This window comes from Melanostigma gelatinosum (assembly GCF_949748355.1).
Source record: "Melanostigma gelatinosum genome assembly, chromosome: 11".
NCBI classification, from domain to species: Eukaryota; Metazoa; Chordata; class Actinopteri; order Perciformes; family Zoarcidae; genus Melanostigma; species Melanostigma gelatinosum.
Genome location: NC_136644.1, coordinates 13885560 through 14029278, shown reverse-complemented (window position 1 = coordinate 14029278; position 143719 = coordinate 13885560). Strand labels below are relative to the sequence as shown.

Sequence of the window (143719 nt, the reverse complement as noted above, 5' to 3'; positions counted from 1 at the left end):
TTTTTTAGTTACTATATTCTCAAAGTTTCTTTTTTAGTTACTTTGGAAAAAAGTTACTTTTTAGTTTCTTTGTAAAAAACTTTTTAGTTTTTTAGTTACTTTCGAAAAAAAGTTACATTTTTAGTTACTATATTCTCAAAGTTACTTTTTTAGTTACTTTGTAAAACAAGTTACTTTTTTAGTTACTTTGGAAAAAAAGTTACTTTTTTAGTTACTTTGGAAAAAAAGTTACTTTAGGGTCTTTGTAAAAAAGTTACTTTTTTAGTTACTTGGGAAAACAAGTTACTTTTTTAGTTACTTTGTAAAACAAGTTACTTTTTTAGTTACTTTTTAAAAAAAGTTACTTTTTAGTTTCTTTGTAAAAAAGTTACTTTTTTAGTTACTTTGTAAAAAAAGTTTCTTTTTTAGTTACTATATTCTCAAAGTTACTTTTTTAGTTACTTTGGAAAAAAGTTACTTTTTAGTTTCTTTGTAAAAAACTTACTTTTTAGTTTTTTAGTTACTTTCGAAAAAAAGTTACATTTTTAGTTACTATATTCTCAAAGTTACTTTTTTAGTTACTTTGTAAAACAAGTTACTTTTTTAGTTACTTTGGAAAAAAGTTACTTTTTTAGTTACTTTGGAAAAAAGTTACTTTTTTAGTTACTTTGTAAAACAAGTTACTTTTTTAGTTACTTTTTTAAAAAAGTTACTTTTTAGTTTCTTTGTAAAAAAGTTACTTTTTTAGTTACTTTGGAAAAAAAGTTACTTTTTTAGTTACTTTGGAAAAAAAGTTACTTTAGGGTCTTTGTAAAAAAGTTACTTTTTTAGTTACTTTGGAAAACAAGTTACTTTTTTAGTTACTTTGGAAAACAAGTTACTTTTTTAGTTACTTTGGAAAACAAGTTACTTTTTTAGTTACTTTGTAAAAAAGTTACTTTTTTAGTTACTTTGTAAAACAAGTTACTTTTTTAGTTACTTTTTAAAAAAAAGTTACTTTTTAGTTTCTTTGTAAAAAAGTTACTTTTTTAGTTACTTTGTAAAAAAAAGTTTCTTTTTTAGTTACTATATTCTCAAAGTTTCTTTTTTAGTTACTTTGGAAAAAAGTTACTTTTTAGTTTCTTTGTAAAAAACTTTTTAGTTTTTTAGTTACTTTCGAAAAAAAGTTACATTTTTAGTTACTATATTCTCAAAGTTACTTTTTTAGTTACTTTGTAAAACAAGTTACTTTTTTAGTTACTTTGGAAAAAAAGTTACTTTTTTAGTTACTTTGGAAAAAAAGTTACTTTAGGGTCTTTGTAAAAAAGTTACTTTTTTAGTTACTTGGGAAAACAAGTTACTTTTTTAGTTACTTTGTAAAACAAGTTACTTTTTTAGTTACTTTTTAAAAAAAGTTACTTTTTAGTTTCTTTGTAAAAAAGTTACTTTTTTAGTTACTTTGTAAAAAAAGTTTCTTTTTTAGTTACTATATTCTCAAAGTTACTTTTTAGTTACTTTGGAAAAAAGTTACTTTTTAGTTTCTTTGTAAAAAACTTACTTTTTAGTTTTTTAGTTACTTTCGAAAAAAAGTTACATTTTTAGTTACTATATTCTCAAAGTTACTTTTTTAGTTACTTTGTAAAACAAGTTACTTTTTTAGTTACTTTGGAAAAAAGTTACTTTTTTAGTTACTTTGGAAAAAAAGTTACTTTAGGGTCTTTGTAAAAAAGTTACTTTTTTAGTTACTTTGGAAAACAAGTTACTTTTTTAGTTACTTTGGAAAACAAGTTACTTTTTTAGTTACTTTGGAAAACAAGTTACTTTTTTAGTTACTTTGTAAAAAAAAGTTACTTTTTTAGTTACTTTGTAAAACAAGTTACTTTTTTAGTTACTTTTTAAAAAAAGTTACTTTTTAGTTTCTTTGTAAAAAAAGTTACTTTTTAGTTTCTTTGTAAAAAAGTTACTTTTTTAGTTACTTTGTAAAAAAAAGTTTCTTTTTTAGTTACTATATTCTCAAAGTTACTTTTTTAGTTACTTTGGAAAAAAGTTACTTTTTAGTTTCTTTGTAAAAAACTTTTTAGTTTTTTAGTTACTTTCGAAAAAAAGTTACATTTTTAGTTACTATATTCTCAAAGTTACTTTTTTAGTTACTTTGTAAAACAAGTTACTTTTTTAGTTACTTTGGAAAAAAAGTTACTTTTTTAGTTACTTTGGAAAAAAAGTTACTTTAGGGTCTTTGTAAAAAAGTTACTTTTTTAGTTACTTTGGAAAACAAGTTACTTTTTTAGTTACTTTGGAAAACAAGTTACTTTTTTAGTTACTTTGGAAAAAAAGTTACTTTTTTAGTTACTTTGTAAAACAAGTTACTTTTTTAGTTACTTTTTAAAAAAAGTTACTTTTTAGTTTCTTTGTAAAAAAGTTACTTTTTTAGTTACTTTGTAAAAAAAGTTTCTTTTTTAGTTACTATATTCTCAAAGTTACTTTTTTAGTTACTTTGGAAAAAAGTTACTTTTTAGTTTCTTTGTAAAAAACTTACTTTTTAGTTTTTTAGTTACTTTCGAAAAAAAGTTACATTTTTAGTTACTATATTCTCAAAGTTACTTTTTTAGTTACTTTGTAAAACAAGTTACTTTTTTAGTTACTTTGTAAAAAAAGTTACTTTTTTAGTTACTTTGGAAAAAAGTTACTTTAGGGTCTTTTTAAAAAAGTTACTTTTTTAGTTACTTTGGAAAACAAGTTACTTTTTTAGTTACTTTGGAAAACAAGTTACTTTTTTAGTTACTTTGTAAAAAAAGTTACTTTTTTAGTTACTTTGTAAAACAAGTTACTTTTTTAGTTACTTTTTTAAAAAAGTTACTTTTTAGTTTCTTTGTAAAAAAGTTACTTTTTTAGTTACTTTGGAAAAAAAGTTACTTTTTTAGTTACTATATTCTCAAAGTTACTTTTTTAGTTACTTTGTAAAAAAAAGTTACTTTGTAAAAAAAAGTTACTTTTTTAGTTACTTTGGAAAAAAAGTTACTTTTTTAGTTACTTTGGAAAAAAAGTTACTTTTTTAGTTACTTTGGAAAAAAAGTTACTTTTTAGTTTCTTTGTAAAAAAGTTACTTTTTTAGTTACTTTGTAAAAGAAGTTACTTTTTTAGTTACTTTTTTAAAAAAGTTACTTTTTAGTTTCTTTGTAAAAAAGTTACTTTTTAGTTACTTTGTAAAATAAAGTTACTTTTTTAGTTACTTTGTAAAAAAAGTTACTTTTTAGTTTCTTTGTAAAAAAGTTACTTTTTTAGTTACTTTGTAAAAAAAAGTTTATTTTTAGTTACTATATTCTCAGTTACTTTTTTAGTTACTTTGTAAAAAAAAGTTACTTTTTTAGTTACTTTGTAAAAAAAAGTTACTTTTTTAGTTACTTTGGAAAAAAGTTACTTTTTAGTTACTATATTCTCAAAGTTACTTTTTTAGTTACTTTGTAAAACAAGTTACTTTTTTAGTTACTTTGGAAAAAAAGTTACTTTTTTAGTTACTTTGGAAAAAAAGTTACTTTAGGGTCTTTGTAAAAAAGTTACTTTTTTAGTTACTTTGGAAAACAAGTTACTTTTTTAGTTACTTTGGAAAACAAGTTACTTTTTTAGTTACTTTGGAAAAAAAGTTACTTTTTTAGTTACTTTGTAAAACAAGTTACTTTTTTAGTTACTTTTTAAAAAAAGTTACTTTTTAGTTTCTTTGTAAAAAAGTTACTTTTTTAGTTACTTTGTAAAAAAAGTTTCTTTTTTAGTTACTATATTCTCAAAGTTACTTTTTTAGTTACTTTGGAAAAAAGTTACTTTTTAGTTTCTTTGTAAAAAACTTACTTTTTAGTTTTTTAGTTACTTTCGAAAAAAAGTTACATTTTTAGTTACTATATTCTCAAAGTTACTTTTTTAGTTACTTTGTAAAACAAGTTACTTTTTTAGTTACTTTGTAAAAAAAGTTACTTTTTTAGTTACTTTGGAAAAAAGTTACTTTAGGGTCTTTTTAAAAAAGTTACTTTTTTAGTTACTTTGGAAAACAAGTTACTTTTTTAGTTACTTTGGAAAACAAGTTACTTTTTTAGTTACTTTGTAAAAAAAGTTACTTTTTTAGTTACTTTGTAAAACAAGTTACTTTTTTAGTTACTTTTTTAAAAAAGTTACTTTTTAGTTTCTTTGTAAAAAAGTTACTTTTTTAGTTACTTTGGAAAAAAAGTTACTTTTTTAGTTACTATATTCTCAAAGTTACTTTTTTAGTTACTTTGTAAAAAAAAAGTTACTTTGTAAAAAAAAGTTACTTTTTTAGTTACTTTGGAAAAAAAGTTACTTTTTTAGTTACTTTGGAAAAAAAGTTACTTTTTTAGTTACTTTGGAAAAAAAGTTACTTTTTAGTTTCTTTGTAAAAAAGTTACTTTTTTAGTTACTTTGTAAAAGAAGTTACTTTTTTAGTTACTTTTTAAAAAAAGTTACTTTTTAGTTTCTTTGTAAAAAAGTTACTTTTTAGTTACTTTGTAAAATAGTTACTTTTTTAGTTACTTTGTAAAAAAAGTTACTTTTTAGTTTCTTTGTAAAAAAGTTACTTTTTTAGTTACTTTGTAAAAAAAAGTTTATTTTTAGTTACTATATTCTCAGTTACTTTTTTAGTTACTTTGTAAAAAAAAAGTTACTTTTTTAGTTACTTTGTAAAAAAAAGTTACTTTTTTAGTTACTTTGGAAAAAAGTTACTTTTTAGTTTCTTTGTAAAAAACTTTTTAGTTTTTTAGTTACTTTCGAAAAAAAGTTACATTTTTAGTTACTATATTCTCAAAGTTACTTTTTTAGTTACTTTGTAAAACAAGTTACTTTTTTAGTTACTTTGTAAAAAAAGTTACTTTTTTAGTTACTTTGGAAAAAAGTTACTTTAGGGTCTTTTTAAAAAAGTTACTTTTTTAGTTACTTTGGAAAACAAGTTACTTTTTTAGTTACTTTGGAAAACAAGTTACTTTTTTAGTTACTTTGTAAAAAAAGTTACTTTTTTAGTTACTTTGTAAAACAAGTTACTTTTTTAGTTACTTTTTTAAAAAAGTTACTTTTTAGTTTCTTTGTAAAAAAGTTACTTTTTTAGTTACTTTGGAAAAAAAGTTACTTTTTTAGTTACTATATTCTCAAAGTTACTTTTTTAGTTACTTTGTAAAAAAAAGTTACTTTGTAAAAAAAAGTTACTTTTTTAGTTACTTTGGAAAAAAAGTTACTTTTTTAGTTACTTTGGAAAAAAAGTTACTTTTTTAGTTACTTTGGAAAAAAAGTTACTTTTTAGTTTCTTTGTAAAAAAGTTACTTTTTTAGTTACTTTGTAAAAGAAGTTACTTTTTTAGTTACTTTTTAAAAAAAGTTACTTTTTAGTTTCTTTGTAAAAAAGTTACTTTTTAGTTACTTTGTAAAATAGTTACTTTTTTAGTTACTTTGTAAAAAAAGTTACTTTTTAGTTTCTTTGTAAAAAAGTTACTTTTTTAGTTACTTTGTAAAAAAAAGTTTATTTTTAGTTACTATATTCTCAGTTACTTTTTTAGTTACTTTGTAAAAAAAAAGTTACTTTTTTAGTTACTTTGTAAAAAAAAGTTACTTTTTTAGTTACTTTGGAAAAAAGTTACTTTTTAGTTTCTTTGTAAAAAACTTTTTAGTTTTTTAGTTACTTTCGAAAAAAAGTTACATTTTTAGTTACTATATTCTCAAAGTTACTTTTTTAGTTACTTTGTAAAACAAGTTACTTTTTTAGTTACTTTGGAAAAAAAGTTACTTTTTTAGTTACTTTGGAAAAAAAGTTACTTTAGGGTCTTTGTAAAAAAGTTACTTTTTTAGTTACTTTGGAAAACAAGTTACTTTTTTAGTTACTTTGGAAAACAAGTTACTTTTTTAGTTACTTTGTAAAAAAAAGTTACTTTTTTAGTTACTTTGTAAAACAAGTTACTTTTTTAGTTACTTTTTTTAAAAAGTTACTTTTTAGTTTCTTTGTAAAAAAGTTACTTTTTTAGTTACTTTTTTAAAAAAGTTACTTTTTAGTTTCATTGTAAAAAAGTTACTTTTTAGTTACTTTGTAAAAAAAAGTTACTTTTTTAGTTACTTTGGAAAAAAAGTTACTTTTTTAGTTACTTTGGAAAAAAAGTTACTTTAGGGTCTTTGTAAAAAAGTTACTTTTTTAGTTACTTTGGAAAACAAGTTACTTTTTTAGTTACTTTGGAAAACAAGTTACTTTTTTAGTTACTTTGGAAAAAAGTTACTTTTTTAGTTACTTTGGAAAAAAGTTACTTTTTTAGTTACTTTTTTAAAAAAGTTACTTTTTAGTTTCATTGTAAAAAAGTTACTTTTTAGTTACTTTGTAAAAAAAAGTTACTTTTTTAGTTACTTTGTAAAACAAGTTACTTTTTTAGTTACTTTGGAAAAAAAGTTACTTTTTTAGTTACTTTGGAAAAAAAGTTACTTTAGGGTCTTTGTAAAAAAGTTACTTTTTTAGTTACTTTGGAAAACAAGTTACTTTTTTAGTTACTTTGGAAAACAAGTTACTTTTTTAGTTACTTTGTAAAACAAGTTACTTTTTTAGTTACTTTGTAAAAAAAGTTACTTTTTTAGTTACTTTGTAAAACAAGTTACTTTTTTAGTTACTTTTAAAAAAAAGTTACTTTTTAGTTTCTTTGTAAAAAAGTTACTTTTTTAGTTACTTTGGAAAACAAGTTACTTTTTTAGTTACTTTGTAAAAAAAGTTACTTTTTTAGTTACTTTGTAAAACAAGTTACTTTTTTAGTTACTTTTTAAAAAAAGTTACTTTTTAGTTTCTTTGTAAAAAAGTTACTTTTTTAGTTACTTTGGAAAAAAAGTTACTTTTTTAGTTACTTTTTAAAAAAAGTTACTTTTTAGTTACTTTGGAAAACAAGTTACTTTTTTAGTTACTTTGGAAAAAAGTTACTTTTTTAGTTACTTTGGAAAAAAGTTACTTTTTTAGTTACTTTTTAAAAAAAGTTACTTTTTAGTTTCATTGTAAAAAAGTTACTTTTTAGTTACTTTGTAAAAAAAGTTACTTTTTTAGTTACTTTGTAAAACAAGTTACTTTTTTAGTTACTTTGGAAAAAAAAGTTACTTTAGGGTCTTTGTAAAAAAGTTACTTTTTTAGTTACTTTGGAAAACAAGTTACTTTTTTTAGTTACTTTGGAAAACAAGTTACTTTTTTAGTTACTTTGTAAAAAAAAGTTACTTTTTTAGTTACTTTGTAAAACAAGTTACTTTTTTAGTTACTTTTTAAAAAAAGTTACTTTTTAGTTTCTTTGTAAAAAAGTTACTTTTTTAGTTACTTTGCAAAACAAGTTACTTTTTTAGTTACTTTGTAAAAAAAGTTACTTTTTTAGTTACTTTGTAAAACAAGTTACTTTTTTAGTTACTTTTTTAAAAAGGTTACTTTTTAGTTTCTTTGTAAAAAAGTTACTTTTTTAGTTACTTTGGAAAAAAAGTTACTTTTTTAGTTACTTTTTAAAAAAAGTTACTTTTTAGTTTCTTTGTAAAAAAGTTACTTTTTTAGTTACTTTGTAAAAAAAGTTTCTTTTTTAGTTACTATATTCTCAAAGTTACTTTTTTAGTTACTTTGTAAAACAAGTTACTTTTTTAGTTACTTTGGAAAAAAAGTTACTTTTTTAGTTACTTTGGAAAAAAAGTTACTTTAGGGTCTTTGTAAAAAAGTTACTTTTTTAGTTACTTTGGAAAACAAGTTACTTTTTTAGTTACTTTGGAAAACAAGTTACTTTTTTAGTTACTTTGTAAAAAAAGTTACTTTTTTAGTTACTTTGTAAAACAAGTTACTTTTTTAGTTACTTTTTTAAAAAAGTTACTTTTTAGTTTCTTTGTAAAAAAGTTACTTTTTTAGTTACTTTGGAAAAAAAGTTACTTTTTTAGTTACTTTTTTAAAAAAGTTACTTTTTAGTTTCTTTGTAAAAAAGTTACTTTTTAGTTACTTTGTAAAAAAAAGTTACTTTTTTAGTTACTATATTCTCAAAGTTACTTTTTCATTTACTTTGTAAAAAAAAGTTACTTTTTTAGTTACTTTGTAAAAAAAAGTTACTTTTTTAGTTACTTTGTAAAAAAAGTTACTTTTTTAGTTACTTTGTAAAAAAAAGTTACTTTTTTAGTTACTTTGTAAAACAAGTTACTTTTTTAGTTACTTTGTAAAAAAAAGTTACTTTTTTAGTTACTTTGGAAAAAAAGTTACTTTTTTAGTTACTTTGTAAAAAAAAGTTACTTTTTTAGTTACTTTGGAAAAAAGTTACTTTTTTAGTTACTTTGTAAAAAAAGTTACTTTTTTAGTTACTTTGGAAAAAAAGTTACTTTTTTAGTTACTTTGTAAAACAAGTTACTTTTTTAGTTACTTTGGAAAAAAAGTTACTTTTTTAGTTACTTTGTAAAAAAAAGTTACTTTTTTAGTTACTTTGGAAAAAAGTTACTTTTTAGTTTCTTTGTAAAAAACTTTTTAGTTTTTTAGTTACTTTCGAAAAAAAGTTACATTTTTAGTTACTATATTCTCAAAGTTACTTTTTTAGTTACTTTGTAAAACAAGTTACTTTTTTAGTTACTTTGGTAAAAAAGTTACTTTTTTAGTTACTTTGGAAAACAAGTTACTTTTTTAGTTACTTTGTAAAAAAAAGTTACTTTTTTAGTTACTTTGTAAAACAAGTTACTTTTTTAGTTACTTTTTTAAAAAAGTTACTTTTTAGTTTCTTTGTAAAAAAGTTACTTTTTTAGTTACTTTGGAAAACAAGTTACTTTTTTAGTTACTTTGTAAAAAAAGTTACTTTTTTAGTTACTTTGTAAAACAAGTTACTTTTTTAGTTACTTTTTAAAAAAAGTTACTTTTTAGTTTCTTTGTAAAAAAGTTACTTTTTTAGTTACTTTGGAAAAAAAGTTACTTTTTTAGTTACTTTTTAAAGAAAGTTACTTTTTAGTTACTTTGGAAAACAAGTTACTTTTTTAGTTACTTTGGAAAAAAGTTACTTTTTTAGTTACTTTGGAAAAAAGTTACTTTTTTAGTTACTTTTTTAAAAAAGTTACTTTTTAGTTTCATTGTAAAAAAGTTACTTTTTAGTTACTTTGTAAAAAAAAGTTACTTTTTTAGTTACTTTGTAAAACAAGTTACTTTTTTAGTTACTTTGGAAAAAAAGTTACTTTTTTAGTTACTTTGGAAAAAAAGTTACTTTTTTAGTTACTTTGTAAAACAAGTTACTTTTTTAGTTACTTTTTTAAAAAAGTTACTTTTTAGTTTCTTTGTAAAAAAGTTACTTTTTTAGTTACTTTGGAAAACAAGTTACTTTTTTAGTTACTTTGTAAAAAAAGTTACTTTTTTAGTTACTTTGTAAAACAAGTTACTTTTTTAGTTACTTTTTAAAAAAAGTTACTTTTTAGTTTCTTTGTAAAAAAGTTACTTTTTTAGTTACTTTGGAAAAAAAGTTACTTTTTTAGTTACTTTTTAAAAAAAGTTACTTTTTAGTTTCTTTGTAAAAAAGTTACTTTTTTAGTTACTTTGTAAAAAAAGTTTCTTTTTTAGTTACTATATTCTCAAAGTTACTTTTTTAGTTACTTTGTAAAACAAGTTACTTTTTTAGTTACTTTGGAAAAAAAGTTACTTTTTTAGTTACTTTGGAAAAAAAGTTACTTTAGGGTCTTTGTAAAAAAGTTACTTTTTTAGTTACTTTGGAAAACAAGTTACTTTTTAGTTACTTTGGAAAACAAGTTACTTTTTTAGTTACTTTGTAAAAAAAAGTTACTTTTTTAGTTACTTTGGAAAACAAGTTACTTTTTTAGTTACTTTTTAAAAAAAGTTACTTTTTAGTTTCTTTGTAAAAAAGTTACTTTTTAGTTACTTTGTAAAAAAAAGTTACTTTTTTAGTTACTATATTCTCAAAGTTACTTTTTTATTTACTTTGTAAAAAAAAGTTACTTTTTTAGTTACTTTGTAAAAAAAAGTTACTTTTTTAGTTACTTTGTAAAAAAAGTTACTTTTTTAGTTACTTTGTAAAAAAAAGTTACTTTTTTAGTTACTTTGTAAAACAAGTTACTTTTTTAGTTACTTTTTTAAAAAAGTTTCTTTTTTAGTTACTATATTCTCAAAGTTACTTTTTTAGTTACTTTGTAAAAAAAGTTACTTTTTTAGTTACTTTGTAAAAAAAGTTACTTTTTTAGTTACTTTGTAAAAAAAAGTTACTTTTTTAGTTACTTTGGAAAAAAAGTTACTTTTTTAGTTACTTTGTAAAAAAAAGTTACTTTTTTAGTTACTTTGGAAAAAAGTTACTTTTTTAGTTACTTTGTAAAAAAAGTTACTTTTTTAGTTACTTTGGAAAAAAAGTTACTTTTTTAGTTACTTTGTAAAACAAGTTACTTTTTTAGTTACTTTGTAAAAAAAGTTACTTTTTTAGTTACTTTGTAAAAAAAAGTTACTTTTTTAGTTACTTTGGAAAAAAGTTACTTTTTAGTTTCTTTGTAAAAAACTTTAGTTTTTTAGTTACTTTCGAAAAAAAGTTACATTTTTAGTTACTATATTCTCAAAGTTACTTTTTTAGTTACTTTGTAAAACAAGTTACTTTTTTAGTTACTTTGGTAAAAAAGTTACTTTTTTAGTTACTTTGGAAAACAAGTTACTTTTTTAGTTACTTTGTAAAAAAAGTTACTTTTTAGTTTCTTTGTAAAAAAGTTACTTTTTTAGTTACATTGGAAAAAAAGTTACTTTTTTAGTTACTTTTTAAAAAAAGTTACTTTTTAGTTACTTTGTAAAAAAGTTACTTTTTAGTTACTTTGTAAAAAAAAGTTACTTTTTTAGTTACTTTGTAAAAAAAGTTACTTTTTAGTTTCTTTGTAAAAAAGTTACTTTTTTAGTTACTTTGTAAAAAAAGTTTCTTTTTTAGTTACTATATTCTCAAAGTTACTTTTTTAGTTACTTTGGAAAAAAGTTACTTTTTAGTTTCTTTGTAAAAAACTTACTTTTTAGTTTTTTAGTTACTTTCGAAAAAAAGTTACATTTTTAGTTACTATATTCTCAAAGTTACTTTTTTAGTTACTTTGTAAAACAAGTTACTTTTTTAGTTACTTTGGAAAAAAAGTTACTTTTTTAGTTACTTTGGAAAAAAAGTTACCTTTTTAGTTACTTTGGAAAAAAAGTTACTTTAGGGTCTTTGTAAAAAAGTTACTTTTTTAGTTACTTTGGAAAACAAGTTACTTTTTTAGTTACTTTGGAAAACAAGTTACTTTTTTAGTTACTTTGTAAAAAAAGTAACTTTTTTAGTTACTTTGTAAAACAAGTTACTTTTTTAGTTACTTTTTAAAAAAAGTTACTTTTTAGTTTCTTTGTAAAAAAGTTACTTTTTTAGTTACTTTGGAAAAAAAGTTACTTTTTTAGTTACTTTTTTAAAAAAGTTACTTTTTTAGTTACTTTTTAAAAAAAGTTACTTTTTAGTTTCTTTGTAAAAAAGTTACTTTTTAGTTACTTTGTAAAAAAAAGTTACTTTTTTAGTTACTTTGTAAAAAAGTTACTTTTTAGTTACTTTGTAAAAAAAAGTTACTTTTTTAGTTACTTTGTAAAAAAAAAGTTACTTTTTAGTTTCTTTGTAAAAAAGTTACTTTTTTAGTTACTTTGTAAAAAAAGTTTCTTTTTTAGTTACTATATTCTCAAAGTTACTTTTTTAGTTACTTTGTAAAAAAAAGTTACTTTTTTAGTTACATTGGAAAAAAAGTTACTTTTTTAGTTACTTTTTAAAAAAAGTTACTTTTTAGTTACTTTGTAAAAAAGTTACTTTTTAGTTACTTTGTAAAAAAAAGTTACTTTTTTAGTTACTTTGTAAAAAAAGTTACTTTTTAGTTTCTTTGTAAAAAAGTTACTTTTTTAGTTACTTTGTAAAAAAAGTTTCTTTTTTAGTTACTATATTCTCAAAGTTACTTTTTTAGTTACTTTGTAAAACAAGTTACTTTTTTAGTTACTTTGGAAAAAAAGTTACTTTTTTAGTTACTTTGGAAAAAAAGTTACTTTTTTAGTTACTTTGGAAAAAAAGTTACTTTAGGGTCTTTGTAAAAAAGTTACTTTTTTAGTTACTTTGGAAAACAAGTTACTTTTTTAGTTACTTTGGAAAACAAGTTACTTTTTTAGTTACTTTGTAAAAAAAGTAACTTTTTTAGTTACTTTGTAAAACAAGTTACTTTTTTAGTTACTTTTTAAAAAAAGTTACTTTTTAGTTTCTTTGTAAAAAAGTTACTTTTTTAGTTACTTTGTAAAAAAAGTTACTTTTTTAGTTACTTTTTTAAAAAAGTTACTTTTTTAGTTACTTTTTAAAAAAAGTTACTTTTTAGTTTCTTTGTAAAAAAGTTACTTTTTAGTTACTTTGTAAAAAAAAGTTACTTTTTTAGTTACTTTGTAAAAAAAGTTACTTTTTAGTTTCTTTGTAAAAAAGTTACTTTTTTAGTTACTTTGTAAAAAAAAGTTACTTTTTTAGTTACTTTGTAAAAAAAGTTACTTTTTTAGTTACTTTGTAAAAAAAGTTACTTTTTTAGTTACTTTGTAAAAAAAAGTTACTTTTTTAGTTACTTTGTAAAAAAAGTTACTTTTTTAGTTTCTTTGTAAAAAAAGTTACTTTTTAGTTACTTTGTAAAAAAAAGTTACTTTTTTAGTTACTTTGTAAAAAAAAGTTACTTTTTAGTTTCTTTGTAAAAAAGTTACTTTTTTAGTTACTTTGTAAAAAAAGTTTCTTTTTTAGTTACTATATTCTCAAAGTTACTTTTTTAGTTACTTTGTAAAAAAAAGTTACTTTTTTAGTTACATTGGAAAAAAAGTTACTTTTTTAGTTACTTTTTAAAAAAAGTTACTTTTTAGTTACTTTGTAAAAAAGTTACTTTTTAGTTACTTTGTAAAAAAAAGTTACTTTTTTAGTTACTTTGTAAAAAAAGTTACTTTTTAGTTTCTTTGTAAAAAAGTTACTTTTTTAGTTACTTTGTAAAAAAAGTTTCTTTTTTAGTTACTATATTCTCAAAGTTACTTTTTTAGTTACTTTGGAAAAAAGTTACTTTTTAGTTTCTTTGTAAAAAACTTACTTTTTAGTTTTTTAGTTACTTTCGAAAAAAAGTTACATTTTTAGTTACTATATTCTCAAAGTTACTTTTTTAGTTACTTTGTAAAACAAGTTACTTTTTTAGTTACTTTGGAAAAAAAGTTACTTTTTTAGTTACTTTGGAAAAAAAGTTACTTTTTTAGTTACTTTGGAAAAAAAGTTACTTTAGGGTCTTTGTAAAAAAGTTACTTTTTTAGTTACTTTGGAAAACAAGTTACTTTTTTAGTTACTTTGGAAAACAAGTTACTTTTTTAGTTACTTTGTAAAAAAAGTAACTTTTTTAGTTACTTTGTAAAACAAGTTACTTTTTTAGTTACTTTTTAAAAAAAGTTACTTTTTAGTTTCTTTGTAAAAAAGTTACTTTTTTAGTTACTTTGGAAAAAAAGTTACTTTTTTAGTTACTTTTTTAAAAAAGTTACTTTTTTAGTTACTTTTTAAAAAAAGTTACTTTTTAGTTTCTTTGTAAAAAAGTTACTTTTTAGTTACTTTGTAAAAAAAAGTTACTTTTTTAGTTACTTTGTAAAAAAAGTTACTTTTTAGTTTCTTTGTAAAAAAGTTACTTTTTAGTTACTTTGTAAAAAAAAGTTACTTTTTTAGTTACTTTGTAAAAAAAGTTACTTTTTAGTTTCTTTGTAAAAAAGTTACTTTTTTAGTTACTTTGTAAAAAAAGTTTCTTTTTTAGTTACTATATTCTCAAAGTTACTTTTTTAGTTACTTTGTAAAACAAGTTACTTTTTTAGTTACTTTGGAAAAAAAGTAACTTTTTTAGTTACTTTGGAAAAAAAGTTACTTTTTTAGTTACTTTGGAAAAAAAGTTACTTTAGGGTCTTTGTAAAAAAGTTACTTTTTTAGTTACTTTGGAAAACAAGTTACTTTTTTAGTTACTTTGGAAAACAAGTTACTTTTTTAGTTACTTTGGAAAACAAGTTACTTTTTTAGCTCCTTTGTAAAAAAAGTAACTTTTTTAGTTACTTTGTAAAACAAGTTACTTTTTTAGTTACTTTTTAAAAAAAGTTACTTTTTAGTTTCTTTGTAAAAAAGTTACTTTTTTAGTTACTTTGGAAAAAAAGTTACTTTTTTAGTTACTTTTTTAAAAAAGTTACTTTTTTAGTTACTTTTTAAAAAAAGTTACTTTTTAGTTTCTTTGTAAAAAAGTTACTTTTTAGTTACTTTGTAAAAAAAAGTTACTTTTTTAGTTACTTTGTAAAAAAAGTTACTTTTTAGTTTCTTTGTAAAAAAGTTACTTTTTTAGTTACTTTGTAAAAAAAAGTTACTTTTTTAGTTACTTTGTAAAAAAAGTTACTTTTTTAGTTACTTTGTAAAAAAAGTTACTTTTTTAGTTACTTTGTAAAAAAAAGTTACTTTTTTAGTTACTTTGTAAAACAAGTTACTTTTTTAGTTACTTTTTAAAAAAAGTTACTTTTTAGTTTCTTTGTAAAAAAGTTACTTTTTTAGTTACTTTGGAAAAAAAGTTACTTTTTTAGTTACTTTTTTAAAAAAGTTACTTTTTTAGTTACTTTTTAAAAAAAGTTACTTTTTAGTTTCTTTGTAAAAAAGTTACTTTTTAGTTACTTTGTAAAAAAAAGTTACTTTTTTAGTTACTTTGTAAAAAAAGTTACTTTTTAGTTTCTTTGTAAAAAAGTTACTTTTTTAGTTACTTTGTAAAAAAAAGTTACTTTTTTAGTTACTTTGTAAAAAAAGTTACTTTTTTAGTTACTTTGTAAAAAAAGTTACTTTTTTAGTTACTTTGTAAAAAAAAGTTACTTTTTTAGTTACTTTGTAAAAAAAGTTACTTTTTTAGTTTCTTTGTAAAAAAGTTACTTTTTAGTTACTTTGTAAAAAAAAGTTACTTTTTTAGTTACTTTGTAAAAAAAAGTTACTTTTTAGTTTCTTTGTAAAAAAGTTACTTTTTTAGTTACTTTGTAAAAAAAGTTTCTTTTTTAGTTACTATATTCTCAAAGTTACTTTTTTAGTTACTTTGTAAAAAAAAGTTACTTTTTTAGTTACATTGGAAAAAAAGTTACTTTTTTAGTTACTTTTTAAAAAAAGTTACTTTTTAGTTACTTTGTAAAAAAGTTACTTTTTAGTTACTTTGTAAAAAAAAGTTACTTTTTTAGTTACTTTGTAAAAAAAGTTACTTTTTAGTTTCTTTGTAAAAAAGTTACTTTTTTAGTTACTTTGGAAAAAAAGTTACTTTTTTAGTTACTTTTTTAAAAAAGTTACTTTTTTAGTTACTTTTAAAAAAAAGTTACTTTTTAGTTTCTTTGTAAAAAAGTTACTTTTTAGTTACTTTGTAAAAAAAAGTTACTTTTTTAGTTACTTTGTAAAAAAAGTTACTTTTTAGTTTCTTTGTAAAAAAGTTACTTTTTTAGTTACTTTGTAAAAAAAGTTTCTTTTTTAGTTACTATATTCTCAAAGTTACTTTTTTAGTTACTTTGGAAAAAAAGTTACTTTTTTAGTTACTTTGGAAAAAAAGTTACTTTTTTAGTTACTTTGGAAAAAAAGTTACTTTAGGGTCTTTGTAAAAAAGTTACTTTTTTAGTTACTTTGGAAAACAAGTTACTTTTTTAGTTACTTTGGAAAACAAGTTACTTTTTTAGTTACTTTGTAAAAAAAGTAACTTTTTTAGTTACTTTGTAAAACAAGTTACTTTTTTAGTTACTTTTTAAAAAAAGTTACTTTTTAGTTTCTTTGTAAAAAAGTTACTTTTTTAGTTACTTTGGAAAAAAAGTTACTTTTTTAGTTACTTTTTTAAAAAAGTTACTTTTTTAGTTACTTTTTAAAAAAAGTTACTTTTTAGTTTCTTTGTAAAAAAGTTACTTTTTAGTTACTTTGTAAAAAAAAGTTACTTTTTTAGTTACTTTGTAAAAAAAGTTACTTTTTAGTTTCTTTGTAAAAAAGTTACTTTTTTAGTTACTTTGTAAAAAAAAGTTACTTTTTTAGTTACTTTGTAAAAAAAGTTACTTTTTTAGTTACTTTGTAAAAAAAGTTACTTTTTTAGTTACTTTGTAAAAAAAAGTTACTTTTTTAGTTACTTTGTAAAAAAAGTTACTTTTTTAGTTTCTTTGTAAAAAAGTTACTTTTTAGTTACTTTGTAAAAAAAAGTTACTTTTTTAGTTACTTTGTAAAAAAAAAGTTACTTTTTAGTTTCTTTGTAAAAAAGTTACTTTTTTAGTTACTTTGTAAAAAAAAGTTTCTTTTTTAGTTACTATATTCTCAAAGTTACTTTTTTAGTTACTTTGTAAAAAAAAGTTACTTTTTTAGTTACATTGGAAAAAAAGTTACTTTTTTAGTTACTTTTTAAAAAAAGTTACTTTTTAGTTACTTTGTAAAAAAGTTACTTTTTAGTTACTTTGTAAAAAAAAGTTACTTTTTTAGTTACTTTGTAAAAAAAGTTACTTTTTAGTTTCTTTGTAAAAAAGTTACTTTTTTAGTTACTTTGTAAAAAAAGTTTCTTTTTTAGTTACTATATTCTCAAAGTTACTTTTTTAGTTACTTTGGAAAAAAGTTACTTTTTAGTTTCTTTGTAAAAAACTTACTTTTTAGTTTTTTAGTTACTTTCGAAAAAAAGTTACATTTTTAGTTACTATATTCTCAAAGTTACTTTTTTAGTTACTTTGTAAAACAAGTTACTTTTTTAGTTACTTTGGAAAAAAAGTTACTTTTTTAGTTACTTTGGAAAAAAAGTTACTTTTTTAGTTACTTTGTAAAAAAAGTTACTTTAGGGTCTTTGTAAAAAAGTTACTTTTTTAGTTACTTTGGAAAACAAGTTACTTTTTTAGTTACTTTGGAAAACAAGTTACTTTTTTAGTTACTTTGTAAAAAAAGTAACTTTTTTAGTTACTTTGTAAAACAAGTTACTTTTTTAGTTACTTTTTAAAAAAAGTTACTTTTTAGTTTCTTTGTAAAAAAGTTACTTTTTTAGTTACTTTGGAAAAAAAGTTACTTTTTTAGTTACTTTTTTAAAAAAGTTACTTTTTTAGTTACTTTTTAAAAAAAGTTACTTTTTAGTTTCTTTGTAAAAAAGTTACTTTTTAGTTACTTTGTAAAAAAAGTTACTTTTTAGTTTCTTTGTAAAAAAGTTACTTTTTTAGTTACTTTGTAAAAAAAAGTTACTTTTTTAGTTACTTTGTAAAAAAAGTTACTTTTTTAGTTACTTTGTAAAAAAAGTTACTTTTTTAGTTACTTTGTAAAAAAAAGTTACTTTTTTAGTTACTTTGTAAAAAAAGTTACTTTTTTAGTTTCTTTGTAAAAAAGTTACTTTTTAGTTACTTTGTAAAAAAAAGTTACTTTTTTAGTTACTTTGTAAAAAAAAGTTACTTTTTAGTTTCTTTGTAAAAAAGTTACTTTTTTAGTTACTTTGTAAAAAAAGTTTCTTTTTTAGTTACTATATTCTCAAAGTTACTTTTTTAGTTACTTTGTAAAAAAAAGTTACTTTTTTAGTTACTTTGGAAAAAAAGTTACTTTTTTAGTTACTTTGTAAAAAAAGTTACTTTTTTAGTTACTTTGGAAAAAAAGTTACTTTTTTAGTTACTTTGGAAAACAAGTTACTTTTTTAGTTACTTTGGAAAAAAAGTTACTTTTTTAGTTACTTTGTAAAACAAGTTACTTTTTTAGTTACTTTGTAAAAAAAAGTTACTTTTTTAGTTACTTTGGAAAAAAAGTTACTTTTTTAGTTACTTTTTAAAAAAAGTTACTTTTTAGTTTCTTTGTAAAAAAGTTACTTTTTTAGTTACTTTGGAAAAAAAGTTACTTTTTTAGTTACTTTTTAAAAAAAGTTACTTTTTAGTTACTTTGTAAAAAAAGTTACTTTTTAGTTTATTTGTAAAAAAGTTACTTTTTTAGTTACTATATTCTAAAAGTAACTTTTTTAGTTACTTTGTAAAAAAAGTTACTTTTTTAGTTACTATATTCTCAAAGTTACTTTTTTAGTTACTATATTCTCAAAGTTACTTTTATAGTTACTTTGTTAAAAAAGTTACTTTTTTAGTTACTTTGTAAAACAAGTTACTTTTTTAGTTACTTTGTAAAACAAGTTACTTTTTTAGTTACTTTGGAAAAAAAGTTACTTTTTTAGTTATTTTGTAAAAGTTACTTTTTTAGTTACTTTGTAAAAAAAGTTTCTTTTTTAGTTACTATATTCTCAAAGTTACTTTTTTAGTTACTATATTCTCAAAGTTACTTTTATAGTTACTTTGTTAAAAAAGTTACTTTTTTAGTTACTTTGGAAAAAAAGTTACATTTTTAGTTACTATATTCTCAAAGTTACTTTTTTAGTTACTTTGGAAAAAAAGTTACTTTTTTAGTTACTTTTTAAAAAAAGTTACTTTTTTAGTTACTTTGTAAAAAAAGTTACTTTTTTAGTTTCTTTGTAAAAAAGTTACTTTTTAGTTACTTTGTAAAAAAAAGTTACTTTTTTAGTTACTTTGTAAAAAAAAGTTACTTTTTAGTTTCTTTGTAAAAAAGTTACTTTTTTAGTTACTTTGTAAAAAAAGTTTCTTTTTTAGTTACTATATTCTCAAAGTTACTTTTTTAGTTACTTTGTAAAAAAAAGTTACTTTTTTAGTTACATTGGAAAAAAAGTTACTTTTTTAGTTACTTTTTAAAAAAAGTTACTTTTTAGTTACTTTGTAAAAAAGTTACTTTTTAGTTACTTTGTAAAAAAAAGTTACTTTTTTAGTTACTTTGTAAAAAAAGTTACTTTTTAGTTTCTTTGTAAAAAAGTTACTTTTTTAGTTACTTTGTAAAAAAAGTTTCTTTTTTAGTTACTATATTCTCAAAGTTACTTTTTTAGTTACTTTGTAAAACAAGTTACTTTTTTAGTTACTTTGGAAAAAAAGTTACTTTTTTAGTTACTTTGGAAAAAAAGTTACTTTTTTAGTTACTTTGGAAAAAAAGTTACTTTAGGGTCTTTGTAAAAAAGTTACTTTTTTAGTTACTTTGGAAAACAAGTTACTTTTTTAGTTACTTTGGAAAACAAGTTACTTTTTTAGTTACTTTGTAAAAAAAGTAACTTTTTTAGTTACTTTGTAAAACAAGTTACTTTTTTAGTTACTTTTTAAAAAAAGTTACTTTTTAGTTTCTTTGTAAAAAAGTTACTTTTTTAGTTACTTTGGAAAAAAAGTTACTTTTTTAGTTACTTTTTTAAAAAAGTTACTTTTTTAGTTACTTTTTAAAAAAAGTTACTTTTTAGTTTCTTTGTAAAAAAGTTACTTTTTAGTTACTTTGTAAAAAAAAGTTACTTTTTTAGTTACTTTGTAAAAAAAGTTACTTTTTAGTTTCTTTGTAAAAAAGTTACTTTTTTAGTTACTTTGTAAAAAAAAGTTACTTTTTTAGTTACTTTGTAAAAAAAGTTACTTTTTTAGTTACTTTGTAAAAAAAGTTACTTTTTTAGTTACTTTGTAAAAAAAAGTTACTTTTTTAGTTACTTTGTAAAAAAAGTTACTTTTTTAGTTTCTTTGTAAAAAAGTTACTTTTTAGTTACTTTGTAAAAAAAAGTTACTTTTTTAGTTACTTTGTAAAAAAAAGTTACTTTTTAGTTTCTTTGTAAAAAAGTTACTTTTTTAGTTACTTTGTAAAAAAAGTTTCTTTTTTAGTTACTATATTCTCAAAGTTACTTTTTTAGTTACTTTGTAAAAAAAAGTTACTTTTTTAGTTACATTGGAAAAAAAGTTACTTTTTTAGTTACTTTTTAAAAAAAGTTACTTTTTAGTTACTTTGTAAAAAAGTTACTTTTTAGTTACTTTGTAAAAAAAAGTTACTTTTTTAGTTACTTTGTAAAAAAAGTTACTTTTTAGTTTCTTTGTAAAAAAGTTACTTTTTTAGTTACTTTGTAAAAAAAGTTTCTTTTTTAGTTACTATATTCTCAAAGTTACTTTTTTAGTTACTTTGGAAAAAAGTTACTTTTTAGTTTCTTTGTAAAAAACTTACTTTTTAGTTTTTTAGTTACTTTCGAAAAAAAGTTACATTTTTAGTTACTATATTCTCAAAGTTACTTTTTTAGTTACTTTGTAAAACAAGTTACTTTTTTAGTTACTTTGGAAAAAAAGTTACTTTTTTAGTTACTTTGGAAAAAAAGTTACTTTTTTAGTTACTTTGGAAAAAAAGTTACTTTAGGGTCTTTGTAAAAAAGTTACTTTTTTAGTTACTTTGGAAAACAAGTTACTTTTTTAGTTACTTTGGAAAACAAGTTACTTTTTTAGTTACTTTGTAAAAAAAGTAACTTTTTTAGTTACTTTGTAAAACAAGTTACTTTTTTAGTTACTTTTTAAAAAAAGTTACTTTTTAGTTTCTTTGTAAAAAAGTTACTTTTTTAGTTACTTTGGAAAAAAAGTTACTTTTTTAGTTACTTTTTTAAAAAAGTTACTTTTTTAGTTACTTTTTAAAAAAAGTTACTTTTTAGTTTCTTTGTAAAAAAGTTACTTTTTTAGTTACTTTGTAAAAAAAAGTTACTTTTTTAGTTACTTTGTAAAAAAAGTTACTTTTTTAGTTACTTTGTAAAAAAAGTTACTTTTTTAGTTACTTTGTAAAAAAAAGTTACTTTTTTAGTTACTTTGTAAAAAAAGTTACTTTTTTAGTTTCTTTGTAAAAAAGTTACTTTTTAGTTACTTTGTAAAAAAAAGTTACTTTTTTAGTTACTTTGTAAAAAAAAGTTACTTTTTAGTTTCTTTGTAAAAAAGTTACTTTTTTAGTTACTTTGTAAAAAAAGTTTCTTTTTTAGTTACTATATTCTCAAAGTTACTTTTTTAGTTACTTTGTAAAAAAAAGTTACTTTTTTAGTTACTTTGGAAAAAAAGTTACTTTTTTAGTTACTTTGTAAAAGAAGTTACTTTTTTAGTTACTTTGGAAAAAAAGTTACTTTTTTAGTTACTTTGGAAAACAAGTTACTTTTTTAGTTACTTTGGAAAAAAAGTTACTTTTTTAGTTACTTTGTAAAACAAGTTACTTTTTTAGTTACTTTGTAAAAAAAAGTTACTTTTTTAGTTACTTTGTAAAAAAAGTTACTTTTTAGTTTCTTTGTAAAAAAGTTACTTTTTTAGTTACTTTGTAAAAAAAAGTTACTTTTTTAGTTACTTTGTAAAAAAAGTTACTTTTTTAGTTACTTTGTAAAAAAAGTTACTTTTTTAGTTACTTTGTAAAAAAAAGTTACTTTTTTAGTTACTTTGTAAAAAAAGTTACTTTTTTAGTTTCTTTGTAAAAAAGTTACTTTTTAGTTACTTTGTAAAAAAAAGTTACTTTTTTAGTTACTTTGTAAAAAAAAGTTACTTTTTAGTTTCTTTGTAAAAAAGTTACTTTTTTAGTTACTTTGTAAAAAAAGTTTCTTTTTTAGTTACTATATTCTCAAAGTTACTTTTTTAGTTACTTTGTAAAAAAAAGTTACTTTTTTAGTTACTTTGGAAAAAAAGTTACTTTTTTAGTTACTTTGTAAAAGAAGTTACTTTTTTAGTTACTTTGGAAAAAAAGTTACTTTTTTAGTTACTTTGGAAAACAAGTTACTTTTTTAGTTACTTTGGAAAAAAAGTTACTTTTTTAGTTACTTTGTAAAACAAGTTACTTTTTTAGTTACTTTGTAAAAAAAAGTTACTTTTTTAGTTACTTTGGAAAAAAAGTTACTTTTTTAGTTACTTTTTAAAAAAAGTTACTTTTTAGTTTCTTTGTAAAAAAGTTACTTTTTTAGTTACTTTGGAAAAAAAGTAACTTTTTTAGTTACTTTTTAAAAAAAGTTACTTTTTAGTTACTTTGTAAAAAAAGTTACTTTTTAGTTTATTTGTAAAAAAGTTACTTTTTTAGTTACTATATTCTAAAAGTAACTTTTTTAGTTACTTTGTAAAAAAAGTTACTTTTTTAGTTACTATATTCTCAAAGTTACTTTTTTAGTTACTATATTCTCAAAGTTACTTTTATAGTTACTTTGTTAAAAAAGTTACTTTTTTAGTTACTTTGTAAAACAAGTTACTTTTTTAGTTACTTTGTAAAACAAGTTACTTTTTTAGTTACTTTGGAAAAAAAGTTACTTTTTTAGTTATTTTGTAAAAGTTACTTTTTTAGTTACTTTGTAAAAAAAGTTTCTTTTTTAGTTACTATATTCTCAAAGTTACTTTTTTAGTTACTATATTCTCAAAGTTACTTTTATAGTTACTTTGTTAAAAAAGTTACTTTTTTAGTTACTTTGGAAAAAAAGTTACATTTTTAGTTACTATATTCTCAAAGTTACTTTTTTAGTTACTTTGGAAAAAAAGTTACTTTTTTAGTTACTTTTTAAAAAAAGTTACTTTTTAGTTTCTTTGTAAAAAAGTTACTTTTTAGTTTCTTTGTAAAAAAGTTACTTTTTTAGTTACTTTGTAAAAAAAGTTACTTTTTTAGTTACTTTGTAAAAAAAGTTACTTTTTAGTTACTTTGTAAAAAAAGTTACTTTTTAGTTTATTTGTAAAAAAGTAACTTTTTTAGTTACTATATTCTAAAAGTAACTTTTTTAGTTACTATATTCTAAAAGTAACTTTTTTAGTTACTTTGTAAAAAAAGTTACTTTTTTAGTTACTATATTCTCAAAGTTACTTTTTTAGTTACTATATTCTCAAAGTTACTTTTATAGTTACTTTGTTAAAAAAGTTACTTTTTTAGTTACTTTGTAAAACAAGTTACTTTTTTAGTTACTTTGTAAAACAAGTTACTTTTTTAGTTACTTTGTAAAACAAGTTACTTTTTTAGTTACTTTGGAAAAAAAGTTACTTTTTTAGTTATTTTGTAAAACAAGTTACTTTTTTAGTTACTTTGGAAAAAAAGTTACTTTTTTAGTTACTTTGTAAAACAAGTTACTTTTTTAGTTACTTTTTAAAAAAAGTTACTTTTTAGTTTCTTTGTAAAAAAGTTACTTTTTTAGTTACTTTGGAAAAAAAGTTACTTTTTTAGTTACTTTTTAAAAAAAGTTACTTTTTAGTTACTTTGTAAAAAAGTTTCTTTTTTAGTTACTATATTCTCAAAGTTACTTTTTTAGTTACTATATTCTCAAAGTTACTTTTATAGTTACTTTGTTAAAAAAGTTACTTTTTTAGTTACTTTGGAAAAAAAGTTACATTTTTAGTTACTATATTCTCAAAGTTACTTTTTTAGTTACTTTGGAAAAAAAGTTACTTTTTAAAAAAAGTTACTTTTTAGTTTCTTTGTAAAAAAGTTACTTTTTAGTTTCTTTGTAAAAAAGTTACTTTTTTAGTTACTTTGTAAAAAAAAAAGTTACTTTTTTAGTTACTTTGTAAAAAAAGTTACTTTTTAGTTACTTTGTAAAAAAAGTTACTTTTTAGTTTATTTGTAAAAAAGTTACTTTTTTAGTTACTATATTCTAAAAGTAACTTTTTTAGTTACTTTGTAAAAAAAGTTACTTTTTTAGTTACTATATTCTCAAAGTTACTTTTTTAGTTACTATATTCTCAAAGTTACTTTTATAGTTACTTTGTTAAAAAAGTCACTTTTTTAGTTACTTTGTAAAACAAGTTACTTTTTTAGTTACTTTGTAAAACAAGTTACTTTTTTAGTGACTTTGGAAAAAAAGTTACTTTTTTAGTTATTTTGTAAAACAAGTTACTTTTTTAGTTACTTTGGAAAAAAAGTTACTTTTTTAGTTACTTTGTAAAACAAGTTACTTTTTTAGTTACTTTGTAAAACAAGTTACTTTTTTAGTTACTTTGTAAAACAAGTTACTTTTTTAGTTACTTTTAAAAAAAAGTTACTTTTTAGTTTCTTTGTAAAAAAGTTACTTTTTTAGTTACTTTGGAAAAAAAGTTACTTTTTTAGTTACTTTTTAAAAAAAAGTTACTTTTTAGTTACTTTGTAAAAAAGTTTCTTTTTTAGTTACTATATTCTCAAAGTTACTTTTTTAGTTACTATATTCTCAAAGTTACTTTTATAGTTACTTTGTTAAAAAAGTTACTTTTTTAGTTACTTTGGAAAAAAAGTTACATTTTTAGTTACTATATTCTCAAAGTTACTTTTTTAGTTACTTTGGAAAAAAAGTTACTTTTTTAGTTACTTTTTAAAAAAAGTTACTTTTTAGTTTCTTTGTAAAAAAGTTACTTTTTAGTTTCTTTGTAAAAAAAGTTACTTTTTTAGTTACTTTGTAAAAAAAAGTTACTTTTTTAGTTACTTTGTAAAAAAAGTTACTTTTTAGTTACTTTGTAAAAAAAAGTTACTTTTTAGTTTATTTGTAAAAAAGTTACTTTTTTAGTTACTATATTCTAAAAGTTACTTTTTTAGTTACTTTGTAAAAAAAGTTACTTTTTTAGTTACTATATTCTCAAAGTTACTTTTTTAGTTACTATATTCTCAAAGTTACTTTTATAGTTACTTTGTTAAAAAAGTCACTTTTTTAGTTACTTTGTAAAACAAGTTACTTTTTTAGTTACTTTGGAAAAAAAGTTACTTTTTTAGTTATTTTGTAAAACAAGTTACTTTTTTAGTTACTTTGGAAAAAAAGTTACTTTTTTAGTTACTTTGTAAAACAAGTTACTTTTTTAGTTACTTTGTAAAACAAGTTACTTTTTTAGTTACTTTGGAAAAAAAGTTACTTTTTTAGTTACTTTGTAAAACAAGTTACTTTTTTAGTTACTTTGGAAAAAAAGTTACTTTTTTAGTTATTTTTTGAAGATACTCAACTGTATCAACTGTTACAAAAGTACTCCAGGCTATGACACAAATGTGAGACCTCAGAGCCCTGAAGGTATGCTGTAGATCAGGCATGTCCAAAGTCCGGCCCGCGGGCCAATCACGGCCCGAGGTCAGATTTTATACGGCCCGCGCCTTCTGTCTTAAAATGCATTATTTATGGCCCGCCAGCACAGTCAAAACGGAATGAATAAATCATACAAATTCAACATGCAATTCCTATTTTTACCTCATGGTGGCAGCACCACTCTGTAACTGTCTGGCTGTTTGAAATTGGCTCTGACCCTTGAACTGTCATGGCTACGGCAAGGAAAAAAAGGAAAGTCGATAATGAGGGCCGCCGCTTCCAGGAGAGGTGGAGATCGCAATATTTTTTTCACCGAAAACCGAAACAACTGTGTCTCCCTAATTTGTCATGAGACTGTTGCCTTGTTTAAGGAATATAATGTAAAGAGACACTACGAGACCAAACGTGCTAATGCTACAACAAGCTATCAGAGAGCGTCCGTGCTAGAAAAGTGAAGCAACTCCAAGATAACTTGGCCACACAGCAGCTGATGATGTTTTCACATGAAAAACATCATCAAAGTAAGCTGCGGAGTGGCCGTGGTAATTGCTAAACATGACAAACCTTTTACGGAATGTGAGGTTATCAAAGACTGTGTTATGAAAATAGCAGAAAACATTTGCCCCGAGAAGAAGACAGAGTTTGCTAATGTTTGCCTGGCTCGTAACACTGAAGAGCTATCATCAGATACGAAGAGACAACTTGATTTTTTTCGTGAGCCTGTTTCATGTGTGTTGAATTTAAATGTTAGACAACTTTTCATCACCCTCACTAAGTCATATTTAAGATTGTCTTGAGGTGAGAATATTGATCGGTTCCTATGTAATTAGCTTTTAGATGGCTTGTTCTTTGTTATCTGACTTTCAAGATGTGAAAGAAAGGCAGAATAGTTGTTGAGATGTGTTCACACATGAATGCTTACATTTGGTTACATTGCTATTTGCTGTCATTGAAAATAAAATGATAAAATAACAATGTATGTATAGGCTACTTGTATTGTTTAAAATAATGTCAGCAGGGACTGTTGGCCCTTGGGCATTTTCACATTATCAAATTTGGCCCTCTTTGAAAAAAGTTTGGACACCCCTGATGTACAGCTTCTTATTGCTGGTCAGTGCAGTGAACAGCTGTTTGTGTGGCATCTCTTCCTATTTCCTTCACCTACCCTGGGTCCTAAGTCCCTCCATGTACAGCTTCTTATCACCCTCTTTTTAACAAATACCACACATATTATGGTAATCAGCATGTGTCTGACCAAAATACCAAAAAAATAGCTAAAAAGAAATGGTTAATTTAAATAATTTTTTTAGAATTTTTAAAGTGTTTTTGTTTGGAATATGTATAATAAGCATATCATTTAGTTATCGCTACTGAGAATTTATCAAACATTTAAAAAAAAGGAAAAAACATGGTTTCAAATTGCATCTATTACACACATGAAGATAAAGTTGTGAACACCGGCTGAATATCTATTATCAGAATCATTATAACTGTATTTTAACTGCTACTGTGTAAAGGAAATACTGCTGTTAAAAAGCACCTTATTTGTTTAAAGTGTTTGCAAACCAAATGTTATTGCACTTTTGTTGATATAGCAGTACTTTTAAAATAAAAGTGTGCAATACACTACTTTTTAATTCATTATTGAATGTTCTGTGGGGCTTAGAAACAAAGCTGCTCCTCATGCTAACAGGTTAGGTATCTTCTTAAGAAACGTTTGTTTTCTAAAGATAGAAACACAAGTTAACTCCTCAATGAACTTATTAACTATCACGATTGTTATTCAATCATTCTGTCGATATTGTTGTATTTCCTTGGGATAATGTATGCAGGGGCAGATTGGTGGTTGTGGTTGTTCTGTGCCTCCCTTCTCTGCAGTGAGTGCAGCAATACAACCTGGGCCTAAAGCAGTGTGGAGTCAGTGTTGGCTCCCAGCAGGGACCGGAGGGGCAGTGATGAGACGCTCTGCTCCTGGCTGGTGGAGGATACGTCATCCCGGCAGCGCTTCCAACTGCAGGTCGTAGGCAGCATCAGAGCTGGATCTGGGTCTGTCTGCGGTGAGCTGGTCGCTGCAGGAGGCCCCGCTGGAGCTTGAGCTGAAGGACTTTTTAGTGAACCTGCATGATTCAACGCTTGGAATCCAATCCGGTGGCACCGATGGCAAACATTAAGAATAACAATATAGAAATAGACAATGTTCTCTCGCTGAGCATCAGTATTAAATTGAGACTGTTTCATAAACAGTTACAGGTTTATCACAGTGATTCTAATACTATTGACTCTCTCATATAAATGGTTTTAGGTGCCATGTTGTGCAAGGCTTTGCCCATTTTTTAATTCCATATCCACTTCCAGAAACACCAACCACAGTACATCTCCAATGCAATGATTGATACATGTAGTTTTGGCACTTCACCCACTGCTCTCGTTCACTGCCCCTGATTCATGTGTTGTGTAATTCAGCATTCAGACCGGCTCTATTTCAACATACTGTGTCATTGTTCTTTCGCCTTTGCCCTATTAGCAAAATCTGAAATGCATAACGGTCTGGACAAAGACTAGTAAAAGTTTAAGAGAGGCAGACCCTTAGATCATATTAATTAAGCTGTCATTAGTGATGTTACGAGATGTGCCGACGCTTCGAAGCGTGTGTCGAGTAATGGAGGGGGCGTTTCCTTGAAGCGCGTATCGAGGCTTGCTTCATGTAGGGGAGGAGCCAGAAATGATGACGTCCGAAGCCTCGCTGCCCGGCTGTACCACGTGACTGCTTCGGGAAGTGGTTCAGAGTTTGCCGGGAGGTTCGACAGCAATATAAACCACTCAGGCTCCATTCAAAATGTGGGTTGTTGGTGGAGAGTTGCGGTCAGTTGAGAGTTTGGATAGTTTGGAGAGAGAGAGATAGTTTGGATAGCGTTTATATAGTTTGGAGAGTTTAGAGATAGTTTGGAGAGTTAGGAGAGTGAGGAGAGAAGGATAGGTGATGGAGCCAGCTAGGAAGAGGAGGATTTCCCCTGTGTGGGAACACTTTGATTTGATAACTCCTAATAAGGTAAGCTAAAGCTAACTCTATTTCAGACACATTAGGTTTGCTTATCAAGAACTGTATTTTTCACAGTTTCTTCTTTTATTCAAAGGTGAGGTGTTTATTGTGCTCCAAGGAGTTGGGGTACAATAACAACACCTCATCCATGCTAAGGCATTACCGTGCGGAAACTGGAGCGTCACCCAGCCATGGTAAGTCATTACAATATTACAAATGCACCATCACAATTTTTCCCTGTTCACTTTTGTTTATTGTGCAAATAAAGACAGGTAACAGACACTGTATTTATTCTCTTTTAACCAGCCACCAGAAAAGAAGAGCTGGATGAAGCCCTCGTCTCCATGATAGTGAAGGACACACAGCCCTTCAGTATTGTGGATGATGTTGGATTCAGGGCATTTGTGTTTGCGTTTTTGTGCACGCTAGCATCTTCTGTACCCTGTGAAAGGGTGTTTTCAAAGGCCGGAGAGGTTGTGTCAAAAAAAAGGAATCGTTTAAAACTAAAAACTGTTGAGAAACTGTTATTTCTGAATAAAAATGAATAAAATATCCCCTGTCCTGTACATCACTGTCCAAGTTACACAAGCATATTCAGTCCCCTCTTCCTCGTTCCACAAGCACTTTCACTGTCCTCTGTCTGCTTAAGCCCATGCCATTTTCCTAAAGTGACATAATAACATTAATACACAACCTGCCATATCATATGAAACTCCCATTTTGGGAAAAATTTACACACACAGAATACATTCAAAAAATATATAAAAATATTTTATTATGCACATATGTGATCATTTATGTACAGAAATTATTTGGTCATACATTTTTGTAATTCAGTCATTCCCAACAGCCATAACAGACACAACAATTCAATGCATCACATTATGTGGTTCAGATACAGCTGCCTGTGATTATACACTTGGCCAGTAGGTGGTATCGTGTGCACATGAAGCATCGAGTAATGAACCCTTTCTCGAACCAATTGGCTGAAGTGTTGCGAGGCCTCATGAGGCTTCATCTCGCCATCACTAGCTGTCATTAAAACATATACGGTAGTGTAGGTGTGTGGAAACAAACAAGGAGTCGAGTATTCCCTTTGGCTGCACCATGTGGCCGTTTATTTCCATCCATACAAACATTTTCCACATTCACTTCCTGTCACCCTTTAACCCCCTCTGTCACCAGGGTTACGCCCCTTTCCTTAAAGGGGCCCCGTGAATTTGGTCGTCCCCTACAGTAGTATCATTTTAAATACGAGAGATGACAGAAGTAGTGTGAGTCAAGTATGTAGTCTAGTAAATGAAGGAAAGGACAAGTTTAGAGGTAAGGGTGGTGTAAAGAAAATTATTGTAGAGTCAATAGAAGCGGTTGTTTTTACTGGTAGAAAATAAACTAAAAACTACCTGAACTGACCTAAAAAAGCGAATGTGAAACTGTCAATAGCGAGGTGGGTTGCCTGGACTTCATTTAAGGGGGTGTTTCCAAAAGCTAGAAGTTCTAGGAATTGTGTTTGAATCATGGTTTGTCACATTCCAAATGAATTATTAGTCAAGTTCATTTTCAACCCTTTCCTGTGACAAGTACATCTTTATTTTTACTTTATTTTTACTTGTACTTATTTTCGCTTTTGGTCCATGTTCAGAATCTGTATTATCAATTAGGTCTATCTGCCTGTCAAAGTGCTCTGAAGTTCTTGAGCACCATGGCTTTGCACATCCCTGGTGTAATTGCAGTGGTGCTGTTCTATATCCTTATTCTAGGGACAGGGTTGTGGGCTGCCCGTAAGTCCAGGAAGGCTGAGATGAAGAGCCATGGAAGCAGGACTGAAGTGGCGCTCCTTGGAGACAGAAATATCGGCTTGCTGGTCGGGATTTTCACCACGACTGGTAAGTTGTTCTGTGGCGCTTAGAAACTCATGTTAGTATCAGCTCTTTTAATTAGTTATTTGTTTTGTTTTTTGCTAGCAAGACATGGGTGTTGTGCAAAGAAAGAAAATATGTAGGCGTCTGTCTACTCACCCTTGCAATACTCACTATGCACATACTGTTCAAAAGTACAATATATTCAAATTGAAGTGTCTGTGTCATTCTTCTGTAGCTACATGGGTCGGAGGTGGTTTTATCCTGGGTGTGGCTGAGGCGGTGTACTCTCCTAAAATGGGCTTAATATGGGCTCTTATGCCTCTACATTACATGGTGTCCTTCATAATAGGTATGACAAGCCGTATACTATAGAGCAGCGGTTCCCAAACTTTTTAGGCCGCGCACCCCCTTCTACATCCTGACCAGGTTCGCGCACCCCCCCCCCCCCCCCCCCCTAATGAAAAAAAAAGCAACAGAGCATAAAAATCGGACCAATGAGAGCACAGTTTGCTCGCGCGTGGCGTAAGATTTAGTCCGCTGTTAAATGTTGCAGTGCGAACACAAACCGAACAAAGGGGCAACTGCAACATTGTATCATATGAATCCCTGAATCGGAACAAAGCAAACGAACTACGGGTGTGAAAACGCCCTGAAACACTGCAACATAGTTTCAATAACTTTCAGTTACACAAGGCGTAACTTTTAAAGAGCAATACGGATGGCGAGGACACACGCACAGGCTCAGAGGCAGACTATCACATTTAATTTACAATTAATGACCGACTAATGTAGCCAGGATGTCTTCGGACAAAGCATCGATGCGGCGCGACACAGTGTTGTTGGACACCGGGATCATGTCCAACTTTTTTGCTTCTTTCTCCCCAATCATACATTCCACCATCTCTTTGGCAGCTGGCAAGCACACGTCTTCGGCGATTGTGTGCGGTAGCCCCTTTCTCGCTATTCTGTAACTGACCAGATATGAAGCCCGTAGTGCGTCATTTATAGACCCAACACATGAATGAGACTCCTCCAATTTCGATTTAAAATATGTAAGGGGCTTTTGACTTGCACTGGCATGCTTGGTGTTCAGGTGGCGACGTAAATAAGAGGGCTTCAGACAGCTGTTAGCACACCACGCACTGTGGCTTTGGGGAATCTGCGTTGCCAATCCAAGTGAAGCCCAGACACAGATCATTTTCATAATATTTCCTCTTTTTTTCCCAGTCTGATGCTCTCTCGTTTTCCTCTTTTTTCACCTTGACTCGATGGGCCGACGTGCTCCCGATTTGTCTGTGCTATCCCTTCCTCCTTTTCGGTCTCCTCCGTCTCATCTTCCTCTGACTCTGGCTCGATTTCTTCTCCCGGTCTCTCCGTTCCCCTCGCCTCCTATTCTCTCTCTCTCTCTCTCTCTCTCTCTCTCTCTCTCTCTCTCTCTCTCTCTCTCTCTCTCTCTCTCCTCTTTTACGACTGATAGCTTCAGATGTCCTACTTGACAGTTTCCCCGATTTCAGCCAGTTTAGCATATTTAAATTAATGTTGCTGAATGCATGAAGTTCACTGTTAGCTGAGGTTAGCTGCACAAGCTAGGCTGGCTAATGTGTACGACTGGCGGCAGGCGCAAGACTGCCGGAATGAGCTCAAGTGCATTTATTAAATTGTACGTTTTTAATTTTAAATCTTACAAAGGGAATTTTTATAATTCATGTCTTTATTTTAAAAATCCCACTTTTTAAATTAAAATTATTATTTTTTTTAAATATTTAATATTATTACACCATCAGACCGCCATTACACTTTTCCTCTCGCGCACCCCCTAGAGGCAGCTCGCGCAACCCCAGGGGTGCGCCCACCACACTTTGGGAATCCCTGCTATAGAGGAAGAAGGCTGTACTGATCTTGATAATGTCAGACATAAACTTATTATTTCCGTGTGGCTATTTGATCTGTTTAATGAATATTTTATTAAACCGCTACGGTAAATGTACAACACTTTAAACAGTCAGGAATTCATTTTGTGGAGCTTGATGTACTGGATACCAGCAGCTTGCATTGCACAGTGCCTACAACATCAACAACGTAAAGTTTTTAATAAATTATTCAGAGAGTGAATACAATGTAATGCTTAATATCTCATCCAATGCACAAGGTGGACTTTTCTTTGCCAAGCCAATGAGGGATAAGAAGTATGTCACCATGATGGACCCATTCCAGATAAAGTATGGCAATGTACTCAGTGGTGCTCTGGTGCTGCCTTCGATACTGGTGGATGTGCTGTGGGTCTCATCCACTCTGCTTGGCTCAGGTAAACATATATACATACCTAGTAAAACCACACATTTTTCATTAGAGGACACAATTAAAGCATTTCAATTGCTGGATAACACTGATGTTATCCAGCTCTGTCTAGTTTTCCTCAGTTTGGTGAGTAACTGCTTTGTACAGTAGGTCATGTTCATTTCATATACAGTGGGTATGGAAAGTATTCAGACCCCTTTACATTTTTCACTCTTTGTTTCATAGCAGCCATTTGCTAAAATCAAAAAAGTTATTTTAATTTCTCATTAATGTACACTCAGCATCCCATTTTGACAGAAAAAAACAGAAATGTAGAAATATTTGCAGATTTATTAAAAAAGAATAACTGAAATATCACATGGTCATAAGTATTCAGACCCTTTGCTCAGTATTGAGTAGAAGCACCCTTTTGAGCTAGTACAGCCATGAGTCTTCTTGGGAATGATGCAACAAGCCTTTCACACCTGGATTTGGGGATTCTCTGCCATTCTTCCTTGCAGATCCTCTCCAGTTCCATCAGGTTGGATGGTGAACGTTGGTGGACAGCCATTTTCAGGTCTCTCCAGAGATGCTCAATTGGGTTTAGGTCAGGGCTCTGGCTGGGCCAGTCAAGAATGGTCACAGAGTTGTTCCGAAGCCACTCCTTTGTTATTTTAGCTGTGTGCTTAGGGTCATTGTCTTGTTGGAAGGTGAACCTTCGGCCCAGTCTGAGGTCCAGAGCACTCTGGAAGAGGTTTTCTTCCAGGATATCGCTGTACTTGGCCGCATTCATCATTCCTTCAATTGCAACCAGTCGTCCTGTCCCTGCAGCTGAAAAACACCCCCATAGCATGATGCTGCCACCATCATGTTTCACTGTTGGGATTGTATTGGGCAGGTGATGAGCAGTGCCTGGTTTTCTCCACACATACCGCTTAGAATTAACGCCAAAAAGTTCAATCTTGGTCTCATCAGACCAGAGAATGTCATATGTCTTGCACTGAGGATAGGCTTCCGTCGGGCCACTCTGCCATAAAGCCCCGACTGGTGGAGGGCTGCAGTGATAGTTGACTTTGTGGAACTTTCTCCCATCTCCCTACTGCATCTCTGGAGCTCAGCCACAGTGATCTTTGGGTTCTTCTTTACCTCTCTCACCAAGGCTCTTCTCCCACGATTGCTCAGTTTGGCTGGACGGCCAGGTCTAGGAAGAGTTCTGGTCGTCCCAAACTTCTTCCATTTAAGGATTATGGAGGCCACTGTGCTCTTAGGAACCTTGAGTGCTGCAGAAATTCTTTTGTAACCATGGCCAGATCTGTGCCTTGCCACAATTCTGTCCCTGAGCTCCTTGGGCAGTTCCTTCGACCTCATGATTCTCATTTGCTCTGACATGCACTGTGAGCTGGAAGGTCTTATATAGACAGGTGTGTGCCTTTCCAAATCAAGTCCAAACAGTTTCATGAAACAGCTGGACTCCAATGAAGGAGTAGAACCATCTCAAGGAGGATCAGAAGAAAAGGACAGCATGTGAGTTAAATATGAGTGTCACAGCAAAGGGTCTGAATACTTATGACCATGTGATATTTCAGTTATTCTTTTTTAATAAATCTGCAAATATTTCTACATTTCAGTTTTTTTCTGTCAAGATGGGGTGCTGAGTGTACATTAATGAGAAATGAAATGAACTTTTTTGATTTTAGCAAATGGCTGCTATGAAACAAAGAGTGAAAAATTTAAAGGGGTCTGAATACTTTCCGTACCCACTGTATTTATCTTTGGGAAACATGACGTATTTTTGTGGGCAGAGCGTAGGTGGAGGCATAATAATTCTCTGAACACGATAGTTAATGCTGATGATGTTTTTTATAATGGCCAAAGAAAATACATGTCTCTTTCAATATGCAGAGTCATTCACTCTCCAAGACCACGAGTGTTACTTGAGAAAGTTAAGATTTACCAATTCGACCATATTTGTCGACCCCTACCCCGCTGGCACACCGCTTCGCCAGTGGGAGAGGGACCGTAGACCCAGCGATGATGTTGGCCATCAACCCGCTGTTGGGCTCATTTTCTGATAGGTAGGTAGGTAGTTAGGAAGCTAACTAGCCAGCTGTTAAATTAGTACAATTTAATAACGCTTCATCCACATACTCACAGCGTAGGAAAGCACATTGCTGTCACCAAATAAGTGACAACTTTGTCCGGATTGTGAGTTAGAGTCCCAAATGCATCTCCAAAGTCAAGGAAGGCCCTATACATTCTGCAGGACTCATGGTTTAAGTCATCTATTCATTTTTTTAAGGCAGAATACATGCCCTCTGCTGGTGGACAATATGTCAGTTTAAACTAGCCCAGTGAGGCCATTGAGCACTTCATGGATACCTATGGAGGAGGGATTTATATATGTTGATGGCTCTTCAGTAACGTTGTCTTTTTTGGGGGTTAATGCTTGAAACTGGTGCTCTTATTTTCCAAAAAGACACATACACAGTGAGCGACATCTATATGCATATATGTCATATTTGTTTTTTAACTTCTAACTTTTATCAAGGTCTCTTCAGTCTGATGATCTCAATATCTATTTGCAGTGGTTGTGTGTCCCCTTCCTGCTGCTCAACCCCATATCTACAAACATTGCCCAGACTGCTTTTAACCACACGTTCCAAGAACCCTGGGTCGGCACTCTGGAGAAGGACAAAGTCTGGAAGTGGATTGATGACTTCTTAATGATTGTAAGATTAATATTCATCAGTATCATACTGTCCTGCCTCTAGGGCTGTCCTAAATATCATGTTGGGGTCTTGGAAACTTCAGTAAATCTAAAATTGACAAATTGACAAATTGAAAGTAAAGAATCTAAAATCTAAAGTTTTCCTTTTTAATTTTAGGAAAATGGTGCAATAATCAAATTACAGCGACAGCCCATAAAAAAAAGAGAAAAATCTCAGATGTAAGCCTATAAACAAATTAATAAATAGATGTACTGTAGCCTATGTCAACATAAAATAAGAGACCTTGTTAAATGAGGCTGTCTGTCACACACACCCTCTACATACAGCACTACCCATCTGAGAATTACTCATAATAATTAATGTTGATTTTTGCATGTATTTATGAATAAAGAAACATTTGAATACTGATTTGGACAACAATTACCATGGATTGAAGCTTCAAAGCATGCAGGTCAGCTTTACCTGATTCAATCCATAAACTCAGAGCTTAGCTACATTTCCCTACAATGTCAGTGGGACAGAAAAAACACCACCAATGGCTTGAAATTAACTAAAACCTGGGCTTGGTAATCTTGAGAAACTAACGAGAGCACAAACTCTAAAATACGCTAAATCTTGCAAGAAAGTTACCAATTGTGCAACACTGACAGCCCAGCCCTTCAGGCATCCCTCCAAAGGCACACTCTTATCATTATGAACGGAAATGTTTCAGAATGGACACAAACAATAAACATGGTTATTTTGGGTACTCCCAGCTGTCTAGCTAGCTGCATGTGGAAAACTCCAGTGACCCACAATAAGTGCTAAGTAATAAGAGCTTGTCCAGTCATTCCCTCGGCCCAAATGAAAGGACTGGAGGAGATTTTTACAGAACTGCTACAGCCACATGTACTGGATTTATTTTCTCTTTTTTGTCAGAGCACTTGGTTTGTTGATTGCTGTCGGAATATAAAGAGAATTTCAACAATTATAACAGCGATCGTTTTGAAGAACAATCATTGAAACAGTATTAGAAAACTGCACAGCCTTGATTCTCCCTGAATTCAATCACTGGTTTTCTATCAATCTGAGGGAGTACCACTTGTGTTTTAGTATATGTCCTTCGTTGGTTACCTTCCTCATCTTCTCTTGTCATAAACATGCATCTTTCTCCTCTCCCTGTGCTCTTATTTTTCCAGGGTCTTGGTAGTGTTTCATTTCAGAGCTTCCACCAGAGGACGTTGTCTGCATCCTCATCACGAACAGCCCAGTTAACCTGCTATGCTGCTGCTATTGCCATCGCCATACTGGGAATCCCCCCTGCCTTGGTCGGGGCTGTTGGCGCCTCCACAGGTAGGAATTAGGTTCGAGATGACAGAGCTTTATTTCAGACACTTACATTGTGGCCTGGAGCTATTTGTATTGTTTGGCCAAAGTATTTGCAGAATATCTGTATGATACTCATTGCTTATCTTTTGTCAGATATTTTGCTCAGTAATCAACAGAGCTGCTTCTCTAAATAGCCTTTAGAAGCTAAAGAGGTGGATGACGGCGTATGTAGATGCAGCAGGTGGTGAGAAGAGGTCAAATATAGAGGTGGACTAGAGGTGTTTACGTCAATGGATCTTGGTGCTCAAACATAGTCAAAGTTAATTTACAATGTTCCCCCAATGTCAAATTTCTTATTGTTAAGATGTCGGCCAAATTATCTACCCAGAGAATTCACCAGTGTTTTTGTTACTACTATATATTCTTCCTGATGCAAATTCAAAAAAATGCCCACCAGATATGCACAGCTGTTTTTGTTTTTTCTTGTGCAGCATAAATGAACTAGGCTACAGCTGCATTTTGTTGTGCAATCATGGGTTGCAGAATGACAATAAATGATCCTTGAATTTCTCTCAGGAATTTAAATTAGGTGGCCAAAGACACAGCTACAAATTTATTTTAATTAACTTTCTTGTTGGTACGGACCTACACGCAAAACTCTTTAAATTATAGAATAGAGCCCAGATTTCTGTATGAGTGCTGTATGGACATTTTACAAGAATTATTATTATTATTATTTCTCTTGTCCAGACTGGAACCTGATGCTGTACGGTTCTCCATCTCCATATGTACGTGGTGAGCCTAGTTTGATCCTACCCTTGACCCTACAATACCTCACTCCGTCCTACATCTCAATCATTGGAATTGGAGCTGTGGCCGCTGCTGTCATGTCATCCACAGACTCAGCCCTGTTGTCTGCAACTTCTGTTTTTTCTTCAAACATCTACAAGAACATCCTACGTAAACAGGTATTGAGTACAAAAATGTTGATGATGGCGGCTCAGTTGCACAATGTGTCTCTAGAGCTGAGGGTTAGGATGCACAAAAATAGTACAATCAAATCAATCCATTTTGGAAAGCACAGGTATGTGAATGAATAATGAAGCGTCTCATTTTGTATGACTGCGTGTTCCTAGGCATCAGACAAAGAAATGCAATGGGTGATTCGGGTCACAGTGGTGGTGGTGGGTCTGGTTGGGACATGCATAACGTTCTACACCAACAGCCCCTTGGTCCTCTGGATTCTCGGAGCAGATGTCTCCTACACCCTTATATTCCCCCATCTGGTCACCGTGCTCTTCTTTAATGTGACAACTGGTTACGGTGCCATGGTGGGTTACATCATAGGACTGATTGTAAGAATTTTGTTGGGGGAGAACATCGTAGGTCTTCCTGTTGTTCTTCGTCTTCCCAGTTGCACATTGGAAGAGGGTGTCTACGTCCAAAAGTCCCCTGTCAGGACAGTCTCCATGCTCTGCACTTTGGTGACCATCTTTTTTTTTTTCTTCGCTGGCTTTTTTCATGTTCAATCATGGCCTGTTACCTGAGAGGTGGGACATTTTCAAAGTAAAACGTAATGTTACTACTTCTCCTGTAGATCCCATCACACAGAATCTGAAAGAAGAAGCTGAAAGTGATGCTGAATGTGACGTGAACATAAATGGAGTTCCTTTACAGCCAGTGATGTAAACTGAATTGTTACTGGTTGTCTTTTCTTTTAAAAAGTTGCTAACCTAAATTGTATTATGATCTTGATGAATGTTTATATTTAGAGAAATCACAAGTTAAAGTTACCTTCATTTTAAGCTGTTAACTGCTAATAGTTGCTGATGAGGTGCACTGCTGTTCAAAAGTCTGGAATCACCTGTTATATCAGTCATCAGTATTGGCCATTTTAACATATGTAAAAAACTGAATAATTCAGGCACAAAATGTATTGTTCAAATTGAAATAGTTTTGGCCCCAAAAGAAAAATAATAAATTTTTCAAAATTCCATTTAGTCGATAGTCTGTGATCCAATTACAATAGTGCTAAAGCTAGACTAACCTTTTATTTCTATTGTGAAGTTTTAAGAATTGTTTTGCAAAAGCAGCATGCCTGTTCAGTCCAGCTTGCTATAGGCATTATTGGGCACCAGTCAATGAAACAGGAGCCTGTTGCTATTTAAATCTGCACAGATTTGTACTCTTCAAAGCATTGTGAATTTTCAAAGACTCAGCAGTAGGACGTCTTTCCAGAACCAGCGTCTCTTACTTCCGGTAATTCACAGACTGCCCTTTGAACAGGTTCATGGGAACCACTTTCTACCAAAGAAAAATATTACATTCACTTCCTTCGTACTGGGGTAGCAATAGAAGCTTCAAAAGTGGATATTTCTAAATCTGAGCATATAAAAACAAAACAATCTACATAGGTATATGCTGTCACTTGAGGTGAGACTTAAAACGTAAAACCTTCCAGTTGAAGTACAGTACAACCAAGGCTCGAACCTTGGTTTTCAGGACAATTTGGGTCTCATCTAGTCTCCCTGTGTTTTGACCTTTTTTGGAAGCGTGTCTCATCTTTCTCAATTTGCTCTTTTCCTGCTCCCCTGCCTGTACACTTTCCTCCTTTTCCTCCTCATCTGTCGATTCCTGAGGTCTCCTGTTGTCTTCCATCCCTGTGCTTGATCCACATCCCCCTATTTATCAAGGTAAACACAGTAATTATATAAATTCTAAATATTAACTCATTATTAATTGTGGTGTCCACAAACAAATAAAGGCCGACCTCAAGTACAGCCAAAAATGAGGGATAAACCCTAGTGCCTGTCATCTAATTCGCTTACCAACTGAGCACAATGTACATTGCCATTCATTTAATAAATTCAACAAGAGTGTCTTGCTATTTTCAAGACTTTGTTGTTCTGGATTACTCATCTAAAGTGTTATTGTCCTTTTTGTTTTTCACTGTGAATGAATGTGTGTTAATGTCCCAGCCAGGCAATAGATACATTTGAAGTACTGTACAGGAACAGCGCAAGTCACCAACATTTTCACAACATGGTTTGTCTTTTCACAAGAAATGCCATTTTAGGGAATGAATGTCCCCTGGAACTCTACAGGGCTTTCGTTTGAAACAGATAAAGAAGGGATGAGTTTGTATTAATTGTATAATGCCGTAACAAAAGTTAAACAGGGTATACGGTAGCAGATCAGGAAAAAAAGGAAGCTTCATACTGAAATAAGACCAAAAATACTGATCAAACAAATTAATTATAAATAGAGGCCTATCTCCAATATAGACCTGCCTCAAATAAAGGCCTGGTACCCTCTGTAGTTGAGGGAAATAAAGGACAAACACTATTTTGAAGGAGCAACTGCCATTGAGGAAATTCCAACACTTCACCAACCAATGGTGTAACTTCATCAGTCACTCAGTAAGTCAGGTGCAGACTCCTGTGTTTAAAGGGCTGGCCCTGGTTTTAGCCAAAAAGAGAGCTTGAGAGAGAAGTTATAAGAATATCCTTGTTCACACAAGTCAAATTTCCAAGTCTTTTGTATTTGTTTACTGTGTCGGTGTTTAGTTGTTATAGTTCAGATAATAACGTATGTGTAAAAAATGAATGTGGATTTGTCCTGTCTACATAAGCACATTTTTAGCACAGACTCTCTGTTTTGAGTTTTATTATTGCTATACAGTAGCATATGTTAATATTGCTATCCAGTAATATTGATAGAAAAGGTATTTAGCCTGCAACATTTATACGCTGCTTGGAGTTATGCAATGCTTTTCTTAGTCCACAACAAATCATGCCATTGAGCTAAATTTGCTCCTACATTAGTATTAATGATATTTTATGATCTTATACGGCTGGCTTTGTGCTACAAATGTCTCTGTGATTCTTAACCATGAAAATGAATTCTGCAAAACCACCCAGTATGTAGATAGTGCCAATCACTTGGGATCAGGGATGCCACCATTGTCATAGCTGAATATGCTGAATGTTGTATCTAAGCTATTAAGAGACAGTGTAGTTGATTTAATGGCTAGATATGACCTATTGTCCACATGAGGTTGTCGCATACACTTTTGAAACAGACAGATGGGGTTGACACACACATGTCATGAAACCTGTATTCTCTAACAAGTCTCCTGCCTTGGTTGTGTAAGTGCTGCTTTCACGTGTGTGTGTGTGTGTGTGTGTGTGTGTGTGTGTGTGTGTGTGTGTGTGTGTGTGTGTGTGTGTGTGTGTGTGTGTGTGTGTGTGTGTGTGTGTGTGTGTGTGTGTGTGTGTGTAAAGCTCAAGTGCACACTGAACATCCACAGCCTGTGTAACTGGTCTATTTGGTTTTGGTTCACCTTTGAAATTGTTGTTGTCAAAACAAGTCTGAGTGCTGCTTGCTCCTTTTGTTGGAAAAGAGTTAGCAACACTGGGCTGGGTTTTTTGCATGGATCATTTCGAAATCTAGCTTACTCAAGATTACCAACCCTGCTCTGAAGTGGATCAATTATTTTTAGAACAGGAAGTGTATAGGCCTGCATCGTACATTTTGACAAGTGTACTTAACCCATATGTTTTTTTGTGATAAGACTGGTGTTGTGTAGACACAACCAGCCATGTTACCAGGACTGTGACCCTATGGGTTCAGAAACAAAAATAGTTCTTACAGAAAGTGGCAACTTCCCCTCAGATGGAGGCATACTGTATTTACAGATACCAAAGACAGCTGTTAAACATTTGAGATGTACAACAAGATGAACAACCTCAGACAGTTGTTGAAATGTCATAGCCAACTCACAGAAGCAATTTATTCCATAGCCTACCAGTCAAATTGATCTTCTTTCCAATTCTTTGCAAAATTCAACGATACAAAACATGTTATGGCACAAGATGTAAAGAATTGTAAAGAGTCCTCACTCTGTTGGAGTCGTAGGAACAAAAACATGCAATTATACATTGGTGTTACTCACAGAGACGCTTTACCTCAAAACTATTTTTGCACACGAACCCGCATCAGCAAAGTTAGTCATGGAATCAACATTAGTGAGCAAAAGCTGATGATCTGCAGTTTCTCCTTTTAACAAGCAAAACCAGCGAATAGTGACGGCTAAAAGTGAGACGCTGCTACCGGAATGTGTTTCACACTGGGTTTTAGAACTGAGGGTGGGTATCTTGAGGATTTTATCGATACTACCACTCTTATCAATGCTTTAGTAACCCGGTACTTTCTCAATTAGGCCACTGGGTTAAAGGCAAGCTTGGTAATCTTCTTCAACAACGTTTTTGAAATTGCAGGATTCTTTTTTGAAATTGTTGTTGTCTACAAAAGTCCTACTGCTGCTAGCTACTTTCATTGTAAAATAGTTGGCAAGGAGGGGAGAGATGAAGATCAGGTACTGCTCACTATGCCCAGGATAGGATGAGCATTATGTCCCTGTGCTATTCAGCACAAAAGCATTCACCCGATCCAATTCAAACTAATCCCACTCTGACAACGACGAATGAAAACAAAAGTCTCTTACAATATTGTCACACTTTTAATGCTCAGAGCATTGTGCACAGTAAGGGTTAGATTGAAATGTGCACCCCGAAGGAAAGTTTTTCTACCTCTTTATACCTTGGCTTTGTCATCCCCACTGGTCATTCTTTCAGTAACTTGCATTTCTTTGTTGAAAAGACAAAAGGTTCATAAGCCTTCTGATCATCTTCTGATGACAGCCAGGTGGGCAACAATGACTTAATTTAGGCAATGAGACCAGGATTCATTTAGTCAAAGGTTACATTGTACAGGATTCATCATGATCAAACATAAGAGAAGTTAACTTGTTTACATTGTGCATGATCAGATGAATTTCCCTTTCACTTGTGTTCTTCAGTTTATACAGTGAACCTAAAGGCTCAACTTAACAATACAAACACCTATCATAATTATAGTGTAATAATATAGTATTATTGTATGAATTATTGTAAAACACACAAATGCTTGTGTTTTTGTACATTTTTAAAACACATTTCTGTCATTCAAATCCAAAATAAATCAAACTCAAGTTATTTTTAATACAAGCTGGCAGGAGAGACCAGCTTAGGCTGACCCAGCGTTCCTGCTAGTCAGAACTAGAGCCTTTTTTCTGTCTCTTCCTGTTTCTAATGTTTTTCTGATCTCTATGTCCTTTATCCTGAACATGTCAGAATCTCGCTGTTAAGAGTAAAACCTGTTTCGTCTTTCACTGTTAGAACATGTTCCTGTTGCCTAATCATCTGCGTTTGTTGCTCAACCTTTACTGGGCCTCAGCCCGACTCTGCATCTATCATATGTCCACCACGCTCTTTGCTCCAGTCAGTCTGTCTTTATTCTCGACCTGAGCCCTGGCTCTGTTACACGCTCCCTGTTGCCAACATTCTACCTCACTTCCAATTCGACCATGTGTGTTTGCCTGATTTAAACTGCCTGCCTGCTGAGAGCTGCTGAAATGAGTTGGAGTAATCTATATCCCACCTTGGACTTAAGATAAACCTTCGTCTTGAATAATGTAATTGGTGCCCAGTGTGGCATTACAGGTTCAGCTGTTTCTCTTTTCTAGAAGCAACCAATATTATCAATATGACACAAATTTGCTTCACTTTATGTCTGAACACATTATTTGACAGCTTGGGCTGAGTGAGGACCTGTTATTGTAGCAGCCCGGTAAAGCCCATTGGGACATTGTATGTGATATTGATTTATGCACATAAACTTGACAGAATTAAGTGCCACACACCACGAGTATTGTTCCAAATCTGGGTCTTGTTCCAGCACAATGATCATCATGTTAAATTTTGTGTTTGACAATATTTGCCTCCCGTTTTTGTTGGGAAGATTGGACAAATCTAAATTCACTTTTGATGTGGTTTACGAGACATCAAGGGAGTGTATGCGTGTGTACGTACGTACATTCACCAAGATTGGAAATTGAATCATTCAACAAACCAATATGGCTTCAAAACTGCCAAATATCATACTGTAATTGTGAATCAACATTAGTTTGGCCAAAGCAAAATATTGCTTTTTTTAACCTATTCTTCTTTAAGAGTCATCACTACCAGATAACCTTTCATCTCATGAATCCCTCTTGCTCAACCGAAGCCTTTCTCTTGCTATTCCCTGAACCCTTTCTCTTGGTGACGGCAGTGATCTTCAAGTGTTGACTGTGAGTCCTAACACAGTAAATAAGCAGACACGCAGTCTAGATAAGCAGACACGCTGTGACACTGCATGTCTGCTTATCTATAGAGTTCCAGGCAGATTAGTTGTTCCTCCCTGTTTCTTTTCTGAATACTCAGATTGTCAGTATATTAATTACTTTACTAACTGCTTTACATATTATTTTATTTACAATTATCTTAAATCTTTTTCAGTCCTTTATATTGCTTCTATTTACTTAAAAGAAAAATCCTGTTTGACTTGACAGGTCCTATGGAGCAAGAAACATGAGAAGTCAGACATTCATAGGTTGTAAACAAGCCAACAGTTTTGCCATTGTAGATATCACCCCATGGAAAACACTTAAAATGTCTCTAATACTCATGTTAGTGTGCACACAACTACGAAACTACGGTAGGTTCGGTATTCATACAAAAAGAACAATTTGTTCAGAAATCTAACATCACTACCAGATAACCTTCTTTCATCTCATGAATCCCTCTTGCTCAACTCCCCGAAGCCTTTTTGCTATTTCAGCTTTTATTTTATTTCGATACTAAAGGGTAATTAATGTAGTTGGCATAGTGAGGGCACAATAACGTGTTTTACTGAATCGGATTAATAAAGCATGGAGGAACTAAAAGTCGTTCCGTTATTGGAAAGCAGTTCTTAGGTACAAATAAGCCCCCATATTCAGAGGTGCAGACCAGTCGTCTCACTCTCACAGGACTGGTCCACCACAGTAACTGACAAATACCTTTAAAGGAACACAGAGTAATACTCAGGAACTCAGCCCCATCGCAAAGAAATAGGTCCTGTCAAGTTAAGTTCTTAAACATTTGCACTTTCCCCATTTCAGAAGGATCGCTGAGCCTACCCGAAGGATTTTAACTGGATCGCTCAATGACCAAACAACTTTTCCTTTTCATCCTTTTATTTTGCTAGTGTTGGGGTCTGACCATATGGCTTAAAAATGTGTTGTGGACAAAGAGAATCAGGCCTTCACTGTTTCAAGCAAAGGTTTCATCCTGATTTGTAGTTTGATAAGAGCAAAGGAATTTCACACTCGGGTGTGAATTCCCCCCCCCCCCAAAAAAAAAACTATGGTTCCTGAAGTCACCTGAATGCACCGCTGCAATCTCATTGGCCGAAGGCCAAGAGACCCCAGGACCCCTGTGGTTCAACCACTGTTCTACAAAACTGCCTGCAGCCCCCACCTCAACGCTTTTTCCCTTCGACCTCCGTCGAACAGGGAGCACACACAACGCTCTCTTCGCCCGGACCTTCGTCCTGGACACATGAAGACACATCGGCCTCTCCTCCCCCCTCCAGCACGACGGAGGCCACGAGGAAGCAACGGCCCCTCAAACCCTGACAAGCCATTTCGCTGGACGAAACAGCCGTGTTCCACGCTGAGTAAAGGCCCACTCAGCCCGCCAGACGAATCCGCATCAGCGATCCGTTCTCCGCTTTTTGCTTCTTTTTCTTTTTGGTGCACACTCCGGCAGGAAGACGTCTAATCCTCTCCTGACCGATGATTACCGGGAGACGTACGGACCACGTCGTCTCAGCCGAAGTTAAACTGTCCTCCCTGCAGCGAGGATAGATCACGTCTGCGTTTCGCTCCAGAGCGAGCCACGCCACGACAACACAGCGCCGGCAAAGCCGCGTTGCAAGCAAGCTCCCCCTGCTCCCCCTTCCCGACGAGGAAAACGGACCACTTTGCCACGAACACACTTCAACGTTGCAACGACGCATCGACAAGTAAGATTCTTGGCATCTGGGCATAGCTTAGCTTAAATTAACGTAAGTTTAATTTAGGTCATTCATTTATATGTTGATATTCCCGTGTTTTTGTGTGTTAAGTTACTGTCGCGTGATATTGAGATATTGCGCAACTCCTTACGGAGCAGAGAAGTTCCGTTGCATTGTGTATGAACTGCTATGACTGTTTGCTTGGGATTTATTTGATTTCTTTTCATTTGTTTTACTACACTTCGTGTAGTATTCTCTCCTCATTTAAATCAGCTCTGTGAGTGAAGTGTGGAATCTCGGCTATCGTACATAATTGTTGGCAGTTCTACCGACAGCGGCACGTTGTGTACGATACGGCCAGCGATCCCCATTATCACTACAACGCGGACCGCACGCAGAAGTTTGATTCATGACCCCCACCTTTGCTCTCTTTCTTGTCTCTGCCCCTGGGGAAACCCCGTTCAAACGATCGCCTCACATCACGTGCTGCCCAGGCACACGTGATTACATCCAGCAGTCTCACTGCCATTTTGGCCCGCGTCACTCGACTCCGCCATCTTTGTAGTTTGTAGCTGTAGTATCTTAAGGCCCCTCCCCTTTTGTCCGCGTCACTCGACGCCGCCATCTTTGTAGTCTTTAGCGGTAGCTGTAAGACTCCCCTTCCTTTTCACCCACAGACCCACACACACACACACATACACACACACACACACACACACACAGACATACACCCTCATCCATTTTATTCATTCTTTAGTTTAGGCATATAAAATTGTATGATAACGTTTGTTGGTTGCAATATTAATTGATTTGATCATTTATTATTTTGATGGAATAAACTCTGTTATACTTTAAGGAGCAGTCGTCTGTGATTACTTGTGCATATGTATTTGATAAACCTGTATGTAGTAGCCTGTGCTCGAACTTAAAACCTTCACTGTCACTGAATGTATAGTCATACGCAGACTATTGACATTATGAGTGACTACTAATTATGAGACTTAGTTTTATCGTTTGGTTATTGGTCCCTGTTCGCAGGGTGGTGCCCCGTTGTTATTAATAATCATTAATAATTGTTACATAAATCAATAATTCTATTGATGTCAATAATTCAGTTTCTTAAATGCTGATAACCCAAACACGCTCCTTTAGATCCCAACACTAGGTTCAGCATAGTAGTTCTATTTCATCCTTACTGACCGCCAGAGGCAGTGCTTCACACTGGATATTTTCCGTCTCGCGCATGCGCAGGTCGAATATTTATATCAACAAAGTCACATGTGACCTCGGATGACCCCCGTCGTCTATAATGTTGGGATCTAAAGGAGCGTGTTTGGGTTATCAGCATTTAAGAAACTGAATTCTTGACATCAATAGAATTATTGAGGTATGTAACAATTATTAATGATTATTAATATAAACGGGGCACCACCCTGCGAACAGGGACCAATAACCAAACGATAAAACTAAGTCTCATAATTAGTAGTCACTCATAATGTCAATAGTCTGCGTATGACTACACATTCAGTGACAGTGAAGGTTTTTAAGTTCGAGCACAGGCTACTACATACAGTCTTATCAAATACATATGCACAAGTAATCACAGACGACTGCTCCTGAAAGTATAACAGAGTTTATTGAATCAAAATAATAAATGATCAAATCAATTAATATTGCAACCAACAAACGTTATCATACAATTTTATATGCCTAAACTAAAGAATGAATAAAATGGATGAGGGTGTATGTCTGTGTGTGTATGTGTATGTGTGTGTGTGGGTCTGTGGGTGAACAGGAAGGAGTCTACAGCTACGCTAAAGACTACAAAGATGGCGGCGTCGAGTGACGCTGGCCAAAGGGGAGGGGCCTTAAGAACTACAGCTAAAAACTACAAAGATGGCGGAGTCGAGTGACGCGGACCAAAATGGCAGTTAGGCTGCTGTATGTAATTCACGTGTGCCTGGGCAGCACGTGACGTGAGGCTCGTTTGAACGAGGTTCCCCAGGGGTAGAACTATGAGCTGTGTGTGTGTGTGTTTCGTGAAAGGAGGAAAGAGAAAAAGGGAGCAAGAACTCGAAGTGAATCACGCTTCGGCGTGCGATGTGGTAGGGAGCCTGCTTGCCGGTTCTATCATGCATAAATATACCGCTGTCGTCTTGGAACTGCCGGTAACTTATGCCGTGATAAACCACGCACCTCAGCTCACTCACCGAGTCGAGTTAATGAAAAGAGAACTTCCACCCGGAGTGGAAGACAATGAATGAAAAGAAATCAAATAAATCCCAAGCAAACAGTCATAGTTGATACACACATACAGCGGAGCTTCTCTGCTCCGTAATGATTGCGTAATACCTCAATATCACGCGACAGTCTTAAACACACCAAAAACACGGGAATATCAACATATACATGAATGGCCTGAATTAAACTTAAGTTAATTTAAGCTAAGCTATGCCCAGACGCCATGAATCTTACTTGTAGATGCTTCGTTGCAACGTGGAAGTGTTTGTGGCAAAGTGGTCCGTCTTCCTCGTCGGGAAGGGGGACAGGGGGGGGGGCTGCTTGCAGCGGGCGCTGTGTGTCGCACGGCGTTTGCTGGTGCGGCTTCGGTCCGTCGTGGCGTGGCTCTGGACCAAACGCAGGTCCGGTCTGTACTCGCTGCAGGGAGAACAGTTAACTTCGGATGAGACGACGTGTCTGCGCGTCTTGCCGGGAATCCTCGGTCACGAGAGGAGCGAGGCTTCGTCGGGCTCCTCTGTGCCGGTTTGTGCACAAAATAAAAAGAAACAAAAAGCAGAGAACGGATCGCTGATGCGGATTCGTTTCGCGGGCTGAGTGGAGCCGTACTCAAAGTGGAACACTGTCGTTTCGTCCAGCAAAACGGCGTGTGACCTGTCAGGGTTTGAGGGTTTTGAGGGCCGTTGTTTCCTCGTGGCCTCGTGCGTGCTGGAGGGGGGAGGAGAGGCCGAGGTGTCTTCATGCGTCCAGGACGAAGGTCCGGGTGAAGAGCGGTTGCGTGCTTCCTAACTCAACCGAGGTCGAAGGGGGAAAGCATAGAAGTGGGGGCAGCAGATAGTTTTATAGAACAGAGGTCGAACCACAGGGGTCCTGGGGTCTCTTGGCTCTCGGCCAATGAGATTGCCGCGGTTACCATGGTTATTTGGGGGGGGGGGGAATTCACACCTGAGTGCGAAATCCCTTTGCTCTCCTCAAACTACAAGTCAGGATGAGACCTTTGCTTGAAAAAGCGAAGGCCTGATTGTCTTTGTCCACAGCACATGTTGAAGCCATTTATCAGACCCCAACAATAAGTTCCGGTGTCATCCTGAGCTCAGTCCTTTTTCATCTTCTCGCTACGCAGGTTAGCTACCATGGTAGCATAAACAAGGATGTGTCTACGATCAAGACATATTAGAGCTTGTCGCTGTAGCCTTGTGACCACCGGTCGGAGTTGCAGTTCTCTCGCCCTCCAAAGGCTGCGACGAGCTGTCCCTCTTCGGAGGGAACGGTGTGTTCGCCGTTCGGACATTGAGCCCCGGACTGGTGGACGCCCCTATCATCGGTCGTCACCAGTCTGATAAGGGCCACCTAAGTCGTGATGACAGCAATCGGTAAGATCGATTAACATTGTTTTCTACAACCGTTGTTTGTTTCCACGGTGGGCAGAGCGCTTCCGCTCTAGTTCATCGAGTGGCGCGCTAATGAGAGGGTAGAATTACGCTGTCGGCCCGCCCTTCACAGTGTTACGGCTATCACAGTAGCAGAGTGTGCCTGCTCAGGCAAACTTGGTGAGACACTAGTTCGACTAGATCGACATTGCCGTTGTGTCCATTGAGATTTAATCTTTACATCTGATGTAATTCGCAGTTAGCAGTGTCGTTCTGACGATGTAAGAAATTTGAGCAAAAACTGTAGTTAGTAGATATAATAGTGTTTAATAATTCATAATTAAGAATTCATAATTAGTCATAATCATAAGGGTTTTGGGAATGCATAATTAAGATAAACATAAAGTGATGTAGGATTAGTAGCTAAAAGTGCGTAGGGAAATTGGCCAATAGCAATTGAGATAGACGGAAGGGGAGGAGTCGCGAACGAATGTGTGGGAGGTTTGAATTAAGTCTTTTTCTCTCTCGTGATGGCTCTCAGACGACGGACGTGTTTTTTATACCTGAGGAGCTGAGTTGAGTTTTTTGCAAATGGGGTTTTATTGATTTAATATTTCGTAGGAGTATGTACTCCAATGTTTAACTGTAATCGTACTTGCATCAGTGGAATTAAATTCCTTATAATTGTAAACCAGTCTTGGTAGATTTCTTATTGGAGCGTGTCGACTGCACAAAGCAGCCGGACACACGTGCTCCGGCTTTCTCTCTGTGGGGTTGAGATTCAGCCCCAACAACGACAGGTGGAGCCGAATATAAATGTAGGATGAAAGCTTTCTGAGACGCTTAGTTAAATTCAAGCAATATGTTTATTTAGAAGAACAGAAGTATTCAGCCCAGCAGTTAAACGTGCACGGGTCGCTAGTTCCACTCAGAGTGAGTGCAACCTAGAGAGACGCTTAAACACTACAACGCTTAAGCATTTATAGGTTCTCCTTAGAGGAGCCTATTGGTCAAAGTCATAGAAGCAGGCGGTACTCAGTTTAGAACGAGGCAACCTGGTTGGAGCCTGGGCATATCCGCCCACACTGGCTCTGGGACAGGAACCTCCTTCGCTGGATCATCAGTGTGTGTGCATGTTGTGAAACCTTGCTTAACAGGCTCAAAGTGCGTATGTGGCAGTGACTTAGTTCAGTTGTGTAAGCGCAGTTTCGACCGCGCCCTGTTATGGCGCCTGCCTTTGTCTATGTTTTCTCGTTTGCAAGCTTTCCCACTGAGTCACAGTTTCTATCTCTTTGTTCGGGCGTATGCTAGAGCGCCACACCCGGAGCTTCAAACCTTCATAACATATGACTCGCAACTCCGCTATTCAGCTGTTTATTAGTTAACATTAAGCAATGCTATGAGCGTATTGATTATTCTGCTAAGCTATAAGTATATTTATAACAGCAGTGTCTTCACTCAGGCGGACTTGGTGAGATGCTAGCTGGGACTGCGTCCATCAACTTTGTAAACCTTACGGCCGTCACAGTTAACAGAGCGTCCCCACTCAGGTTAACTCAGTGGGAAGCTAGCTAAACAAAGCTGATACTGGGGCTGTGTCCATCAACTTTGTAGCCTCACGGCTGTCACAGTTAACAGAGCATCCCCGCTCAGGTTACCTCGGTGGGAAACTAGCTAAACAAAGCTGATACTGGGGCTGTGGCCATCAACTTTGTAGCATTACAACTATCACAGTTAGCAGAGTGTGCTCGCTCAGGCTAACTCGTGAATGCTAGTTATACTAAATCAACATTGATGTTGTGCCCATTGACGCATTTACGCATTACGGCTGTCGCAGCTGGCAGTGGCCTCACTCAGGCTAACCTGGTGGGACACTAACTAGACTAAGCTAATGCTCAGATTGTGTCCATTGATTGTTGTAAACATTATGGCCATATCAGTAGCGGATATCAGTTAGCAGAGTGCCCTCGCTCAGGCTAACTGGTAGCACACCAAGAGTTACAGCAACTGTCCAAGTGAAGAGAGTGTCCTCGCTCCCCTCTCACTGTAAGGACTGTGTTCTTTTTGTCCGTTTTTCACAGTAGCAGAGTGCTCTCGCTCAAGCTAACTGGTGGGACACCAATATATGAAGCAACTATCCTAGTGAAGAGTGTCCTCGCTCCCCTCTCACTGTAAGGACTGTTCTTTTTGTCAGTTTTTCACAGTAGCAGAGTGCTCTCGCTCAAGCTAACTGGTGGGACACCAATATATGAAGCAACTATCCTAGTGAAGAGTGTCCTCGCTCCCCTCTCACTATAAGGACTGTTTTCCTGACCTGTTTCCACACTGGCAGAGTGCTCTCGCTCAGGCTAACTGGTAGCACACCAAGAGTTACAGCAACTGTTCAAGTGAAGAGTGTCCTCGCTCCCCTCTCACTGTAAAGACTGTGTTCTTTTTGTCCGTTTTTCACAGTGGCAGAGTGCTCTCGCTCAAGCTAACTGATGGGACACCAATATCTGCAGCAACTATCTTAGTGAAGAGTGTCCTCGCTCCCCTCTCACTATAAGGACTTTGCCTGACCTGTTTCCACAGTGGCAGAGTGCTCTCGCTCAAGCTAACTGGTGGGACACCAATATCTGCAGCAACTATCTTGGCGCTCCCCTCTCACTGTAAGGACCGTTTTCTTTGGGTCTGTTTCCACAGTAGCCAATATCCGCAGCGGCTGTTCAAGTGAAGTGTCCGAAGGATCACTCTCCTCTGACTGCCCCCTGCCTGTTCTCTCAACATTCAGCAGAGCGCTCCCGCTCAGACTGTTTTGGAATTCGCATCAACTAGTGGGACAAGGGTTCCACCAGAATCGCGGCCATATGAAACTCTCCCGGCTGTAGGACCTGTATAGCTCCTCTTCAGCCTGAGGACGGCCCTGACCTCTTGCCTTAGCCTCGAGCTTCTGAGGCAGGGCCTCTCGGAGAACCCAGGCAGGACCTGCGGCATCACGCTTTGAGCAGTAAGGTCTGCTAGGCCGGCCGAAGTGAACACCTGATGCGTGAGGTCTACCTCCTCCTGTCAGGGCAGCTGAATCCAGCCCAACCTACCCTGGTCATTTGTATGGTGCTGGCATGTCTGGCATACACAGCAGCTGGAACATCCACCTGTGAGTGCCTTCTTCAGGTGCCTTCCCGCCCTCACCACCTTTCTGTTCCTCCGTCCGAGGAATATCTGAGGGAGTTGCATGCATGCTGGAGACACCAGGGCTCTCTCCCGCCTTACATCAGACCATGCAGGAGGTGGCAAATCTGGCCTTGCACGTATGCCAGCCAGTTAGACGACGATTGCGTCCATCATAGTTTCCCCTGAGGAGACTCTGAGGCCTGATGCCAGGTGCCGTCGACCCAATGTCGGGTCAAGATGACCTGCTATCCAGGGCTTATGACACAGCAGCGCTGTGCACCGTATCGACAACTCCCTCTCCCACCTCATGCTTTCCCTCGCAGATTCTCTGCAGCAGGCTACTTCGACGCTTCCGCTCAGTGATGCTTCATTGCAGGCATTTGCGCTCATGTCGAGGGAACTTGGATGTATGATGTCCACCCTGGTTCAGACTCGCCGGCAGGTTTGGCTGGCGCAGTCACCCCTATCTGAGACAAGTAGGAGGACCCTCCGTACTGTCCCAGTGGAACCTGGTGAGTTGTTCGAGTCAGCTGCTATACAGGCGCTTCAGCGGACTGTTAGAGCTAGCCAGACCAGGCAGCAGTTCTCTGGTCTTTGCAGGGACATGCCTGCACCCCCAGACCTAGGGGTCCCACTTTGGCCCCACAAGGCCGTTTTCTCAGCCTCCAGCTTACCCTAGTAGCCGCCACAGGCCTCGGCGTCCTGCTGAGAGGCCGGACCGCTACCTATACAACCCTACTTACGTCCCCGTCCCCCCGGCAGGGGTGCCAGGAGATGTCTCCAGGCCGGCTGTCGGGGTTCTTTCTCCCAGCAGCGGATTTCCAAGGGAGAGTGGTTCACGTCTATCGATGCCTGTTCCCATGGTGCATCACCACAGCTTTCAGTCCTGGGTGCTTCCATTCGGACTCTCCCATCTCCCCATGGGTGTTCACAGGATATGTTACTGCTGTCCTTTCCCCCTGCAATCGCAGGGCATGAACATACTGCCGTACTTAGACGACTGGCTGACCTAGGCGCCATCCCGGCTTCAGGCGCCACAGGACACTGCTCGCCTTCTCTCACGTGGCCCAGTGGGCCTCAAGGTGAACATGGAGAGGAGCTACCTGAGCCCTTCTCAGAGCATAACCTTCATTAGTGTGGCCCTGTGAGGGCCTGTCTGTCGCCCCATCATGTGGACAACAACCCCCACAACCGCTCCCTCTTACGAGGGGGCAGACGGTTGCCATACATCCTTTTCTCCGACTATTGGGTAAACTGACAGCTGCCTCAACTGTCGTTCCCTTGGGTTTGCGGATGGCTGAACAGCCTTCACTTGGATGCCAAGTGGCACAGATACAGGGCAATAATATTATCGAAACAGTGCCTATTCACTATCCCCATGGAGGGAGTGCATATCTGGCAAACAGTGTCCCAGGAACCGAGCCCCAGGGGCTCATGTCGGTTCCATTCCACCAGGAGATTGTCACAACAGATACCTGCCTCTCAAGGCGGGGTGCAGTGTGACAGAACAGGACAGCCTGGGGGCAGTTGTCTGCTGAAAGACCGCAGGGTCAGGTCCAGGTTCTAGAGCTAGCGCTCAAGCACTTCCTTCCATATTTGAAGGGAGAGCATGTGCTTGTCCGGTTGGACAACACCTCTGCTGTGATTTCCCATAAACTATCAAGGGGGCACCAGATCTGCAGAAGTTGCTACGGGGATCACCGTGGCCTTCTGACTTGGGAGGCCCCTCGCCTGACCAGCCTGTGGGCAATGTATCTACCAGGAGAACGAAACCAGGTTGTGGTTTTCCTGTTCCGTCACAAGCCTCCACCGTGAGAGTAGCGGCTGCGTCCAGACGTGTCGACCCACTGCCCCCACTGGGTCTCCCTGACAGAGAGGACCAGCCCTCTGGGTCAAGATGCCCTGGCTCACACGTAGCCAGAGGATCTTCTTTATGCCTTTCCACCATTCCCTTTGATTTTGCTACAAGCTTGTCAGAGTTCTTCCCCGACAGGGGGGATCTCCTGTCGCAACTAGAAGGTCGGATTTGGCATTCCAATCCCTGCCGCCTTCAACTATGGGTCACGGGAGGGCCTGACCCTGAGTGGCTGCATAGAACCAGTCTGACTGACTATTCTGAATGCCAGTGCGCGGCCTACCTGCCTGCAGTACAAAAAACAGGTGGAAGCTGTTCTCCGACTGGTGTGCGGCTCAGAACAAGGTCCCAGTACAGCGCCCCGTGCCTGCTGTACTGAGTTTCTACAGTCCCTCCTGGATAAGGGCCGGTCTCCCCTGCATGGGACCTACCCTTGGTACTGGACACCTTATGCTTGTCTCCTTTTGAACCCCTGGCACAGGCGGAGCCGAGATGGCTATCGGCAAGACGGTTTTCTCCTTGCCGTCAATTCAGCTCAATGTGGGGGCGAGCTGCATGCCCTGTCAGTGGGAAAATCATGTCTGAGGTGGAACTCAGATGGCTTGGGTGTCACTTTGTGGCCTAATACAGTGTTTCTCCCAAGGGTGTTGATACGTTCACATATAAACCGGCCTATCCAGCTGGCAAAGTTGACCCCCCTCCCCCATCGGGAGAGGAGAGGTCAAGGCTGCTGTATTCCCAGTGTGGGCCCTCAGAGCTTATGTGGAAGCCACCGCCTACATACGGCGTCGGAGCAGCTCTTTGTCGGTTATGGTGAGCCTAAGAAGGGCTGTGCTCCTTTTTAAACAAAAAACGGCACCTGTCCCACTGGATAGTGGAGGCCATTGCCTATACATACAAGGCGAGCGGCTGCGCTCGGCCATCCGGGGTGAAGGGTCACTACCAAGAGTGTCTCCATACCAAGGGCAGGCCTGAGAGGTGTGCCTGTGGAGGATATATGTGCTGCGGCCTCATGGGCATCACCGAGCACATTCACCAAACACTACAGACTTAACTTTGCCACCCCTCACCCACTGGGGAGGGTTTTTTGGCCAATTTTCTCTGCCGGAGCTATACGAGGTAGTTACTGTGCTTCCTCGTGACTCTTTTGGTATAAGTCATCCAGTGTGAAGCACTGCCTCTGGCGGTCAGTAAGTATGAAATAGAACGAAAGTTACGAATGTAACTACGGTTCTATGAATCCTGGATGACCGCCAGAGTTCTTGGTCACTCGGAATCCCGTGAACTCGCGAGAAGATTCCATAGGACTGAGCTCAGGATGACACCGGAACTTATAGACGACGTGGGTCATCCGAGGTCACATGTGACTTTGTTGATATAAATATTCGACCTGTGCATGCGCGAGACGGAAGATATCCAGTGTGAAGCACTGCCTCTGGCGGTCATCCAGGATTCATAGAACCGTAGTTACATTCGTAACTTTCGTTTGATCAATCACGAAGCCATTTAGTGTAGACAATTAGTGTAGGTAAAAAACCGTGCTTCCACCATCATATGATTTACAAACAGATAGATAACATTACCGGACAATCAGTCATAAACAAACAACGGTATTGTACAACAAAGGATCAAATTATCGGTGTATAAATATGGGCTACAGATCCCCGGAGCTTGATGGTAACACATGCATACCAAACTGGTAATGGCAGTGATCTTCACGTGTTTACTGTGACACTTGAAGATAAGCGTGTCACTGCGTGTCTGCTTATCTTTAGAGTTCCAGGCAGATTTGTTCCTCCCTGTTTCTTTTCTGAATACTCAGATTGTCAGTATATTAATTACTTTACTAACTGCTTTACATATTATTTTATTTACAACGATCTTAAATCTTTTTCAGTCCTATATATTGCTTCTATTTACCGAAAAGAAAAATCCTGTTTGACTTGACAGGTCCTATGGAGCAAGAAACATGAGAAGTCAGACGTTCATAGGTTGTAAACAAGCCAACAGTTTTGCTGTTGTAGATATCACCCCATGGAAAAGTAAACACTACTACTACAATACTCCTGTTAGTGTGCACACAACTACGGAAAGTACGGTAGGTTCACATTTAACCTCGGTAGCCATGAGCTGCCCTGAGGCAACACATCAGCTTGTTTCTCTCGCGTTGCTTTCCCCAGTAGTCTGACAATAATAGACCATACAAAGAAGCCTTTACAGCCGTCTCTAAATCAAGGCAGAGTTTGATATACTTATGTCCAAAAATAAATCATTTTATACTGAGAAAGGTGCTCCTCTGCAAACATGAGCACAACACTTTCATTTTTCTGTCTATTTATAACCAAAGTCATGCCTATTTCTTAACTGCTGCAAAGCTTTGTGGAACTCCTGGGCAAGGAAGTAGGGGGTTGTCCGCACCCACAATCACACACTAAAACTAAAACTGAAGAAAAAAACAGGGACATTCTGGAAGAGGAGATATTTTTCTCCATGTATTGCGGGTGTGTGAGGAACTTGGTGGCATCTGTCATGCTAGCTGTACAGTCACTGTGAAACACGGCAGATAGGTGAGAGACAGAGGTGCAGTCATTTCTGATTTTTCGATCTCTCGAAGAGAGAGTTTTGATGAGAGAAGCTGCAACCATTTGAAGACAGTGGGTAGGGAAATTAAAAGGAAAAGACAGATACTTCCAGAGAAGCGGAGTTGAACAGAGAAAGGAGGGGTTATTAATGAGATGATCACAGTCAACAGGTGCTGGATCTGCCCCACATGCTGATCACAGCTTATTGGCTGCACACAGGAGCACTCATGCACTGACCAATCGGGTGGCAGTAGTGACTGCTTTCTCCTTCGTATACTGTCGGACCCTCCCACCTTGTGAGGTTTAAAACCAGGGGACCGCTGATTACTGATTCTAGAGAGTTCTTACCTTCCTTGTTGACCGAGCCTTATGGGTTTTGAACATCAACTCAGACCTTTCTCCCTCTTCACTGTAGAGCACTTTGTTAAAAAAAAACTGAAGAAAAAAACAAAACTGAATTAGACTTTTTGGCTTCTTAAGTGTGAGAGATTGAAGAGCATCTATTGTTGTTTTTTGTGTTGCTTCCCATCTCTTGGCAAACTTTTTCACTCCCCAACACTGTGGATGAGTGTCACATCAATCTTACTCCTCCCGGACTGAATTTATCACCTTGCCTATTCTCTGTCCTGTGAGAATAGCCTCTGTTCCCTCTTCACATCATCACTAGGAACTGACACGTACAGTTAACCCGAGGTATGTATCCAGTCATTCAATATGCTCACTTGTGTTTCCTGTGCTCAGTTTATTTCAATGCTGTTGTTTACTTTATGTGCAATTCCATGGTTGTGCGTGTACAGTATGACTGTGTTTTTCTTTGAGAGGTCTATTTAAACTTGGTCAAATTAGGACACACTAAGTGAGATGCATGCCTATCCTAGAAATAGCACTGAGGGGCACTGGGTTGGAGCCAAATAGGTTATTCTGGTGTTTATTCTGTGACTACAGCTGTCTTCTGTTTTATTTAGTTTTCTCTCCATCAATGGTTTTGATAAGCTGTCATTTTCCATTGCACTTGGTCGTAGACATAGCAGAGACTGAGACATCATCATACTGCATTATAGATATTGTACTTAGTAGTATTAGGCTGACTTAAACTAATGGAAATATCTTTTATTTACATTTTAGTGATTACATCTTGTTTTGAAAAATCTATTTTCATTGAGATTTTGTGGTAATCACTAATGAAATGATAATCCAGAGTGATTGTATGGAATGCAGTGACAGATTTCTGTCCATTTATTTTGTAGAATTATTTATTATTATTATTTGCTGGTTCTCCAATTATTTTTTTCACTGCTCTATTTCCTGGCAGTTTTACATGTGAAATAAAAACTCTTCACCTGACCACTGACTTCCTTACTGTCAAGTATTTCCTCCTCTTATCACTCCAATTATCGCCGTCACTCTTAATCAATGTCACCATCCCCGATCGCATTGAACAGCGCCTCGAGTGAATTAACAAAGTGAGCAGCTCCCTCTAAGAGATTAGCAGTAATTTGTCCCCTTTTGCCTTTGATGGCCCCAACGTGTACTTTCAACAGATCCCCTTGTTGCCTGCCAGACCTTTGATTACCAGCCTCCGTATCCTGTGAGTGACTTTGTCAGAAATGGTGAAAGTTCATCTTTGTTTCAAGGTACTCTACTTTGTGACATCTAAAGCAGAAATCGGTCACAAACCACAATAATGTCCATTGACTTCATACAGAAACATGTTACATTTTTGGCATAGTTTAAAATTTACAGATACTGTAGGTTAAGACGCAATGTTTTTCTCTCAAAGTCAACTTTTACAGCCAGTATGTAAGGTTTACAGATACTAGAACCCAAAAGCACAACTCGGAGACAAGATTCAGGTATAGGTTTCTTTACTTGGTAAAGGCAGGGTCAACACCGGGAGGTCAGTCAAAACAGGCAAACAAATCCAGCAAGGGGCAGGCAAAAATCCAAGGTCGAGAAAACAGGCAGACAGGGTCGGAACAGGCAGATCAGAATAGTACGATATATAACACTGGAGAGCTTGGCAGATACACACAAGACAATCTGGCAGAGAACAAGTGCAAGTGAAGGGACCTAAATAGTGAGGGCTAATGAGGGAATGGGCTGCAGGTGAGATGGGTGTGGAGGACCAGGTGAGGGGAATGAGAGATGATTGGGTGTGCATGGTAGGATCTGAAATGACAGGAGAGTTAGTCAAATAAGCAGACAGGATGAAAATAAACTAATATGAAGGGGAATTCGTGACAGAACCTCCCCCTCAAGGGACGGCTCTTGACGTCCCACTGGGTTGGTCCGGATGAGCCTGGTGGAATTCCGTGATCAGGGAGGGATCAAATATTCGGCGAGCGGGGACCCATTCACGCTCTTCAGGACCATAACCCTCCCATTCCACTAGGTATTGCAAGCCTCTACCCCATCGCCGAGACTTGTGAAGGCAACGGACCGTGTAGGCAGGTGCCCCATCGATGAGCCGGGGGGGCGGAGGGGGTCTGGGGGGGGGCTGAAGGGGGCTTTCCTTGACGGGTTTAATCCTGGAGACATGAAAGGTGGGATGAATTTTCATGGCCGATGGCAGACGAAGACGGACAGCAGCAGGATTGATGATTCGAGAAACAGGGAAAGGGCCCACGAAGCGAGGAGCCAATTTCTTGGATTCCACTCTGAGGGGAAGATCCCGCGTAGACAGCCAGACACGTTGTCCCGGGGCATAACGGGGTGCAGGAATACAGCGTCTGTTGGCAGACCTCTGGTAGCGGTCGGACGAGCGCAAGAGTGTGGAGCGGGCCTGCCTCCAAGTGCGTCGGCACCGCTGGATGAATGCCTGGACTGAGGGGACACTGGCCTCTTTTTTCCTGCTCCGGGAAGAGTGGTGGCTGATATCCACGGGCACACTGGAATGGTGAGAACCCGGTAGCTGAACTGGGAAGGGTGTTGTGGGCATACTCGACCCACAAGAGCTGGTCAGACCAGGAGGAGGGGTTGCGGGAGGAGAGACAGCGTAAGGCTGTCTCCATCTCTTGATTCATCCGCTCAGCCTGCCCATTAGATTGTGGATGGAACCCTGACGACAGACTGACCGTGGCTCCCAGCAGCCTGCAAAACTCTGACCAGAAGCGTCAGGTGAATTGTGGTCCCCGGTCGGAGACCACATCAATGGGCAGACCATGCAGCCGTAAAACATTTTGCAGTAATAGTTTAGCAGTTTCTTTGGCAGTAGGTAACTTGGATAATGGAATGAGCAGAGCAGACTTGGAAAATCGATCAATGACCGTGAGAATAACTGTGTTACCGTCAGAAGGGGGTAGGCCGGTTACAAAGTCCAAAGCGATGTGAGACCAGGGACGACTAGGAACTGGCAGAGGATGAAGAAGCCCAGAGGGAGGTTGGCGAGTGCTCTTATGCTGCACACAAACCTGGCAAGCACCAATTAACCCCTTGGTGTCTTCCTCCATGGAAGACCACCAGAAACGCTGTCTGAGCAGTGCTAGTGTGCGTCTGATCCCAGGATGGCAAGCTAGGCGAGAAGAGTGGCCCCACTGGAGGACCTGAGTACGGAGATCGACAGGAACAAACAACCGGTTATCAGGACAAGCACTGGGTGCAGGGTGTTTGGCATGGGAGCGCTTTACCTTGTCCTCCACCTCCCAGGTTACCACACCAATAACGCACTCAATGTGGAGGATACCTTCAGGATGGGAAGGAGAGCTCTCTTGCTGGAACTGACGAGACAAGGCATCTGGCTTGACATTCTTTGAACCTGGTCTGTAGGATAGTGCAAACTCAAAACGGTTAAAAAACAGAGCCCACCTAGCTTGACGAGAGTTCAGTCGCTTGGTCGAACGGATGTATTCTAGATATTTGTGGTCTGTCCATACCACAAACGGCTGTTCCGCCCCCTCTAACCAGTGTCTCCACTCCTCCAATGCCAGTTTGACTGCCAACAGCTCCCGGTTCCCAATGTCATAATTCCTCTCCGCAGGGGGACAGCTTCCGGGAGAAGAAGGCACATGGGTGAACCTTTTGGTCCTCAGCCGACCGCTGAGAGAGGACCGCTCCTACACCAGTGTCCGAGGCGTCCACCTCCACAATAAACTGCCGGGCAGGCTCTGGGAATATGAGGATTGGAGCAGAGGTAAAACGTGATTTTAACTCACCAAAGGCCCCTGCTGCCGCAGAGGACCACCGGAAGGGCACATGCGGGGAGGTGAGAGCGGTGAGGGGAGCAGCCACGGAATTGTAGTTACGGATGAACCGCCGATAGAAGTTTGCAAAGCCCAAAAAGCGTTGAAGCTCCTTGCGTGTGGATGGGGAGGACCATTCAGCAACTGCTTTGGTCTTGGCAGAGTCCATCTGGATATTACCAGCATTGAGAAAAAACCCCAGGAACGATACCTCTGTGGTGTGGAACTCGCACTTCTCCGCCTTTACGAAGAGCTGGTTCATCAAAAGCCTGGAGGACTTGGCGTACATGGACCACATGTTCCTGTTGAGGCTTCGAGAAGATAAGAATGTCATCCAAATACACAAACAGAAACATGAAACATTGAGCATATCCCGGAGAACATCATTGACCAACCCCTGGAAGACTGCAGGGGCATTGGTGAGACCAAATGGCATAACTAAATACTCATAATGTCCACTAGGAGTATTAAAGGCAGTCTTCCACTCGTCCCCCTCTCGTATTCTGACCAAATGGAAAGCGTTGCTTTTTTACCTATTTTTTACCGTAATGTTATTGAGTCCTCTGTAGTCAATGCAAGGGTGCAGGGATTTGTCCTTTTTTCCCACAAAGAAAAACCCCGCTCTCGCTGGAGATGAAGATGGTCGAATGATTCCTGGAGCCAATGAGTCCGTAATATATCTCTCCATAGTCTTCATCTCAGGAGCAGATAGGGAAAAAAGTCTACCTCTGGGTGGAGATGTACCCGGGAGGAGGTCAAAGGCACAGTCATACAGGCGATCAGGTGGCAACGAGGTGGCCCGGGCCTTGTTAAAAACCTCCTTAAGGTCAAGATACTCCTTAGGGACCCTGGAGAGATCTGGCAACTCAAAAGAGGCGGGCAGACTAGGGACAGACGATGAGGCCGATTTTAAACAGACAGCATGACAATGAACACTCCACTGTAATACAGTTCCTGATGCCCAGTCAATATGTGGATTGTGTCTCCTAAGCCACGGATAGCCCAAAATGACTGGTTGCTGAGGTGCAAGGATGAGATGGAAGGTGAGCATTTCATTATGATTACCTGACATTGTCATTTGCAGAGGAGTGGATTGATGGGTAACCCTGCAGAGGAGATAACCATCTAAAGCTGTGGCGTGGATGGGTTTCCCCAGGGCCACCTGCTCAAGCCCCAGCTGGGAGGCCAGTGTCCTGTCCATAAGGTTAGCATCTGCACCAGAGTCAATGAGGACTGAGACAGTGTGATTGTTCCCTGAACAAAACAGTTGAGCATGAATCAAAGGGCGAGAGGGCATTTTTAAGTTCACATTTCGACTCACCTCTGGATGACTGGTGAGCCATCTCTTTTACTGGACAAGAGGTTGCAAAATGGCCGCTCTGGCAGCAGTAAAAGCATCGATCCTCCTGCAGGCGGCGCTGGCGTTCTGCTGTGGAGAGCCGGGTCCACACCCTTGCCCTACAGTCCTACAAATACTTTCTCTATAAAAGGTTAATGGAATATGTATTGTAATGTGATTTTGTGTGTGAAATTTGAGTTGTATATCACAGTGACATCACAAGCTTTGCAAACAGCATTTGCATATTTCTTTTACCAGCTGTTAGTAATTCACGTCTTTTATATTTTCTTCTTCATGTCTCTACAGAAAACACACTCAGAAGTAGTTCAGGATGACTCTCAATGTGCCGGGTCTGGTGGTGATGGCGGGGTTCTACCTGCTGATCTTGGGTACGGGCATCTGGGCGTCCATGCGTTCCAAGAAGAAGGAAAAGAAATGCTCAGGAGACAGCATGGAGATAACGCTTCTGGCTGGACGCAACATCAACTTGCTCGTCGGCATCTTTACTCTTACAGGTAAAGCAGTCAGAGGGAATTCAATCAGACTGATTATTTTCTTCCTGATATGTTCATAACATTAGATACTATAATTATTTATGTTAAAAAGAAAAATGCAAATGGTTACTGACATATAGTGATGGTGTGTCTCAAGAAAATTTGTTTGTCTCTCTGCAGCTACGTGGGTGGGTGGAGGCTTCATCCTCGGTATAGCTGAGGCAACATACAACCCAACACTAGGTGCAGTATGGGCTCTCATGCCTGTGCCTTATGTCCTGACCTTCTTCTTAGGTGAGTAGCACCTCTGACCCGCAAGCTTTGACCATGAACGCACACACTCACACACACACAATTACTGCTGTCTTTATCTTACTGATTGTAATCAGGGATACAACTGTGCTGATGAAATAGACATGAACTTTATGCAGCCTAACATAAATAGTCTTCTAGACAAGGCGTCACTACGCCTTGAATGCAAGGTTGGAAATGAACATCTGCAAGCACCAGTAAATTGCCACACAGGCTGGTAACATTCACACACTGGAAAGCCTCACTTAAGATTTAGATTATTTTTGAGAGGTCAGGACTCAGTATTGGAAGAAGAAAGATTGTTCTTGTCAACATTTGACATTCAGTCCATACCTTATTTTACACGAATGAAAGTCATGTAGTATGACACTCAGGCAATTTGAATTATATTTTAACAACAAGCACAAGTGTGTATTAGATTGTTGTTTTCATCATAATTCATCAAAAGAGTACTTTAGCCATTTCAGGGAATACTCTAAAATTAAGTTTCTACACACAGTTCACAAGAGAAAACTTCAAATTGAGCTTCACAGACTTCTGTCTCGAGTTGAAGCATTGTTGACAGTAAGGTAGCGGCCATGCCCCCAACTCCCATCTGACTCCACGCACCAATAAATGTCTCGCTCATGTTAAAAATAGGACCATGAGAAATCAGTTCAGGATTGTAACTTGAGGCAACAGGTGCAAATGGACAGTTCCCCCAGAGACTTACATTGCCCACTCCTGAATTCATTAAATCGACAATCACAGCGTGCTGTCTGTGAGCATTTGAAACTAAATCATCAGCCCTGCAGTCCCAATGTCCCAATGGCCTGCCTGGTGTGACAGTAATAGGAAATGGAAACTCCAATTTCCCTGATCAGGAAATACAACATTCCCTATGTTGGCCCAGTAGACCCAGCTTCAGCTGAAGGTGTTTCTTGTGTTATTTGGAGGGAACATTGTTCTTGTCTTTCACTCTCTTGCTGACCCTCTTCCTCTTTGTCCCTTCTCTCTCATTGGGATTTTAAATGATAGAAAGATCATAATTTCAAGAGATCGATTATCATTCTATGCTAATCCCTTCCCTACTGCTCCAGGTGGGTTTTTCTTTGCCAAGCCTATGAGAGAGAACAAGTATGTGACAATGATGGACCCCTTCCAACAGAAATATGGGAACGTTCTGAGCACTGCACTGATCTTTCCCGCACTGGTGGCTGATGTCCTGTGGGTGGCACGCACACTTGTCAGCCTGGGTAAGTTACTTCACTCTGTAAAACTCTCTGGCAATATAATACTACTTAATTACTTACATACTTATGCAATGATGTAGGCAACCACAGGTCTGAGTACACAATTTGCACAGACACCAGAGTAGACTGGATGTGGTGCTTTTTTGGCTCCGCACTGTGGATTACTGCAAGAAAGCATGTGAAAAGAATAGAAGTAACACCTGACAATAAATAATACAAATTACCACCTCAAACTACAGCTTGCCTTTAAAAGCCTTTTTACACTGGGAATGTAAATGTAAACAAACAAATTGATAATGTGGAATTTTAGTTCACAAATATTCCCGCTGAAACCATTATATTCACGATGCAGGCATTCCACCGAAAACTTTAAGTTTCGTAAGATCAGACAATCCAAGTGTTTTTACTATAATAAACTCACATTTAACTCTACACACTGGAGAGGGGCTCTTAGTGGGCACGACTGTGTAAAAGAGGTTACAATGTGGTTGCATTTTCTATTGGTGGTGCCAAAGAAGCATGTCATTGTAATGACTGTAAATGCTGAGCTTTATTCCGCTGGTTTTCATCATTCATGACTGGACTGAATCATATGGAGCATATGTGTTTATTATTATGTGTTACGTCCTTGTGTTTTGCTTCTGTTTGATGGAATGAATACAACACAGTCTTCAAACATACTGAATTCAAACTCAAAAACAAGTGGCAAAAACAATCTCCTCAAAGTCATTGTATAATACACGTCATACAATTTTGTCCAAAAAAATGTTTTAACTCACCAAGCTTTCTGCCTGGTTAGCAGTGGGTTAGTTGCAGTGAGGTACAGCACTGTGTACACTGGTTGGCTGTGCATTGGCTGTTAATTGTTAGCCAAGCACACCAGGGTCAGCAATGCACTCAGCTGTGCTATCAATAGCGGCCCAATCAAACAGGCAACAAAAGGTGTTTTTAGTAAGTGTGAGTCACCCCAACCCAGAATTCCTTGATTGTGCAGCCATAATTGGGCACCCAAAATATCATGCAGTTTGCTGCAGCAGATGCGAGATAGCTGTGGACAGACACAAAGGTGCACACTCACTCACTGATGCAGGCATGCAGATAAGATAGATAATAACAGGCCTTATATTAATTAGGGCTGTACTGAGTAGTTCGAAGCTGTAAATAATCATAACGTTGATATTTGAACATTGCGTGCAATAGTCCAACTTCTGTTTTCTCTTTCTCTCTCTTTTTCTCTCTCTCGCACATACACAGGGCTCGTCCAAAAAATGAATTTGTTGAAAACAGATAAATGTAGCCCAATCATTTCCGAAATTCAATTATTTTCATCTCACTAAATAGTATGCTTCAAACTATATTGTTTGGCGTTTAGCCATTCTAAAACATAATTTTGATTGAGGTCAAAAAACTGTTTACTCTCCGGCTTGCTGGATGGATCTTACCTGTATTAAAGGGGTGGTCTAACACAAGCAGCAATCTAACAGCACCATATATTACATTTATACTACCACAACACAAAATAATATGTTCCCCATTTTTATAGGTTGATGACATATGATGACAAACATTTGAAGCTTCATCCGAAAACATCAAATGTCAAAAACGCGATATTCGGTAAAACCTTAATATTAATTGATAATGCTGTCACTTATCCTATATCGTCAGGTTTTAAACCTGGCAACGACTTCATGTAATTTCTGATACATATAATGTCCAAAGCAACATCATTGGGAGTCTTGAAGTTGTTTTTGTTGGTCATTAGCAAACGGTCAATTGAGAAACATAATTATAAGCACAAACAGGGTCAGCCATCATCCATGGATGATTATTATTATTTTGTGGGATTATTATTGTGTAGTGTGGAAATTTGTTCAGGTGACAAAAAAGTGTCACTGTTGTTTGTGTCTCTAGTCTGTAAGTGATCATTTAACCGTGTTTGTTTCTGTGCTTTTATAGTGCACACAAGTGTGCAGGTGCTCTGCAGCGTGAATGTGTATACGTAATGTTTTCTTGTGTGTTTTTAATACTGTTTTCTTTTCCAGTGTTTTTTGAAAAGGGGGGTTAAACATCGAGCAGCCTGTTGATTGTGAAAGGTGATCAATTACTCAAACCAGATTGTTATAATTTGTCATTAGAGTCATCAGAATTTTTTTACTATTGTTTGTGCCAGGGCTCTAACTGATTGACAGAGGGAACATGCTACATATTGAATTGACATGATGATTCTGTAAGTCTTTTTAAACTTGAAGGGAAACAGTGAAATCCATTTGAGTATTTGAGTCACCAAGGTAGCACTGTATGCTGTATCACGCTCCACAAAAGGACTGGTTGGGAGGAAGGAATGTCCCAAACCTATTAAACCAATATAGAACCAGAGGACCCCTCACTCCTCAGTAAAACCTCCTGTCGTTGTTTCTGGGAAAGTTATGCTTTCATCCCCGACGGGCACTTTGCACACACGCACATAAACACTTGACACTCCAGTGCACTGAGCATTTGACCCAAGGGAGTTGTTGCTGGGAGACTGTTTGTTTATGTGTGTGTATAAGTGTAATATAAACTGAGCTTCAGGTCTGCTTGAGAGTGGGGGGGGGCTTGGGTGGTTCAGTGCCAGAAAGGAACTGACTTTTAAAACACACTTCCCATGTGCTGTGCGCAGTATCAACAAAGGTCAAATTTCTTCCGGGAAAGAATCGGGGACAGAACAGAATGGCTGCAAATGGTATGTTTGTGGTGGTTGTGCACGCACGCACATGCATGAGTAGTGTGAAGGTGGGACATGGATCTAAAAATAACACAGGGGTATTTCGGCAGCTCTTTCTCTCTGTCCATCCCCGTCCAATTTCTAATTTAGCATGGATGGGAAGAGCACAGCTCAGCACAGAACAGATAGGGGTACAGTGCCCTGTTGAGTCTGGATGCATATCCAGATATATCCATATCAGGTCGAGATGGATTTCCGGTTCACACTGTTAGATCCGGGGGTTCTCTGGCCCGATACGGGGCTACCTACTGACTCAGCTCTCTATTAAAAGATTGGCGAGCTGGTGTTCTTGCGAGGAAACTCGCCTGGCTCTGCTAACTACCGTTACTCCTGACGTCTACCCTGCTTCCTCCGGGCCCCGGGCGCTCCTACCAGTCCTACCAGTCGTGTCAGTTATGGCAGCTTCCCTCTTTTGGATCTGGGCTCTTGGTAAATTGCCAGGTTTGGTTTGAACGGCTAAGGATTACATCTAAAACCGTAAGGGATTGTTAAGTGGATAGGTCACTAGGATAACCATTCGGAACTCTCAGTTGTTATGCTGCGTTCACACTGGTCGCGTTGATTTTTTGACGCACTGCAAAATCGCATCCAACGCGCCGCCGGTCGTGTTCACACCAAACGCCGCAAAATCGCGTAGCGCCGGAGAGGGGCCGTGGTTTATCGACTGGAAGCCGTTCACCTGGCCGTCATTTCTTTCCGCTTTCAACCGTGAAAGGAATAAGGACAATTGCTGCTTTGTATGTGTTGTGGAAGTCCCTCAAACGTCGGAATGCCAAACGCCGTCATATCTGGTTCATAATATTGTTCAGAGGAGCTCCGTGGATTTCATCGAGCTGTATTCACTGTGTCTGGCAAGCCACCGGTCGCTGTTTACTACAGCTGTAGGAACACAACATAAACTGATTTGGCTGTGATTTAACGGAAAATAAACCGACAAAAAGGGACTCCAAAATAACTACATAATGATGCAGATTTGTACTTGTCTTCTCCGACAAAAAGGGACTCCGAAATAACTACGTAATGATACCGATTTGTAGGCTACTTGTCTTCTCAATGGAGCTCTGATGGATCGGTGCTAGGCTATGCTAACATCGTAGCAGCTCCACCAGCACTAAATAACGTCATGTAGACGTAAATACGGCAGCGTCTATTCATTGTTTGTACTGTATGGTTTACACACACACATGTGTACACATAGTTTGGTCCGGTCTCGATTGATATGAGGTATCGTAGAGCTCTGGGTGAACACAGACGGCTACAGGATTTATTTCCTGATTCAACAACGGCAGGAAGTCAGTGATGACAGGGGGAGCAACTCAACGCTGATAGGCTATCGCGCCACAGCGTCACGCGATTATTTCGCAGAAGTTGAAAAATGTCAACTCACACGTTGGCGATTTTGCCGCGTCCAACGCAAAAACGCGTCCAAAGTGGCGCGCCATCGCAAAATCGCGGCGCGCCAGTCTCATCAGGTCTGTGCATAGACTTTGTATGTAATCTCGACGCACGTCAAAAAATCAACGCGACCGGTGTGAACGCAGCATTATACATACAATAGATTTAACTTTTTACTGCCACAAGGAACATTTACTACTTAAGCAAAATTAATGCACTTGAGAAATTTACTTTAAATGCAGATTAGATCTTTATTGAAGGATATATTTATTAGCAGGGGCACAGCTACAGCTCACATAAAATAATACTATACTTGATTCGATTCGTTACAATTTCCTTCTTAGATTATACTCATTAGTTTCGATGCCGAGGCGGCTCGGTGGAGCTGGATTGTCGATGTGATGAAAAAATCCTTTTGGGGTTTTTAGGAGCGAAGGTCTGGCCAACCCTTCGGCTCCTCCTGCTCGGCCAACGAAGTCCGTTCAGCGATCCTTCAGGCTCAGTACAAAGTCTTTAGGGCGGCTGTGTCCATCCATTGTCCAGTTGTTAAAGTCAAGCAGCGGGGGAGGAAAATCTCCGTCTTTCAATCTTTGTCCACGAACGGCGGTCTTCTTTCCGTGAACAGAGACGAAGTCCTCCGACGCGGCTGTCGAACGAGGTCCAGTGTTTCTCCATGGATGACTTGTGAATTCCCGTCTTGCTGTTTGCAAGTTACTTCTTTTATAACACTTTTGGGCTGTCTGGACCCCCCTCCCTTTACTCTGCACATGATTCATTCTTCATCATTAAGTGTGTGTGCTTATGCTGTGGATGTGTGGAAATCACCTTGCCTTCTCTTGCAATCCTAACGTCTCTGCATTCTTCACTTCCCCTTTTCTAACACAGATTAGTTATCATAATCACGGTTACAGTTGTTAATCACTTTACTTAGTACACACTTGCTTATAAAATGATTATTGATCTCATCCTTCATCCTGATTATGCTTTGTGTCTTTTCTACTCAACCGCTACCCTGCATGAGCTCCTTCTCAACCTCTGTTATTTCCCCATCCCTTCAAGCCAACACCCTGCTTACTTCCTCTACCTCCGCACTTTCAACACACGCAGACTGCACTCTACTCAGATACACCTATTATTATTATTATTATTATTATTGTTATTATTATTATCAGGTTGACATTTGTTGAAATCACTTTACATTTGTTATGTAATACATGCTTGCTTTAAAATGATTATTAGATTTCATCTTTTAACTCTTAATTGTACGCTTTGTGTCCCTTTAGCCTAATTTACAGGCCGACCATATATTCCTCATTTAAGGCAGCTCTCCTGGGATCTCAACTCTTTTTGACAACACATAACATCAGAATGCATCTCAACTGACCGCTTGTGGTTAGAGTCTGATCACATTTCAATTTATACATATTACAAAAGTAAACAAAACACAGCAAAGCAACACAGAAAAGCTTGTAATGACAACAAGTTCAAAATAAAAGTTGTGAATATGACTTAAAGAGTGAAAAACATTAGGTAACTGTCATTCAATGTTACCTAATGCGTATTCAGCGCTTACCTAAAAATAAAGTATGAACAGGTGGTGAATATCTGCGGTACCTACTATCTTGTTGTAATATAAAATAAGTGATGGGTTAGTCTGTCTGCAGGGTAAAAAAACATCAACAAACTAATTTAGTTAATATCATAAAGCAGCCGATAAATAATATGGTGACAAATCTTTCAGGGTAATAGATTTGATTTAAAAAATGTCAAACACATGGGGTGAAAGGACAAACTGAAAACTGTGAAATATGCATTGTCAAGATGATGCAAAGACGGGATGGTTTAGGGGGGTGAGGGGTCACCAGGGTGGTAAGTCGCACTCAATGGTGCCGATCTGACACTTTTTATGTTTAAGAGCATTGTTGTGTGTGGCTGCAGGCTGCGGCTGGGGAGACCCTGGCAATGTGGGAGAAGAGCTGGTGAAGGTAGTGTCGTTTTGCTTGCCTTGTTTGAGTAACAAGATGTCTTCTTTTATTATTCACTTGTTTATCTCTACTTATACGTGTTTTACACATTTGTTTCACTACTTGAAGACACTTCTCTTTACCTTCTGCTTGATTTTGTTTGCTGAATTAAGAATTATCAGTATTAGGGTGATAATTCATCTAAAAGGGTGAAAAGGCATATTTTGGAGTCACAATCAATAGGCTGCTACTGTTATGTGTTTCTGTACAGTTGTTTTTGTTACAATTGTATCGTTTTATGTTGGCTTGTTGCTTTATCTAAGCTCTAGGGTGCTTTTCAAAAGTTTAACCAAAGCCTCCCATGGGTAAGTGTAGCTTTATTATTGATTTCAATGACGACAAATGTAATATTTTGCTTTTTGTTGTTAAAAGTTTAATTTATTTGTGTTTTTTGGGAAAAAACTGCATTAAGATATGAAAAGTAAAACAAGACAATAGCATTGCCTTGCGTCTTTAGTTTAAGTACATACTTATGCATGTATAATGCGTGTCTGTGTGAGAGGGAAAATATTTAGCCTGAAAGAGATTGAGAACTTAATAAAACACGCAATTTAACAATCACAGCAAGCAGTTGCATGTATCTGGAGCAACCGACGCCTGTACATTAGACAACTTGGTGTAAGACTCTTTGTCCGTCGGTCCGCCGATGCTCATCACTCTGTTGTGTTGCTCCAGGTGGAACTATGAGTGTGATCCTGGACCTGCCCTACATCTACTCCATCATCATCTCCTCAGTGGTGGCCATAATCTACACACTGCTCGGGGGGCTCTACTCTGTGGCCTACACAGACGTCATCCAGCTCATCCTCATCTTTGTCAGTCTGGTGCGTAACATCTAGCTATTGACCTGTTCACACAGCAGCATCTTGAACAATCAGGGAGGGTAACCTCATAGCTCCAGCTTCATTCTTCTATTGAATAATGAACATCATGCATGTATCCTATTACTCACTCAACTACATTGTAGTAACAAGTTGATGAAAGAAGACAGAGGGAACACATTTTCTGCAGAGGTAGCTGGTAGCTTATTAACTATGCTAGCTGATTAATTGACCTACTAAATTAAAGCATGTACTGATTTCATTAGCTTATTCAATAACAGCTCCAGTTACATGTGTCATACCCCACAGCTCAAGCGTGTCCCAGCCTTCATTCGATGGCTGTGGCCACAACAGCTACCGTTAGCATCAAATTCAGGGTCTGATTAGTTTATGTATTGAGACGTTAACGTTATCTTGTTTGACATTCTCTGTCTGGATAGTTTTTTGTTGAGTGGAGTGGACACTGGCACTATTTAGGAGGAAAGTCATTGGGCCTCATTCACTAAACCTGAATACAGGAATGTTGCTGGTCGATTGGCTTAGCCCAAAGACTAAAGACTGTGGGAAATGGCTAGCCTGGCTCTGTACTAAGATAACGTTATCGCAATTCATTTTTACATTTCACGAAAACAGAATATGGCAATGCTGATAATTTACACTGGACCAGTGGCGGCTGGTGGAAAATGTTCTAGGTAGGGCCATCCTATCAATTTCAGCAAACATCCCAGTATGATTTAATGCAAAAAAAATGTAAGTATCAAACACGCATTATTACTTGGCAGTTAAATATTTAACATGTATTCCAACACGAAAAAAATCAGTAAATAACACTTATATAACATAACATGTTTATTTATTGAGATGCCCCTATGGACCTTGTTATAGGAGGTAAAGATCAGGAGAAGTAAACATGAAGTGTAATTATGAATACTGATGTTAAATTAAGCTATGATGAGTTTTCACTGTAAATTTAACATCTCTATTACATGTTGATGCCTCCATGACCAAGTTAAGCAGATGAGACTGAGGACAGCTATGTAGAAGAAAAGATGTTCACTTTGTCTAATATGTAGCTTGACAGAGTTCTCCATGTGTGTACTGGTGTTCTCATGTCTCCTTACCTCCTCATCCCTCACTCCCGTAACTGTCCGTGCTGGATCCGTCCCCGTTGTTTTAAAAAGCTAAATAAATGAAAAAGCTAAATAAATGATTAGCATGACGTCATCCAGCTAGCCAAACCTGTTCAGCTAGTACAGAAGCTTCGCATGTACTGATTCCCTTTCCCGCGAGTCTGCTGTCTGATTGTGAGGTCAGGCTGATCTGATATCAGCTCTTTGGCTGCAGAATCTCCGCCAAAGTTCTCCTCTCAAACGGGTCTTGGAGGAGGAGTGCTCGTGTGGAGGCTAAGACTCACACCCCACAGAGAGAAGGCCAGAGCACGCGTGTCCGCTGCTTTGCACAGTCGACACGCTGCAATAAGAAATCTACCAAGACTGGTTTACAATTAAAAGGAATTTAATTCCACTGATGCAAGTACGATTACAGTTAAACATTGGAGTACATACTCCTATGAAATATTACAATATTAACCCACTTTGGAAAAAAACTACCTCTGGTCCCATGAGACACAGCCGTCGCAGGGCACCACACGCTAAAAAGAGGCAGAAAAAACACTTCTAACTCCGCCCACATATTCGTTCGCGACTCCTCCCCTCCCGTCTATCTCAATTTCTATTGGCTAACTTCTCTACGCACTTCTGTAAACGCCTAACTCCACATCTCTCTCTCCCTGAGCAGCTAACACATTCAAATTCTGTCAGTTATGACTTACTCCCTTCTATGATTATCCTTCAGTATAAATGTTACACTTCTGCCACCTTGGCAGAAGCTTCATGTCTTATTAGCTACTAATCTTACAACACTCTATGTTTATCTTAATTATGCATCCCCAAAACCCTTATGTTTATGACTAATTATGAATTCTTAATTATGAATTATTAAACACTTTTATTATATCTACTAACCACAGTTTTTTGCTCAAATTTCTTACAATTCCCCCCTAACCCACAGTTCACTGTGAGTTAGTTACTCAAATGTAGTTAGTTACTCAAATGTCCCTGGAGACCTCCCCCCTACTCAATCCAGGGAGAGGCTCCCTATCTATCTAAACAGTGACAAACAATTCATGCATACAGATATCATTTCACGTATTCCTGTTCGGTCCGTTTCACCCTACGCTTGCCTCGCTTACGCAAAAAAGAAAAAAAATCGAATGCGTTGAAGTTCACTGCCTTCCATGTCTTGGGGCTGGCAGGATCAGGATACAGTGTGTAGGCTAGAGAACACATACTGAGAAGCCTTGACTGTTCTTTTACACTTGACAAAATTACATTTCTTAATCCTTACACCCTAAAATCCCCTTATAACCCAATTAAACAAAAAATAAAATCTCAAAATACTCATCCAAAACAATCCGTCAATTTCCCAAATTTCCAATATCTCACCGGATGTTTTAGAAGTCCATCTGGGCCTTTATCAGGTCCTTCAGGATCTCCGAGAGGATGGTCAGGAACCGCTCGTGATGTTCCGCTGGTGGCCTCATCTAGACTGTGGCCATCAGAAGCTCCAATTCTCCCTCATCCTCGACACATAACTGGTTGCCCTGGACTGGTGTCTGGCTCATCGTTGAAGCAATAAACCCCTGTAGAAGTCCACGGATGCAAGGGAACCCCCATCCACAGACGACTAGGAGGCCTACGACGACAGCACACAGAGTAATTACGATTGACAAAAATGTATGTTTCCACTTGCCAAACATACTTTCCAACCAGTCGGTGAATGGATTCGTGTCACCAGAGTTCTCCGCTAGCTCTTGGCTGAGTGCTGTCTGTCCCTCCAGCGCCCTGGTCACCGATCCATCAGGAGCTGTGTTATTTGGAATGAAAGTACAGCACGCAGACCCAAACATCTGGCAACCGCCACCTTTCTCTGCTAAATCATATCTAATGCCATTCTGTTCTGCAAGGTCATTAAACTAGTCTTCACCAGCTGTGCATGCAGTCCTGATATGGCGTCCCTGGTGAAGTTTACAAAACGCTGTTGGTTATAGTAAATGTAGTTGATCCACTCGACATTTTTATTAATCGTCACCCTCTGAGAGAAAACAGATTCTAAATCTGCTGCTGTTTGATTTCTGGCTTGAAAGTTGTTAGACACCCCCCTTGGCCCTCTTATGACATCTTATGTAGACTTGGTCATCAAAAGCTCCCTTTGGGCTACCGGCATCTCTTTTGGATCTTCTGTTAGCATGTGGGCGTGGAGAGATGAGTTCTCTATAAGTTGCGTCATTGACAGGCAAGATATAGAATGGCAATATAAGTTGCACCAACGCACCTCTACCTGTCCAATCTTTAGGCAGGATTGGATATATGGTTCTTCCTCCACACCATCACCATAAATCAGCTCTAGATGCTGTCTGTCTTAACACACTGTTATATAGATAGTCGCTAGCATTGTGACTGTTGCTACAATTTGCTTCAATAATACTACCTACATTGGGCCCCTTAGCTGTATCTGAGACTATACAATCAAATGGACCCTCTGAAACCTTGAACAGAGGTGGGGTATTATATTCTACAGGTGGGTAATCCCAGTGTAGCCCCTGACAAGTGTGATGAAGGGGCAAAGTGTCATCAGTAAACAGAGTTAAAATACAACTAAATTCAGGACTTAGGGGTCTAAATCTTGAAGGAACTGGTGTTGCTAGGGGTCTAGGTCCTGAACACACAATACAATCAGTACTTCTCTGACTTGAAGCCGTATATTGTACCCACCATAAATTCCCATCCGCCATTCCAGTTTCCACCCCCGGTACCTCATTCTCTGCGTCAGTCGTATGTTGAACCTGATCATCCATGATCTTTTTGCAGGCTTAACAATAATCCTAATGAGCCCTTGTGGGGCAGGACTATCAGTAGTTGCCTTATCCTGTACTACGTAAAGTCCTCCGTCAGTCAATTTTGGGTCTGTTAGGGTAAGTCTTAAAGGATTACACCTACCCACCCCCTTTCTACACATGTGATAAGAAGCTGGGGCATTTAACATCTTTAGTCGGTCTTTAAGGCCTGGGTTGGGGTCTTTTCCTAAACCCTCGCCGCCTGTGTTCATCGTTGCCCATCCCCAGTCTTCACAATCAGTCATAATATGATAACAGCTTCCCATACTTATTTGTGGCGGGCCCACACTGGTCAGTTATGATGCACAAGGTTTAGGTCATCCAACCGTAGGTGTGTTCATACTTGGGACAGGAAACTACTTCACAGAAGTCGAACTGGACCGTTGATGTTGTACCTTCTTTGAACGTAAGAGTGAGAGTTACATTTTCATAGGTGAGTGTCTTCAGAGAAGCCTCTCTACGTGGCCGGAGATCGGTTTGATTAGCTACTGAGGCTAAATGTCGAATCTTGATGTAGTCATGCATGTGTTCTGGTTCCTGTCTGTGGTTAATTCCCCATACTAAGAGGGAAACTACTGAAATCAGGAAGCAAATAATTACAGACTTCCATAACCCACTGAACCTAGAGTCTCCTAATGGACGCCCTCGCTTAAACTGTGGGGGAAACGTCATTGTCAGTACTGTCTAAACCCCTCTTTTGAGGTGTCTTTAGCTTCACATTTTGCCTGTTTGATGTTCAATCCTGTCTCTGCGAGTGTCTGCGAGGTTGCCAATACTACCTCCCATGGACCGGTCCACCTTGGTTCACTCCACCTGCGCTTGTGGACTTTTATCCACACCAGACTGCCTGGTGACACGTCAGCCTGCTTCCTTTCGTCAGCTGCTGCTTCTGCGTTTGTCACCTGAGATAACAAAACTCGGCTCATGTTAGTTAGAGCTCCCGTATATTTCTCAATTTATAGAGTTAGCAAGTCTAGGCTAGGACCTATCACTGAGTTAGACTTGGATTTTGCTGTATTTAAATTCAAAATACTTGTGGTTTATCATGAAGTTATTAATCTCAAAAATTGTGAGTAGCACCTTTACTGAAAACTACTCTAAATGTGGATCTACAAAAAATGTTTGACACCTTACCATATCCCCCCTTCACCACGATATCTCTGCTGTAAGAGATCACGTGGTAATCATCTATGTATCTTGGCTATACACTGAACCTCCCCATGGTCCTGGTGACAGCATGGGCATCTGTTGATGTCTCATGGGAGGAGGTCCAGATGGTCCTGGTCTTAGGTACTGCTGATGTTGTGGTGCTGCACTGAACGGTCCTCCTGCTCTTTCATGAGGGCAATCTCTCACCCAATGACCTTCTCTCCCACATACGTAGCACACTCCTTTACTTACAAGACCTTCATGCCCCCCTTTATCGTTACCTCTCCCTCTGTTGGATGCTCCACCTCTGCATCGTGGTGGAGGCTGATAGTACACCACCGTGGGGGCTGGTACTGCTGGATTTTGTTGCTGCTGGGCTTCTGCTGCTATCATCTGTTTCTTGGCCTGACATTTTCTATTTTGCTCTCTGTCGACCTCTGCTACTTGAAGTTTCAGCAGTCGCCACTGCATTCTCTTTATATCCTCGTCTTCTTTACTTTCTGCTCATCTTTCCTCTATCTGCTGTTGCAAATCTTTTCTGATGCGTTCTACTTCTCTTACTTCACATTTTACTTTTCTTACCAGCGCTCCCACTTCCTTTCTCTGCCTCGTTAATGTACACATTATGCAGCCTAGGAGTATTCAAATGTGTGTATTAAATGTGCACGCTTGTCATCACATGAATCAAAGTCAACTCACCCTCTGTGCTGTATTGTGTGCGGTCGTTGACTCCAAAACTGGGATCCACTGCTCCACTTCCCAGATTTGGATCCACTCAACCACGCACCTTGACTAAAACAAACACAAAACTGCCCAAAGTTCAGCAGTAAATGTTAGCATACGTCTGTAGTGTAAGAGAGGTCAACGATCTCTCAAATGTTAGCGTCGTCCGTGTCAAAATTGATTCTTAGGAACGATATAAAACAGTAAATGTACCAAAATTAGTCAATACTGGATATGTGAAGGAATCTTGAATCCAAAATTGAAGTTAGAATTCCTAAATCAAACTCAACATCTAAATCAGAATCAAAATCAAGATCACAATCCAGTTCCAAATCTGAATTCAAAAGGTTTAAAACCGGAAGTAAAATGAAATTAAAAAACAATGAATAATTAATCAATTAAATATTAAATTCAACTTCAAAAAATCAATAACTGTATTCAAAGATATTCAATCAGAAATACCAATACAAGTCAAACTGTTGAACTGCACTTACACTCTGGTCTGCACAATAATGAATCTCATTTACTAATGAATCACAATTAAGTTCAAGAATTGAAGAAGCACAACTGAAACCATTAATCTTTGTTAAAATGCTGTATTAGAACCAAGTCAACAACTAAAGTTGTAATGCTTAATTAAAGCTAAAGTCAGGATGTAAGCTTAAAGCTCTTATGCTGCATTCACACCGGTCGCGTTGATTTTTTGACGCACTGCAAAATCGCGTCCAACGCACTGCACAATCGCGTCCAACGCGCCGCCGGTCGTGTTCACACCAAACGCCGCAAAATCTCGTAGCGCCGGAGAGGGGGCGTGGTTTATCGTCCTGGAAGCCGTTCACCTGGCCGCCATTTCTTTCCGCTGTCAACCGTGAAAGGAATAAGGACAATTGCTGCTTTGCAGTGGTGTATAAAGTACTCAAAAGCCATACTTGAGTAAAAGTAAAGATACCTTACTGGAAAACTACTCAAGTAAAAGTAAAAAGTGACCTATTAGAATACTACTTGAGTAAAAGTCTTAAAGTATCTGATATTTATTGTACTTAAGTACAAAAGTACTTAAGTATCAAAAGTAATTTTCTGATATTAAATGTACATCATAACCTGTTCATTGAAAGTACAAGTACAAGTACAAGTAAATGCTGTTAATAAAAAAGCAAAGGGTCAGAATTGTGAGAATTATGAAGTTTATTCTTTTAAGTGCTGTGGCATCATGAACAAGGACATGGAGCTGTGTTGACAAGAATTGGGTTGGCTGTGATCCATTCAGGAGCAACAATGTTCAACATAATATATTGTACATAAGTATACTTTTGCATCTACGATGAACTCATCATCATAATTCTCCGAAAAGCAATATGACACTATGAAGGAGTTGTAACAGTGCGTTTATAAGTATGCTCATTCCGACTAGAGGATGTAGAGGGCAAATGCATAATATTATGTTCAGCAAAACATATCCACTTGATGCATCAGGTCAGTGTTGTGAGAAAGGACACCTGCCTTGTAAACTCCTATGGGCCTGATTTTAACACAATAGACAAAGGTTTGTCTCAAGCTGAATCTGCAATTGGGCGACTGCTACCATCATAACTCCATCTGATCATCCACAACATGACTCAAATATCAAAACATGATCAATACTAAAGCAGCACAGAAAGTAACCCAGTCATTACTTGAAACTGAAACATGTCCTGTTCTTCTTCAAAAGAAGTTGGTTTTCAAAATTGCGAGAATTCAGTCTCTCTCTTCTTGGGCTGAAGACTAGTCCTGCGATGCTAAATAGTCTTTCACAGGGCGCTGAGGCAGGTAGAGGTGTGTTCAGCGTCACAGACAGCTTGCGCACAGCGGCGAAGGATTCCCCGAATGCTGCGCTCTCGCGGCTCCTGTCAATCCGTGTATATAGCTACAGCTAACGTTAGCCAACTAGTGCTGCACAACTGTCAACACTTCCTCAGCTCACTAACTCGCTAGCGATCCACGGGTGTTGGTCTTCGTCACCACCGTCGTTTGTTGCGGGAGTAGCAGGTGCTTCCATTTCTGCTTCCATCATGAAATCAGTCATCGTAGAGTGGAATTATACTCAGGTAGTCGCCCGCTAGCTATAGCATGTAGCATCCTGGGCATCACTGGGAATCAGAACACCGCGGCTTTGAGAGCACTTGTTTGCAATTGCGCATTAACGTGATTAACCAATGATTTAACTTGCTGCTCGGACCACTGATTCACCAAACCTGCTTGCTTGCAGTCTGTGTTCCACCACAGTCCCCGACGCTGCTCTCATGATTCATTTTGTTTCTAAAGATAGATTTGATTTTGTAGCGAGTAACGAAGGTTTCAGGGGAAATGTATCGGAGTAAAAGTATCGGTTTTCTTTGCAAAATGTAGTGAAGTAAAAGTAAAAGTAAACAGAAATATAAGTAGTAAAGTAAAGTACAGATATCCAAAAAAACTACTTAAGTACAGTAACGAAGTATTTCTACTGCGTTACTATACACCACTGCTGCTTTGTACGTGTTGTGGAAGTCCCTCAAACATCGGCATGCCAAACGCCGTCATGTCTGGTTCATAATATTGTTCAGAGGAGCTCCGTGGATTGTATCGAGCTGTATTCACTGTCTAGCAAGCCACCGGTCGCTGTTTACTACAGCTGTAGGAACACAAAATAAACTGATTTGGCTGTGATTCAACGGCAATAAACCGACAAAAAGGGACTCCGAAATAACTACGTAATGATGCCGATTTGTACTTGTCTTCTCCGACAAAAAGGGACTCCGAAATAACTACGTAATGATGCCGATTTGTAGGTTACTGGTCTTCTCAATGGAGTTCTGATGGATCGGTGCTAGGCTATGCTAACATCGTAGCAGCTCCACCAGCACTCAATAACGTCACGTAGACGTAAATACGGCAGCGTCTATTCATTGTTTGTACCGTATGGTTTACACACACACATGCATACTGTTGTGGAATATTTCTATGAATAGTCGGGAGAAGAGTGTAAAATGTTTCTCATCAATGTCAAATGAAACAGAGTCTGGATGAACGATCAAAGTTGTAATAGTCAATTTATTTGCTTGCAAGCAAAGAGAACACAGTCTCACAGATACATCACCGTCATCTGCAAGAGGTGCTCTGACGACACAGTTAAATGCACGGACATTTATACTCAGCTAGAATGCTGTTACCTTGGTTTGCAAACAAGAATAAACAAAAGAAGACAGAAGATAATAAAAGATGTCAAGGCAGATGTTTTCCTTTGAAGCACAGTGTCCTGTCTTTCCGATAACCTGAAGGTGCTTTTAAAGCCTGTTTACAAATCCCTTTGTTATCAGTTTGCCCCACAATAAACCATGGATACACCCAGCCAGATGCGTCCTTTGATGTCACTGTGACCTGGTTAAAGAGTTAAGTCACAGTATTGCACAGACGGAATAAGCCTGTGAATCATCACCCATCATATATGCCTGCAGAGGGTCATGCCCTTCAGCTGATGCCCATCAAGGGAAATACCCCAATCATGACCCCTGTGTGTGTCCCCGTCTTTAAAGACAGAAACAATGCACAAGATAACAATTCACAAGATAACAGATAACAAGACACCTGGATCCGAAATTTACTAGAATCATTTAGAAGACACAAGGTTTAGTGCCTGTTCTTCTAAAACTTACATTCTTTAACCCTAAAGCAGTAGACTGACATATTTCCCATAACAATACACATAGTTTGGTCCGGTCTCTGTTGATATGAGGTATCGTAGAGCTCTGGGTGAACACAGACTGCTACAGGATTTATTTCCTGATTCAACAACGGCAGGAAGCCAGTGATGACAGGGGGAGCAACTCAACGCTGATAGGCTATCGCGCCACAGCGTCACGCGATTATGTCGCTGAAGTTGAAAAATTTCAACTCGCGCATTGGCAATTTTGCGGCGTCCACCGCGTCCACCGCACTGCAATAACGCGTCCAACGCGGCGCGCCATCGCAAAATCGCGGCGCGCCAGTCTCATCGCGTCTGTGCATAGACTTTGTATGTAATCTCGACGCGCGTCAAAAAATCAACGCGACCGGTGTGAACGCAGCATTAGACAATGAATCTCTAAAAAATTCACAGATTCTAAACACTTATTACTATTATCTAGCAGTTACTCCTCCTCACCGCTAGGTAATGGAGTTGCTTTTCTGGCATTGTGCTCTTCTTCTACGTGTTTCTAGCTTTCTGTTGACATTCTAGCTTTTGCCAGAAGATATGCTAACGGGAATGCTAACAGCAAAAACGGAGCTTCTAATAAAGCATACGCACACACAAGTTTCACCAAAATCCCACACTTTAATTCCACTGGTACTCTGGAGGTGTCTCCTCTCACAATCCACTGGTTATTTTCTTTTATAAGCACTTTTATTTTACATACAGCGTACTGCAAAACCGGAGCTACACGTAGCTAGCGTTAGCTCCTCACACAGCGGCTACAGATCATGCAATGTTATTCATCATTTTAAACGTATTTCCACGCTGCTAAAACACAGACTAGTCACACGTATTATTGGACTTATTGTCCGGTTTTGTTTAACCTCAAATCCTCCGGTTTAACAGTCTATTAGCTTCCCCAGACTCCAGTTCCTTATGATCGCCGCGCGAGTTAACGTAACGATGGCCTGCCTCGGTCGGCGCTAGCTGCTATTGGCCTGTCTCGAACGATTCCGTCGTGACGCCCTTTCCGGTCATTACGCTGTCATTTTCTTCGGCGATCGCCAACCAAACGTAAATAATATTAATTCATACATATCAAATAATCTATGTGTCAAATTTCATGAATATATATGGACGTTTATATGTCTAAATACTATAGGAAAGTGACTTTGATGAGAGAAAGCAGAAAGAACGCTCGGGCGACGCTTAAACAGCTCAAACGGAAATTAAGGAGCTTTTATTGCATAATTTGGAGTTGTTGAAGCGTGATATCTTATTGTGAAGGACAGAACTACGGTCCCGGATGTGTTGACAGCATTGATGGTCATTTTTGCGACCCTGGAACAAGCAAATATCCCCGAAAAACCAGCAGCAGCCAGTGTTTACAACGAGGATAGAAGTCCGTACGGATTAGGCCAAGAGCAGTGCATGGCTAATTCACCCGTGTTAGCATCGTTTTAACGACTCTGGTAAAGGCAAAGCTAACTGTAATAATTACAACAATATTTCGTTCGAAAGGTACGAAGTTTAACTTCAGTTTAACACCATTAAATCAACTGAAAACATTACACGATCATTTTTATCAACATTGTAAGTGAATTGTATTGAAACATTAGCTAAAAACGGTCCGGTTTGGGGTACAACTCCGTTTGTTCACTCTAGCAGACCAGCAACCATTCTCCCAGTCTGTCTAGTTCCACCAAAAGCTCATTATTCTACTTCTTCCGAATCACCCACACGATCTCTACTTTTAATGCACGGCCAAAGCAAGCGAGAGAGTCTTCCAGGATCGGTGTTTCATCACCCGTGAACCGCAGCCTTAGAAGCTAACTCCCGCTAGCCTAGCTTCTCTAAACAGCTTATGCAACGAGACCCACAATTCGTGGTCGAACCCGCAAAGGATTGCACCCCTAAGCCGGAAAGCCACGATATTTCAGTTCGCCAAGCTACATAACTGCTTTTAAACTCGTTATCTACAAAACCCAACAATGCACGCGCTGAGCCAGAGTGTCTCTCAGAATGTGCAAAGTCAGTCCGCTAAACAAACAACGGGTTGATTCCAATGTGGTGATTTAATTACAGCGCTGTCTGCCTTTAATTTCTTTATTCTCAGGATCCTCTGTATACACTGGACTAGTCCCTTAGTTCACCATACTTCAGACTGTAAAACGTAGCTTACCTCAGCGGAATTCGGCCTTCTCCGTGGAACGTCCTCATCGGCACCGCAGAGCTAGCTGTTAGCAACGCCAGGCAAACAGACCTCCCCTAAGATCTTAGAAGCTAACTCACAGATTTCATGAAACGGCTCTGCTTACCGATATTATGGGCCCAGGATGTCTGCTTGACCAACGCTGCCTCCAGCACACACAGCGAGGCCGGTAAGGGTGTTCCTTCGTGGTCTGCCAAATTTGTGGAGGCTAAGACTCACACCCCACAGAGAGAAGGCCAGAGCACGTGTGTCCGCTGCTTTGCACAGTCGACACGCTGCAATAAGAAATCTACCAAGACTGGTTTACAATTAAAAGGAATTTAATTCCACTGATGCAAGTACGATTACAGTTAAACATTGGAGTACATACTCCTATGAAATATTACAATATTAACCTACTTTGGAAAAAAACTACCTCTGGTCCCATGAGACACACGTCGCAGGGCACCGCACGCTAAAAAGAGGCAGAAAAAACACTTCTAACTCCGCCCACATATTCGTTCGCAACTCCTCCCCTCCCGTCTATCTCAATTTCTATTGGCTAACTTCTCTACGCACTTCTGTAAACGCCTATCTCCACATCTCTCTCTCCCTGAGCAGCTAACACATTCAAATTCTGTCAGTTATGACTTACTCCCTTCTATGATAATCCTTCAGTATAAATGTTACACTTCTGCAACCTTGGCAGAAGCTTCATGTCTTATTAGCTACTAATCTTACAACACTCTATGTTTATCTTAATTATGCATCCCCAAAACCCTTATGTTTATGACAAATTATGAATTCTTAATTATGAATTATTAAACACTTTTATTATATCTACTAACCAAAGTTTTTTGCTCAAATTTCTTACACTCGCGCGTAGAGACTTCTCCTGACGAGAACGCGCAGCTATGGGCCAGATAGTTCTGGCCCATCGCTGAATCTATTTGAGGGCACTGATTGGCTAAATTGTATGTCACTCATTTATATCTTGAATCAGCAATTGGCTAAACTGCTTCATAGACCCGTCTCTTTTGGGCCAAAACGATCAGGCCCCCCTAGCTGCGCGTTCTCAGAAGTGTCGTGCACACAGGCGGAGAGCACGAGCAGACGAGCACACAGGCAGAGAGCAGGAGCAGACGAGCACACAGGCAGAGAGGACGAGCAGGAAAAGCATATATTTTGCGCAGATATCATATTTTACACACATTGCTGGGTACATTCCATAGTTCAAAAACACAAATATTGACAATTTGTATAATTTATGATTATTATAATAATTTTTTTTTTGTTTTGTTTTTTTTCCTTTTTTGTGTGGCTCATGGTGGGGCCATGCCCCATGGCCCTCTATTGACCAGCCGCCACTGCACTGGACCCAGAGTGCATAGTTGCACTCAGATTTTCTCCATTCGTGCGCCACACTTCCGCATCGCACTGGTGAGAAACGGCTTTAAAGCTGCACCCCTGTTTGTTGTATACACAGTTCCTTAGCCGAAGAAATGTGTTCGTAACATAAGAAATAGTGGTTGACAAAATAATCTCCCCAAAAAGGCTTAGCTGCTGGAGCTTTCAATCACTTCACATGATCTTTACCAGCAGCAGTTTGCCCAATTGTAGATGTTCAAATGAATTTCTTTCAAGACTTCTTGTCCGTGTTGACTTAAAAGTTGAGCTTTATGAGCTCCATGAAATGCCATTTAAAATTCCATGAAATCTGCTCATTATTACACCCACTGTTAAAGAGCATGTGATATGATTGAAAAGAGGGAGTTCTGGATCAGTATGACCTGTGTAAAGTTAATCATTGTGTGGCATAGGTGTGCTGTGCAGCACTCAGAAACTGAGTGCTGAGCCCAAAATCAGATTAACTGTATCCTTGTGTTTGTGTACACAGTGGGTGTGTGTTCCTTTCCTGTTGACCAACCCTCACTCTATGGACATCTCACTGACGGCCTACAACGAGACCTTTCAGGCTCCCTGGGTCGGCACGGTGGAGTTCGATGAGGCCGGCAAGTGGTTTGATGACTTCATGTTGTTGGTGAGTGGGCTTGTAGTATAATGTGATGAGCCAACCGCCAAGCACAACAAAAGCACTGCTGTGCAAACTGATTCCTGTCTTAAAGTCTGAATTTTGTGTTTGTGCCAGGCTCTGGGTGGTTTGGCCTATCAGGCGTTCTACCAAAGAATCCTGTCCGCCTCATCTTACACCCAGGCTCAAGTGACCTGCTACGCCTCTTCAGGCTTCTGCCTGGTGCTGGGTATCCCCTCCATTCTGGTGGGGGCTGTGGCTGCCTCTACAGGTACACACTCTTCACTTACAGCCCTGGAATATTCTTAAGTCTGCTTTCATTTTCAAGGTTCAAGGTTAATTTACTGTCATTGTACGACACAGGGTAGCACAACGAAATGCAGTTGTAGTTGGGTTTTGCTACGTAAAAAAAAAGAGGAAAGAAGCTGCTCTGAAATCTGGCGGTAAAGTAGCTTATATTTCTGTATCTTTTACCAGATAGTAGCAGGGTGAACAGGCTGTGGCTGGTGTGGGTCATGTCTTTTAATATCCTTTGGGCTTTTCGCAGGCACCTCTTGTCACCAATAGCAATGATGCTCGGACCAATGATGTTTCAGACGGTTTTAATCACCCGCTCTAAAGCCCTTCTGTCCTGGGCCGTGCACATCCATGCCAGTTTGTCCAGTCAGGATGCTTTCTATTGCTCCTGTGTAAAAGTTGACAAGAACTTGGCACTGGAGCTTTGCCATCATAAGTTTCTTTAAGAAATACAGCCTTTCATGATGGAGATGTGTGATGACAATGTCAGGTTGTTTGTGATGCTAATTCCCAGGAACTTAAAATTGTTCAGTTGCTCCACTTCAGCTCCATTGATGTAGGGGATGTATGTTCAACAGGGGGTCCGCGAAATTTTGGTTGATTAGACTAGTGTTTTTCAACCTTTTCTGAGCTGAGGCACATTTTTTACATTAAAAAGATCCCGCGGCACACCAACAACCAAAAACGTTACAAAATGACACCTTTTAGCATAATACAGTATATATGCAGGGGTGTCAAACTCACCACAGAGAGGGCCAAAACTAAACATTGTGAATACGTTGAGGGCCAAATAGAGTCACCATTTAATAAACAGGATAGAAGGGATATTGGACAAAGTGCAAAAAGAATACATGTTGAGGGAGGCTACATTATTTTCTGCACATGTACCAGAGCCAGATGTTTGGCATCTTTTCTTGGCTGCCAGTTTATTAATATCTGGGGTTAGGTTATGTGGAAACCCTCACGATGGAGTGAAGGTGAGCATCAGTGAGATGACTCTTGTGTGGGTTTTTGTTCATCTTTATCACAAAAAACAGCTGCTCACACTGGTATGTGCTTCCAAACATGCAGAGCATTTGAGCAGCATGTAGGCGGAGTAAAGGCATCATTTTGGGGATGAATCTTGGAAACTGTGCAGCGCCCTCAGAGTCACACTTTGCCTTCAGTGTCATTACACTGGAGGTCTATCAGCTCCACATGTGCTCTTTCCAAAGTCAACTGCAAACGGATTGCTAAGCAGTTCAAATTTAAATTTCTGGCACATAAAGCCAGCTCACATCGCCACTTTTCGTCCCGGAGCTCGGTGTGGCGGGCCAGTTATGATATTTTCTGGCGGGCCGTTGTACAGAGGGACGGTTATATGCTGAAAATGTAATGACAACAGTGGCGGCTGGTGGAAAATGTTCTAGGTAGGGCCATCCTATCAATTTCAGCAAACATCCCAGTATGATTGGATGCAAAAAAAAATGTAAGTATCAAACACGCATTATTACGTGGCAGTTAAATATATAACATGCATTCCAACACGAAAACAATGAGTAAATAACACTTATATAATATAATATAACATGTTTATTTATTGAGATGCCCCTATGGACCTTGTTATAGGAGGTAAAGATCAGGAGAAGTAAACATGAAGTGTAATTATGAATACTGATGTTAAATTAAGCTATGATGAGTTTTCACTGTTAATTTAACATCTCTATTACATGTTGATGCCTCCATGACCAAGTTAAGCAGATGAGACTGAGGACAGCTATGTAGAAGAAAAGATGTTCACTTTGTCTAATATGTAGCTTGACAGAGTTCTCCATATGTGTCCTGGTGTTCTCATGTTTCCTTACCTCCTCATCCCTCACTAACTGTCCGTGCTGGATCTGTCCCCGTTGTTTTAAAAAGCTAAATAAATGATGAGCATGACGTCAATCCAGCTAGCCAAACCTGTCTGGTGTACAGCTAGTACAGAAGCTTCGCATGTACTGCTTCCCTGTCCCACGAGTCTGCTGTCTGATTGTGAGGTCAGGCTGATCTGATATCAGCTATTTGGCTGCAGAATCTCCGCCAAAGTTCTCCTCTCAAACGGGTCTTGGAGTGCTCGTGCTGGCGCCTGTAGAGACTTATCCTGACTAGAACTGGCTAGACTAGAACTGACTGGGAGAGTATTTATTACTTAGCCACCCACTATATTGCAGCTCAGACGCTCAACAATGGCAAATTATTTGCAACAACTAAATAATATTTGTTTCGACTCATTAAGTGAAATTGGACATTTTCCCACGGCTCGGCCACCCTGCTCACTGTATCTTGCACATGTTTAAAATAAAAACATGAATATATGAACCTGTGTATCATTTGAATAGCTTAGTATTGAATGCACAATAAAGAGGTATGTTTATACACGGTACTAGGCCCAGTTTAATATAAAACACAATTGCATACAATATATAGTCGGGGGTCCCTGCTCCATCTCTCTATCAGTTTGGGGGTCCTTGGCCTGAAAAACGTTGAAGCCCCTAGACAGTGGTTTGTGTTCTTTCGCTTATTTTTTTTTTCACTCTGCAAGATATGAAATCTCATGTGTCATCCGCCCGATGATTATGGTGTCGTTTTCATTAAAATGAATCAGAATTTATACATTTCTTTTCATCATTTTGAATTAAGATCTGTTTCTTAGATATAACGCAATACTTTGATCTTAATTCAAGAATTCATCTATCCTTCCTCCCAGACTGGAACTCAACCAGTTATGGATTACCCACCCCATATGAGCGCAACCAGGCAGGCTCAATCCTCCCCATCGCCCTGCAGTTCCTTACACCGCCCTACATCTCCATCATCGGCATTGGAGCTGTAGCTGCTGCTGTCATGTCTTCCATGGACTCAGCTCTTCTGTCCTCCGCCTCATTGTTTTCCTCAAATGTATACAAGAACATCCTCAGGAAGCAGGTGAGAATCTTGGAGAAAAATATAAACGTTGTGCATATCTGTAACCAAATACTGAATACTACTGTTGAGAAAAGAGGGTTTAAAGTTTGAAGGCTCCAAACTGTGTAACAAAATGTTAATGTTATTCCTTGTAATCTGATCCTATCATAGTCACGGACCGAACAACATTTAAAAATCTTTAATTTGATGCATTTGAATATGTAATTTAAAGGTTGATTAACCATCAAATCATGTGAATTCCACAGAGACTGGACTCACAACACAAGCTGGAGGCAGCAACACAAGTTATTGACTTTACAATAACTGTACTGTAAAGTCTGTACAGTATGTTCACTGTTTTACACAGAGTCTTGTGTATGTTTGCTCTATTACAACAATCGATTTCATTATTACGCCCCCAAGGAATGTTCTTGTAGTGCTGTAACTTTGGTACTGTGTCTTTGTGAGCGGATCTCTTGGTAAATGGACTTGCAGTTATAAAGGGCCTTTCTAGTCTTCCGACCACTCAAAGCGCTTTACACTACATGCCAACATTTACTCATTCACACACACGTTCATACAGTGATGTACACAGAGTATGAGATATGCCATACAAGGTGCTCTTTAAGATTCAACCTAATACCCATTCACACACTCACACATACTGCTGGCACACTTTCGGGAGCAATTTGAGGTTCAGTATCTTACCAATGGAGGACACGTCGACACAATGACTGGAGGAGCCGGGGATCGAACTGCCGATCTACTGTTAAGTGACAACCCGCTGTGACACAGCCACACCCAGAAGGTCTGAAGACCAAATGATTGTTACTATAACAAGGTGCAACTTAACTCTCTTTGTGTTTCTTCTTGTCATTCTCTCCGCTCCTGCAGGCGTCAGACCGTGAGATGCAGTGGGTGATCCGTATCTCAGTGGTGGTGGTGGGTCTGATTGGCACTGCCCTCACCTTTCTGGACAGCAGTGTCCTGGTCTTCTGGCTTGTGGGGGTGGACATGTCCTACACCATCATGTTCCCTCAGCTGGTCTGCGTCCTCTTCTTCAAAGTGTCCAACGGCTATGGAGCTACCCTGGGCTACCTGATGGGAATCATCCTGAGGTTACTGAGCGGCGAGCCCCTCATTGGCCTCCCGCCTGCCATCCAGTTCCCTGGCTGCCGTATGGATGACGAGGGAAAGCTAACCCAGTATTTCCCCTTCCGCACCACTATCATGGTCACCTCGCTCTTGTCTATCCTGCTCGTCTCCTGGCTGACGTCGATCATTTTCAACAAGGGTCTATTGCCTGAGAGGTGGGATGTGTTCAAGATCAAACGCAAGGAGAAACCAACAGCCAGAGCAGTGGTCAACGAGAAGACCAACTCTGGTAGCGAAGAAGCCTCAGCGGCCAAGCAGCTCCTGGAAACCACCAGCTGCTGAAGAGGCTTACGAGGAGGGAGAGAAGATGGTGTACTGGCTGGAGGCGAACATGTTTGATCGTCTGCTAAGCAGGCGTTCACAGAGGGGGAACAATGGCAAAGGCTTGAAATTGGCAGTATCACAGTGAATTTGTAGCGATAATATTTAAATTAGCGGAGTGTGATCTGAGCTACTCGCACCCTACTTCATCAGTTGCCTCATTGCCTTCTACAGAGAATATATATAGATATATGTCATTATCATCATACATCACTGAAATGGATGCACACAAAGTTCATCCACCAAGCCATTAAAAAATTATTTTGCATTTGGATAAAAAAGGATTAAACAGAATGTTCTCAAGAATACAACTTTAACCTCTTATCCATTAGATACTCCTCCCTAAAAACAGACTTTTGCATTTGTACAGATTTATACAAATACATTTTTTCCACATTTTGACAAATTGAGATTTCATTTTTGACAGACCTGAAATCAGTTCCCAAAGACAACTGTGCTGTGTCAACACAAAAGACATGTTTCGCATACTCTCTGCAAAAACAGGAACCATCAGGGCATCTGATTTTTCCTTTACTGAAAAATCACCTAGGCCGGCAGGAAATGTGTCTCACGGTGCTGTACACCTCTCTCAGTGTGAAACTCCGAACGCCTGCACTCTCTGCGTGTTTCTGTGGCGCATTTGAGAAAGACATTTCTATATTTAAGTTTATTTTAATGTGATCTGTTCTTTTCCTTTATATAGTTGATCTGCTGCCTTAGGCTCTATTTCACTGTGACTCTTCTTTGCATATTTGTTAATATTGATCATCAATTCTCCCTTCACATAAAACAATTGCACATACACCAATTTGATTTTGTTTTGGAAAGACTTTGCCGTTTTCTGATTACCAAACTTCTTAGCTGCGTATTAGCAGACACTTCTGTTTAGCAGCAGTCCACACTCCTGAAGATATATTTTTCAAATTTTTTAGAAAAATTAATCTGTGTGCAAAGAGAGAGTATCATAGTTTTGTGAACATATCAAAGATGTGAAGATTCATAGTTGCATGTGCATTTTCAGAGCAACGTTTACCTCTGTCACAGCAGACGTTCAACAGATGTTTTACTGTTTCACAGTCTGTGAGGATCACCGTGATTTCCTGAGATTCTTGTGGTTTAAAGGTAACGACTTCACAAAACCAGTGACAGAGTACCGAATGACAGTACATGTGTTCGGTAACAGCCCCTCACCAGCTGTGGCCATTTATGGCTTAAGACGCGCAGCGCAAGAAGGACACCAGGAACATGGTACAGATGCTAAGTAGTTCGTCATGAGAAACTTTTATGTGGATGATGGACTGGCCTCATTTCCCACCGTGGATGAAGCCATCAATGTTCTGAAAAGAACAAGGGAGATGTTAGCCGAGTCAAGCATCAGGCTACACAAAATAGCATCCAACAGCAGCAGTGTTATGGATGCTTTCCCATCTGAAGATCGTGCCAAATGTCTTAAAGATATAGACCTGTCATCCGACCCTCTGCCTCTCCAACGCAGTTTAGGCCTCACATGGGATCTACAAACTGACAGCTTCTCCTTCTGCGTGTCTGATAAGAAAAAAACGTTCACTAAAAGGGGCGTCCTATCAACGGTCAACAGTCTCTATGATCCCTTGGGGTTCGTAGCACCAATCACGATTCAAGGCAAAGCACTTGTCAGAGATATCTCAAAAGAAGAGTATGATTGGGACACTCAACTACCTGTAGAGAAGGAAATCCAGTGGAAGGCCTGGAAAGATTCTCTAATGGAACTTAAGCGGCTCCAGATCCAGAGGACCTACATTCCTGTTTCTCTACTTGCTACTGTACAAAGAGAAATTGATGTCTTCGCAGATGCATCGACTATTGCTATATCAGCTGTAGCCTACCTTAGGGCAATCGATAGAGAAGGACACAGCCATGTTGGGCTCATCATGGGGAAATCCAAGCTGGCTCCACGTCCTGCACACACTATCCCTCGTTTGGAACTGTGTGCAGCTGTCTTGGCAGTGGAGATTGCAGACCTGATAATGGATGAAATTGATGTGGAGATTCACACAGTCAAGTTCTACACGGACAGCAAAATTGTACTGGGCTACATTCATAATGCATGCAGGAACTTCTATGTATATGTGGCCAACAGAGTGACAAGAATCAGGAAGTCCTCTCACCCAAGTCAGTGGCACTACATCAGAACCAACCATAATCCTGCAGATCATGGATCTAGGTCTGTTCCCGCTGCTCTTCTGAAAGACACCAACTGGTTTTCAGGTCCAGCCTTTCTGACAAAACCCGAGAAGGATGAGTTTTCACATCCAGAGATATTTGACCTTCTACATCCAGAGACTGATGTAGAAGTACGCCCTCAAGTTTCAACCTATGCTACAAGAGCTACAGGTGGACTTCTCGGCTCCCATCGCTTTGTAAGGTTCTCCAGCTGGAAATCCCTTACCCATGCAACAGCTAGGCTCATCCAAAAAGCCAGAACCTTCTCCCGAACTTCAGACGGTAGCAGGAAAAAGGATGAACTCCTTCAAGCAAGACTCATAATTATGAAAAGTGTACAACAAGACCTCTTCAAAGAGGAAATAAAAAACCTCTCAAAGGGAGACGAAGTCTCAAGACGAAGTCTCAAGACGAAGTCTCAAGACGCAGTCGGCTCAAGTGCTTGGACCCAATTGTTGATGACAGTGGTTTGCTAAGAGTAGGAGGCCGAATGTCGGCAGCGGACATGTCCTGGGAAGAAAAGCATCCAATCATCCTCCCTAAGAGCCATCATGTCTCTACCCTGCTGGTAAGACACTACCACGAACAGGTTGCTCATCAAGGTCGGCACTTCACTGAAGAAGCAATTCGAACAGCTGGACTGTGGATAACAGGAAGTAAGGGATTGGTTTCGAGTGTGATACACAAATGTGTGACCTGCAAAAAAATAAGAGGAAAGTTAGAAGAACAAAAAATGTCAGACTTACCTGTGGATAGACTTACCATTGATCCCCCGTTTACTCAAGTTGGTCTTGATGTTTTCGGGCCTTGGACCATCTCATCACGCAGGACCAGAGGTGGCCATGCGGAATCCAAACGGTGGGCAGTCATGTTCACCTGTCTGAGTATGCGTGCGGTGCACATTGAGGTCATTGAGAATATGACAACCTCCAGCTTCATTAATGCTTTGAGGAGATTCACCACTATCAGAGGCCCTGTGAGACTACTGCGTTCTGATAGGGGAACAAACTTCATTGGAGCTTGCAAAGAACTGCAGATTAACTCAGAAGATCTAGAGTTGAAACCCCACCTGCAACACAAAGGCTGCACCTGGAATTTTAATCCTCCACACTCTTCTCACATGGGAGGTGTGTGGGAGAGGATGATCGGTATTGCACGTCGCATTTTAGACGCCATGTTGTTGAAGGAGAACAGTCGTCTCTCACATGAAGTGCTGGCGACATTAATGGCTGAAGTCATGGCAATCATGAACGCAAGACCCCTAGTTCCAGTGTCCTCCGATCCTGAGATGCCAGCAGTTTTCACACCCGCAATGCTGCTCACTTAGAAGACTGACGCAGTTTCTGCTCCGTCAGGGAAGATGGATCTCAAGGATCTCTATAACAAGCAGTGGAGGCAAGTCCAAAGCCTTGCTGAAACCTTCTGGAGACGCTGGAAGCAAGAATACTTGGTGACCCTCCAGCCTCGCAAGAAGTGGCAATCCGAAAGACCAAACTTGCAAGTTGGAGATGTGGTACTCCTAAAAGACACTCAAGTCAAGAGAAACGAGTGGCCCACAGGACTTATTGTTGAGACCACTCCAAGCCGGGATGGCAGCGTTCGGAAAGTTAATGTCAGGATCATCAGAGACGGTACCCCTAAGGTGTATTCAAGACCTGTTACAGAGGTTGTACTGCTCCTCAGTGAGGGAATATAGTGGTATTATAAAATACCAGGCGGGGAGTGTTCTACCCCCACATTTCTGTGTTGTAGAATGTCATTGCCTTTTCATGCTCGCATTTGTCCTTCCTCTCTTGCCGTAGTTAGTACTTCATTGTTTTGGTATTCTAATGAATGGACACGCTGCACTAATGTTTCACCTCTTCTGTTTGGTAACCTTGAGAGACCTTAGTCTGTGAGTATTTCGTCATGAAGCATGAGAAGATATATTCTATTCTATTCTATTTGCTCTGTTAATATAGTATTTGCGTTGTATTAAATGCTAATCGCGATTAGCATTTCTCCATTGACGGCAATGTTAATATTAGCTTAGAAGCTAGCTAGTCGAACATTTTTTCATGTTGGCTATATGCTGGATTGTTATGTATTCATGTATGTGTATATGAACAGTTTGTAAGGCCATATTTCATATTGTGTTTCCACAGTTTTACAAAATTAAGAACTTCTAACTAAAGCCCTGAAATTCTTCAACGGATGCCTGGGTCTTTATTGAAAGGATTTACTGTTAGCTATCTGTTAAGCTTTCCTGCACAAAGCAAGAGCAGAATAACCTCCATTGCTCAAATACTGCTCTGTAGACACCATCAAGTTTCAGACTCTTTGTTTGTAAGCCACCCAGGTACTGGTGACTAAAGTGTCCCAACCTGTCTGACTGCTGCTGAGTTGTGTCGCAGTGCATGGCTGGTGGCTTTGCTATCCAAGGAATATCAAAAATCCGAAAACGGCAACCAAAAGCACTTAGACAGAAGTCGCACAAACACTATTTAAATAATTTTAAATTGGCTGTTTTGTTGTGACTAGCAGCAGGGAGAAACAAAACTGCAGAACTTGATCTCCCAGCATTTATCATCAGCCCATTCCCTTCACCTGCAATTTACTCGCATGATGAATGATTGAATGTAGCAGTTTTCTACAACTGCGTGGAGATAAAGAACACCAAACGTATCCTTCGTGAGAGATGTGCTTTTCAGTTTGTCAGTGAGTTTGAGCTGTATTTTTAATTTTTTTTTCTGTTATATGGTGACAGTGTTTGCAGCTAAATTCCTGAGAATATATGTATAGTTTCACAACAGTGCAAATTTGACTGTTCAATGATTGTTTTTGTGTTTTTTCTGAGCCTTTTGAGGTTTGTTGTGCAAAGAGATTCCTGTTAACAAGGGATAGTAAGAACCCCTTTCTCTACTATACTGTTGCTCACAAAATCACTGGAATCTGGTCTCACTCCACTGTCAGCGTTTATTTGCTGGTCATTGTAAAATGGGTGTATACTCTTGACACTGTTCCAATACCTCATGGAGTGGTGATGTTGGCTCTAAGTATACACAACTTCAACCTATGATTCTAACTTCTATCCAAATAAAACTGTATGAATGCCATTTTCCAAAGACTGATTGCACAGAACAAACTGCATGTAAAGGACCTCTGAGAATGTGTAGTGTATTTAAATAGATTGTTCCTTTTTTATGTCTTTTATTTTGGATGTTTCGTCACTGCAGTCGGTGCATTTCCTGTTGCGCTTTTATTCTGAAGGTATAAAAACCGGAAGTAACCGGAAGTAACCGGAAAGCAGTTAAAAAGCCGTTAGAAAAGTCACTGAAAGGACGGAAAAAGTAATTTAACAAGGAAGATGGATACGGTTTTATTGTTTTAGCACCTGGCCGATATAGGCACAAGTTCTTACGGTGTGTTCAAGGAGTGATTCATTAAAGACTTATGGACCATCAGTTCAAGACTACAGACCATTATTCAGCCGGGATGCTACAGTAAGAACTTCACCTTCACCTGCTACACTCCGCTGCTTGTGGAACAAAGACGGCACGGCCACAGAACAGCGAGCTGCAGCACTTAGCATGATGGTCAACAGAAGCGGTAAGGAAAACTACGTTCAATATGGATGCCATAAAGCAGCGGTTCCCAAACTTTTTAGGCCGCGCACCCCCTTCTACATCCCGACCGGGTTCGCGCACCCCCCCCCCCCCCCCTTAAAAAAACAATTAGCAACAGAGCCTTTTAAGCCTTCATAGCCGCATAAGAATCGGACCAATGAGAGAACAGTTTGCTCGCGCGTGGCATTTGTTTACAATATTTAGTCCGCTGTTAAATGTTGCAGTGTGAACACAAACCGAACAAAGGAGCAACTGCAACAAAGCAAACGAACTGAAGGTGTGAAAACGCCCTGAAACACTGCAACAAAGTTTCAATAACTTTCAGTGACACAAGGCGTCACTTTTAAAGAGCAATACGGATCGCGAGGGCACACGCACAGGCTCAGAGGCAGATTATCACATTTAATTTACAATTAATGAGCGACTAATGTAGCCAGGATGTCTTCGGACAAAGCATCGATGCGGCGCGACACAGTGTTGTTGGACACCGGGATCATGTCCAACTTTTTTGCTTCTTTCTCCCCAATCATACATTCCACCATCTCTCTGGCAGCTGGCAAGCTCACGTCTTCAGTGATTGTGTGCGGTAGCCCCTTTCTCGCTATTCTGTACCCAGATATGAAGCCCGTAGTGCGTCATTTATAGACCAACACATGAATGAGACTCCAGTTGTTTTGGCTGTTTTGTAACTCCTCCAATTTGGATATAAAGAATGTAAGGGGCTTTTGACTTGCACTGGCATGCTTGGTGTTCAGGTGGCGACGTAAATAAGAGCTTCAGACTGTTAGCCAGAACCTCACTGCACACCACGCACTGTGGCTTTGGGGAATCTGCGTTGCCAATCCAAGTGAAGCCCAGACACACATACTTTTCATCATATTTCCTCTTTTTTTCCCAGTCTGATGCTCACTCTCGTTTCCTCTTTTTTCACCTTGACTCCGCGATGGGCCGATGTGCTCCCGATGTGTCTGTGCTGCACCTCTCCGTTCCCCTCGCCTCCGATTCCTCTCTCTCTCTCTGTCCCTCTCCTCTTTTACGACTGATAGCTTCAGATGTCCCACCTGACAGCTTTTAAATTAAAATTACATTTTTTTTTTATATTTAATATTATTACACCATCAGACCGCCATTACACTTTTCCTCTCGCGCACCCCCTAGAGGCAGCTCGCGCACCCCCAGGGGTGCGCGCACCCCACTTTGGGAATCCCTGCCATAAAGGATCAGATATATAAGCTACAAACGGAAATCCAAGGAATTAGAGGCTTACTACATCTGGATGATTATGAAGTCATGTCGAAGCAAGAATTAAAGGAAGAAATTGAATGTAAGGAAAAACAACTAGCTAAGCTTCAACTTGAAATGGATGATGCTAATGTATTAACGTTACCACGGCGATCAGAACGTCATAGTGTGCAAACAGAGAAAATGCATGCTTACCAACAGGAGGAACTGAGTAAAAGGGAAAAAAGACTCATAAACCTCTATGATCAATGGAAAATCAAAATCAGAACATCCAAAGAAAATTTAAAGAAAGACATATCAGTCACTGAATTGTCTACAATAGCAGACAACATTGAAGAGGGAATGGATGATGTCATGAGAGCTTACAGTGAAATAAGAGAGCGTGCCACACCATCTACTGAGTTGAGACGCAAGATTGATGTATGTGAGGCTGTGACTAAAAACGTTGTGAAGATAGTCCATGAATGCTTATCAACAGTAGATGGCGATTATGATGTAGTACGTGAAAGGCACCGTCTCCATCAGTTATATGCCCACGACTATGCCTACTCTGTATATGGCACTGCTTCTCAGTCAAGTGACAGTCACCACTCTGAGTCAATGATCACAGCTGCAAAAAGGGCTGATGCAGCCGCAGAGCTCGCTGCAAAGGAGGCTCAGTATAAAATACTGCAAGAAGAAAGAAAGCAAAGGGAAAAATAAGGATAATGGAGGAAAACCATAGGAAGGAATTAGAAATGCAGACGTCTGAATTAAAGCATCTACAAGTAGAAAGAGATATGGAGGTTGCTCGTGCTAGACTGGAGATCTACGACAGAGAAATCAGACAAGAAACTGATAGTCCATTCAGCAGAACAACAGATCCCCCAACATTCCTTTCAACCCTGCTATATGCCATCAAAACCCTCACGTTGTGACACCAGCGCCCGCTAATGACATGTCCTGTCTAGCCCAAGCAATCCAAGACAGCATAGCCATAAACAGACTCCCAGTGCCAACGCCCACAGTATTTAGTGGAGACCCAATCCTGTACATTGAATGGAGGGCTTCGTTCATGTCACTTGTTGACCGAAAGGGTATTTCTTCAGCTGATAAACTGTATTACCTAAAGAAATACGTCAGTGGCCCTGCTCATGAATGTGTCGAAGGCACATTCTATCGCAATGATGATGAGGCATATAGAGACGCATGGAATAAGCTCAACTAACGCTACGGTCAGCCCTTTGTCATCCAAAGAGCTTTCAGGGACAAGCTGTCAAAATGGCCAAAACTTCAGCCCAAGGATGCTGAAGGGTTAAGAACATTCTCGGACTTCCTAAGTGCCTGTCTCCAAGCCACACCCCATGTGAAGGGTTTAGAAATATTAAGTGACTGCGAAGAAAATGTAAAGCTAATACAAAAGGTTCCTGACTGGTTAGCATCAAGTTGGAATCGTCTGGTTACAATAGCCTTCATGGAAGGAAAAGAGTTTCCCACTTTTGAGGATTTCACTAACTTTGTGTCTTTAGAAGCAGAGATAGCATGCAACCCAGTCACTTCCCTATATGCTCTTCACTCATCCAACTCATCTTATGACAAAGGATACATAAAGGAAACAAAGGGAAACAAAGCCAATGTTTTCATCACTCAAACTGCCATGAACAGTGACAAGTCAACATTAAACAATGGAAAACCAAGGTCCCCCTGTATGTGGTGCAAAGATGACAAGCATCAACTTCCCAAGTGCCCTGACTTCAAAGAAAAGTCCCTTGAGGATCGACGAGCATACGCGAACGATACCAAGCTGTGTTATGGATGTGTGAAACCAGGTCCCAGTGCCAAGGAATGTCATCACTGCCATTCTTGTGATATATGTAAGGGAAGGCACCCTACCTGTCTCCACGATGAGAACTACAGAAGACGTGATGGTAGAGAAAGGTCTGTATTCTTTGCTAACACAGCTCCAAACACTGTAAATGAAACCATGGCAGCCACAGCACTCAGCGTCACTGGAGGTAGTCAGTCGGGCAGCACTTCCATGATCGTTCCTGTGTGGGTGTCCTCTGCTGAAAACCCATCCAAGGAACAGCTTGTCTACGCATTACTAGACACTCAAAGTGACAGCATCTTCATCAACAAGGAGACAAGCAATGAGCTACAAGCAGACGCCTACCCTGTGAAACTGAAACTTACCACTATGCTTGGAGAGAACATGATTGTGAAAAGTGAAAGGGTATCTGGACTACGTGTGAGAGGTTACAATTCACATGTTCACATCAACCTTCCTCCTTCTTACACCAAGGACTGCATTCCTGTGCATCCCTGTGAATTAACTAGAGGATGTAGAGGGCAAATGCATAATGTGTTCTGCAAAAAATATCCACTTGATGCATCAGGTCAGTGTTTTGAGAAACAGACAGCTTGCGCACAGCTGGGAAGGATTTCCCTAATGCTAACGCTAATGCTAATGCTGCGCCCTCTCGACTCCCGTCAATCCTATGGTATGGTGGCTAGCTATAGCTAACGTTAGCCAACTAGTGCTGCACAACTGTCAACACTCCCTCAGCTCACTAACTCGCTTGCGATCCACTGGTGTTGGTCTTCGTCACCACCGTCGTTTGTTTCGGGAGTAGCAGGTGCTTCCATTTCTGCTTCCATCATGAAATCAGTCATCAGTCATCGTAGAGTGGAATTCTACTCATGTAGTCGCCCGCTAGCTATAGCATATAGCATCCTGGGCATCACTGGGAATCAAAACGCCGCGGCTTTCAGAGCACTTGTTTGCAATTGTGCATTTACGTAATTAACCAATGATTTAACTTGCAAGCTAGGACCACTGATTCACCAAACCTGCTTGCTTGCAGTCTCTGTTCCACCACAGTCCCCGACGCTGGTCTCGTGATTAATTTCTTTTCTAAAGATAGATTTGATTTTGTAGCAAGTAACGAAGGTTTCAGGGGAAATGTATCGGAGTAAAAGTATCAGTTTTCTTTGCAAAATGTAGTGAAGTAAAAGTCAATAGAAACATAACGTTAAGTAGTAAAGTAAAGTACAGATATCCAAAAAAACGACTTCAGTACAGTAACGAAGTATTTCTACTTCGTTACTATACACCACTAGTGAACTGTTCACTCTTGCCACATATGTATCATTTCTTCCAGAACAGGACCTCACACAGGCCAAAGCAAGACTCTTCCCATGGCCAAGCAGGACTCTCACATAAAACATACTACACATCTCATGAACAACAAGATTTTTGTCTTTTTCCTTTAAAGTTTGTCAAATCACTTATATTAAAAGTAAACTAGTGAAAATTGCTGCTGTAATTTGATTCTTTTAATAAGCCATGTAACTTGCTATGATCCAAGGTTTTGAACAGGTGTGATACTGGTGTGTGGCCACAGCGTGCACATCTGATGTTGCTCACAGTGGTCCTCAGTGTGCTCAGGGAGCAAAAAGGGACTCCGAAATAACTACGTAATGATGCCGATTTGTACTTGTCTTCTCCGACAAAAAGGGACTCCGAAATAACGACGTAATGATGCCGATTTGTAGGTTACTGGTCTTCTCAATGGAGCTCTGATGGATCGGTGCTAGGCTATGCTAACATCGTAGCAGCTCCACCAGCACTCAATAACGTCACGTAGACGTAAATACGGCAGCGTCTATTCATTGTTTGTACCGTATGGTTTACACACACACATGCATACACATAGTTTGGTCCGGTCTCTGTTGATATGAGGTATCGTAGCGCTCTGGGTGAACACAGACGGCTACAGGATTTATTTCCTGATTCAACAACGGCAGAAAGCCAGTGATGACAGGGGGAGCAACTCAACGCTGATAGGCTATCGCGCCACAGCGTCACGCGATTATGTCGCTGAAGTTGAAAAATTTCAACTCGCGCGTTGGCGATTTTGCGGCGTCCAACGCGTCCACCGCACTGCAATAACGCGTCCAACGCGCCGCGCCATCGCAAAATCGCGGCGCGCCAGTCTCATCGCGTCTGTGCATAGACTTTGTATGTAATCTCGACGCGCGTCAAAAAATCAACGCGACCGGTGTGAACACGGCATTAGGGTTTGAATATAACTCTAAATCATAAAGATAATAACCGAACAGGAAAATTTACCAGATTTTTTTATTTGTTTTCTTTTGAAATTGTAACGTTAGCTAAATAAGTCCTCGCTCTGGAGGGTAAGTCGATATTGTTGTTATTAATCTGACAGCAAGTATTTACTGTGAGATGCAGAATGTTAAGAAGTGCAATATAAAGTTACCTGAATGTTATTTTGCAAACTAGATATGTAGAACTATATGTTAGCATGCTAGCCAATTTGAAAATCGTCCTTGAGCAAGGGCACTGCACTGTTATGATTCAGCTTTAACTCTATTACTCAGGTATTTTTATTTTTGCCATTTGTAAAGGTCAGACAACATCCTCTTTATAGACCAGAGAGCTATGATAAAATGTCATGACCAGTCTACTCCTTTAGTTTTCAGGATTTACTCCATTCTCCTCTCCAGTCCTCTAACCTGAAAAACATCTCTTTAATTTCATTAGTCTCCTATCCCAGTGATGCGCATGTGTCTTCACATGCTCATCACGTTCACTGGTCTTCAGCAGCTGGTCTGTCATTTCATCCACCCTGGTCATTTGAGAACTGACCTGAGTCTTCAGGCCAGGGTCTGGAGGAGGGAAACACACTGATGCCATCTCCCCTTTAGGGTAAGAAATCCTTTTAGAAATCGTCCCAAACCAGCCCCTCTTATTGGTCACAATACAATACAGATTAGACGTTATCTCAGTTTAACTGATCAGTACTGTCTGCTCAATGCTTTTAAATGTAAAAAGACAACTTCTGCTTATATACCGGAACTACAGTAGATGTAAACATCGGGTCCATACATGTTCCTGTTTCTCTCATATCTCTTGCTGTTTCCCATAGCATCAAATACAAAGCAGATCCGATTACATGACTAACCTAAAAAGAGAGACCATGGAGGACGATGCATATAATAACACAATCTCTTCATGCACCTGCAACAATTGTCTTTTTCTTTTCATTGCGATTACATGTTTCTTGAGATGAATACACAAAGTCTACAACTAAAAGCACCACTTGTTTTCTGAATTTGTCAACAACAAAAAGTACATTCTAGAAAAAAATGCAATCCAAACAAACTGCATAATGTATATAGAATAAGATTAACAAACCAAAACCATCACAACCATCCCTCCTGAACACATTAACAAACACACATTGGGGATGTTTGCTGTTGGATAACCGCATCCCATCAAAGCAATCAGAAAAAAATACATCCTTAACACACATACTGTATAAACAACCACATACACACCCACACAATGAAACGTTAGGTTTTATAAACTCACTTTGAAAGGCACGGGAAATATTTGTATTGTCCTGTGGAAAGAAAGTTGACACTGGTATTCTGCAAAATGCTGGATTACTTCGATGGCAATGGTTGCAAAGATGTGTAAATGGTTAGGAAGAGATTATTGTTACATTTAATAAAAGGGACAAGAATAACCGCAGGTCTGTGACTTAATCTCAAACAGCATCCCTGTGTGTCCTTTAATAGACTGAGAAGGCAATCGTGGTATTGTGTGTCTGTGTGTGTGTGAGCGAGAGCGAGAGAGTGAGTGAGTGTGAGTGAGTGAGAGAGAGAGATATGAAGGAAAAGCCAAAAAAGAAAACCTTTGATTAAGTCCTGAACAATCACACAGCATGTGCAGGACCTCATTTTCTTTTGGCTGTATTACATAGCAGTTAGGCACGTGTATCTGCTAACAGAGGCCAGCCTTGCCAACACTGGCACCTCAAAGTGTGCTTGATATGGCTCCAACAAAAAGAGTTGTGGCTACCGGTCTATTTGGATCTGGTTATCGCAGTGTAGGTGTGTAATATAGTATATTATAATAAAATAAGTAGCTAAAAAGTCAGTATAGAGTGGTCTCGTGTGACGTCACAGTTTAGCTGTCGGCCATGTTGGAGTACACACAAAGCCACTGGCATGCATGGCTGAGTCGCATAACCTATCGATCATGGTGAACTTTTGTGCTGTCTTTGGTTGTGGCAGCAAAGCTGATAGAGACAAGAAATCATTCTTTTGTTTGCCAGCGGTCATTACACATCAAGGAAATGACACGAAGGAGCTGTCCAAGCGACGTCGCGAGAAATGGCTGTCACGCATCTCTCGAGATATAAAGGAATGGAATTTGGCGTACACTAGAGTATGTGCGGATCACTTTACAAGTGGTAAGTGATTTTATTTACAAATTTGTTTGTGAACAGTATTTAAAAAAGGAAATATAAATGAATCCGATAAGACTACTTCGGTAAACTTGTATTTCAATGTTTATTACAAACTGTTTCAGGTAAACCCTCTACTCTCCAAGATGCCGATAATCCAGACTGGTCTCCGTCTCTAAAACTTGGACATGAGAAGGTTACCGAAGCTTCATCGGCCCGTGACAGCAGTCGGTACCAGAGACGCGTCGAGCGTGTACAACAGGCGAAACACATAGATGCAGCCTCAGCATTGCTTGATATGAGTTTAACTTCGGATCATGCATATGACAGCCCACCAGCAGCAGAGGATGAGGACGAGGATAAGAATAACCAAGCCAACCAGACAGACCTCGGTGGGGCCACGATTGCAGCAATGCAAGCTGAGATGCAGCGCCTACTCTCGGAAAATCTGTATTTGAAAAAGGAACTTTCCGATGAACGATCCATGTTTGATTCAGAATTTTTCGAAAATAATGATTAAAAAGTGAGATATTATACTGGACTGCCGGACTTCTCAACCCTGCAAATTCTATACCATTTTATAGAACCACACATCCCATATTCTACTTGTGTAAGGACTGGGGGTGTTCACGAGATACGTGTAGATGTTGGCGTAGTTTACCGATGGAAGATAAATAGGATTGGCACTGAAACGATCTGCACTCATCGTATAGGGATCCAAGTTACCAATAACCTTCAATTTGGCCAGGTAGCGAACCTTTGATGCACTATCCAGTGATTCAAAGTATGGTATTTTCGCCGCACTTCCTTGTTTACTCGCCGCCATGTAGGATCTGTATGTACTCCAACATGGCGGACAGACCTCGTAACTAAGGAGATCGTGACGTCGGTGAGACCACTCTATAGTATACCGAAAAAAGGCATACAAAAGTCATAGTACAACTAAAAAAAGTAATAGTATGTCGACCAAAGTCACAAAAAATCATGATATAGACCCCCATGTTAAAATATCCAGATTTAGAACAGAAATAAAAATGGTTACAAGCTAATTATGCGTGGATCCCTCCACCAAGGAAATATTCACTGATTGATGCTAATATCAGACAACTGGCCGGTTAGCTCAGTTGGTTAGAGCGTGGTGCTAATAATGCCATGGTTAGTATTTTAGTTGAAAATATAACTCCATTACACCGATGCGGTTACGTGTTATTTCTCCTCATTACAATACCGTTGACAATTATAGTCTCTCTGTAGTCCTGTAGTGCTTTCCTTTCATCAGACAGCGTTGTCACTGGGGTTCCATGGTGTAATGATTAGCACTCTGGACTCTGAATCCAGTGATCAGAGTTCAAATCTTGGTGGAACCTGACTTTTATACCAGTGTGATTATTTTACCTGTCTGAAAAGAAATGCAAACAAAACGTATATATGTACATATTTGTGAGAGGCAGAAGTTCCATAAAAATTACACAAAATAAAGGTTACTATAGTGATCTTTTTATTTTGATATACAATACCACAGAGCCCATTTTCCTAACAAGATAAAGCACTTTGTGAACATAACTGAAATGGAAACATCTGCTTAACCTCCAAGAGTGGTTGAAGATACTTTATTTAACACTACTACCGAAATCCTTTCATTGTTAAAACTCCTTTTCTATTCATTTGTAGGCGCAGTCTGTTTCTAAATCGGTTCAAATGGCTACAAACAAGAAGTAAACTCCATGTTCTAAGTGTAAAAATCCAACACTTGGAAGTGTTTCTGTTCCGTATTTGATCCCAATCCTCACCCATGGCATTTTGGGGTCATTTTAGCCAGAATGGGGGTCTTTGTTATGAGGAGGTGCTGCAGTGTCTGGCACTGCTGCAGATATGCAGATCTCTGGCTGCAGAAAGCTCCATGGGATCAGTCTCTCATTTTTTTCTGTCTTTTCTTTGATGCTGCTGCCCCCTTCTGGTGGGACCTGCTTTCTGTATTTCTAGGAGCAAGAAAAATTATGTAAATTTAAAAAAAACATATGCATACCTTCTCAGTTGCTGTGCATATAAAAACAGGTGCACGCACGTCGGAGTTTTGTCTGGTGTCTCTGGATGAAGTATGACCACATCCTCCTCTTCACTGTCAGATATCTCAACCACATCTCCTGTAGGCCAAAACGAAAATTAAACATACTGACAGAATAATCACTTATATCACCTCAGCTTAAATAGGAATCAAATAAACTGTATATATACACATCGGCGTGCTGGTTTGACATCAGATTCCAACCTGTTGCATCACTTTCTCTATCAAACTACTTTTAGAAACAGAAACCCTACCTATATAACTTTTACTTGACATAAGATTGTTTTTGTTTTTTAAGTTAACGGACCTTCTCTGCTCGCCTCCTTTTCATGCTGTTCCTCTTCCATCTTTGTAACCTTTTCCTCCTGTTCTTCATCACTGTTGTCACATTCTTCTGCTTCTGCTTCCTCTTCATCCTCCTCCTCCAGTCCCCAGGTGTTCTGCAGTCCCTGCCCTACCTGACCCACACCTGGGACGGGCACCACGGGGGAACGCACCCTGGTATGTACGGTTAAGGAGCCACAGTGGGTAAAATATGGCAAAGTGATGAATAAAAAGTTAAGACATGCTGCCGTTATTGCAGAGTTAAGGATACATCTGAGGTGGAGCCTCGGTTTTCTGGATGATGTCTTTGGCTCTTTCCGTCACATCCGTCATCTCCACTGAGGTCTCGTCCATTTTCAGTGCTGTGATTCGCTCCTGTGGCATGGACTCCGCAAAACCACAACTACCACCCTCCTTCCTGGAAAACGTGAAAATACAGAGTTCTTGTATATCTTCTAACGGCAACAACAGAGGTCACTTGCACAATGCTGGCGTGTGGTTATGTGATGTCACTGCTCACCTTGCTTTCTTGTCGTTCTCCAGGGCTTTGCTGAGGAGGTCTGTGATTTCAGACACTTTAACGCTGGCTATTTTACTGCATCTCATAACCTTCAACAGCACACACAAAAGATATACTGGTGTTAACATTTTAGTATTTTTCTCACGTGAATAGGTTTTTTCTTTTTGTTAAAACTTCACTTCATCATTGTATCTTTCGTGTGTGTTTTACAGAGCACCTCGCCCAGCAAACACGGGCGTTTGCGAAGCTCCACAGTGAATCGAGTGACATTTTTTTAGAAAACAATTGATCTCCATCAAAATCAAACCAAAATCAACAGCGCAGTATTATCATGACTCTTTTTACCTGCTCTTTAAGCAACATGATGCCCCCGCTGGACTGAATGGAGCAGATTTCTCTGTGTTTGTTCATGGCGATCATCAGCAAGCCGTCCATCACCCGCTCCTCCCGTTCACAAGGGTCGACCAGCAGGTAGGTTCTGCAGAGCGAGAAGGAAGAACGCTTGCTATGATGAAGGCTAACGTTCATCCACTGACTGCCGAGCTTCAATTAGTCTGCTGGATACTTTTATTATTATAATAATTGTTTGCTTTATACACTTAGATGCCAGTTTATTAGGTACACCTAGCTAAAACTATTAGTTTTTGTTGAAACTGTTTTAGAGAGGCGTCGATTCAACTGTATGATTCATTTGTAGGCCGTAGCTTTGGGTTAGGGTTGAATACACATGGGTGAGCACCCCTCAAATAAAACTCTTACCTACTCAGTACTTTGCACAGAAAAAGATTCCGTCTTGTATTTAAATGTGATGCCTTACCCTTGTTGGAAGAAGGAGAAGCTGACACTGATGGGCATGTGATAGATGCTCAGAGGAATAGGGTCTCTCTCCTCTGGACTGTACTAAGGGAGCACAAGGAAAAAAACTGAATTACAACCACAAAGTATGAAAAATATGTGGTGCAACATAGGTGAGGTGTTTTGACAGTATGTATTGACACTGACATAAAAAAAAGAGTGGTCACTGGAATTAAAGCAGGAAATTTGGCACAGTATATTCCCTGTGGGCATCATCAAAGAAATTCAGATAATGGAGCAGTTTGGTGTTTGGAACGTCAGGCTTTCCCCAGTAGATTCAGCGATGCGGAGACACCACCTGCTGCGTTTGTTGCTGACTCACCACTGTGACTTCATCTCCCTGGATGCCGACATCAGGACGTCTGAAGTGGCACAGAGCGGTGATGGCAGCGATGCTGGCAGCATCCATCAGGTTCCCATCATGATTCAACATGTGAACGTCCACTCTGATCTGCCACACCTGAACACACACATCATCATTATACGGTTCTTCTCTCTTCTTTTATTTTACGTGTGTATGTGTGTGTCACCTTTTCTCCAGACACCACACACAGGGACTCAGTATCAATGCACTTGGAGTTCCTCAAGCATCTCTCTAGCTGTCTGTTTAACTTCACTGACAACTCAGACTGTCTGGAGAGAAGAAAAAAAAAAAACCACCACAGATGATTTACACTCTCTGCACAAACAGTTGGAGCAAATTAACTATGTCTCAGACACAGTTCTAGTTTAATACATAAAAACTAAAAAGGTTTTTTTCCGCACCTGCCTTGTTCAAATGCTGGTGAGGCCATGGGTGACAGCTCGATGTTGAAGAACATGATTCCCTCGTTTGGTCGATTTTCTTTAGGAGTCACCAGCTCACATGACACCTGGGCCATGACCCTGAAGAGTACAGCACATTGATACTCCATTAACACAAAAAATATATAACTTCATGGTGTTTTTAAATTTTAAAAAATGCATACGAGTGTGGGTGCATGACATGGGCAAGTGCTCGCTTCAATTTTGCACAATATCAGTGCCTCGCAGACAAGCGTTGTTTATCCCATCCCTTTATTTTAACGTGTATTATAAACGTGAAAGTTGATGGGACAAAGTTTATGAAATAATGCACAAGACATGTTGAATTCCCAATCTGATAGAATGGCGCAAAAACAGAAACGCTGTATATTAAGCTGTCAAACTGTACAGAAAAAAAATCCTTTATAGCCAACTCTAAAGTTAATTGAGCAAAGTTTGGGGAAATATTCATGAGGAGGGTTGAACAGCAACGGGGTGATGTAGAAAAAGCTAAACACTTGACTTAACATATCTAGCATTCGCTTCACCTGGTTTTTCCCAGATCCACAAAGCAGCATCCATAGTCAGTCCCAAATGTGATCTTCATCTTTCTGTAGTCGTAGGTCTGTCGTCCATCCAGACGCTGCAGGGAGACGACAGGTGAAACTCTAACAACAAAGCCTCCAAAGCAGACATTCATGAACCACACCCACTGAAGAACTTTCTATTTCTAATTTGACTGTAGTATTTGGTTATAGTTTCCGGCGTGTATTTAATAAATTCACGATACACAGAAAGCTTATTTATTCTACATCGGTATGGTTTTCCGTTTGTGCAACATGTATTTTGTCGTCAGTTTTTTAAGTGCAAAATGATCAGAAACCAGCTCACCTTTTTCTCTTCGATCGCTTTGAGCAAGAAATCCCGCTCGCAGTTAGACAGCGGTGTGTCCTTCATTCTGAGGGTTCTTGGGTGACTGCAGACAGATTTCAATAATGTAGTTCACAACTGCACTGCCGACAAGCATGTGGCCACCATAGAAATGTTCTGAACTCTACCCCGGATGTGCATACTACATGCCATAGTAAAGGTTGGGGGTAAATCATTTTCTTTATTTGACTATTTCGGAATGATTGTACATAATTGATATTATGTTAGCATATTTGTGCTTGTGTTATTATGATCCAGATATTCGTTAGCAGTATATGACCAAGGAACATTTTTAGTAGAAAGTAAGCTTTTACTTTGAAAGGCAGCTGCAAAGTGAATTTCTGATGCCCTAAAGTGAACTCGTTGTTTGGGGCTTTCAGAGTTCTAAATATTTCCAGCATTTTATTGAGTAAATATGAATCCTGTTGGTAAAGGGGTTTTTGGTGACTGTATTTTAGAACTGCATTGACAAACTGAGTATCGTGGATAAAAGGTTAAAAACTAAATTTCAAAACAACACCACAACTAATGGTGCTCCATAAAACGTGAAGAAATGTATTCTAATCGCTTCAGTTGTAAATGTAGTTTATTCAAAACCTATCTCATGCAAAAGAATAGCAATATTGGAGTGAAATGCCCCTACGAGTGTTATCTATTCCGAGCAGCCCCCGGTAACGCTCTCATCTCCCCTAATAATTTAGCTGCACGTGAAGGCAGCATTCACGCTCTCAAGCCCTGCGCGATGTGCGCATGCGTCATGCCCATTTGCTGGGGGACTTGCTCGCGCTCATCAACCGCTCACCGTTATCCGGGACGAAGCTGTCATCTACGTTCCGTTCTCTCCAGCCGAGAACCGTGTGTCTGTACACGGCGGGCCTCGGTGATCCTCCGAGCAGGAGAAACGCACAAGATACTTACTCTGTAGAAAAAGCTGTTATCAAGACATTTTCTCTGCAATTGACAAGAAGGCGCAAACGGTTTGTGTGCGCTCATTCATTCTCTCCCATCGCACCCCTGTGCGACATTCCTACTAATTCAGCAAGCTTGGCTAACCGTCGCTGTCCAATCATTTCTTCAGTCTTCGGCCTCCCTTTGTTTTGAAATGCATATTTTCCGTTTAGCGTTTTGAACTCCAGGGCGTGTTTGATTAGCGGGCTCATCGTATAAGCCCATTAGTCAACCGTTAGTCTACTAACGTTAGATGAGTTCGTGTTATGCTAACGTTTGCGCGATGTGCACTTACTTAGCATAGCGAGCTAGGAGCCATTTATCGACAAGAGTTTGGATATTGCAGTGTTCGGTGGCAGCCATGTTGGCTCCTTACCCTGTCCTGTGACCTTTTCTGTGTACTTTCTAGATCTGTTAAGTTATAAGCTTTTCTTAGAAAGAGATTTGTTTTAAAGTATGATTACCGTATGTTAATTACGCCCTATTGAGTGGTCTCGTGTGACGTCACAGTTTAGCTGTCGGCCATGTTGGAGTACACACAAAGCCACTGGCATGCACGGCTGAGTCGCATAACCTATCGGTGGTGAACTTTTGTGCTGTCTTTGGTTGTGGCAGCAGAGCTGATAGAGACAAGAAATCATTCTTTCGTTTGCCAGCGGTCATTACACATCAAGGAAATGACACGAAGGAGCTATCCAAGCGACGTCGCGAGAAATGGCTGTCACGCATCTCTCGAAATATAAAGGAATGGAATTTGGCGTACACTAGAGTATGTGCGGATCACTTTATAAGTGCTCAGTGATTTTATTCGTTTGTGAACAGTATTTAATAAAGGAAATATAAATTAAACTTGGACATGAGAAGGTTACCGAAGCTTCATCGGCCCGTGACAGCAGTCGGTACCAGAGACGTGTCGAGCGTGTACAACAGGCGAAACACAGAGATGCAGCCTCAGCATTGCTTGATATGAGTTTAACGTCAGATCATATATATATATATATATATATATATATATATATATATATATATATATATATATATATATATATATATATATATATATATATATATATATATATATATATATATACATATATATATATATACATACATATATATATATATACATACATATATATATATATATATATACATACATATATATATATATATATATATATATACATATACATATATATATACATATACATATATATATACATATATATATATATACATATATATATATATACATATATATATATATATATATATATATATATACATATATATATATACATATATATATATACATATATATATATACATATATATATATATATACATATATATATATATATATATATATATATATATATATATATATATATATATATACATATATATATATATATACATACATATATATATATATATATATATATATATATGAAGTTAGGAGTTAGTTGAAAGTGAATTCCTACACACACGCACACAATGACATGCACGTACAATGTAAACAAACACACGTGTCTGTTTGCGCTGAGTAAACATTGAATATTGCTAAATATCGGACCAGATCTGTATATATTTACTCTCCCAATGACGAGATGAGAATTGTCGACGACCGTTGCTTTGACGTCTCGGACCCATCCACTGACAAACTGATTATAAGCGTTGAGCCCTTTGTAGCACTCCAACTCGTCTTTTGTGTAAGGACTGGGGGTGTTCACGAGATACGTGTAGATGTTGGCGTAGTTTACCGATGGAAGATAAGTAGGATCGGCACTGAAACGATCTGCACTCATCGTATAGGGATCCAAGTTACCAATAACCTTCAATTTGACCAGGTAGCGAACCTTTGATGCACTATCCAGTGATTCAAAGTATGGTATTTTCGCCGCACTTCCTTGTTTACGCGCCGCCATGTAGGATCTGTATGTACTCCAACATGGCCGACCGACCTCGTAACTAAGGAGATCGTGACGTCGGTGAGACCACTCCATTGCTGCCCTGCATGTGTCATTACGGTTATAATCTGTATGGCTTGGCTTGGTGTTGTGCTTTGAGTTGCTCTCTACATGTACAACATAGTGGATATTGTTGCTGTATTATTGTATTCATGTTTTTATGTTTCCTGATCACTTGATTGGTTTCACACACATCAAAAGACACTAAGACTGGTATATTTATAGAAATATTAAGTCATGTGTATTATCCTTTTATAAATGAAAATCATTTGGAACATTTTCCAAAACTGGAATGATTATGTCTGAGAGGAATATTTCATTTGCACTGTTTAATCTAAAACTGGTGTATTAACCTGACTGTGCCTCCTTGTCACCATTGACCTAGTTCACTGTCCCTGACATTGTATAGACATGTGGGGTATGAATGCATTCAACTAGTAAAAGGTTTGCCTCAAATGGTTCATTTTACTGTTGAGGTTGCCATAAAGTGCACTCTGCAAGAGCCATGCTCCCATCTGTGAAGGTAAATGGCCCTTTGTCATTGTAAAGAAGCTGAGCCTCCATCAAAGTATTGTGCCCCTTTAGCAGGTACTTCTTTTATTGATGCAAATTAAAGTTATTGGTTAGAATAGAAGAACCAAGAACTTACAGTTTTGACTCTGAATGTCACTGGTTGAGAACCACCGTTGACTCTTGTTGAAGTCAAGAAGCCAATTCATTGATTAATCCACTGCCACATGTGACCACCTCATACATTAAATATTAGGATTGTGTGCAGGAAGTGTTCCTACTATCAGAAACATGGGATGTGGCCAAGATTTCTTACAAACTGTTGCATTGCTTGCATTAAGACCACAGATGCAAATAACTGAGCCACATTCTGATGCTTTTCAAGATAAGATGTATTATTTGTTCATCATCTCGCCCTTGTGTTTACCCTGTTGATCCCCGTGCACTCCGTTTACCAAACGGAACAACAGCAGCATGGGAATCAAAGTTGATGCTGCTTTGCTGTCTGCACTGATGCTTTTTCAATTCCTGCTGCTCTGAAGCGGCGTGAGCAGGTGCGGCCAGCTTGATAGGTCATTACAGCTGTTGTTTGGTGTCACAAAAATCTGAATTGTACCAGTAATCACCAGGTAGGGTTTCAAATGCATTTTAGGACACACAAAAAAGATTCTAATACGATGCGTCACAAATTAGGACTAGTAAGGGTATTTTAGAAAGAGGACATATTATAAATCCAAAGAGGCTTGTATGGTACAGATGTTAGTGGCATCTGCTTAGGAGGAGTCCATCTTTTTGATTTAGCTGGTGGGAATGCGTTGCCGCAGAGAAGGGGCAGTCTTGTGAGATAAGGATGTGATCTGAGGACACAGGCCTTACATCAAGTAACACTGTTCTAATGTGATGGCAATCTCTGTTTATTTCTCTCACCCTCTTATCCTTTTACGCACTTGTGATTTCGATTCATATCATTGATGTCCACTCCCCCCCCCCCCCCGCGCACACACACCTTTCCTCCCCATAAATAACATCTCACACCTGCCCCCTTCCTCCCATCCCTTATCCTCCCTTACCCTCCTCACACCGTGCTCATCTCTGACGCCCTTATCGCACACTCTATTCACCCGTCTGCTATCTCTACCCTCCCCCTACAGATGAAGCTGGAAAGGGGTTGGATGTGGTGCGTGCTGCTCCTGTCCTCACTGGCTGTGGCGACCCAGGAGACGCAGTTGGACGTTGATATTTCAGACATGGATGAAGATATGGGGTTGGACGAGGAGGAATTAAAGGTTCTGATGGCAGAGGAGGTGGAGGAGGAGGAGGAGGAGGAGGAAGCGACGGTGATGGATGAAAACCTCTTGGATGAGACAGACGGCACAGCAAGTGGGAAGGCTGAAATGGATGCAAATGTCTCCTTCCAGGTCAGAAATGGTTCATAGGTTAAGTAAAGCTCATTTGTGATGTTGAAGTGTGTCACGGCTTTTTTGGATTAGGGGAACGTGGCCTGTAAAATAACTTCTAATTTATGTTTTTTTTGTTCCGCAGGTAACATACAAGACTCCCGTCCCGACTGGAGATGTGTACTTTGCAGAGACGTTTGATGACGGCTCTCTGGAAAGGTAGAGCCTGACAAATTTACCCCCAAGGGTGGCTAAAAATACAGCGTAAATGTTTAATTCCTGCTCGGATAGATGAGCCTCCGACCCCAGATAAACTTACACAATCAGTGGCTGTAGTGTGTTCACATGTTGTTGTGAGGAAGCTGAGGGTTTTGTGATGTTCATCTCCATAGTTGGCAGCTCTCAAAGACAGTGAAGGGGGATGCAGATGATGACATCGCCAAATATGACGGTTTGTTCCTTTTTCTTCCCGCCCTCTTGGCTTATCTAAATGTGTGCATACGAGAGCTTGTAGAGAGGCACAACTAGCTGTTTTTATCTTCACTTCGCACAGACTCACTGTTCACATGTATGATGTAAATCAGGGGTGCCCACACTTTTTCGGCTTGCGAGCTACTTTTAAAATGACCACGTCAAAATGATCTACCTACATTAAAAATGCTGAAAATCTATTTATTTACATATATGTATGTATGTATGTATGTATATGTATATATATGTATATATGTGTGTGTGTGTATATATATACACATGTATATGTATGTATATATATATATATATATATATATGTGTATGTATGTATGTATGTATGTATGTGTATGTATATATATATGTATATATATATATGTGTATATATATGTGTATATATATATGTATATATGTATATATATATATATGTGTATTTATATATATATCACTGAGTATACTTTATATTTACAACATATGTTGGCGTACCTTGCATAACTGCATGAACCCTTATGGCACAATAAAATTCTGTACATTTGTGGTCATTACCTTACTCTGATGACTTGCACTGAATGGGATTGGCCAGAGTTGCATAGTCCGGACAGTGGCTGCTGGTATCCGCCTCAAGCAGACTTCAAATGATCATCGGTCATGGTGGAACGGTGTTTGGACGTAATGTTCTTCATGTGGGAAAAGGCTGACTCACATAAATGAGTAGAGCCGAATAATGCAGTCAAGAATTCACATTTCCTCATGTTTGGGGACTTTTCCTCTGTGAGAAAACTGTCCATGAGCCCTGGACTTCAGCGGAATGTCAGCTTGCAGTGTCAAAATCTCATCCTCTACTCCAGACGAGTTCAGGTGAAACAGCGTTGACATTTTTGATGCGAGTGAATCAACCTCAATATCTTCCCGAAATGTGCAGCACATAAGTGTAGCAACTGGCTCGAGTAAAGCAAAGTCTGGAAAGCGTTTGTCAAACTCTGACAGACACTTGTCAATCTGCTCTGTGTAGCGCGCACTGTCAAGTTACGCACACGCCTTCCGCTGAGTCTCCAGTTCTGACGCCAGGTTTTGGACGTTTCCCAAATCATGGCGCTGCAGCTTTAGCTTCTTAAGTAGAAATAAATTGGAAGGCTAACTAATTAGCAGTAGCTCGCGCGGTTGACTGCATACGTGGTGACCCGTGTGTTAGAAAATCAAGTGTCAAATGCCATGAGGACATAAACAATTTTTTGAATGGCATGCGATCTACCTGCACTACCTCCGCGATCGACCGGTCGATCGCGATCGACGTATTGGGCACCCCTGATGTAAATAAAGATATTTAGTCTTATTTTTCTTTGGGCAACCATCACTACTGGATAACACTTTGCAGCGTCATTGCTGTGATATGAGGTCCAACACCTCAGTTAGACTTTAATGTAGACGACACTGAAGCCGCCTCAAGCAGAGACTCTGCGACCACACCGTGATCATAAACGTTGAATGTCTCTCTGTCTGTAGGGAAGTGGGCTGTGGAGCAGCTGAAGGAGAACAAAGTTCCAGGAGACCAGGGTCTGGTGCTCAAGTCCCGGGCCAAACACCACGCCATCTCCGCAATGCTGAACAAACCCTTTGTCTTCCAGGATGAACCTCTGGTCGTACAGTGAGTTCAAACACACACACACACACACACACACACACGTGAAAACACTCTCCTTCTTTTTTAGTTCATGCAAGTGGACTTTTTTCTCCGTGAGCTACAGTGTTTCGTGGATGGATAAGTGTGTGACTGAAATCTTCTTATTTGCATTTTCAAGTTTACTAAACCATGTGAAATAATGCGACTTGTTAAGTTGTTTTGTTGTGTTTTGGTTGCAGGTATGAGGTGAATTTCCAGGATGGCATCGACTGTGGTGGAGCCTACATCAAACTGCTTTCAGACACTGGCAATCTCAATCTGGTTGGTATACATGTCGTCATTCTCCCTGGCTCTGTTTATGTGTAATGTTTTAATGTACACAGGCCATTTGATTGGCACGTCTATCAAAAGCATCTTACATTGAAGCAAATACTGAAGATACCTTGAACTGAATCCAAAACCTTCAGAGCATTCCTCCTCTGTCTTGTGGACACTCTTTTAAAATAAACATTTTTTTCTTCACTTAAGGAGCAATTCCACGACCGTACACCGTACTCCCTCATGTTCGGACCAGACAAGTGTGGCGAGGACTACAAGCTGCACTTTATCTTCCGCCACCAGAATCCTCTGAACAAAGACACAGAGGAGAAGCATGCCAAGAGGGCTGATGTCGACCTCAAGAAGTTCTACACTGACAAGAAGACTCACCTCTACACTCTGGGTACAGGAGAATATATATGTTTTTACATCTGTCTGAAATGTAATAGCTTAATACCTATCTCTGCCTTTTTTTATAAAATGTACATTTCTCATTTTGCTCACGTTTCCCCCGTTGTTAGTCCTGAACCCAGACAACAGCTACGAGATGTTCATAGACCAGTCCAGCGTGAGCCGCGGCAGCCTGCTGCACGACGTGGTGCCACCAGTCAACCCACCCAAAGAGATAGATGACCCACATGACTCTAAGCCGGAGGACTGGGACGAGAGGGCCAGGATGCCTGACCCCGAGGCTGCCAAGCCCGATGATTGGTGACTGCAAGCCACATACTAGTAGACAGTATAGATCCTGTTGCAGATTGGACCTAGTCATCAATAACAAACGTGTGTGTGTGTGTGTGTCAGGGACGAAGATGCTGCAGCACAGATTGAAGACCCTGACGCTTTGAAACCAGAGGACTGGCTGGACGAAGAACCAGAGTTTGTCTCCGACCCCAACGCTGAGAAACCAGAGGACTGGTAAAATGAACATGGTCAAACAACCCCACACCCGGCAGTTTGAATGATGAACGATCATGCTTGACCGCTCTTCTCTGTGTGCAGGGATGAGGAGATGGATGGAGAGTGGGAAGCCCCGCAGATTCCTAGCCCAGCCTGTGAGACGGCCCCCGGCTGTGGGGAGTGGAAGGGTCCACAGATCAACAACCCTCAGTACAAGGGCAAGTGGAAAGCCCCTCTGGTGGACAATCCCAACTATCAGGTGACTATAGCGTTAACTAAACCAGGTGTTTTGGGCTTTTTGGAGTTCTTTTTAATTTCTCTTTTAGGAACTGTTCCTAGCGTCTTCTTTTTTGTAGAGCACAAATAATGAGGTGCACGCTACAGCACTCTTCCAGTTCACTCTCTGTATTACTTGTAACACCTCTGACCTGTCCTGTTGGAGACTGTATGTTTGTGCACCAGCTGAAGCCACCATAATAGTTTTCCCTCTACATTCTTGTCCCCAGGGAGTCTGGAAGCCGCACAAGATCAATAACCCGGATTATTTTGAGGACCTGCAGCCGTTTAGGATGACACCTTTCAAGGCTGTGGGCTTGGAGCTGTGGTCCATGACCGCTGATGTCTACTTTGACAACTTCATTATCACCTCGCACAAGGAGGTGGCTGACCGCTGGGCCTCCGACAGCTGGGGGCTGAAGAAACTGGTGGCCAGCGCTAACGAGGTCAGTGTGATGTTTTTGTAAGGAGCAGCACCCTCACAGACACTTACATTGTCACTTTGTGCATATAATTTACTGTCAGTATCTGTGTGAGAGAGGCTCACTCTTTGCTCTTGCGCTTGTCTTTCGCGCCTCGATCCCACCAGCCGGGGATTTTCGCTCAGCTGATGATCGCAGCAGAGGAACGGCCGTGGCTATGGGTGATTTACATACTGACAGTTGGCCTGCCTGTTGGACTGGGTGTGCTCTTCTGCTGGCCAAAGGTACTGTGAACCTAATGAGCCATTTATTTATTGTGCGTTTCCCATCCTCAATTTATGCGACGCACTCCAGCAGACCCCCTCTAAACCAGACTGTGATCCCATCTCCTGTTTGCGTCACAGAAATCAGATGACGACTACGTGTACAAGAAGGTGGATCCTCCCCGGGCTGATGAAGAGGAGGATGAAGAAGAAGAAGAGGAGGAGGAGGAGGAGGCAGCGGTGGCAGGAGATGAGGAAGAAAAAGCAGCTGAGGCTGCAGAAGGTGCTCCAGCTGCAGGTTAGAGGGTCAAACACACACACTCTTCTGTTGTTGCTTTATTGATCAGAGTATTGGTCTTTTGCTACATTGTTCTAGACTCATATTTCTTTGTCCTTACTGTCATCACCGTTACTCTGTCTCCTTCAAAAGCAACAGAAGAGGAGGAGGAGGAGGAGGATGAAGCAGATGCGGGAGGTGACAATCTAGAGGATGAGGAGGAGGAGGAGGAAGAAGAAGAAGAAGAAGAAGAAGAAGAAGAGGAAGAAGAAGAGGAGGAGGAGGAGGGAGAAGAGGAGAGCAAAGCTCCTGAGCGAACATTAGAAGAGGTGGGTGTCGTGAGTTATTCTTACCTGCAGAGCAACATGAGCTGATGGTGTTGGTAGAGATCTGGGGGTTCATGCACATGCTAGGAATTAATACCTAGAACCAGGTCCTTGGATTTCATTAACCATACTCATGGCCTTGAATACATTATGTTTAAAAAGTTAGCTAAAATGTTGCCATTTGGTGTACTGATACAAGGTGCAAAGCACCTCATGGACCTATAAATGCCCCACTTTCTTTTATAATATGCGCACACTCTCACACACACACACACATGGTGAGCCAGTCTCTTGTGGCCTGCAGACAATACACTGTGAGACTATCTCACGTCTCGGACACTGTGTCCTTGCCCTTGTGTGAAATGTGCTCGGCTCTTTTCCTGAGAGTGATCATGTATTTCACTCTACTTGGCATTTAAAAGGCCTTTAATTGAATTAGATCAGTTTGATTTGACTTGATACAAAGTCTAGACACCCTGTAACATGGGGCGAACTCTACACTTGGATTTGTTAACATGTCTGTCATGTGAAAAATGCAAGAGGGATGTTTTGTATCTCATCCATTAAATCTGCCTTTTTTTCATTCCGATTGTGGCCCCCAGTCGAAGGAGGGAGGAGACGTCGCTGAAGAGAGCCACAAACAAGCTGTGAGAAAGAGGAGGGTACGGAAAGACTGAAGAGGTGAACCCCCACGCCTGCAGTCTCCTTTCTCCCCTAAATGCGGAGGAGGTGGAAAGGGCCGTTTCAGCTGCTGCTCCGCCCTCTGAGCAGAGCAGCATGCATTTCCTCCCAACCACCCGGTAGCCTGCAGTCACCCCCTCGGCTACACCCATCACAGGGCCGCAGTCTCCCAAACCACATCCTGCATCCCTCGTCTCGTCTCCTCCTCTCTGCCTGCTCATTGAACGATCAGATGAATCAATCCCCCGGAGATTCTGTGCATTTAGATGTTTTTCTTCCTACATCCTGAGCTTCCGTGCTTTCTTCGTCGTTCTTCTCTCCTCTAAGCGGTTGCTGTCACCAATGCCTGTCATGCTGAAAAGGCCCACCTCTTCCACCAGTTCCTGTTGAGGCAGTTTTATTAAATACGACATGCCACTGATGTGCTTATTCTGAACCGTCTGTTTCAAAGGTCTAGGTCTGATCTAGTGTCTGATCCAAACACTGAATGCCTTGGCAATCCGTTGTCAATAAGACAAGGTTCGTAGGTTTCTGCAGCAAACCGCTGGATATTAAACCTACCGAAAACACGTCTCAGTCAGTCAGTACACAGCAGCGCTTTCCCAGAGTATCTAGACTAGCTGGAGTTCAGATCAAGGTTATTGCCTGGGAAAAACATTGATGATAACTTATTTGTTTTATATTATTGTCTCAAGCTTTTGTAGATCATGTTCTTGCCAGATTCTGGCAGGAATCCCTGTTTACATTTGTTCGCAAATTGTACATTGCTCTTGAAAATAAAACTATTTAATACAAAAACTATATATATATATCAACACTTTCTGTTGTTCTCCTGAAAGTTAATGTAGGATTAGTTGACAAAAGACCCAGAGAAAGGAGTGATCTTAGGTTTTTATTAAAACAAAAAACAGTTTAAAGGCAAAGGTGCAGGGTGTCTACACACAAGACAGTTGGTACCAGGGCGTGTGTAGGTAGGGCATATTCATAGCCAGACAGAAATTGAAGAAATGATACTGTACACCTGTTAAAAATAACCAATAAATGACATCATATACAGCAGGGGTCTCAAACTCCCGGCCCGCCACGTCATTTTATGTGGCCCGCGAATCCGCCAGCAAAAAATAAATAAAAATGTATTTATTTTTATTTTTAAGTTAGACTTGATAATAAATATATCCCCAGTCGAAATTATGAGATAGAAAGTCGAAGTTATGAGATAAAGTCATAATGATGAGATACTTAAACATAGAAGCAGCTCTTTGGCTGGTTACTGTACATTTGAAATGGAAATGTATTGTGAGTACATTGGAGACTACTTTAAACGTGGCTTTAAAACACATGAAATACTTCATGTGGGATTGTGCAAAACGCACCCTTGAAAGGATTTTAAGCTTTGAACAAAGTTATTGTAATAACTTGTTTGATATTTGTGTTTGATATTTTCTTTAATAATTTGATCTTTGATAGAGTAATGTGGGTTTCTTAACCCTAAATTAAAAGGATTTAAGTTATAACAGAAATGTGCTTAAATATATGTTTACATTTATATAACTGCATGTACAATATTTTTACACTTGAATGAACATAATCAAATGCAGAGACAGTTATTTACCAATATGTTAGGAGTAGTTACATTTACACAGTCTTACATTTACAACTGGCCCTTTGAGGGCGACCGTGATGCTGATGTGGCCCGGAGTGAAAATGAGTTTGAGACCCCTGATATACAGTGTTTATAGCCTCCCATAATAACTTCACCCCTTTCAAACAGCACCACAGTCACTTGATGTTTACACATGAATTACTACTTTCCAGACATTATTGAACTAGATGCATTTAAAGGGAATGCAAATGTGTTCAGATTACATGACTTCATCTCTTTACACCCTCTTTCTTTTTGTACCTGATGCAGCAGAAGTGTTGGAAGACACACCCTCCACTCTGCTGCACACCGAGTACATCAGCACATGTTACAGTCGAACCCCTCTAGCAGGTGGTGTACTCCAGGCCTGGCCGGATGGATCAATAGCACTCAAGGCCTCTTTACTGCTTGCAGTTAAAGGGGAAAGCATCCCTTTCTTCCCCCCCTCCTCATGTCTTTTGACTCATCTGTGCCATTTAGTCCCCCCCCCCCCCCTAACAGGATGAGGACACACAATGTAATAATGCAGGGTTTGTCTCTGAGTCAGCCCGGCTGCATTTATGTCCATTTCCTTTGTCTCTCTTACATTACAGTCTGGGCCATAACCCTCATTCATGACATGATCAACTGAAAGGGTGGCAAATACTTTGAAGTGCAAAATGAAAATCGTGTGTAATTGTGATTTTTTTAAAAAATGGAACCACTTGCAATAAAACATTGATAAGTTAAGATTTACACTTTTATGAAGTCTACATAACTTTTAGTTTCTCTGATTTTACTTGCATTGTTACCAAGCTCTCAATGGTACCTATCTAGTATCCACCTTCTATTGTTAAAAAGTTCTCAGAAGCGTTACAGTCTGTAAGTTAGTGACTATTGATTTAATGACATTTCATAGATATACTACACTTGCAAATTAACAAGAACTCATACATGCAATCCAAGTACATTTTATTCTCAGTAATACTGTTCAGTTTGACTGCTTTTAAATGGCAGAATACAGTCATGTTCCATATACCGGTAGACATGACATCCAAGACCTACCGAAAAACTCAGATCCAGCTGATGTAGAAAATATTTTACAAAAAGAAATAAACCAGTGTTGAAATGAGTTTTATGGTCAACCAGTATTTGTAATATTTTTGATTTGTTTTCACCCACTTACAGGTCCGTTTGAGACAGGAACACTATCAGAAAGTTGGGAAAATCTGAATTGTCCTCAAACACAAAACCAAGGAGGTAAAGCAGAACTAAGAATTATTTTACAGATACTACTTTGACAGAGCGCATTAAGAAGAAACTCACGGTACAAATTACCCTTAACCACTTCATATACATAGTCTGATTCCGTAGTGTGGAGAGGGAGCTGCTGCAAAACAGACCTGGGTCAAACTAACATTAAATTCATTATTTCTGAGTCAGCGGGACATGTGACAAAGTCAGTTTATGTTTTTGATAATTAAATACTTAGTTTCGACTCGGGTAAGTGAGCTGTAATGGTTAGAGAAACCCAGGTCAGCTGAGAAAACAAACCCCTCTCCATATCTCAGTGGTGGGTTCCCTCTCCCAGCTGCTGGCCTGGGACTGTGTTTTTCTGAGGGTACCTCACTTCCGTTTGCTCTTGGTGTCGGTGGTCTGGAAGACGCTGGAGGCAGACATGAGGTTCTCAATGTACTGCCCGAGGACTTGGTTCTCAGATTTTAACTTCAGGTTCTCCTCCTTGACTGCGTCAACCCGCGCTGACAGGTCTGGAACAAAGACAAAGTCCATGGTCTACTCAGCTTACGTTTTAAGTTCTGACAGTCCACAGCTGTGCTGGATAACATGTTTTTTATAACAACAGACATCTGGTTGGTGACATTTAGCCTAGTGAAACTATTATGGCCATCAAGTTACTCTATGTAACTCAGAGTTATCAGATTCAACAACTAAATTCACTATCTTGAATTCATGTTGCAGATATATTTCCCATTATTTTCATATTTTTTGTGAATGTGAAAAGGAGATGGAGGGAGAGTGTAGGAGAGGAGATAAAGTTGTGTGTGTGTTACCTTCTAGCGTGTGCTGAAGTTCCAAAACTTGATTTATTAACCTCGTCTTCTCCTCCATCTCCACCTGGTTCTCCATGTCTCCTGCAATAGATACAAACGCTGATGCTATTCACATGCACTTGAAACATATTATCTCATTATTACATTATCGGACATAATAGTGTTTCACAAAGCTGCGTATATGCAGACGCACCATCTACATCGCAGTTCATGATGAAAGGCTCGTTCTCCTGTTTAGTATACAGGGCTGCAGATCCACTGTCCACTGTAAAAGAACAAGAACAGACACTGTAAGCTCCGTGAAGCAGTCATACATATGATAATAGGAGGTTCTAGCATGATGAATACCGTATTTCAAATGCTGGCAGAGACTCCTGCTATTATCTACTTCCCTGTTCATATGAATAACACCAATTACCAGAGGACCAGGGCTTCCCTGGGAACCTGTTTCGTCAAGGTGGTAAGAGGAATGAAGTGTGTTCACGTTCATCTTATAAATCGAAAAGTTGCCTTGAAAAGAGGAAAATAAATAAACTATATATTTTTTAGTAAGTTAGCCTAATACTGCGCCGAGCTCCTTCGTGAACTCATCAAGGTGGTAAGCCACCCAGACCTAGATCCACCTTGTCCTGTGATCATTTAAGTTAGTAAATGATGGCCTAAACATAGTCACATTAAACAAAGAGCATTTGTTGTGTGAAATGGCACACTTTTCTTTTTCAATTTATCATTTCGTAAAGGTTTATTGTTTTACTATGTTAGCAGATGAGACCTTTGTTTCATGCAAGGTGGCCTACCTCCGCTATAAAAACAAAGGAAGCATCCTTGACTTTATATGTAAACTACATCCGTATTCACTTTGAACAAGGCGCACTAAAACAATACTGCTTAGCTTGGATTTGCTAGCTAAACATGCTATGCGTTGCTAAACATGGTTGCTTCTATGTTTACTGTCAGTAAACTGGGTGTGAGATGATGTGGTGATGCTACATACTGGCTACTGTCTGTTACTGGCTACTACAGCCACAAATAAACGAGCGACTAGCGGCAAAATTGCAGTCAATCGTTCGTGAAAAAAACAACAACAACGTTATCACATCGCCACAGTTAACGTTACATGACAGCCAGTAAGCGTTAGCTTCATCATTATCAGGACGTGTCTGATAATGGACGCGTGTACCTTTACTAGCTATGTCGCTAAGCTAACTGATGTCAGCGGTCTGGCCAGCTAACGGAATTGTACCCCAAACCGGACAGTTTTTAGCTAATGTTTCAATACAATTCACTTACAATGTTGATAAAAATGATCGTGTAATGTTTTCAGTTGATTTAATGGTGTTAAACTGAAGTTAAACTTCGTACCTTTCAAACGAAATATTGTTGTAATTATTACAGTTAGCTTTGCCTTTACCAGAGTCGTTAAAACGATGCTAACACCGGTGAATTAGCCGTGCACTGCTCGTGGCCTAATCCGTCCGGACTTCTATCCTCGTTGTAAACACTGGCTGCTGCTGGTTTTTCGGGGATATTCGCTTGTTCCAGGGTCGCAAAAATGACCATCAATGCTGTCAACACATCCGGGACCGTAGTTCTGTCCTTCACAATAAGATATCACGCTTCAACAACTCCAAATGATGCAATAAAAGCTCCTTAATTTCCGTTTGAGCGTATACCACCACCTGCTGGATGTTTTGTTAAACTCTTCTCATGTCAATCACTGGCAAAACACCAGCTGATGTCTGGAATTTAACAATTATGTACACATATTGTATATAACAATTATTATCATAACACACAGTGCAGAGTAAGAGTTATATTACAACTAAAAACATGAGTATTCATGATTAAAAAGCTACATTGTTAAAGTGAAAGACAAATAACTTGTGCAAATGATTGAAAAGTTCTGTGCAAACATTTATTGAAAAACAAACCAATCAAAAATTAAATTAAAAATCAGGACACACATGGCATTTGAAATAATCCTCTTCATCATCCAGCTCCTCGTCCCAGCCCACACACATGGTGTGATACCATGTGTGGCAGCTGTCACACTGGACCCACGACACCAATCCCTCCGAGCTCTCTGGAGGGTCAGGTTCCTGGCACCGGCCACACTCCCAAACTGTCTGCTCCATCTCTTCAGGAGTGTGACCTATTAAAATAAATAAAAAATTACTTTGAATTAAAGACAATGATCAGATTTTCATGGGTTGGCATACAATGCAAGTTAACATGAAGTACCGGTGGATGTCGTAGGTCCAGCAGACGAGGAGCTGGATGAAGGTCGGGTCTCTGCAGGTTGGGAGGCTGTATAAATAACAGAAAAAGCATAACCATGCTTTGTTTACTCTTCATCATGGCTAATGTCACCATCCTGTTATAATATTGTGGGTTTTTTTTAGATTATTTAAAGGATTTACAGTGGAAGGGAGAGGAAGGAGTTTGGGACCCATAGAGGCCACGTCCCGCAGCCGATGTTGAAGGCTCTGAAATAATAATCATATTTTATTATTACAACTCTAAAATACATACTTATAATAATGTTTATGCGTAACAATAGTTAATAAATTCTGATTTATACGTGAATTCAAATGCAAAATAGGGATGCGCTGACCAGGAGACGGGGGAAGGTGGCGGTGTTCCTCAGCAGGCAGGCTCAGTGGTGGTGATGTGCTGCTGGCAGGCAGCCGGGGACCGTGGGAGGCACGAGAGGGGGCAGAGCGGGATGAGGGACCGGCGATGGAAAGTCCGGAGCTGGTGGCTGTAGTAGCCCCGAGGGACACTGGTCTTCTGCGGCTGGGGCGAGAGCCGCCAGACAGGGTAGAGGAAGTGGCTGCCGGGCCGGTGTCTCCGGCCCGCTGCTGCTCTCTGTCTCTTCTGGCCAGAGCTTGGGCCTCCCGTCTTGCAGCACGGTCCTCTGCCTCCACGATGACGTCGGACATCTCCTGAGCTGTCAGTAACCTGGCCTTGGTGATGTTCCTCCTGACCTTGCCGGTGTTGCGGTTGTAGTTTATTTCGGCCAGGAGGTGGGCCAGGTCTGCTGTTATCCGGCCTGATGTTACCAGGGGATGGGTCATGTAGGGATTGGGAGGAGGGGCAGGTGGGGGTTGGTTCTGGGGATTGGGGATAGGGGCTGGAGAAAGGGGATGCTGGGAGGGGAGGGCAACATCAGGCGCAGCCCAGGAAGATGCCGATGAGGTTGGCGGAGGTGGTGAGGAGGCCCCACGCCGCGGCCCGGACGGCATGACCCGTGACCAGTCGATGGCCATTGGGTCCAGAGGGTAGAGGCCACACCTCCTGAACCCAGCCACCACCAGTCTCCGATCCTTCACCCTCTGGTAGGAGTCTCTTAGGACCCTTGAAAACTCCTTCTTAGAAACCAAGAAGGAGTGGCTCACTGCCGACAGATCTCCTGTAACACCAGAGAAATCTGCCTTCAAGGGTCCGAAGAAACTCACATCCAGAGGTTGAAGGATGTGAGACGTATGTGGTGGCAGGCACAAGAGAATGACCCCCTCCCTCTGTGCCGCCCGGACCAGCTCTGGATCCAGGTGGGATTGATGTCCGTCCATGATGAGCAGCAGCGGGCGCTCCTGCACGGCGAACTTCATGAAATGCCCGACAAACCACTTCCTAAACAGCTCACTGTCAATGTACCCTGCTGGCGACTTCCCGTAGAGGGCATCGGGAACCCCTTCCTTGTTATAGGGGCCCCCTGGATATCCCCCCTTGTAGATGATGAATGGGGGGACATCCTCCCCAGCCGCGTTGAGGCAGGCCAGGACGGTGATGTGGTCTCTGGTTCCCTGGGCCTGCCTGTAAGCATGTTTAGTCCCCCGGGGCACGATGACCTTCCTTCTTGTAGAGTCCAGCTGAAACCCCGTCTCGTCGCAGTTGTATATCTGACGAGGTTTCTCCCTCAACCCGTGCTCCTCCAGGGTGGTGGTGAGGAGCCCGAAATACTCCTCAATTGGCCCCCTCTTGGCGCAGGATGCCCTCCCACGGTCAATGATGTCTGGGGTCCGGGCAGTAAGGCGATGGTGTTGCCGCTCCCGGAAGTTTATCCACCACGTCTGGCCAAGCACGGTTCTTTGTGCGTCCCGGTGGCGGAGGTTATAGATGGCCAGAGCGTGGGCCAGGACCTGAGGCTTCGTCAGTGGAAACCCGTGACTGGCAGAATACAAACAGTACTCCACCAGGGAATCCTCATCTTCAGGGGTGAGGAGTGTCCTCTGACCATAGACACAGTCAGAGGACACCCTTCCACTGACTCGGTCACTCAGGCTGGACTTAGGGACCCCAAACTGCTGGGCTGCCTGCCGTAGAGAAAGCCTGCCTGCTTTCACCTCCAGTAGGGCCTGTGTCATGGCCTCCTGGGTCCACTTCCTCGTCTTCCTCTCCCTCTTCCTGACTTGCCGCATGTTTGGCATCTGCAAATACACATTTACAGTAAGAAATTAAATACAAAATTTGTTTTAAAGCCACAGTACATGTCTCAATGAATTGAATAGTTTTATAAATTGCCAGATTGCCATGTATAGACTCATGCATATTTAACACATGCATAGACATACATATATTTACCTTAAACCATTGTAGATTTACAATTTCTATATCCATCTCTTATTTTCTTGATCCTCCTGTAAAGGAAAAAAACTCTCACACAGACACACATTACCTACCTTTGTTACTTTAAAGGTTCTTCCTGTCTTTTCTACTCTTTTTCTGCTTATTGCTGTCTTCTTTCTGTTCTTTTCTGCTTCTTTGAGTCTGCTTTCTGGTCTTTTCTGCTTCCTTGAGTCTGCTTTCTGTTCTTTTCTGCTTCTTTGAGTCTGCTTTCTGGTCTTTTCTGCTTCTTTGAGTCTGCTTTCTACTGTTTTTCTGCTTCTTTGAGTCTGCTTTCTACTGTTTTTCTGCTTATTGCGGTCTCCCTTTGCCTCTCTTCTCTTCCTTCTCTCTGTCGCTGTTCTCTGTCTCTGTTCTTTTCAGGCAGGAACATAAACCACAAGAGAGACATTTAAGTCAAAAACATTACATTTTGGTTAACCTTATATACTGTATAACAGCACTGTGTTATATTGGAGGCTTATCTACATAAATAGTTCTAATCATAAGAGCCACTGCTGGCTTTCAATAAATGTACAGTCTCGCTCACTCTCAAACACACACACACACACACACACACACACCAACATTATTTGCATAATTGATCAGATCATTGTGCATTATTATACTTGATGTAGCCTGGCTTATGATAAACAAGAAAAGCATTTTATTTTACATGTCTGCTGTTATGTTTCAGAGCTAAGACCAAACAAGCAGCAGCCTACCTTTAACTCGCGCTATGATTCTTTGATCGTTTTTCCCGCGGCCACAACTGTTTTTTTCAGACACAACATTTCTGCCTCCCTCCCCTCGACGACAGATTATGTCACACATCAATGCTATAGTTTCATTGGCTAGACAAAGTAGTGTAAAGCTAGCTACAAAATACACTCGTATGCTAACTTATATTAGCAATACGGAGAAAATACAGAGACACTTCTCAGAGTAAAGAGCGTCGCCCGAGCGTTTTTTCTGCTTCCTCTCATCAAAGTCACTTTCCTATAGTATTTAGACATATAAACGTCCATATATATTCATGAAATTTGGCACGTAGATTATTTGATATGTATGAATTAATATTACTTACGTTTGGTTGGCGATCGCCGAAGAAAATGACAGCGTAATGACCGGAAAGCGCGTGACGACGGAATCGTTCGAGACAGGCCAAGAGCAGCTCGCGCCGACCGAGGCAGGCCACCGTTACGTTACACCAACTGAGCAACTAACGTTACTTCAACACCCAAGGCGAAGTCAGTTACTCGCCAAAACCAACCAAAATGAACTCGTCTGACATTCAGAGGGGACTCTTTGATAAATACATTTAATAACCGGACAACACCCAGAGTTATGCTACCGCTAACTGCTGCTGCTAGCTAGCATTAGCTTCAAACTGCTAATGGAAAGGCTAGCTGTGATTTAGCTACTCAAATTTAATTTTACACAAAACACATGCCGGCATTTAGACTCACCTACTGCAGTAAATGTCTCCGTTTAGCGGAGTGACCCTGTAAACAGACGAGAGGCTATGTGGTGAGGATGATGATGATAGCGACGTCACCGAGTGTGCGTGACCACACCAGCCGACGGGGGGGGGGGGGCACACAAACACAGCGCACACACACACCACAAACTTGCTGCAGTCCTCACAGATGCTCAGGCCTTCAGGCATTCCCACTGCTATAATATCACATACATAAAAGACAGCCGGAGAGCAGGAATGTCATTCCCACCAGACCTTTGCATGTTTTTGTGCATCTAGATTTCTTTCGGTCCTTCTGTCTGTCTTTATCTCTGTATGCATGAATGGAGTGGTTGCCAACCTTTGTAAACATTAATATACACATGTCTGGTAGTATTCTTGCAGTCTCTGTGTTGTCTCTGCTCGATCTGAGGAGTCCATATGCTGCTGCTTGTTAGCCAAACCAAACCCTGGGGAGACGGCTGCTGTAGCCAAAAGCCATCTATGACCAGTCTGCTCTCTCTCTCTCCATCTTTTTCACACCCTATCTTTTGCTTTCCCACTGTGTGTGTGTGTGTGTGTGTGTGTGTGTGTGTGTGTGTGTGTGTGTGTGTGTGTGTGTGTGTGTGTGTGTGTGTGTGTTGCCCAATCCCTGTGAGATATCACTGGCTAAAAGTGCCAAAACTGTCATACCCCCAACTACTACTGGTATGCGCACCAGAGTATGCAAGTAAAATGGGGTAAAAGTGTGTCAGCCCCATTTGGGGTTAGCAATGGTGTCCGACAAGGGGGAATTTTGTTCCCAATTCTGTTTAATCTGTATATTGATGATCTATCCAAGCAACTGAAAGCCTGTAATACTGGGTGCATGATTGGAAATACTCTGGTTAATCACATCATGTATGCAGATCATCTGGTGATCTTTAGTCCATCTAGCGCTGGTCTTCAGCAGCTCCTCACTATATGTACTGTGTATGGTGTGGAACATGACATCAACACAACGCCAGTAAGAGTGCTATCCTGATCTGTCGAACTAAAGAGGACAAATGTCTAAACTTCCCTGACTTCAAATTGTCTGACAATAATCTGAATAATCTTGGTATCTGTAGTGAAGTAAAATATCTTGGTCATTTTTTAACAGAACACATGACTGATGATAACGACATTTCCAGGCAATGTCGTATGATGTATGCACAAGCAAACAGTCTCTCACGCAAGTTTGGTCTGTGTACGGATGGAGTGAAGATGTCTCTGTTCAGAGCATATTGTACTCTACACTGCACACTTGTGGTCAAACTACAAAAAAAATAGTTTACAGAGACTTCAAGTAGCGTACAATGACGCCATGAGAATACTTTTAAAGAGACCGAGATGGAGCAGTGCTAGTGAAATGTTTGTGGCTGCACGAGTCAACACTTTCCAAACTGTTTTAAGAAATTTCATGTACAAATTCATCTGTAGACTGAATGACTCTGTAAATGGGATCATACTTGTTTTAACCAACATATGGTTTAGTACCACACGCTACCAGTCCCAGCTGTGGCGACATTGGTACAGCTGTCTCTTTGTAAGGCATTGCTAGGCCTATGGACTTTTATTGTTTGTGTCTGTCTTTTTATGTATCTGTCTGTATGGACACCGAGTCTGAAGTAAAGTCTATCTATCTATCTATCTATCTACTACCATTTCAAAATATGTACTTTCCAGCACTTTCTTCATGACAATTTATCAGAAACCACGCTATGAGTGAATACATAAGAGATCCAAGCTGTAATCAATTTGCAAGTTAAGATTTTAGAGACTGCAGAGCACTCTGACCTCGGTGTAGCACGCCAGACCCAGATCAAATGGCAGATAGACACAAATAGAGGTGAACTTAACACTGAGTCAAATATTCCCTTTTTCTCTCCCAGTATTGTCTAACCCTAACCTAGAGTACAAACTCTTCCGAATGCAAACTATGATGTAATACCAATGCTGTGGTAACAGATAAACAGTATGCAGTTTATTGTTTTTTATTTTCATATACCGTATATACTTTTGTATATAACCCTAACCCTATTTGTACATAATAGTTAAATGTTTACGCTTACCTTTGAGTTAAAGGAAAATGACTCTATCAATTAAATATGCAGTGAATACCAAAAAGAAAGGCATGCAGCTTTGGTAGGAGCCACCTCCGTCCTGTCACAGTACAACACACCAACATAACTACTCTGGTTTTATAAGCTGGCCTCATTTGTTCAGTCACAAACTTTTAACAACTGATGTAACTGTCTGTCATGTGTCTGTCATTTTCTGCATATTCAAAAAATGAAGGGCAGAAATTGGCTTACTTTGATGAAAAAAAGACCAAAACAATTGCAGAACAGTCCCTTGAGTCTTTACCTTTGTCGTCTGCCAGAGAGATGTTAGTGAACGTCCCATCATCCTTGTCTTCCTCGGCACCAATGGCGTGAGTCTCCTCTCCTTCCTCCAGCATGTTTCCTTTTTGTTTTTTAACTCACAGACTTGTTCATTTGTTTTCGGAGCTTTCTCTCTGTTTAAACTTTGATCTTGTCTCTTTTCTTTAAGCCCCGCCTCCACACACACCTATGACCTGAATCATTCACATTGTCACGGTTATACCTGCCCTACCTGACTGATGGCTCGGATTACAGGGTTGTCACGAGAATGGGTCGCCATGGTGCCCACTGGACACAATAATAGACAGACAGACTGCCCCATCGGGGGTGAAGGTTTAAGTCCCAGTCTGCTCACGTGAAAGGGAGCCATAAAGGAGGCACACACTCGGTCACACATTAACCTGAACAATAAGAGTGTGTGCAATGTAAATACAGTCAGGTGTTCTTTTTGTTTGGTCTGTTGTAGCCAGAACATCACAAATATGCAGTACTGTAACACGCATGACAGTATATATTAGTTATTTGCCACAATTATTTGTGTATTTTTACCTCATTAGACAACACCTCAGAGCAGTGCTGACCTAAGCAGGAAGGGGGACATGAATGGGAAACCCCTTTCATTAGATCTGTGGGAGCAGCCTGCACTCTGGTGGTTAATGCTGAACACTGCAGATCAGTGACAAGTATCAGAGACTCCATCATGCTCCATCTGAGAGCAACCTGCAATGACGGTGCAGTTTACACCCCCCCCCCCCCCCACACACACACACACACACACAGTGACAAGGTCGTGGTCAAGTTAAGACTCTATTGTGAAAAAAAAAAAAATTGCAAGTTAAACGAAAATGTAGTAAACCTGTGATAAATTTTAGGTTGAGGTTATCTTCACTATTTTTTGCAGAAACAGTTAACAGCTACCTAACAAAAAAAACTACAGTTGTACCATAGTAGGTCCTACAACAAGTGTGAAACTTTTGGAATTTTGGAAAAACATACATCAAGACCCACTTTGCAGCTTTTCCAGAACTTTCAACCGGATGTTGTGGCCTTTTTGAGGGAAGGAGTTTGTTCAATTGTCATGGCACAACTTAAGTATGGAACGTCAATGTCAACTGAGCTCATGACAACACGATGTTACGATTATTTGGGGGAAAAGAGGATTTCAATCGTTTAGTCTTTTTCTGCTTTGTTACCAGTTACTGAATGATGAAGTGATGAATGGTGTTGCTAGAGAAGACAAATGCTGCTTAAAGATGTTAAGCTAATAATAGTGTAAAGGACTGGTAATACTATGGCATAATAATACAAACAAGAGAAGGACACTCTAGCAGGCAAGTCAGATCAGGTGTCAGCTGAAAATAACCAATACATTGCAGATAGTATGAATTATAGCAGCATGTGGTTTTGTTGTCTGACAGATAATTTAGTTTGCATCTGCTTTTTCTGTGTTTTTGTGTGTGTTATGCTTGTATTACTTATTTGTGTGATCCGCTCATGCTCCCATTTGATGGTACTTTAGTGCATCTCTGCTCTATTCTATTTGCATGACCATGAGATCAGTGTCTCCACTTGTTTTACATTTTGTTTTGTGAGTGTGTGTTCGCACGCATGTGTTTGCAGAGGATTCACCCGCCCAATAAAGCCAGAAAGACAATGACATTCATGGGAATAATTTCCCGGGGAAGGGGTAGCCGTTAACACACAACAGTTTGCTGATAATCCAAACTTTACCTTCAAACTGCAGCCTGATCGGCTCTCCCCGAGGCCCGCTGCTGACCACAGATCATCTTTATCACTCTCACAGTATAAAGAACGACACTGCCAACTCAACTTGGCTGGTGACACTAAAGCAGCGGTTCCATCCAAAACACTCGATAACATTCAAAGGCAAGTAGAGAACAAAGGTTCAAAGTTCACAGGCTGGTGGAGGATGATGTTTCACCATTTAGACGTTTTGAGTGAAAGAGATAAGTGTGTATTTATTTGTGTAGTGTGTGTTTGTGTGTGTATGTGGGGTATGTGTACTGGTTAGTGGCCAGTGTTAAGTTCTAGCACCTGCGATACTCTGGGCCCCAGAGACAGTTTGACCCCTACACAACCTGGAAGCAGTCCACAGAAATACACACCACAGCTTCATTCTGACAGAAAGTGAAGCCACTGAGAGACGGAGAGGGTTTGACCTTTAATCTGGCCCCTGTGTGGGTATGTGTAGGTTCCTCAGTTTTTTATATTAAATGCACAACTGTTTGTTTGTGTACATGTGTTTGTAGTTAATTATTGCTAAGCAGCAACATCCAGGAAACCAGAACAAGATCTGAAGCAGGATTAACTGCATCCACAACTTTAGAGAGAGACAGAGAGGGAGAGGAGGGTTTATATTGGTATTGCTGTTCTCTCCCCTCGCTCTCTCCCCTGTGATAGTCCACAGACCAGATGCCCACTTTGGCACCAACTGTTGTGTCAGTGTTAAAGCCAGTGTTATGCTAGGCATTGGGCATACACACACACACACACACACACACACACACACATACACGCATACACGCATACACACATACATGCATACACACACAGGGAGGAGAAAAGGCTGTAAAAGGAGCACTCTTCCATCTGCCCATCTCCCTGCTAAACTGGTACTGAGCACATCAGCATGTTTGTGTCTCCCCACAGTGTCCTCAGTGTGTGTGTGTGTGCGTGTGTGTGTGTGTGTGTGAGCGCATGAATGAGTCCAACTGTGAATCTCTGCATAAATTCAGCTTGTGGTTAAAGACAAAACAGTTTCCTTGAGATTATGGAATTCAAATTAGAAAATTAGACAATTTTCAGATGCATAAATTGCTTAAATTTGTATTTTCAACCCCTAAGGTGAGGCAGTGAAAGTCAAGGGGAACAGAGGGCCTAAACACTCAAGCTGAGTCCCAAATCCAAACTATATGTTATATGCATTTATCAAACGGTGACATTTAGTTTTTTAAAGTCAAAAATCAAATACATTTCTTATTTGATTATGCTGATTTCTTTAATTTTCTCAATGTGACGTAGTACTACATGGTAAAAATGTAATTCGTTTGTAGTATACAGTGGGTTATTTCTGCTGTAATCTCTGACTTTTATTATTTTTTGTTCCTCTACTGATTCATTTAAGTAATGTTTTCGAACATGTTCCATCGTTCCTGACCTTAGAAATAGGACAAGAGTACAGACATTCCTTTCAAATCAACATAGCAGGATGGTGGGAGCACACTTTTTTTGTTCCTTGCTGAGTTGTTCCCCTTTTTTATGGGGAGGAATTACAAGCCATGAAAAAACTGCTATGTGTCAGTGTTTTCATTCCTTTCTCTTCTGTTTCTTATTGAGAGTAAAGTGAGAAATATATCTACAGAAAGAAAGACACGGTGAAGTCATAATCCCTTTCTCGATCTGTGAGAGGAATCTGTAACTGGTCAAGCTGTGTATGTCTTTTATCAAGGATAAGGTGAAAAAGACAAGGTAAAAACTGTAAAAAGACAAAAAGCAAAGTTGCATATGCACACTATACTGTGTGTCTGTGCTAAAGAAACGATCACCAGCACCCAGCTAATAAAGGTCACCAGCTTTTCTGGTCCATGTGCACGCCTTTAGAGACGGTGTCCACTTGCTAAATGTGTGTGTTTGTCCCGCCTTGTAGCTTTGCTATCCATTTGACTCATTGAATTGCACTAAAATATTCAGCAGCTGATCTATCTATCTATCTATCTATCTATCTATCTATCTATCTATCTATCTATCTATCTATCTATCTATCTATCCATCTATCCATCTATCCATCTATCTATCTATCTATCTATCTATCTATCTATCTATCTATCTATCTATCTATCTATCTATCTATCTATCTATCTATCTATCTATCTATCCATCCATCTATCTATCCATCTATCTATCTATCTATCCATCTATATATCTATCAATCCATCTATCTATCAATCAAATATCTATCAAAAATATATCTGTCTGTCTGTCCATCTGTCTATCAATCTATATATATATCCATCCATCTATCCGTCCGTCCATCCATCCATCCATCTATCCATATCTATATATATATATATATATCCATCTATATATCCATCTATCTATCTATCAATCCATCTATCTATCAATCAAATATCTATCGAAAATCTATCTGTCCGTCCGTCCGTCCGTCCGTCCGTCCATCCATCCATCCATCCATCCATCCATCCATCCATCTATCTATCTATCTATCTATCTATCTATCTATCTATCTATCTATCTATCTATCTATCTATCTATCTATCTATCTATCTATCTATCTATCTATCTATCTATCTATCTATCTATCTATCTATCTATCTATCTATCTATCCGTCCATCAATCCGTCTGTCCTGTTCCAGTAGAACTCCACTCCAGGATTTGCAGGCAGCTGTAAAAGGCTACAGTGTTAGTTTACGATCTTCCCCAACATGTTTCCCTTTCACCTACCCTCCTCTCGCCTCTCCCCCTTTCTCCCTCACTCTATTCTTCCTGCCTCAATCTCATCCCACACACACACACACACACACACACACACACACACACACACACACACACACACACACACACACACACACACACACACACACACACACACACACACACCCCTGTAGGAATACTTGAGTGATTAGAGTAGTCGCCTGCACTCTTTTAACTGCCATTTATTTTGACTCTCTGTCTGCCAGAAACCACAGGACAGAACAGAGCTGTAGATTCATCAGCAGTGGAGGATTGTAGCACCTCACCTGCTCCACTGTCTGACACTCCAGAATTAATGAAACAGTGTACCAACCTATGGTATACCAACCATGCAGCACAGCATGTTTTGAGACTGTTCCCAATAAAATAAATAATGTTGCACTTCCATAGAGTTGGGAGACTTGCAAAAAACAGGGGTTGAGATGTGAGACAACAAACTACATTTATACACAAAACCTAATGTTACCATTGTGAGTACGAGTGGGACACATACAATACAGCAGTGGCGGGCCATGCATTTTATACCTGGGCCTTCACTGCTGTCCTGCATCTGAAACACAGCTACGGTTATTATTTGTTTTGTGTAAAAATGAAGCTCAACACCTATAAATACACTAACTGCAGAGTGCAGATATATGAATACGGCGAGAGTGTGTCTCCTCTCTTCTCTGACTGCAGCTGGGACTGCTGCACGAGGCTGCTGTGAGAGTGACCGCCTGTGAGTGCTTTGGGGCGGCTCACGGCAGCTCCCGCTGCTCGTTCACAACAGTGCAGAACAGTGCTTTCACGTCAGAGTCAAAACACCAGAAAAGTCTCCAACAACACCAGAAAAAGTTGCTAGATTTGTCACTAGTAGCTTTTGACAAAAAAAGTCGCCAAGCGGGTTTGGAAAATTACCAGATTTAGCGAGAAAGTCGCCAAATTGGCAACACTGGCACCGGCTAGATGTGTCCCCAGCGCAACATTAGACGTAACAATGGGTTCTATCACATATAAAACCAAACAAAAATGCATCTTCATAAAAACAAGTTGTACAAATAATAATATATAAACAAGCATATTAAAGCTACTGTAGATGTAAAAACAAAAGCATTTAACTTACCAGAGCTGCTGTTCATCCTCCTTTCTTTGTTAACAAAGAGTTTAATCTCACGGTTGTTCAGTACATCCGTGCGTTTTAGTTTCAGTAAGAAGTCCTTCTCGATTCATGGATGCCAGTGAAGACAGTCGAGCCTCCCCAGTTGTATTTCTTGAATACGTTTTAATGCGTTTGAGGGATGAAAATGTCCGCTCACAGAGGCAGCAGATATTGGGATTGTCACCGCCCAACATGTCAGGCTAGCCCACTGACCAATCATGTATGGCTAAGCCAGCTAGCAGGCTCTGACATGTCAAAGAATACGCCCAACATGTCAAACTACAGATCTGATAGGTTGAAGAATATGACAATCAACAATATCGTCCCCATTCACTTAAACTGCAAAGGGATTCACTTGTAAGTCTGAAGTCCTCGGGCCTCTCTTCTTACCTGGAGACACAGAGGTGAAATCTGATTGGATAAAAGCTCTACTTAAAACAAGCTGCACTGGAAGCAGAGCAACTGAGGAAGACAGTAGCTGTGCAATGAGAAAATAAGCTGATGGGAAAAATACATTTTACATACAAATTATAATATATGTATTGTGTATTTATGAAAAATTATTAAATTATAAAATAGCTATAACTTTGTGATTCTGTCTAGGCCAGAATACAGCACATGAGGTCTCCTCCTTTAGATCAAACCTATTCTTGATAACACTTTTGCTCACCGGCCTCTCTCAGAAGCCATGGATAAACGTGATAAGATGATGAGCTAGAAAAACAGGTTTGCTTTTCATATTACGTGAAAAGGTAACAATACAGAGACAACGGATACATATAGGGCCACATGTGTGTCAGGGGCCGGGGGCTTAATCCACCCACTACCATGAGCTGCATGATGTAGACTCACTTGAGCCAAGTTTACCTCCTGGCCTGTCTGAACCAATACAGATTTTCTATAAACTTATGTAAAAGTAATTTCACTTTTAGGGATCCTGTGAAAATATGTAATCAGATAGACAGACACACCAATACGCATACACACATGTGCACAAACACAAGTAAATGCATATACGCTTATAATCTGTACACAGGGAGACATGAAAATGCTAAAAGCATCCTTAAGTGAGTCACATTACCTTCATTATTCAGATGCACATTGAAGCCAGTTGAAATGTCTCTTAGTGGCTGAAGCCCCTCTTCAAAATGTCTGACTTACACATGGACTTCGATCATACAACCTACGCCATATTAAACAATGCTATAATCACATCAAAATGATATAGTCGGAGGCGACCTTGGCTTACTGGGTAGAGAGGGTTGTCTGCCAACCGAAAGGTCACCGGTTTGATCCTCGGCTGCACCGTGTCCTGTGTCGAAGTGTCCCTGAGCAAGACACTGTACCCCTAACTGCTCCCCTGTCATTGGCAGCCCACTGCTCCCTATATATACAGGGATGGGTCAAATGCAGAGAATAATTTCCCCACTGTGGGACTAATAAAGGAATGTTTTTTCTTCTTCTTCTTATACCCAGGGGCTTAAAATCTGCATTTTCTGATAATGTTGGCCACTTGGGGGCAGCGAAAACAAGCTGTCAACACAAAATTGACATATCATCAGATCATCACCTGAGGTGATATGGCAAACTTGTGAGCAAACAGTTGCTTATTTATGCATCCATATAATAAAGAACAACATCAGCATTCATATGGAGTCGTATAAGGAATGTGAATCCAATATTCACTCTTTTAGCTCTGTTTTTGGTCTCCATCACGGAAATATCCGACACTTAAGCTACGAAATGCTCCACTCTGTTCAAGAGCCAGTTGCAAACTCTGTCTGACTGCTGCAGGTTAAAGTTCGCAGTGTGTTTTTTTACAGTTCTTTTGCTCTTGTCCTGACCGGCTTTGGTAAGAGTTTGATTGGCACATGGTTCATCCAATCACCTGCCAAGTATGTTTTTTGAAAGTGCCTGCCCCTTTTCGAACAGATTCCTGTGACAGCTTCTCACAGGAATGGTCTCTCAGATGGTTCTGTGTAACAAATCATCTGGCGGGTCAGGTCAGCTGCAATGAACCAAAACATCAAGCTGAAAGATGCTCTGTAGAGCTGAATGGAACTGCAGACTAGCGCGACGCTTCACGCAGTCATTTGATCCGTTGTTATTCTAAATGTATTGATTATAGCTACTTTAAGTTCTTACCAAGCAGAGGAGATAGACAATGTACTGCCTTTGCTGCATGCTACCAATGCTACCATTCAAGTGAATGGCTAAAAGATCTCCTCTTTGTGACACCTTCCTCAGCATTTCGTAGTACCCTGTGAACACCAGTTAGTTTGGTTTTGTGCAACTAAATATGAGCTACAAAACTATGAAGAACTGTCTTTCAAATAAAATGAACAAAAATAAATTGCCTCAGAGCTGCAGCGCTGTGGACACCTTGTTTTTCTGTTTTTGCATAGACAAAACAGTCCTATTTAATTGTTATTTTTGCCTTGCGTCACCATGACATGGCAAGAAAGGGTCAAATAACATTCATTAAGGGATATGAGTCAGTGTGAGCATGTGTGAGCGTGTGTGTGGTCGAGTTATTGACATCAGTCAGTTGTGGCGCTTCTCCAGCTGACCTGTGTGGACATGGAATGTCTCGATAGTGTCATGAAGTCATAAACGCGCCCATGAAGTCATGAACACATATTATGATCTAAATTTAGAAGTCAGACTGTCATATCGTTTATGTGTCACTGTGTTGTGTGTGTGTGTGTGTGTGTGTGTGTGTGTGTGTGTGTGTGTGTGTGTGTGTGTGTGTGTAAATCTTAGTTGTTTTGATTCTGACATGAATGATTGGATTAAAACAGATTTGGTTGGATCATTCAATTTAATCATCAACTTAACTTTATCTGTTCATTTTTAAGGTCTGCCCCCGTTGTGTGTGTTGGAATGGTACAGTTCTCACTCACTGTTGGTTACGTACACCGATGAAAAATAATACACTGTAATACTCAGATAACTCGATAATTGTGAGGCAGGACGTGCAGGGCTGTCATTCAGGAAGTCAGGTGACAAAGTATAAAAAGACGAAATAGACAAAGTCTGCATCGTGTTAGATCCTGGGATACTTCTGGCCCGATACGGGGCTACTTACTGACTCAGCTCTCTATTAAAAGATTGTCGAGCTGGTGTTCTGGCGAGGGAACTCGCCTGGCTCCGCTAACTGCCGTTACTCCCGACGTCTACCCTGCTTCCTCCGGTCTGAGCGCGCTCGGCATAGAGACCAGTCCTGGCCCCGGGCGCTCCCACCAGTCGCGTCGGTTATGGCAGCTTCCCTCTTATGGATCCGTGCTCTTGGTAAATGCCAGGTTAGGTTTTAACGGCTAGGATTACTTCTTTCTAAAACCGTAAGGGGTTGTTAAGTGGATTCGGTCTCTAGGATAACCTTTCAGAACTCAGTTGTTAGACATACAATGACTTTAACCTTTTACTGCCACGAGGAACTTTTTACTACTTGAGCAAATGAATGCACTTGAGAAATTTACTTTAAATGCAGATTAGATATTTATTGCAGGTTATATTTAGTTAGTTTGCAAGGGTTAAGCTACAGCTCACATAAAATGTCACTACACTTGATTCGTTACTTTAATTTTCTTCTTCGATTATACTCATTGGTTTTAGATGCCGTGAAGGCTCGGTTGGAGCTGGATGTCCAATGGTGCGATGAAAAGGTTATTTTGGAGTTGTTAGGAGCGAAGGTCTGGCCAGACCCTCGGTCCTCCTGCTCTCGCAGCGAAGTCCGTTCAACAGTCCTCAAAACTCAGTACAAAGTCTTTCTAGGGCTGCTGCGTCTTCTCCGTTGTCCAGTTGTTAAGAATCGAGCAGTGGAGAGAGGAAACCTCCGTCTTTAAATCTTATTATCCACGAACAGCGGTCTTTTTTCTGTGAACAGAGACGAAGTCCTCAATACATCAGTTGCAATCGTCCGTATCTCCTCATCGGTGCACTTGGACGGCACCCGTGTTGAAATCCCAGTTTGCCGTTTGCAAGTCACTTCTTTTATAACACTTTTGGGCTGTCAGCCCCCTCCTGTTCAATACATGATCTCATCCCCCCACCCTCTGGACAGGGCGTTGGGTTCAAACATGTCCAGACATGTCCAGGCTTCATCCTGTATCATGCCTCTATGATTCATCTCTTGCAACAGTCTTCTCCTAACCCCACCCATAACATCTGGTTCCTATTTTCTGCCAAGTCATCCTGACAAACACTTTTATCGCAGCTCCGGTTACACAAGACATTTGTTAAACACTTATTACAATTGTTAAATCACTCTATGCATTACACATTCGTTACATATTGATTAAACATTTCGTTATATAATTCATACACTTTATCTTTTGATTACACTTTATTCTGAGTATATGCTTTGTGCTCTCTTGAATGTGCCAACATGTTACAGAGGCAGCTCTGTGGGCTCAACTCTTCTTGACACCCACTTCTTGAGGTCTCAGACTGCCGCATTGTGCCCTAAGTAATCCTCTAGGAACTCATCGTCGTCCTCGGCGGTGATGATGAGAACGTCGTCTTCCGGTGATGATGGCTCTGATCCTTGTTGCCAGCTGTCGATCACCACCAGGCCATCCAGGCCTGGTGGCTGGAAATCCAGGAGGGCGTTGTCATCTTTGGCATCCTTCAGCTGCTCGTCCAGGCTCAGTACGAGGGCTATCACATTCTGGTCCAGAATGCTGTCTGGGGAGAGGGAAGCCGGGGTAGGGACTGGGCTGGTTGATGCTTTGTCCTCGGACCCGCGATAAACCGCTAATCCTTCAGGGATAACCTCCACCAGCTCGCCGCAGTCCTCGTCGTATCCCCACATCCCCATCAGATTTGGTATTATCCCTGCGGTCTCCGTCTGGCTGCCCACGTCTCGGTGTTCCACACCCGTGATGCTTGCTGCGTCGTTATCTTCTTCTGGAGTTGGTACGCGGTACAGCACCGTGGGCAGGCGTGGTCCAATGACGACGAAACGGCCATCGGTGAGGTGGGTGGTGGACACTCGGGTGCCATCAGGGTACTCCCATATTTTTGTATATACTGGGCAGTATATACCATCAGTGTAGAGCAGGACCCCTGGTGAGGTTCTCCCAGCGGAACTCCACACGGTTTTTGCCTTTATCTCTACTTCCATACAGTCGTCCACATTCATTGCAGGTATATAAGGGGTACGTCCCTTGCAGAAGAGGCCGCTGGCTGCTCCTATCGGGAATTGCCCCAGGTAGCACTGGGTGCACCATAGGGCCTGGGTTACCTCCCACAGGTGCCATATCTGCTCCGGGGGGATCCCACAGCAGATACAGCGGGCATCTTCCTGAATGATGTTGAACACAAAGACTTTATTAATTATTACATTTTCAGCGCATTTTTTACAAGCCAAGCTTAGCAAGCAGGGGGTGGTCTTATTTTCATTCTTTTTAAGGCCCCCTCTCAGTATTGGAGCGCTTTGTAGAGCACCTTTCAGCCAGAGAATGCAGCCATGGAGACGCCAACACCATTGGAGGAGGTGTTAGGCCTGGGCTTGTAGGCCCATCCCTTCTTGGAAACAGAGGCTCATACATCATGAGCCAAGCTGCTATCCCGATCGATGATTCAGAACCCGCCCAGTAGATGCCCCAACCTATGCCCCAAAGAGCAATGGCTCCGATCTTGTGGAGCCAACGCCCTCTTCCTCTTTCCTTTATAGCCATGGTCATGACCACGAGATACGCCAGGGCTGCAAACGCCATCATGGCCTCGACGATTGCCGAGACCATCTTCAGGGGGTTGTAGAAAACTGCAGCGACGTCGATTCCCAACCAGATGATCACCATTCCGGCCTTCACTAGACCGAAGCGAGTGGAGTCGATGTGGACTCTCCCCAGGAGGTAAGTAGCGAACCAGGACAGGGTAAGCCACATCGATCCTCGATAGATGTTTTCAATCACTGTTTTCAGACACCCTACAGCTAGGGCTAGTATTCTTAGCGGCTGATCTATGGATCATTTGCCCATGCAACAGTAGAAGAACCATATGATCTCAAGGACCCAAAAGTCCAGTTCGGTTAATCGAATCACTGGCCTGCAGATGCGTGCTGCGTCGGAGGAGTTCTGGAATGCTTCAGTTATACTCACTCCGAAGGTGGTCATGTCTGGAGGTTCAGTGGTTGTGGTGTTGGTGGCGTTGGTCATCTTGGCTTTTTAGGATTATTTGTTCTTATTTCAGTATGAGGCTCTTGGTTGAGGTTCCGGGTCTGCAATGGCTATGGCGCTCCAGTGGTTCACCCTTTATAGGTGGGTGGACTCCTACCTTCTCCGTGGGAGGAGTCCCTTCTTTACTTCTCCTTTGTCCTTCAACTTCCTCTTAAAGCATGAGGCAACAGTGGCTGCTACTCCGCCCTTAATGGCGGCACAGATTATTAGGCCCACGATCACAATTCCAACTATCATCAACAAATAAGGCCAAAGCCAGGAGAACAAACTCCCCATCCAGCCCTTTATGACCGTGAATCCTTCTCCAATCTTCCCTGCCAATTCTTCCACTACGATGGTTGCGGTCCCGACCATGGAGGCACCTGTTAGTTCGATCCAACTGCACTCGTGTTCTCGTTGGCCGCTCCCGCAACTCAGCCAGTGTTCTTCTGGCTCGTAGCATGTTCCGTTCCCATAGAGGCGGTTAGCCCCTACCCATTCAAATCCTTTGTCTTCTTTACCCTCGCAGAGGCTTTTCCTGAAGGCGTGGCCCTCAGCTAGAAAGACTGTAGGGTCGGTTACTGGGGGAATGATTTGGCCGTTCACATTCACTCTGTCTTTCATGCGATGGCCCAGGATTAAGTTGGTACAGCTGCTGGTTAGAGGCCCTGACCGTCTCCATTTCTTGTCTTTATCCTTCACCCAGGTTACTTCTTGCACGTGGGTTTCATATTCTGCTCCATAGTGTGTCTGGCAATGGCACAGTCTCACAATGTCCCCCGGCCAGGCTGATGTTGCAGGTCGTGTTTCCTCGGTTGCATTCCATCTTCCAGGGCCGCGGGCCTATATATAGTTCTGGTCGGCTCCAAACCCCAGGCGAGATGTCTCTTTCTTTCGAGTATACTGTGGCCAGGTACTGATACTTCACCCAGTAGTTTGTGGTTTGAGTTAGACATGGCACCACCCATTCTAACACTTCATCCTTCTGTAGGCCCCACCAGGTTGAGCTGCCGTCCCTGGTGTGGGCCTCTTTCCATGCCTGCAGGGTTCCTTTGATCGTCTGATTCGTTGTCAGGCCTGTGCAGTCATATAGCCACGTTCCCCAAGCCCGGTACCACTCTTGCCAGAGTGTGCATCTCGGGGAGGCGCCGTCGGCTAGATACTCTGTTCCATTCAGAGCGTTGAACATTTTGTTGGTCACACAAGTGTCAATTTTTTGGAAATCCCCTCTTGGGGCTGTCATTAAATCCTCGGGTTTCGGCAGCTTTTGTACATACATGTCGGTTGTCCTTGGTCCCAAAAGGCCGTGGCTGGCTCTGGAGTATCCCTCCGTGAAGGCCCCTTTGAAATGCGTTAGCTGGGTTATCCATATCCATGGCAGGGTGTTGTTGAGCCACTCCTCGTGCTGGGCATTAGGTTGGGGTAGATAGATGTTCTTATGAGCCTGATACTGTGGTTTGTTAACCGGAGTTATTACGAAGTAA

General features: G+C 39.2%; 4 protein-coding genes and 1 pseudogene across 12 annotated transcripts; 3 read left to right on the top strand and 2 right to left on the bottom strand.

Moving 5' to 3' along the window:
• The first annotated feature begins 29524 nt into the window (after positions 1-29524).
• Positions 29525-37687, top strand: LOC306784601 (high-affinity choline transporter 1-like; annotated as a pseudogene). Its single transcript has 7 exons — positions 29525-29708; positions 29920-30033; positions 31834-32108; positions 34547-34690; positions 35869-36022; positions 36749-36966; positions 37135-37687. The product of its transcript is annotated as a high-affinity choline transporter 1-like (transcript).
• An 18752-nt stretch (positions 37688-56439) lies between these two features.
• On the top strand, positions 56440-94401 carry LOC306784395 (high affinity choline transporter 1-like). 3 transcript variants are annotated; one of them, XM_079278366.1, is made up of 11 exons: positions 56440-56805; positions 61375-61494; positions 61703-61780; positions 61936-62144; positions 62304-62417; positions 63515-63670; positions 70526-70674; positions 84272-84415; positions 84524-84677; positions 87432-87649; positions 88523-94401. In XM_079278366.1, exons 4-11 carry the CDS (start codon positions 61961-61963, stop codon positions 89063-89065), a joined length of 1662 nt encoding a protein of 553 aa, XP_079134492.1. In that variant the 5' UTR covers positions 56440-56805; positions 61375-61494; positions 61703-61780; positions 61936-61960; the 3' UTR covers positions 89066-94401. The 3 variants fall into 3 exon arrangements, with proteins under 3 accessions (XP_079134492.1, XP_079134491.1, XP_079134490.1); XM_079278365.1 differs by lacking the exon at positions 61703-61780; XM_079278364.1 differs by lacking the exons at positions 61375-61494; positions 61703-61780.
• Positions 94402-103897: 9496 nt separating this feature from the next.
• On the bottom strand, positions 103898-108720 carry exosc9 (exosome component 9). Its single transcript, XM_079278368.1, has 13 exons — positions 108687-108720; positions 107846-107930; positions 107503-107597; positions 106937-107056; positions 106702-106804; positions 106494-106631; positions 106134-106216; positions 105662-105794; positions 105317-105405; positions 105068-105214; positions 104780-104970; positions 104473-104551; positions 103898-104386 (listed from the first exon to the last, which is right to left on the bottom strand). Exons 2-13 carry the CDS (start codon positions 107909-107911, stop codon positions 104314-104316), a joined length of 1317 nt encoding a protein of 438 aa, XP_079134494.1. The 5' UTR covers positions 107912-107930; positions 108687-108720; the 3' UTR covers positions 103898-104313.
• A 4-nt stretch (positions 108721-108724) lies between these two features.
• On the top strand, positions 108725-120632 carry clgn (calmegin). 2 transcript variants are annotated; one of them, XM_079278363.1, is made up of 15 exons: positions 108725-108861; positions 112464-112730; positions 112855-112928; positions 113102-113160; positions 114681-114822; positions 115038-115119; positions 115327-115519; positions 115638-115827; positions 115921-116034; positions 116119-116275; positions 116523-116738; positions 116882-116998; positions 117119-117275; positions 117414-117583; positions 118183-120632. In XM_079278363.1, exons 2-15 carry the CDS (start codon positions 112464-112466, stop codon positions 118255-118257), a joined length of 2013 nt encoding a protein of 670 aa, XP_079134489.1. In that variant the 5' UTR covers positions 108725-108861; the 3' UTR covers positions 118258-120632. The 2 variants fall into 2 exon arrangements, with proteins under 2 accessions (XP_079134489.1, XP_079134488.1); XM_079278362.1 differs by having other exon boundaries at positions 117408-117583.
• Positions 119141-128127, bottom strand: scoca (short coiled-coil protein a). Of its 5 annotated transcripts, none has more exons than XM_079278358.1 (6): positions 126539-127715; positions 124569-126384; positions 124375-124440; positions 124196-124261; positions 123366-124106; positions 122158-122219 (listed from the first exon to the last, which is right to left on the bottom strand). In XM_079278358.1, exons 1-5 carry the CDS (start codon positions 126572-126574, stop codon positions 123901-123903), a joined length of 2190 nt encoding a protein of 729 aa, XP_079134484.1. In that variant the 5' UTR covers positions 126575-127715; the 3' UTR covers positions 122158-122219; positions 123366-123900. The 5 variants fall into 5 exon arrangements, with proteins under 5 accessions (XP_079134485.1, XP_079134486.1, XP_079134487.1 ...); XM_079278357.1 differs by having other exon boundaries at positions 122179-122219; positions 123317-124106; XM_079278359.1 differs by lacking the exons at positions 123366-124106; positions 124196-124261; positions 124375-124440; positions 124569-126384; positions 126539-127715 and adding exons at positions 119141-121651; positions 121955-122035; positions 128029-128127 and having other exon boundaries at positions 122148-122219.
• Positions 128128-143719: the final 15592 nt, after the last annotated feature.

Bases quoted from the DNA above. Each gene is read 5' to 3' on its own strand.
- scoca (XM_079278358.1), bottom strand. From the start codon at position 126,574: ATGGATATAGAAATTGTAAATCTACAATGGTTTAAG. The intron at 124,262-124,374 runs GTAAATCCTTTA...TTATTTATACAG, and splicing joins TCCTTCCTCTCCCTTCCACT to CCTCCCAACCTGCAGAGACC. The intron at 124,107-124,195 runs GTACTTCATGTT...TTATTTTAATAG, and splicing joins TGGACCTACGACATCCACCG to GTCACACTCCTGAAGAGATG.
- LOC306784395 (XM_079278364.1), top strand. From the start codon at position 61,961: ATGACTCTCAATGTGCCGGGTCTGGTGGTGATGGCGGGGTTCTACCTG. The intron at 62,145-62,303 runs GTAAAGCAGTCA...GTCTCTCTGCAG, and splicing joins CGGCATCTTTACTCTTACAG to CTACGTGGGTGGGTGGAGGC. The intron at 63,671-70,525 runs GTAAGTTACTTC...GTGTTGCTCCAG, and splicing joins ACGCACACTTGTCAGCCTGG to GTGGAACTATGAGTGTGATC.
- clgn (XM_079278362.1), top strand. From the start codon at position 112,464: ATGAAGCTGGAAAGGGGTTGGATGTGGTGCGTGCTGCTCCTGTCCTCA. The intron at 116,739-116,881 runs GTCAGTGTGATG...CGATCCCACCAG, and splicing joins TGGTGGCCAGCGCTAACGAG to CCGGGGATTTTCGCTCAGCT. The intron at 117,276-117,407 runs GTTAGAGGGTCA...CTCCTTCAAAAG, and splicing joins AGAAGGTGCTCCAGCTGCAG to CAACAGAAGAGGAGGAGGAG.
- exosc9 (XM_079278368.1), bottom strand. From the start codon at position 107,911: ATGAAGGACACACCGCTGTCTAACTGCGAGCGGGATTTCTTGCTCAAA. The intron at 106,805-106,936 runs GTGCGGAAAAAA...TCTTCTCTCCAG, and splicing joins CCAGCATTTGAACAAGGCAG to ACAGTCTGAGTTGTCAGTGA. The intron at 106,217-106,493 runs GTGAGTCAGCAA...GTGCTCCCTTAG, and splicing joins AGGGAGATGAAGTCACAGTG to TACAGTCCAGAGGAGAGAGA.